This window comes from Ochotona princeps, chromosome 22 (assembly GCF_030435755.1).
Source record: "Ochotona princeps isolate mOchPri1 chromosome 22, mOchPri1.hap1, whole genome shotgun sequence".
NCBI lineage: Eukaryota > Metazoa > Chordata > Mammalia > Lagomorpha > Ochotonidae > Ochotona > Ochotona princeps.
This window is the reverse complement of record NC_080853.1, coordinates 18,389,115-18,528,323: the sequence shown is the minus strand read 5'-3', so window position 1 is coordinate 18,528,323 and position 139,209 is coordinate 18,389,115. Positions and strand designations below refer to the sequence as shown.

General features: G+C 46.2%; 1 protein-coding gene across 2 annotated transcripts; it reads left to right on the top strand.

Moving 5' to 3' along the window:
• The first annotated feature begins 30,173 nt into the window (after positions 1-30,173).
• Positions 30,174-133,143, top strand: CBFA2T2 (CBFA2/RUNX1 partner transcriptional co-repressor 2). Of its 2 annotated transcripts, none has more exons than XM_058679336.1 (11): positions 30,174-30,357; positions 103,679-103,822; positions 105,022-105,263; positions 114,495-114,584; positions 117,761-117,942; positions 120,310-120,563; positions 121,962-122,047; positions 122,687-122,879; positions 126,358-126,426; positions 128,525-128,712; positions 132,249-133,143. In XM_058679336.1, exons 1-11 carry the CDS (start codon positions 30,324-30,326, stop codon positions 132,546-132,548), a joined length of 1,782 nt encoding a protein of 593 aa, XP_058535319.1. In that variant the 5' UTR covers positions 30,174-30,323; the 3' UTR covers positions 132,549-133,143. The 2 variants fall into 2 exon arrangements, with proteins under 2 accessions (XP_058535319.1, XP_058535318.1); XM_058679335.1 differs by having other exon boundaries at positions 30,175-30,357; positions 128,522-128,712.
• The last annotated feature ends 6,066 nt before the right edge of the window (positions 133,144-139,209 follow it).

Below are 139,209 nucleotides of genomic sequence, written 5' to 3'. Positions count from 1 at the left end.
AATCCGAAATCACAAGGTGAGCAAGAAGGCTGCGGAGCCGCAGGGCTCAGCTCTGGAGTGTGAGTGTATGGAAGGTCCGTGGCCTCGTCCGGCTCAGACACTGTCTGTTAGCACCTCATGACCTTGATCGTGACACATGACTTTTCTAGATCTCCATTCACGCATCTGAGAAATGGGGTCATAATAAATGCCTACCTCAGGGCTTTTGTAAGGATTCAATCAACGTGAAACGCGTTGTAAGCTGTGAATTCCCGTGCCATTGATACAGTCACTTACGTGTATTGATACTTAGCCATTGGCCGAACTTAGCACTGGGTGCTTTCCATGTGTTACTGTATCTTGACAGTAACCTAGAGGAGTAGCTACTATTAAGAACACCCTCAGGGGCCTGGAGCGGCAGCCTAGTGGCTAAAGTCCTCCCCTTGCACCTGCCAGGATCCCATATGGGCGCTGGTTCTAATCCCAGCAGCCTGCTTCCCATCCAGCTCCCTGCTTGTGGCCTGGAAAAGCAGTCGAAGACAGCTCAGCGACTTGGGACCCTGCACCTGTGTGGGAGACCGTGAAGAAGCTCCTGGCTCCTGGCTTTGGATCAGCTCAGCTCTGGCCATTGGTGCTACTTGGGGAGTGAACCGGTGGATGGAGGATCTTTCTCTCTGTCTCCCCTCCTCTCTATATATTTGCCTTTCCAATAAAAATAAATCTTCTAATAAATATTTTTAAAAAGAAAAACAAGGATCACTTTAAAAAAAAAAGAAACCCTCGTGCCAACATTGTGGCATAGTAAGCTAAGCCTCCACCTGCAGCGCCAGCAAAAGCCCATTATTGGCAACAGTTTGAGTCCTGGCTGCTCCACTTCTGATCCATCTTCCTGATGATGCTCCTGGAAAAGCAGTGGAGGATGACCCATGTGCTTGGGCCCTAATACCATGTGGAAGACCTGAAAGAGGCTCCTGGCTTCAGATCAGCTCAGCTCCGGCCATTGCAGCCACTTGGGGAGTGAACCATCGGATGGAAGATCTTCCTCTCTGTCTCTCCTCCTCTCTGCATGTCTGCCTTTCCAATAAAAATTAATTCATCTTTTAAAAATGCGATAAATGAGAAGGTCCTCCTTGAGTTCTGGAAGCTTCACTCTCTGGCTGGAAAAGGAAAGGGAGGCATGGTCCCAAGAAGGCCAGAGAGCCAGCAGGAAGAAGGCTGCTGTCCCAGCATCAAAGCCCAGAAGTTGGTCCTTGAAATTCGCCCCACGTACTGCCCTGCTTTACCCGACTTAATGAGGCCCAAAGTTGAGGAGAGTCCTGAGAGAGTCCTGCCCCGGGGGGTGGTTCTCTGTGTGTCATGGGAGCTGGGAGGGAGAGGGAGAAGAGCAGAGGCTGAGAAAAAGCAGAGCCAGAAAACTTCCTAGTTCCCAACCTCCTGAAGGCACACCTGCCTAGTTGGGCTCAGTGACCTCCACCAAATCCCTGAGGCGTTTATCCCTGGTGCCCGCCTGCAGCTGCACCTGCCAACCGCTGACCTGGCAGCCCCCAGACCTCAAGGCTGTGAAGATGCCTCTTCCCTGTGTTCTTTCCTCTCTTCTCTCTCTCCTTGTGCTGTCTCTGCTCTTCTCTGTCTCTCTGTATTTGCTGTATTTCCCTGCTCTGCTCTCTCATTTTCTCCCCACCCTATGCTACATCCCTTGCTGAAATAAAGGCCTCTTGTGTGGCCCACTTGCTGCGTCCAGCGTCTTGGGTTTGTGGAAAAACAGTTAACATCAAGCTTGGCTACTCCACTTCAATCCAGCTCCCTGTTAATGACCTGGGAAAACAGCATAAAATGGTCCAAGTCCTTGGGCCTCTGCACCCACTTGGCAGAAATGGATGAAGCTCCTGGCTTCAGAGCAGCCCAGCGCCAGCCGCTGTGGCCATTTGGGGAGTGAACCAGGAAATGGAAGGTCTCCCATATGGAATCCTGGCACATGCAAAGCGAGGACTTAAGCCACTAGGTCATTGTACCGAGCCCGGAAGATCTCTCTTTATTTTTCCCTCTCTCTCTGTGTACTCTGCCTTTTCAATAAAAAAAAATAAATAAAAGAAATTACAAAGAAAGCAAACTGGCTTCCAAATCTGAAGTGTACTTTAGAAAGCATTAATGAGGAACAGCGGTGGAGAGCATAAGGGAACAGAACAGGAACAGAAGCCGGGGCTCTGAGGACAACGGACAGCCAGGACAGTGTTAGCTTGGCAGAGATGGATTCCAAGTCACGTTCTAGGAGATTTCAACTCTAGAATTTCACAAATGAGGAACCAAAGGCCCAAAAGAGAGAAACATGAGCCCTTTTTCGCCAGCTCTGTGTCGGTCACTTTGCAAAAGGTCCTGTGTGTCCACTGTGGCAGGAGACAGGCTAACGCTGGAGGCCGGGCAGAGACCACTTGTAGGTGCCATCTCCAGGAGTCGCCAGCAGGGGACAGCAGAGAGCCAGGATTGCAGGGCACCAGCAGGTGGGTCCAGCCTTGGGGGAACAGAGATGGAGCTCCTGGAAGTTGTCAGCTGTGAAGTGCTTTCCTCCCTTCTCTATGTGAAGATCACATATCCATTTCACAGATGGGGGTGATGATAATTTATTTTAATTTTCATTTTATTTAAGAGAGAGAGAGAGTTCACCAGAAACAAGGTGCCATCTGCCAGTGCGTTCCTGAAATGCCCACAAGAGCCAAAGCTGAGTCACTGCCCCTAACACCTGCCCCAACGGTTGTTATTATTATTCTTGTTAAATCTGCCACATCATTTTATCTCATTCCATCTCTACTGGGATGGTGGAAAGAGCCAGTTGGGAGATCAGGCTGACCCAGCCTTAAGCTCTGATGCATTTGGTGACCTCCCACAGGTCCTTGGCCCTGGGGATTTAGTTTTCTCATCTGTGAAATGAAGATATGGAAAACAAAAGACTTGAGAGATCTGGAAGGATGAAATTGGCCCCTTGTGAGTGCCAGGCCTGGGAGAGGCCTTTATAGATTTTCATTGATTCTCCTGGTTTCAGCAAGTTGTACTATTTAGACAAATTCTATTAATGTCATTTCACCTACATTCTCTATTGGCCTACTCTGTATCTAATGCTTTCTGAGGGGGTTGAGCACACAGAGTGGGCAGCACAGCTTCTCAGGAAACAGGAAAGTACCTTTGTGAAGGTCCCTGTCTATCTAGATTAAGAGTCAGGATTCCAGGGCTGGCACAGTGGCATTGCAAAATAATTCTCCGTCTGAGGTGCTGACACCCATATGGATACCAATTCTGCTCTTGGTTACTCCACTTCGGATTCAATTCCCTGGTTATGCCCTGGAAAAGCAGCAGAGGATGGCTCAAGTCCTTGTACTCCTGCACCCAGGTGGGAGAATTGGAAGAAAGAAGCTCCTGGCTCCTGGCTTTGGGTAAGCCCTGCTCCAGTCCATTTGGGGAGTGAGCCGGCAGATGGAAGTTCTCTCTGTGCTTGTCTCTCCTACTCTCGGTGTTGTAACTCTACCTTTCAAATAAAAATAAATCTTTTTTAAAATGCATCATCAGTAGTAACAGGACCTTAAAAACTAAAACAATACTTAAATATGGCAGTGAACCAGGAAATGATATTTTAAATATTTATTTTGATTAAAAAGTGAGATCGCCAGAGAGGAGAGACAGAAAGATCCTCCATCCACTGATGTACTCCCTAAGTGGCCACAACAGTTGGAATCGATCTGATCCGAAGCCAGGAGCTTCTTCCAGGTCTCCCACATGGGTGCCAGGACCCAAGGCAAGGACTTTAGCCACTAAACTACAGTGCCAGGCCCACTAGGAAATGTTTTACATTATTTCTGGCACATAGTAAATGCTCAGTGAAAGCAAAACAGGGCCCGATGTGATGGCTCAGTGGCTAAAGTCCTTACCTTGCAAGCATCAGGATCCCACATGGGCACTCGTTTGTGTCCCGGCTGCTCTGCTTACCTTCCAGCTCCCTGCTTGTGGCCTAGGAAAGCAGTCGAGGACAGCCCAGAGCGTTGGGATCCTGTACTCCTATTTGGGATACCCAGAAGATCCTGGCTCCTGGCTTTGGATCAGCTCAGCTCCTGCTGTTGCGGTCATTTGGGGAGTGAATCACTGGACGAAAGATCTTCCTCTTTGTCTCTCTTCCTCTCTCTATATATCTGACTTTGCAATAAAGAAATAAATAAATCTTTCTATTATATATTTTTCTATTTCTATTATATATTATATATATTCTATTATATATAATATATATAATTATATATACATATAATAGAAACTGTGGCTTGAAGGTACTCCCTGCCTGGGTAGGCCTTCCTACTTGCTTGGGTCATCAACCACCTTCTTGAGATGACCCAAGCAGCTCAGTCCAGGAAGGACGCAGAATCCCTCGCCCAAAGACTGAAGACACATCCACCTGCCAGCTTCCGCGCCTCCGTGCTGCAAGGTCTCAGGTGGAACTCTGGCCCAAGCCAGTATCTTCCTCTTGTGAGGCTCCCATGAGATAATGAGCAGACAGAGCCACAGGTCTTCTGTCACTGAAGGAGGCCAAGGGCCCCACAAGCCCGCACACACGTGCCGGAGGTCTCACCGCTGAGAGCTGATCAGAGCAGTTGTCATCATCTGCCACCCAGTCGCCCTCCAGCCACCAGCATCCACATCCCAGGCACAGTCCTGTCCGTCATTCCTGACAAGCTCTCCCCCTCCAACTTCTGAGTTTTCTTTGCCTTAAAGATTTGCTTGTTTGTTTGAAAAGCAGTAGTATATCAGAGAGGGAAGCCACAGAGACAAAAAGAGAGAGAGAGAGAGAGAGAGAGAGAGAGAGAGAGAGAGAGATAGAAATCATCCGTCTCCTGAAGCCAGGAGCGTGGTTGAAGGCAGGCTCCCAAGAGGGTGGTAGGAGCCCAGTCAGGTTGGGCAGGTCTTCTGCTCTTCCCAAGCATGCCAGCAGGGAGCTGGATGGGAAATGGATCTGCTGTCGCTCCACAGGGTGCGTTTGGATGCTGGCATCTCCCATCCCACCTGCAGGAGCCTGTGCCCCAGCATGATCATCAAGTTCTCAGGAGGTGGCTAAGCTGCTCTGGCAGTCACACCTGGAGCTCTTCCCAGCCTCTGTGACTAACGGGGTCCTTTCCTCCGACGCGTCTCAGGGCTGAGGTGACTGTGCGCCAGTGCCAGTCGGGCTGGTCTCTGAAACGGTTGGTCCTCCGGCCCTGGAATCTGTTGTTTTGCATCAGCCACACAGTTGGGGGGGTTTCTGGGCTACCCTCCCCTGGCACACTTGTGCTCCTCCCATCAGTCCTTTGCACATGCGCCTCCGAGGACCCCTTGCCTCACAGATGTTTTCCCTCACCCTCCTCTGCTCTGAAATTCCCTCAAAAGCATTCACTAGTAATTTTTCCAAATCACAGTAATTACCTCATTACTTTGATATTAATAGACTTCGCTTGGCTCCGAGGAGCCGGTTGACAGGCGCCTAGCTCTATGTGCAGGGAGGGATTCCTGAAGCAGCCCCACGTGAGAGCGGGTCAGGCACCACCCCTCCCCAGCCCACCATGGCTCCCAACTGCTCAGACCCTCCTCCTACCATCCAAATATCAGTAAAAGAAATGATGGCAGCTGTACCAGCTTGCTCTCCAAGAGTCTAGAGTTTCACAGAAAAATAGAGGAACTGGGACCAGCACAGTGACCTAATGGCTAAAGTCCTTGCATTGAACATGCTGAGATCCCATATGGGCACTGGTTCTAACCCCAGCAGCTCCACTTCCCATCCAGCTCCCTGCCTGTGCCTGGGAGGGCAGTAGAGGACGGCGCAAACACTTGGGACCCTCACCCGTGTTGGAGACCCGGAAAGAAGTTCCTGGCACCTGGTTTTGGATCGGCATAGCACCGGCTGTTGTGGTCACTTGGGGAGTGAATCATCGGACGGAAGATCTTCCTCTCTCCTCTCTCCTCTCTCTCTCTCTCTCTCTCTCTCTCTCTCTCTATATATATATATATATATATATATATCTGACTTTGCAATAAAAATAAATAAATCTTCAAAAAATACATATTTATTTAAAAAGCAGAGAGAAAGTGAGCAAACATCCATTTACCAGTTCATCCCCCAAATAGTAGAAACAACCAGGGCTTGGCCAGCCAGGAGCCAGGAGCCAGGACCTCCATCCAGGTCTCCCACACGGATGCAAGGGTCCAAGGACTTGGGCAGCCACAGGCTAGCTGCTTTCCCAGCTGCATTAGCAGGGAGCTGGTTTGGAAGTGGAGCAGCAGGGTCTTGAACTAGCACTCATATGGCAATGCAGGCACTGCAGATAGATGCTTGACTCACTCTGCCACAACGGCAGTGCTGAAGGTACCTTACTCAACGCCCAAGCATCCCTGACAGGTGGCTGCTATCCTTTGGCCCTCTTGGCCCTCTTGGCAGATATGGAGAAATGAACCACACAGAGCCCAGCTACTGAAGCCCTGACACTGTGCTCTCCCCACTTTCAGGCTTTCCTCTCTGTGTAAATCGACGGTGCTGAGGAGACTCAGACACTGAGTGCTTACTGTGTATTAGCAGCCTTCCTTATCTCCCACACGCTCAGGACTGACAAACATCACGAGCCCCATGTCAGATGGGGAAACTGAGGGCTTGGATGATACGCTCTCATGAGGCAGGCTTGGCTCCCAAGCCTGTTCTAAGTGCCCTCTCCAGGCCTCAAGTTCCCCAGCCAGGCACCAGAATGCTCCCATCCCTGTGGGGTCCATTGCATTTGAGTCTATAATGCATTGTAATCTGTGGCTTTTATGCCCTACGAGGCCACTCTGCCTTGGTCATACCTGCCTACCCACGTCCTCAGTTTGATGTTAAATGCATGTCCAAGTTCAAGGCTCTCCAGAAATACAAATGGGCTGGAAGAAGAAACAGTCTCAGCACAAAAGCTACCCAGGGCAGGCCAGACCAGACCAATCACCAGGGTGGTGATTGGGCAGCCACAGACTAGACTAGACTAGCCGAGCTGGTCAGGGACGCGGGGGGGGGGGGGAGATAGTATACAGGATCCTTTGTCAGGCCAGAAGCTGCAAGGCCGCCCCATCCCCACCATCTGGCTCCAGCTCCGGCCCAGTGATGCATAATGGAGAATATGGGGAGGGGGCTGCCCACCTGCTCTGCCTCCTGGGATAAGCCAACACGAGACCTCCCAGGCCCATCTGGCCAACACATCCCCAGGCCCTGACCACCCCTGGGATTCCTCTCGACAGGCTGAAATTGGCCGGGAGTGTGGCCAGCCTGTCAGGGTCACAGGTCACCGTTAATCTGCCAGAACGAGGGAGGGCAGGCGGGTGGGCAGGCAGCCGGTGTGGGCAAAGGCCTGGCAGTTTCTGCCGTCTGCTCTGGTGGCTACGGGGGGGGGGGGGGGGGCGGGGTGGGTGTGGTTTCCTTTCTGGGAGGCACGAGTGGGTTGGAGAGAATACAGCACTCTGGGAAAACTGCAGATACATCTCACCATCTGGCAATTCCCCTTCGAGAGAAGCATGCACACACTCAGGGCGCGTGGGAGAGTCAAACACAGGGGAAAATTGAAGTGCCAGCCACGGGGGCCTGGGAATCATCAGAACCAAGGCCACATTCCTCCCTGTCACTCAACACTGGGTTTGAGACCCGAACTCCCTTGTGGCAAGGTGGTTGGTGACGCTGCCCCACGGAATTTTTGCCTGGGAAGATCAAACTCAAAGCCCGTTAACGTTACTGTTTGCCACAGGAGATCCAGGCACAGCCACGGGTGTGGGTAAATGGTTCGCTCTCCTAGCAAATACTTTTCCCAGACAGCAGTTTGATGTGTGTTTCAAGGGCCTCTTCACAGATATCTACCAACCCTAAACTCTTCTAGCATACAGTGCCCAATCCCAGCTGGTTTCTGCCTTCCATAAGATTCATCTTGGAGCTGGCGTCATGGAATTACAAGTTAAGCCACTACCTTTAATGTCAATGCTGGCATCCCATATGAGTGCTGGTTCAAGTCCTGGCTGCGCCACTTCTGATCCAGCTCCCGGGTTTGGCACCTGGAGAAGCAATGGAAGATGACCCAAGTGCTTGGGCCCCTGTACTCAAGTGTGAAGCTCCTGGTTTATGGCTACAGCCTGACCCAGTCCTGGCCATTGTAGTCATTTGGGGAATGAATCAGTAGATGGAAGACATCTCTATGTCCTCCCTTGCCTCACCTCACCCCTGTAATAATTCTGTCTTTCAAATAAGTAAATTTTTTTTTGTAGAAAAGACTCGCCTGAAACATGATGGAACTGGAGGATATATATTAAATGAAATCAATCCAGTATAGAAAGACAAATATGCCATGTTTTCACTCATATGTGGAAGCTAACAAGTTGATCTTTGTGGCTGGCACTATAGCATAGTGGGTTAACCTGCGGTTTTGGTGCTGGAATCCCACATCAGAGCACCTGTTCAAGTCTCAGCTAGGCTGCTTCCCAGTCCAGCTCCCTGCCAAGAAGCCTGAGAAGACAGTGGAAGAGGGGCCGAGTGCTTGGGCCTCTGCCATGCTTGTGACGGACCTGGATGGAGTTTCTGACTCCTGGGTTTCGCCTGACCATTAGAGGCATTTGGCAAGTGAACCAGCAGATAGAAAATGTCTCTCACTCTCTCTGTGTTTCTTGCTCTCTCTTTGTAGCCTGCTTTTCAAATAAATACATCTTTTTGAAAATAAAAGCACATGTGAGAGAGACAGAAAGAGCAGGAAGTGAGAAGAGGAGGACACGGAGAGCCAGAGTGGAAGCTGTGATGTTTCCTTACTCATGTTAGAAAGGAAAGCCAAATAACCAGATTTATACGATCCTGGTTGATTACATGGGGAAATAGGTACATGTAGGATTTTTGAAAACCTTTTTTCTTTTTTTTTTTTTTAAGGATTTATTGATTTTTTATTTGGAAGACAAATTTCATAAAGGAGGAGATATTGGGCCCGGCACGATAACCTAGTAGTTAAATCCTCATCTTGCATGTGCCAGGATCCCATATGGGCACCGGTTCATGTTCCAGCTGTTCCAATTCCCATCCAACTCCCAGCTTGTGGCCTGGGAAAGCAGTGGAGAATGATGGTCTAAGACTTTGGGACCCTGCACCCATGTGGGAGACCCGGACTTGGACTGTCTTCTGCAGCTTTCCCAGGCCGTAAGCAAGGAGCCAATCAGTAGCAAAATAGCAGGGACTTGAATCAGCGCCCATATGAGATACAGGCACTACAGGCAGGGGCTTAGCCTATTATACCACAGCTCCAGTCCCAGAAGTGAATTTCTTTAAATGCCTGCCAGTACTCAGCAGCTATAGTCATATATATTTTCCTATATCAAAGGATGCCAAAGTTAAAGGAAGGAGATATGTCAGACCCATGTCTGTAGCCATTGGGTTCAACAAGTCATTTCAATTGCCTGAGTCCTAAGTTGACCACTTAGAAACTAGGTGGAATAGCAATCCAGAATGAAGGAGTAACAACCACCCCGATGTTTGTGGGTAGAAAGGAATTTGGGCAGAATGTTGGGAGGTTACAATTCGGGTGCAGGAATGCAGATCTATGGTCTCATAACACAGAGAGGAAGTAGAGTCCCCTGGGGCCCCCAAGAGTGACACACATGCAGACAGAGCAGCCGTGGGACTCTGGCCACCTGGATAGAACTCTTGCCCTACATACACTTCCTACAGTTGGCTCCTTCTGATGCCTTTTCAATAAAATAAATAAATAAATCTCAAAAAAAAAAAAAAAGGAAAGGAAAAGAAAGTGATGTGGTGGGAAGAAGCAGTGGAATTAAGCCCCTACAGTAAGAACTCTTCTTTAAAAAATATATATATTTATTTTATTTTTATTGGAAAGTCAGATATACAGAGAGGAGAGACAGAGAGGAAGATCTTCCATCCGATGATTCACTCCCCAAGTGACCGCAATGGCCGGTGCTGTGCTGATCTGAAGCCAGGATCCAGGAGCTTCTTCCTGGTCTCCCACGTGGGTGCAGAGTCCCAAGGCTTTGGGCTGTCCTCGACTGCCTTCCCAGGCCACAAGCAGGGAGCTGGATGGGAAGCGAGACTGCCGGGAGTAGAACCGGTGCCCATTTGGGATCCCAGTGCATCTAAGTTGAGGACTTTAGCCATTAGGCCATGGCGCCAGGCCCAAGAATTCCTCTTATCGCACCACACAGATGAAGATTCTGAGAGTTTAAGTCATTTGTCCAACGCCAGCCACTACAGGTAGTGGACACAGATGTAAATCCAGATCTGTCAAATTCCAAAGCTTTCATCCTGTGACCAGCAGAGTCAGCCAGCACCGACCCCATTCCTTGTACGCTCTCTGAAGTGACACTACCTGATGCAGTCACTGTTGGCCAGGCACAGTTGCTGATAAGAAAATAAAATGAGCCGTTTGGCTTCTCTGCTCAACAGTCACGCGCTCTTTGGACCATCCGTGCTGAGCAGGTGCAGACAGAAAACATTTCCATCATGTCTGTGTTGGTCCAGATGGTGGGAGTGCAGGTGTCCAAGGGCAGACATAGCAGGAGTGTGAGCACAGCACTGAGGAGTCAGGGAGGGAGACAGGCATTGTGAGGGACTGGACCCAGGTGCTGTATGAGTGGAGGCAGACAGGTGGACAGAGAGATGAAGCAGGGAGGGACTGTAAGAGCAGCCTCTGGCTTCTGAGGACCTGGCATCCTCTCCCTGCCCTAAGTGTGGCTTTGGCTGACGTGTGCAGGCAGCTTCCCTGAGCCTTGGTCTTTTCAGCTACAAAATGCAAATAAGCAGCAGGATGGGAGGCTGCTGCCCCCTCACTGAGTCCCAGCTCTGCTGGAGATCCCAGCTTCTCAGGCATGTGGTGAGAGGGGGCAGGGGTGGCGGAAGTTGCTGGGTCCCTGCATCCAAGTGAGAGGCTCTGATTGAGTTCCAGGTTCTGGCTTCAGCCTGGATGTTACCAGCATTTTTAGCTTCAAAGGTGAAATAATAGTAAGAAACTAATGTTAAGCATTTGAGAGTGAACCTGCAATTGAGAGATCTGTTTCTCTCCCTATCTCTCTCTCACCCCCTCTCTGTTCTGAAATTAAAAAATAATACTAAACAAATATAACTACAAATGAATAAACTCAGTGTGCTACCATTAAAAGAATAAAAAGTAACTGGGCCCAGCATGATAGCCTAGTGGCTAAATCCTCGCCTTAGGTCTGCCAGGATCCCATATGGGTGCTGGTTCATACCCCAGCTGTTCCATTTCCCATCCAACTCCCTGCTTGTGGCCTCAGAACGCAGCAGAGGACAGCCCAAGTCTTGGAACCCTGCACCCAGAAGAAGCTCCTGGGTTCTAGCTCCGAATCAGCTCGGCTCTGGCCATTGCGGCCCTTTGGGGAGAGAACCAGCAGATGGTAGATCTTTCTGTATCTTCTTCTCTCTATATCTGCCTTTCCAATAAAAAGAACTTTTTTTTTAAGTAAATAATCATATTAGTCACTCAGGAGATACACATGTCCCAAGAGAGCAGCTTCGTCCATTCACTACAACGCCTACCCAGGTACCCATTGAATGTGGCTGAGTGGGGTGACAGGTTCTAGCGCCCACCTTGGCACCCTCCTGCCACAGGGCTCTAGTGTCATTTTTCCTCCCCACCGGGCATCGCCTGGTGAGCTCCTGATAGATTCCTGAGATGCCAGCTCCCCAGCTGCCTGCTTTCTTAGGAAATTTCCTGATTGGTTAGAATTCCAAGCTTTCAGAGTACTGTTAGTTAGAATTTCATGACCACAGGTTTTTTTATTGATTAGAATGTTATGGCACCAGAGAAATATTGATCGGCATTCCACAGCCACAGAATTCTATTACTTAGAATTTCATGACTCCACAGACCTATTGATTGGAATTTCATGGCCTCTCGGTGCTCTGGCAGGGTAGGTTTCCCACAGGTCCCTAGACAGATCACTGGGCTTTCTACTCAGAAGAGCCGAGCCCACTTTCCTGGTCAGGTTTTCCCTGATCTCATGTTTACCTGCCTGTCTGCTGCCAGCTTTATTTTTCTCTGTTATGTTTATCGTCACTCAGCCGCAGCAACTACGGAACTTCTCATTTCCTGATCCTTGAGGGGACGCCTCTTCCAAGGCAGGAATTTTGATTTTTCAATTGTTTTTCTAAGATTTACTTTGTTTATTTTATCTATTTGAAATGTAACATGGGTCCAGCGCCATGGCCTAGCAGCTAAAGTCCTCGCCTTGAATGCACTGGGATCCTATATGGGCACCAGCTCTAATCCCGGCAGCTCCACTCCCCATCCAGCTCCCTGCTTGTGGCCTGGGAAAGCAGTCGAGGATGGTCCAAAGCCTTGGGACCCTCCACCCACGTGGGAGACCAGGAAGAGGCTCCTGGATCCTGGCTTCAGATCAGCACAGCACCGGCCATTGTGGTCACTTAGGGAGTGAATCAATGGACAGAAGGTCTTCCTCTCTGTTTCTCCATCTCTCTGTATATATCTGACTTTGCAATAAAAATAAATAAATAAATAAATTTTTTTTTAAAGAAAGTAAGGTAGAATGACAGAGAGAGAAAGAGAAACACACACCTTGAGAAACTTTTTTACCCACTGGTTCACTCCTCAAGGAGCCAGAACAGTGTGACTGGACCAAGCTCAAACCAGAGGTTGGAACTCTACTGGGGGTCTCCCATGTGGACAGCGAGGGGCCAAGTACTGGAGCTATCATTTACTCCTTTCCCAAGTGCTTTTACAAGCAGCTGGATTGGAAGCAGAGCGCCCAGGACTTGAATCAGCACTCCATGGAATGCTGGCATTGCAGGTTGGAGCTTAACTGGCTGCACCAACATGTTGGCTCCTGATTTTAAGTTTAATTTGTTGAATTTTTTTAAAATTGTATTTATTTCAAACGCAGAGAGACTGAGACAGAGAGAATTCTTTCATTTGCTGATTATCTTCCTATGTGCACACAAATACACACAGTGGCCAGAACTGGACTAGGCCAAAGCCTGGAGCCTTGGGTATTCCATGTGGGTGACAAGGACCATCACCTGCTGCTTTCCAGGGAGTGAATCAGCAGGAAGCTAAAATTTAAAAAGTCAAGTCGGGGCTGCATTTAACCAGCATCCATATGGGTACCAATTTGTGTCCCTATTGTTCCACTTTAAATCCAGTTCTCGGGCCTGGCGGCCTGGCCTAGTGGCTGAAGTCCTCACCTTCAACGCCCTGGGATCCCATATGGGCGCCGGTTCTAATCCTGGCAGCTCCACTTCCCATCCAGCTCCCTGCTTGTGGCCTGGGAAAGCAGTAAAGGACGGCCCAATGCATTGGGACACTGCACCCGCATGGGAGACCCGGAAGAGGCTCCTGGTTCCCAGCTTCGGATCGGCGCGCACCGGCCCGTTGTGGCTCACTTGGGGAGTGAATCATCGGATGGAAGATCTTCCTCTCTGTCTCTCCTCCTCTCTGTATATCCAGCTTTCCAATAATAATAAATCTAAAAAAAAAAAAAAGAAACAATCAAATCCAGTTCTCTGCTTGTGGCCTAGGAAAGAGGTTGGTCTGAGGCTTTGGGCCCCTCTATCCACATGGGAGACCCAGAAGAAGCTCCTGGCTCCTGGATTCAGATCAGCTCAGCTTTAGTGGCTGTGGTCATTTGGGGAATGAAGCAGTGCATGGTAGATCTTTCTCTCTCTCTTTTGTTCTGTGTAACTCTGTCTTCCAAATAAAAACAAAATAATTCTTTGTTGCTTTTAAAATATTTATTTTCTTTTTTTTATTGGAAAGACAGATATGGAGAGGAGGAGATACACAGAGGAAGATCTTCCACCTGCTGATTCACTCCCCAAGTGGCTGCAGCAGCCGGAGCTGAGCCAATCTGAAGCCAGGAGCCAGGAGCTTATTCCTGGTCTCCCAAGCGGATGCAGGGTCCCAAGGCTTTGGGCCGTCCTCGACTGCTTTTCCAGACCGCAAGCAGGGAGCTGGATGAGAAGTGGGGCTACCGGGACATGAACTGGTGCCATTATGGGATCCTGGTGCTTGCAAGGTGAGGTCTTTAGCCAGTAGGTTACCGCGAAAGGCCAAAATAATCCTTAAAAAGAAGTACCAGGTAATCCTTTTTAATACAGTGATTGTTATTTTATCCATCTGCCTTCTCCAGCATGCTTGCCCCCATTTGACACCTCAGTTTAGGGATGGAGAAGAAAACAGCTGTATTTCTTTCTCTAAAAAATAGTTATCCCCTGAGATGATATCTCAGCTTCTAGGAGAGGAAAAGGAGCCTCAAGGGAGAGGTCCTAGAACCAGAAACCTACTCATTTTTCAGATCTCAAATACTGTCATCACTTCCTCCAGGATGCTCTCCCTTTTGGACAGATTAACTCAGCTTCCCTGTCAAAAGTCTGTAAGCTTTGTTCACCGGACTGTATTACTTGTATTAAAAACATGCTGGATAACTCTGACGGCTGAAGACAAGGCCCACGTCCACTTGGTATCTGCGCCCCGTCTCTGCGCACACAGTCCGTGTTCCAGGAATCATGACACACTCAGGAAGGCAAGATGGAAAAAGACCTGCGGAGGACCAGGGGAAGCAGACAGAAAGGAAGGCTTGGGGAGGGAGGGCAGATCTGTAGGGGGACTGAGCTTTCAGGTTCTCAGTCTCCCTCCCACAGAGCCAGCTCCTGAGTAAGAGGCCAAGGACAGCAGGGGTGGGAAACTTTTGAACACACTGGGGCGGACTGAAATGCAGGCTGTGCCGACCATGTGGTCCCTCTGACTGCTGTCTTAGCAATCAGTAACGCACAACAGTGAGCCACAGGCAACGCATCGACCACTGTGGCTGAGTTTCAATCAAACTCGCCTGGTTACATCGAAGTTTTAAGTTTCACAAGAATTTCACAGTGTAGGGAGGAATCTCCCAGTTCTGGAAGCAAAACTTTTTGGTAGGGAAGCAGGGCTGCGGGAGCCTCAGATGGAGCAGGTACCTTTCGTCTTCACGCTGGGATGTCCCTTAACCGCTGGGCGCTGGAGGCTCCTCATTTGGCAAAGGCTATCATAAAAAGTCCTTGACTCCCAAGGCGATCATGAGAATTAACTGCACCAACTCCTCCAGCTCCAGCCTGGCGAGGCTCAGCATGAGCCATCCGCGCACTATTGTGGATCATAATTATTATTACTATTACCAAGGGGACTTTGGGAGGCCGAAGCGGAAGGACATATGCAAATCGTGCAGCGCCTTGTCTGGCACCAAGGAGACCTTCATCAAAAGCTTCCTCCTCCCTTCCCCCACCCCATAATTCATTCCAGACAGATTTTCCCAGGATCCTTCACCACCCTGCACAAGCCAGAGAAGGTGTCAGCGGCAGCTGGCCAGGGCGCGGGAGAGGGCTGGGTACAGAGAGGGGTTCTGACCAAGCCCCCGCCCATTGTGTCAGCAGGCCAGCCCGCCAGCCAGCTGATGTCTTGGGTCGCTGACACCAGCTGGCTGGCTCCACCCCCACCCCAGTAGCCCCTCCACCAGGTCCCTCGGTGTCACTCAGGCCTGGCTTCCCGCTCCACCTGCAGCCCTGAAAGACTCAGAGTACATTCAGAATCTGGGCTTTTGTCCTCCCCCCCAGATCAGAGACTGCTGGACATTCTTCAGCAGCTTGCACACCCCATCCGTTTGTAGAGGGACAGGTGGATGCAAAGTCACTGGCCTTATAGTTATTTACTTGAATGGGGGTTGAAATGTGATTTCAACACTTCCTTATTTAGGGATTTTGGCCATGTGACTTCCCCACTGTGACCCTCAGTCTTCTCATCTATAAAATGGAGATGGCACTTTTTCACTATAAGATAATTGCAAGGGACAAGTGAGATATGTGCAATGCATGCAGCACCAAGTATATGCTCAACAAATGATAAATATTATTACTCTGTAAAGAATTATTTATTTTTTAACATATTGGTTACTCATTACTATGTCAATTAATTGCATAATGATGTAAATTTTTGCTGATGGTATGTTGGAGCTTTCAATTGACTGGGATGATACTCTGCTGGCTCTGTCTTCAGACCAGAGAGGGTATACCTAAGAAGCCGTTGAACTTGACGGGACAATAAGATAATGGACTCTATGTTTGGTATACGCTTGCAATGGGGAAATCTCAACTGAACTTGAGCTGTGGTTATGCAACAAGGTGGCGGAATCCACCATGGTGGGAGGGTTTGGGGAGGGGTGGGGAGAACCCAAGTATCTATGTAACTGTGTCACATAATACAATGTAATTACTGAAGTTAAATAATAAATAATTAAAAAAAAAAAGAATTATTTATTTGGGCCTGGTGCAGTAGCCTAGCACCTAAAGTCCTCGCCTTGCATCCACCGGGATCCTATATGAACCTGGGGTTCTAATCCCGGCAGCCCTGCTTCCCATCCAGCTCCCTGCTTGTGGCCTGGGAAAGCAGTCGAGGATGGCCCAAAGCCTTGGGACCCTGCACCCGCTGGGAGACCAGGAAGAGGCTCCTGACTCCTGGCTTTGGATCGGCTCAGCTCCAGCCGTTGCAGTCACTTGGGGAGTGAATCATTGGATGGAAGATCTTCCTCTCTGTCTCTCCGCCTCTCTGTACATCTGACTTTCCAGTAAAAATAAATAATTTTTTATTTGAAAGACAGGCAGAGATCTTCTAAGTGCTGGTTCACTAACCCAAACACCTACCATGGCTGGTGCAGGACCAGGCTGAAGGCAGCAGCTTGGAATCTGTATTCCAGGACTTACTTCCATGTGGGTGGTAGGGACCCAGTGACTTAAGGAACTGCCTTCTACCTCTAGGTACACCTCAGCGAGAAGCTGGATTTGAAGCGAAGTGGGCGGCTGGAACCCAGGGACGCTGACCTGAGACTTGGCGCGGTTTATCACTTGAACATTTGATCATTATCCTGCGTCTTTCAGAACCAACTGTTACAAACATGTGCTGTCGAAAACAGCCGTCACTAAGCACATGTGGCCGTTAACATTTTAAATTTACCACGATGTTTTAAAGGCATTTAAACCACATTTTAAGTTTTCAAAAGCCACATGCCCTGGTGATTTACAGATGGGGCAGCACAGCCTTGGAACATTGCAGAAAATTCTAGTGGGCAGATTTATTCAGATCCTCTAATGCTCCTAAGTTTGACTTTCTTTCTGGAAAACAGTTCTCCCTCCCCCATAACAGCAGTGACCTTGGTGAGTGGGTACTCTTTTGTTCTCTTACGGCTGCACCTGGGAAGGGGGGTGGTGGAGAACAGGTGTGGAGCTGTGCCCTGGAGCAGTGAGGGAATAGGAACAATTGTCTCCAATTGTCCCTGTTGTAAGGCAAACAACTGCACCCAACTTTGTCCCAGGCACCAGCAGGAGCCTATGCTGGTGGCAGGTGAATGAGGGAGGGAAATCACCTGTCATTGTGGGCTCTGTCCCCACACTTGCCAGGGGCAGTTTAAGGACACACAACAAGTCTGGGCCAGGCAGGGGTGGTTTCCAGCCCAGCTGACACCTGGGAAAGGTACGCCAGATGGGAGGCCCAGAGGGAGGGGAGGAGAGGGAAGGGAAAGGAGATTTGGCAGCTTGTCAAAGGCCGAGGCTCAGCTGCACCAGAAGCTGTGGGCTGCCTGAGTGGGTCACATTCAGACTGTCTCAGATGTGTATCCAAAAACCGAGCCCCTGCACACTGCCTTTGGTACAGGTGCTCAATACTACTCGGTTCTGATCGCCAATGGTCTCCCAGCCTGCTCTCTTATTTTAAAGTTTCCTTTCCCTGCTTTTACTAAAAGTAACTCATTAAACCAAAGAAGCAGTGCAGCCAGCCCCATAGTGTCTTTGAGCGCAAGTCTTGAGGGGTTTATTTTCCAAGAACCCCAGAACCCAACAAGAAGTCACTACCACCTGATTGGCTGGAGCCCACTCTGCCTGCATCAAAATTCCCAAAACAGAATGCTATTGCCGACCAATCAAGGGAGGACCAACCAGAGACCAGGGCAAGAATGGAATGCATGCCTCTCAATTCCCACTTGGGTGTGCAAAGCCTTTATCCCCAACAAGGAGCCCGGGAGTGCACCCCAGGTGCTTTGCACCAAATGACAAACACCCACTCTATTCTGCCTCCCGGAGTCAGCGATTGCCTTGCAATGTGCAGGTGAGCCAACCCAGATTTGCGGGTTCTGTAGCAATTCCTCCAATCGGTTTTGGGGATGTACTGTAACATGCATCTACTGTAGTTCTAAATCAACAGGAGCTACATCTCCATGTAGTAGACGATTGATTTCTTCAAGTGAACCTCCCCCAAGCCTGAACTCTTGCTTTTGTCCCCAGGATGTATGTTTATTCTACAGCTGTACCCCTCCGTAAATGGCTGCTTCATCCTAATTGTCACTGACTTTTCTCCTTCTTGTATCCCAGAAAAAAGCCATTAGTAATCTCTATCAGATTCAGCTTCAAAATGGATGTGTAATCCAACCCATTGTCACCACCCTCAACAACGGCACCATGGTGTCCCTCTGGCTCATCCTAGCCGTAGCTTCTCACCTTTCCTTCTGCAGGCATTATTTTCACCCTGGGAGATAAAGATCATGTTACTCCTTTGTTCAAAACTATCTAGTGTGGGCCCACATTGTAGCACAGCAGGCTAAGCCTCTACCTGTGACTCTGGTTCGAGTCCCAGATGCTCTGCTTCCAATCCTGCTGCTTGTTAGTATACCTGGGAAAGCATGGACGATGACCCTAGTCCTAGAAGAAGCTCTGGGCTCCTAAATTTGGCCTGGTCTAACCCTGGCTCTTGTGACCATTCCGGATGTGAACCAACACATGTAAAATCTGTCTTTGTCTCCTTCTCTCTGTAATTCTGTCTTTCAACTAAATAAATAAATCTTTAAAAAGAGAAGATCTTCTTTGTCCCTTAGCCCTCTCCTGACTTATTTTTCCTCAGAAAACTCATCGGAGTATTTGCTTACCTACCACTGTCATCCTGAGCTAGCCAGAATGATGCAGTTGCCTTATTACTTGGTGACAATTTCAAGGCTTATTTTATTTATTTTCATCTACTTCAAAGGCAGGGTGCCAGACAAAAAGGGAGGGGGGCAGAGAGAGAAATCTCCCACCTGCTGGTTCACTCCCTAAATGTCCATAGCAACCAAGATAGGGCCAGGTTGAAGCCAGAAGCTCAGATCTCACTCTATCTCCCACAGGGGTGGCAGGGATCCAAGTACTTGAGCCACCACCTGAGACATCCCAGGCTATACAGGAGCAAAAGCTGAAATCAGATGTGGAGTCAGGCACTCTCCCCACCCTCCGTACGGTGGCTCAGTGGCTAAACCTTCACCTTGCATGTGACAGGATCTCATGTGGGTGCTGGTTTCTGGTCTGGCTGCTCCAGTTCCCATCCAGCTCCCTATTTGTGGCCTGGGAAAGCAGTGGAGGATGGCCCAAAGCCTTGGGACCCTGCACCCATGTGGGAGATCAGGATGAGGCTCTACGCTCCTGGCTTCAGTTCTGGCCGTTGCAACCCCTTGGAAGATCTTTCTCTCTGTCTCTCCTTCTCTCTGTAAATCTGTCTTTCCAATGAAAATAAATAAATAAGTCTTTCCAAAACAGGAAAACATGTGGAGTCAGACTTCAACCCGAGCACTGGCTTCCCAAATGGTCTCTTTACTGCCATCCACAGGCAACTGGAAATGATAGGGAGGGGAAGGAGCTCAAATGCCTAGCTGCTCTAGGGCCTGCAGCTGCATGGGAATAAGGTCTTGGAATCTTGTGCTCTCTCGGTGGGTAGCTCCAAAGAGGAAAGACGTTCACATAGTCTCTGAGAAAGCCCAAAGCTGTGGGTTTCTCTTTTAGCCTGTCTTAGGACTCTTTCTTTACTGGGGCAGGGGTGGGGGTGGAGAGGGATAGGGGGAGAGGAGTTGGGGAGGAGGGAGTAAATCAAGGGGTGGGCCTGGAAACCTTTCATATGCTTTCCTTGGCCCAGGGCTTCAAATTCTCTTTCCTGTCTACAACCCGCAGCCCTGCCCACCCTGCTTAATGCTTTGTCTTTCCTCAGAATTAGCTGGAGGACAAAAAAAAAAAAAAAAGGAAGTGAGAAGCTCTGTAGGTGGGGAAAGTCAAAAAGAGGTGGGAGGGCAGAGGGAAGTCTGCAGCTGGAAGTTGTCCCGGCGGCCACTTACCTCTCTTTTTTTTTTTAAGATTTTTTTTTTTTAATTGCAAAGTCAGATATACAGAGAGGAGGAGAGACAGGAGTTAAGATCTTCCATCTGATGATTCACTCCCCAAGTGACAACAGTGGCTGGAGCTGAGCTGATCCAAAGCCAGGAGCCTGGAATCTCTTCTGAGTCTCCTACAAGGGTGCAGGGTCCCAAGGCTTTGGGCTGTCCTCGACTGCCTTCCCAGGCCACAAGCAGGGAGCTGGATGGGAAGTGGAGCTGTCAGGATTAGAACCAGTGCCCATATGTGATCCTGGTGCATTCAAGGCAAGGACTTTAGACACTAGGCCACGCCGCCAGGCCCCACAAGGGAATTTCTATCATCTTGTACGACCAGGACACCCAGAGAATGGCTATGGAGGAAACTGTTAACAGTTTAACTAGCATTTTTGTTGTTGTTGTTGTTACATTTATTTTTTTGGAAGGCAAAGTTATAGACAGAGAGAGAGAAACACAGAAAGATCACTGGTTCACTCCATAAATGGCCACAACAGACAGGGTTGGACCAGGTCAAATGTAGAAGCCAAGAACTCTCATCCTTGTTTCTCAAGTGGGCAGCCAGGATCCAGGCACTTGGGACAGTATCTGCTGCTTTCCCAGGCACATTAGCAGGGAGCTGGATTAGAAATAGACCACAGTAGGCCCAGCGTGGTAGTCTAGCAGCCAAAGCCCTTACCTTGCACGTATCCTGGAGGCCCCACTTCCCATCCAGCTCCCTTCTTGTGGCCTGGAAAAGCAGTCAAGGATGGCCCAAAGCCTTGGGACCCTGCACCTGTGTGGGAGACCCAGAAGAAGCTCTGGGCTCCTGGCTTCGAATTACATCAGTTCCAGTCATTATGGCCACTTGGGGAGAGAATCCACAGACGGAAGATCTTTCTTTTTCTCCTCCTTTCTGTATATCTGACTTTCCAATAAAAAATAAATAGTACATATAACTGTTTATGAAGAACTATACTATAGTAATAATACAGGAACTCAGTGGGAAGAAGGTAAGGGAATTCCTGGGCCTATGGAACTGTATCATAAAATGATAATTTTTAAAAACAAACAAATAAAATTATTTTAAAAATCCATTGTGGTTAAAAAGAAGTGGAGTGTCGTGGACCTGGTGTTATACTCAGCGGTTAAATATTCACCCCTGCATACATTGGGATTCCAGATGAGTAACAGTCGTGTTCCGGCTGCTCCACTTCCCTTCCAGCTCCCTGCTTATGGTCTCTGAAAACAGCAGAGGATGGCCCAAAGCCTTGAGACCCTGCACCCACGCAGGAGACCTGGATAAGCTCTTGGCTCCTGGATTTAGATCGGCTCAGCCCTAGCATTGAGACTATTTTGGGCATTGTACCAGCATTTGGAAGATGTTTCTTTCTGTCTCTATAACTGCTTTCGCAATAAAAAAGAAATTTTATGTAAAATAAAAGAAAATAAACTTAAAACATTTTGCAGTCATAACAAATATTTCTCTTGCACACAGATAGGCCTTATAAAATGTCCTGGATTTGTATTTCAGGTTCTTATTTACCCAACAAGAACCATATACCTTTATGTTGCTTCCCCTCACTGACTGTCATCTGTCCTGACTTCCTGTTTATACTTCATTAGCAAAAGGGGCGTGGCCACAGCAGATGGCAGGCAGCAAGTCCTTCTCCCTGACACCCAGTTTTATCCTCCTCATCACTACTTAAAGGAAAAGCAGTCCTTTGGCTTGGAGAAGAAGCAGCCAAAGCTCCAAGCAATTTCCCTGGATCCTTCAGAAGTTATCATTCTAATAGAAGGTTGTGAAAGGAATCCCACAAGGAAATGTCCCTTGAGACTAAGCCTCAGACCCACACTCCGAGTCTCAGTTTCTTTACTGACAAGCTGAAGGCACGCAGCACCTGTCTATGACATTTTACGTTTTTAAAGAATTTGTTTATTTGAAAGTCAACAAGAAGCGAGAGGGGAAGTGAGTAGGAGGGAGAGAGAAAAGGGAGAGAGAGAGAGAGAATCTTTTGCCTGCTGGTTTATTCCTCAAATTACCACAACAGTTAGGGTTGGACCAGGCCACAAGCCAGGCACCAGCAGCTCCTCGTGTGTTTTCCTCATGGGTGGCAGGGGCCCAAACATCTGACCCAACTGCTGCCTCCTAAGACACACTACCAGCAAGCCGGATCCGACTCAGAACAGGCAGGATTTTCATACAAGATGCAGGCTTCCCAGTGGCAGCTTAACTCACAGTGCCCCCTTACCAGCTTCTATAACAGCTGTTTAACTTTACAGTCCAGTCTTGTACTCTAACATCTACAAACCATCTGGCTGGTTTTAGCATAAAATTCACATACTTTTCCTGCAGTATCAGTCTGTCTTCCTTCCTGGTCTCGTTCTACTGTTCCTCCTCTCATCCAGGCAGCTCTGGTCAACGAGGCTCCTTGGTCTTCAGGCACTTGGGGTCCATTTCCTCCTCAGGGTCTTTGCATCTGCGGTTTCTGCTGCCCAGAAAACAATTCTCAAGGTACCCCAAGGCCTGATTCTCAGCACCAAGATTCTTCTTTTCCCACTCATTGTAAAAAGACACGCCCTGGGATCCCATACGGGCGCCAGTTCTAATCCCAGCAGCTCCACTTTCCATCCAGCTCCCTGCCTGTGGCCTGGGAAAGCAGTTGAGGACGGCCCAAAGCATTGGGACCCTGCACCCGCGTGGGAGACCCGGAAGAGGCTCCTGGTTCCCAGCATCGGATTGGCGCGCACCGGCCCGTTGCGGCTCACTTGGGGAGTGAATCATCGGATGGAAGATCTTCCTCTCTGTCCCTCCTCTCTGTATATCCAGCTTTCCAATAATAATAAAATCTTTAAAAAAAAAAAAAAAAAAAGACAATCTCCATACCTTTTATACCACTTTGCTCTCACTCCTTTATTTTGTCTTTATTTTAAAGTACACCTTCTATAATTTTTTTGCCAATTTTCATAGACTAACTTGCATGGCAACATGACCACTGTATCCTACCTAGAACAGGAGGGGTACTTGACAAATACTTGCAAAATGAATAAATGAATGAATTTGCTCTTTTCCTGAAGATCTTTTTATGAATCCACACTGTATAGGATGGAGATTGATGAGGAGGGAGCAAGAAAGTTTCTCCTTTGTATTCCCATAGACTGGCGTCCACACTTTGACCTTAGTTTATAGACATTTATGGAGCGTTAACCCTAACTTAGGTGCTGGAGATACAGATGACGGTGAACAAACAAAACAAAGTATAAAAATCATAAAAGGTGTTTGTGGACAAAGGAGGAGGACAGACAATTGGAAGAAATTCAAGAATGGGGAAATAAATGCAAAATGACAACAGGGTTATGGGGCATGAAGAAGTTCATGGTTTCACACACTAATTTTTTTTTTTTAAGATTTATTTTTGTTGGGCCCAGCATGATAGTTCAATGGCTAAATCCTCACCTCATAAGTATCAGGATCCCATATGGGCACCAGTTTGTGTCTTGCCTGCTCCACTTCCCATCCAGGTCACTACTTATGGCCTGGGGAAGCAGTCGAGGATGGCCCAGGACCTTGGGACGCTGCACTCCTGTGGGAGACCCAGGGCAGGCTCCTGACTCCTGGCTTTGGATCGGTTCATCTCTGGTCTTTTTTTCTCCATTTGGGGAGTGAACCAAAGGATGGAAGATCTACTGTGTCTCTCCTCTTCTTAAATGTTATCTGCCTTGTCAATAAAAATAAATATATAATTTATTTCTATTTTATTTGTATTGGCAAGGCAGATATACATAGAGGAGGAGAGACAGAGAGGAAGGTCTTCCATCTGATGGTTCACTACCCAAGTGGCTGCAACAGCTGGAGCTGAGCCAATTTGAAGCCAGAAGCCAGGAGCATCTTCCAGTTCTCCCATATGGGTGCAGGGTCCCATGGCTTTGGGCCATCCTCGACTACTTTCCCAGGCCACAAGCAGGGAGATGGATGGGAAGTGAGGCTGCTGGGATTAGAACTGGCACCCATATGGCATCCCGGGCGTTCAAGGCGAGGACTTAAACCAGTACAATATCATGCTGGGCCCTAAAATACATTAATTTTTAAAAGAAAAAGATGTATTTTTACTGGCAAGGCAGATTTACAGAAGGAAGGAGAAACAGAATGAAACATCTTTCATCTGCTGCTTCACTCCCCAAATGGCCGCAACGGTTGGAGCTGAACTTGGGTTCAGGCTCCCAAGGCTTTGGACTGTCCTCTACTGCTTTCCCAGGTTACAAAGCAGGGAGCTGGCTGGGAAGTAGAACACCCAGGAGATGAACTGGTGCCCATATGGGATTCTGGCACTTGTGTGGGGAGGATCAGGCAACTGAGCATCATGCCAGGCCCTTATAGACTGATTATATAAATATCATTTCTCAGATTTCCTTTGGAGCCCGTCATTTCAGCTTACTGGTTCCTGTATTCACGAGTTGAATAAAATCTTTGACATGTGTTCATTCTACTTTGTACAAGAATCCTATTTTTAAAAATGTCTTGGAGATTATTATATCATTCAGCAGTAAAGAGATTTCCACAAAATAAGTGACATTTCAACTAAATCCTCCCCATCTGCATTTCTCTTAGGCTTTCAGACTTAGCTCAGAACCCTTTTCTGAGGTCCCTTAAGTTGGTAGGGTCCTCCTAAAATGCACCAAGAGAACTCACATCATTGCTCACGCTTTTGTTTGTTTTGTTTTTTAAGATAATTATTTATTTGATGATTTTTACATAGTTGATTAGGGTGCAAAGGGTCCAGGGCTACAGCAAGGTGGTGGAGACCACTATTTCACATTCTCTTTTTTTTTTCTTTCCCACATTGTTTATTTTAAATATATGCCCATGTGTTCTTATTTTTGTGTTCTACCTTCAAAACTTGCTTTTGGGTCTGATGCTGTGGCATAGTGGGGTAAGCCACAAACTGTGGCGCCGGTATCCCATATGGGGTGCTGTTTCCAAACCCAGTGGCAGTCCTGGCGCCATGGCCTAGTGGCTAAAGTCCTCGCCTTGAACACGCCGGGATCCCATATGGGCGTCAGTTCTAATCCCGGCAGCTCCACTCCCATCCAGCTCCCTGCTTGTGGCCTGGGAAAGCAGTCCAGGACAGCCCAAAGCTTTGGGACCCTGCACCCACGTGGAAGACCCGAGGGAGGCTCCTGGTTCCTGGCTTCGATCCGAAGATCTTCCTCTTTGTCGCTCCTCCTCTCTGTATATCTGACTTTGTAATAAAACATAAATAAATCTTGAAAAAAAAAAAAAAAAGAAAGAAACCCAGTGTCTCCACTTCCAATCCAGCTTCCTGTTAGTGTACCTGAGAAAGCAGGTGAGGATGATACACACACTTGGGCACCTGTACCTGTGCGGGAGTACTGGAAGAAGTTCTGGGCTCCTGGTTTCAACCTGAGCCAGCTGTAGTGGCTGTGGCCATTTGGGATGTGCAGTATTTTTACACATTAACTAGTATTTCCTCTGGATGAGTATTCACCAATGGGATTTCCAGCTTAATGCATGAAATATGATAGCTTATTTTAGCTTTTCTGATTATTAGAGAAGTGGAGGATTTTTTAGTGTTTATTAGGCAAAATGCTTTTCTGTGCATTGTTTTACCATCTTTGCTTATTTTTCTTTTTTAAAAAAAGATTTATTATTAATTTTTATTGCAAAATCAGATATACAGAGAGAAGGAGAGACAGAGAGGAAGATCTTCCATCCAATGATTCACTCTCCAAGCAGTTGCCTCGGCCGGAGCTAAGCCAATCTAAAGCCAGGCACCTGGAGCCTCTTCCAGGTCTCCCACACAGGTGCAGGGTCCCAAGGCTTTGGGCTGTCCTCAACTGCTTTCCCAGGCCACAAGCATGGAGCTGGATGGGAAGTGGGGCTGCCGGGATTAGAACTGGTGCCCATATGGGATCCTGGTAGATGCAAGGCGATGACCTTAGCTGCTGGGCTACCATGCCAGGCTCTGATTTTTTTTTTTATTAATTTCACTTTTCTTGCTGGTTTGTAGCTTTTTATTCTGAATATTGGGTCTTTGCTGAATATGTTGGAAAGATTTGGGTCTGGCATGATAGCCTAGTGGCTAAATACTCACTTTGCATGTTCTGGGATCCCATATGTGTGCCACTTTGTATCCCAGTTGTCTACTTTCCATCCAGCTCCCTGCTTGTAGCCTGGGAAAGCAATCGAGGATGGTCCAAAGCCTTGGGACCCTGCACCTGCATGGGAGACCCAGAAGAAGCTCCTGACTCCTGGTTTCAGATCAGTTCAGCTCCACCCATTGTGAATCAACTGATGAAAGATCTTTCTCTCTGTCTCCCCTCCTCTCTGTAAATCTGATTTTTCAAAAAAAAAATTAATTAATGAAAAAACAAAAACGCATTCTACATATTTAGTCTTTTGCTCGTAAAAGAGAAGCAAAGTGAACATAACCTTGTTAGGGGCCAATATTGTGGTGGTGAGGTAGGTAGCTAGTTCAGGATCATTAGCTTGGAAGTCACTCCGTCACCACCTAGGTGTTCCCTGCTGCCCACCTGCGACTCTCACCTACCACCTGAGAGGGGGCGTATTGTACTGTTGTTTAGCCACTCCCCTCACAAGCCCCTCTAAAGGCCCATGATAAGGAGGGGCTTGCTCTCCTGGTCAAGTGCTGCCATTGCTTGTTGCACTCTGACTTTGGCCTCCCCAGTGTCTGCTTGCTCTCTGGCTTCCTGCAGACAGAGACTGTATTCCTCACCCTCTGCTCACTGCTTGGGTGGGACAATGAAGACAGCAATGCTAAGATGCTTTGTATTTCTAATTTGTGTACTATCAGGAGTTCCAGGAGAGGCGAGGCCTAGCAGTAGTGGAATGTGGGCAGAGAAGCCGGGGAAAGGTGGATGTCTGCAGCTTTGTAAGTGTGTCCAGGTTATTTGTTGCGTGTCTCTTAGGATAACTTACATTGTTGGGGAAGCTGGGACATAGTGTATGGATTTGAGGGTAATGACCATTTGTTCCTCTTGGGGTTATGATTGACTGGATTGCCATATGGACTTGTGATTTGCTATTTCTACTCGGCGCTGTTATCACCAAGTTTGGTTAATAACGATTCCTTAATAAACTTTACACATGTCTGGCGTGATCTCGCTCACATCCAGCAGCAGTGTGACACACAGTGGGTTAAGCTGCACCCCTGCAATCCTGGCATTCCATCAGGAATCCATCCCGTAGGAGGTCTAGCTGCTCCAATTTTTTTTTTTTTTAAAGATTTATTCATTTTTATTACAGCCAGATATACACAGAGGAGGAGAGACAGAGAGGAAGATCTTCCATCCGATGTTTCACTCCCCAAGTGAGCCACAACGGGCCGGTGCGCGCCGATCCGAAGCCGGGAACCCGGAACCTCCTCCAGGTCTCCCACGTGGGTGCAGTGTCCCAATGCATTGGGTTGTCCTCGACTGCTTTCCCAGGCCACAAGCAGGGAGCTGGATGGGAAGTGGAGCTGCCGGGACTAGAACCGGCGCCCATATGGGATCCCGGGGCTTTCAAGGCGAGGACTTTAGCCGCTAGGCCGGGCCGCCGGGCCCTAGCTGCTCCACTTTTGATTCAGTTCCTGCTAATGTGCCTGGGAAAGCAGAAGAATGTGGAGATCCTTGACCCTTGTACCCATGAGGAAGAACCCAGTTCCTGGCTCTTGGCTTTGGCTTGGCTCAGGCCTGGCCCTGTGGTCACCTGGAAAATAACCTAGTGGACAGAAGATCCCTTTTTATCTCCTGTTCTCTTTCTCTTCCTTCAACTCTCTTCAACAGAGAGAAAGATCTTCCATCTCCTGACTTATTTCCCTAATTGGCAGCAACGGCCTGAGCTGAGCCAATCCGAAGCAGGAGCCAGGAGCCTCTTCTGGGTCTCCTACGCGGGTGCAGGGTCCCAAGGCTTTGGGCCATCCTCTACTGCTTTCCCAGGCCACAGGCAGGGAACTGGATACTAGGTTACTGTGTCAGGCCCTAAAATACATTTTTGCAAAACAAATAAAAGTTATTTCTAGTATCTTTGTGCTTCAAGGAGCTTGGACTTTTTAATCTTGTTTTCATTTAAAGCCTCATTTCTGTATCTTCTGGAGACAAAATAGTTTGCAATAGTTCTAAAATGCTGAGTCTGAGGTCAGGAGTGCTTTGGTTCTTAGTATGTCTGTCTGCTCTTTTTGATGACAGCAATGGGTGAGCAAATTAATTCCTGGAAGAGAAATTAATTCCTATCTTCCTCATTGTGAGGAATCACTGTGTAGAGTGAAAAGAGGCACATGAACATGGTAAAACACTCATAATAATGATAACTAATAATAATATGATGAAGTAGGGGGCTGGCATGATGGCGGATGGTGGTTGCCATAGTTACCAGAGGAGGGTGGAGCTTGTTTCAAGGCAGGTATGTCACTGTGACCTCAGGCTGTAACCCGGAAGGGCGGGCAGAATTCCAGCCAGTGCCTGAGGCAGCAGAACCCCTGCTGGACCAATGATGGACTCCAGCCAATATCCAATACCAAATAAGGACCTAAGTGACCCTGGCCTCAGCTTCAATGTCAAGAGGGGTCTCAAACTCCCCACACACCCCTTTCCTTGCCTCTTTTTCCGTTCCTTTGCAGCCCCCCTTCTCTACACCTTCCTGCTGCAAGGGGAAAAGGCTTGTGAACTAGGGTTTCTTTGAATAAAGGTCATCTATATTCTAACAGCTTAATCAGTTAAGTTGCTGCTTGGAATGCGGGCATTCCATGTCAGGTTGATTGGGTTTAAATCTCACCTCTGTTCTCTATGCAGCTTTCTGCTGAGGCAACCTGAAAGCAGGTCATGGCTCAACATCTTGGGTCCCTGCAACCCATGTAAGAGACTCTGGTGGAATTCCTGCCTCTTGGTTCCAATTGCTGCAACAACCTGAATTAGGAAGTGAATCAAGGGTTTCAAATTCTCTCTCTCTGGGGCCACCTTTTTTTTTTTTTTAATTAAAGATCATACAACTGCCTGTTTACTCCCCAAATAGCTGCAAGAGCTAGAGTTCTACCTATCTAAAGCCAGCAGTCAAGAACTTCTTCCTGGTCTCCATGTGGGTGCAAGGATCCCAAGGCTTTGGGTTGTCCTCTACTGCTCTCCCAGGCCACAAACAGGGGGCTGGATGATAAGTGAAGTGGCTGGGACACGAACTGGAGCCCATTTGCTTTGCTGACGCTTGCAGATGAAGGATTAGGTGACAGAACCACGGTGTGGCTGGGCCAGCTCTGTGGGTTAGGTCACCATCTGTGACATTTGCATCCCACACGGGTGCAGGTTTGAGTTCCGTTTGTTCCACTTGCAATCCAGCCTCTGTTGCTGCGCCAGGGAGAGCAGCGGAAGATGGCCCACGTGCTTGGGTACCTGCTACCTTCTTGGGAGATAAGAGTTCCAGACTCCTGCCTTCTGTCAGGGCCTTGTGGCCATTTGGGTAGTGATTTAGCATCTCTTTGACTCTCTAACCCTGACTTGCGCACTAAAATATATCTTCAACACAAAAAATAATAATCTGCAACATAAATAATCTGCAATATAAACTTCAAAAAAAGAGAAGTTACCTCTATAAGGAAATTGGACTTAAAAATCACTTGTGCATTTTAGTCATTTAGCATACTGTAGGACAAAAGGAGACGGAATTTGCCTAAGGACCCAGGGAGAAGTCCCTTACCTGGGGAACTCAGGTGAGGCCCCTTCGCCTCCCCCGAGGCTCCGCCCCCTAGAACTTGGGCCGCCCCCGCCACATCGGGGCACCAGGTAGGTCGCGCTCGTGACGGACGCGCGTGACGCACGCGGGGGGCGGGCCTGAGAAGCAAGGGGTGCGCTGGGATAGGGCGGTCGGTTCGCGCGGAAGGGGCGGGTCAGGTCAGGGGGCGGGGCCGAGAGAGGCAGAGCGAGGCAGTCTCGGGGCCGGGTTTCCGCGTGCGTTGGTCAGGCGGGCTAGAGCGTGCGGCGGGGGCGTGCCCGGCGGCGGGGGCGGAGCCAGCCGGGGCTGGGGGGGCGGTGCGGCGCGCGGCCTAACGGCGGCGGCGTTGGGAGCTCGGAGGCTGCAGGTCCCGCGGCGTCCCCGCCTGCGAAGACACCCGGGGCCGCTGGCCGGGCGTCGCTCGGCGATGGTGGGCGTTCCTGGAGCGGCCGCCTTTCAGCGTAAGCGGGGCGGGAAGGTTGAGGGGGGCGTGTGAGGGGCCTGCTGGCTCCACGGGCGCGAGGCTCCCGGGAGAGGTTCTCTCTCCACCCCACCCCCACCCCCCTCGCTCCGGTGTCTTCCCCAGGCGCGAGGCTGGGAAGGGGAAACTGAGCCCCGCAGCCAGGCGGTAGATCCAAGGTCACGGGGCGGGCCGGCCCGGGCCGGGCCTTGCCGGGCTCCTTCAGGCCACCCCGGCGCTTCCTGTGGTTCCGGAGGAGCTCGCGGGGCGCTCGGTGTGCGAGTGCCACGGTGGGCCCCGTGGCCTTGGAGCCCAGGCCGGCTCCGGCGTCCGTGGAGTTGCTGGCGGACAAGGGATTGTTTTGTTCTCCCGATGCTGAGGGGGTCACCTAAGCCCCCCGGTCCTCATCCCGGTATCATCGCACACGCCCGCTGTGCAGGAGCAGGCGGCGAGGGTGGCCCCTTGGGGAGGAGGAGGGAGGGCGTGTGGAAGGCAGCCTCGGGGGATCGGGACAGCGTGGACGCAGACCCTCCCCTGGGGGAGGAGAGCCGGTGACCTTGCCTCTCCCCGGACCTCAGTTCCCCCATCTGGAAAATGGAGATGTTAAGAGCATTCCCTCCCTTCCCTGCATGGTGCTCGGGGGCCACTGGAGGAGGCTTGGCACCGAGCCTGGCGCGCACACACACATACACAGAGGCGTGAAAATTGTTGTTATTGTCACCGCGGCTTACTCATCTCTCCCAATATGAACATCACTCGGAGAAGTCCGAAATCGGGCTGTTTTAGGATTTGTGTTTTGTCGCGGGTTAGTCCTGATGTCGGCTTCAATTGTTCTTACCTCCATTTCGCCATTCCAGTTTTTATCTCGTGTTTCTTCTAGGATTGAGATCCCTTCTGTGTATCGGGGGGAGTAGGGGTGGTATCTTATTAAGAACAATAACGTTTTTAATTGCTTCTCGTGAGAATAGCAGACCCGCCAACGTTTGTGGAGCATGTTGTAGTCTATTCATTTAATATTTATTAAATCATCTCTTAAGTTAAAAGGATCTTTCTCTGCCCTGGGAAAAGAGTGACAAACGAGAACCGCCCCCCTCCCCGGGGGCGGGCTTTTGAGTCTACCTGGGAGAGAGTGAATGCCATAAGGAACATGAAAGGGTAAAATGAAACCAAATCCATAAACTAACTGGACACCAAGTCTGGAGCTAGAGATAAAGCTCATGTAGGGGCCAGCAGACGCTGGGTCTCGGTAAGCCTGCTTTAGGGACACCCGGCAGTAGGTGCGATAACCTGAAAATGGACAGGAATTCTCTGGGCTCAAAGACTGGCCGCTCAGACTTGTCCGCGAGTGCAGTATTGCTGCCTTGGAGTCCAGCCCCGCGAGCTGAGCACCTGAGCCCGGCTCCTTGCCCCCAGCATTCTTGTAAGCACCTGGCAGCCGCCGGGTCCCCGCGGCTAAGCACTTTGCTGCTTTCTGATGTTCCCGATTGCTATTTGCTTTGGTTGCCCAATTGCTGTAGTTTTCGTTGTGTTATTGCATCTGATATTGTTACTGTATCTTACTTATCATACCTTCTGTAATTGTCTGGTTATACCTTAAGAGAGTTTTTATGCCTGTGCTGTGCAAGTAAGTAATTGTGAAAGACAATGGCTTTGTAAGAAAATATCAGAACTGCTCGTGGTAGACACCCAGGAAAAGGCATCAGAAATCTGTGTTGTATCTTTTTTGTTTAATGTTGGTGGTGACCTAAATAAGAGTGTGTTTGAATATGCCCATTTCACAGAGGGTGAGACTGAGAAAGGAAGGAATATTGTGCTCTAGTCTCCAAGGGACACATAAAAATTTCCACATAGTTCCCTCCACCCTTTGTTGGGCATCCATTCGAGAAACAAAAAGTAGTAGCTAATGACTGTTCTTGCTTAATCTGCTGTCGCTGCTCTTGATGGTTTGATCCATTTCTCCTGGTACAAATGAGAGGTGAACAGATAACTCCATAGTTCTGACAACGGGCACAGCATCAGTGTAGAGAAAGGACCTTTTATCTAGACTTCAATTTGTGTCTGATTCTTCGGTTTAAAATATGCCTCAAAGTACAACGTTTGGTTCTGTTACATAACTAAGACTTTTTAGGTTTTTTGTTTTTGTGTTTAGTTTTCCTAAGAGAATTCTCTGATACATTTTGAGGCAGTGTGCTGCTGCTTTTAGTCTGGAGCCAATAGTAAGTGGCAGTAAAATGGAGTGGTGTTGAGAGAATGTTTTGTGAAGTGAAACTCTCAGGCTGCGATGAGGTTCATGTATTGCTATACTCTGGGCCCTGTGCTGACCACTGGGCTTCAAAGAGCAGAGCCTTGTCTCCGCAGCTTACCTGGGGCCTATCTGATGGACGAGGGTGTTTAACTGATGTGCTTGGGAGAGAATGTAGAAAGGAATTTGGGCCTCAGTTCAGTGCTATAGGCCCTCCGTCAGGGCCCGCAGAAATAACTGCCACCTTGAATATTTTCAGTGTTCATTTCATCAGTAAATAAGTTTACATATGTGTACATAAAAAATTCGTTTCAAGTAGCAATTACAGTGTACCTAGACTCTATTAGGTTATGTCTTACGACATGTAAAATGGACATGTACCAAAAGGATGAGTGACAATTAGCCTGAGTAAAAGTTCCAGCGTTTTCTTCCCTCGCTGTGTGATTACCTCCTGGGGTATGCCCCCACCCCCACACACAGATGAGCCTGTTAGGTAGAATCAGAATGTAATGATTTAAGTTGAAATTCTAAACTTTTGAACTTCTTGAAGTTTAGCAGTTCTGGGGTCTGATAAACGCCTTAGCCATCCAGTGCACTTAATTTTCTTCGTCTGTAAATTGAGATTTTTCTACTTCATTTTCAGTTTTGTTTTGCTGATTAATGCATGTGTTTGTTAATAGGACATGTTTACCTGTAAGGAACTTGAACGGTGTTTGAAATACTCTTTTTGGGTGCTGTTTGTAGCTGAGTGTACACAAAAATGATTTAAGCTGTTATTTTGGTAGGGGGCCTTATCTGGTGCTTTTGGCAAGGCTTCTGGTAATGGAGAGGAGGTGCAACTGTTTTTTCTTTGAGGCTCCTGGTCAGGTCTAGGGAAGGAGGTGACATGACTTAGGCCTTGGTGAAGGAGAGGGGCTTTTTCTAGGAGGAGGGGCTGATCCTACAGAGGGTATATGCAAGCTTGGAGGCTGCTAAGGGCGTGGTGACAATTTTCCACAGATCTGGAGCTGCAGGAGGCCTGAGTGACGCTTGTATACCTTGTTCATAGAATAACAGTGAGTTCTGGCAGGAGTGGTGCCAGGCAGGGGCCAGATGGCAAGGAAGCCTGTTCCGAGCTTTTCACAGCACCCCCGCTCTGTGCTCTGCGGCACTTACCTCCTTCTGTCTACTTCATTATCGAAGAGTATAAGCTAGACTATAAACTCCTTGTGGGTTGTGATAAAAATCTGCATTTTTGTGATTTTGCCTAGCAAGGCAAGTGGGAGGTCCGTAAGTGCAAGAAGGAACATAAATCATTGGACCTTCAAGGAAGTCATAATAGGTGTGGAATGTTATGGTAACCGTATTCATTCATGAGAAACCTGGTTACAAATATTTTATGGTAGATGGATCCTGTGCATAAGGCGTGAGAATTAATTTATGTTGGGAACATTTTCTTATCTAGCATTTACCTCTGAGGTCACTGAAGATAGGCAAACATGTACCAGAAAGGCTTCTTGGGTACCTTTCATTGGCTCCTCCAGGTTCCCGGTGCATTGTTCCTTCCATCGTCTCTGCCCTGGTAGGTGTGCGTTCAATGTCCTGTATCCATACTTGTTTCCCCTCCTGGGTGGTTTTTACTTCCTTGCTCCCTTCCTATGGGTGTTGCCCCAGCCCACTCTGCCTCTTTTTTTCTTTTTTTTTTTTTAGTTGCAAAGTCAGATATAAAGAGAGAAGGATAGACAGAAAGATCTTCCGTCCAATGATTCACTCCCCAAGTGACCACAATGGTTGTTACTTCCCCGATCAGAGCCATAAGCCAGGAGCTCTTCTGGGTCTCCCACGTGGGTGCAGGGTCCCAAGGCTTTGGACCGTCCTCGACTGCTTTCCCAGGCCACAAGCAGGGAGCTGGATGGGAAGTGGAGCTGCCGGGATTAGAACCAGTGACCATATGGGATCCTGGCGCATGCAAGGCGAGGACTTTAGCCGTTAGGCCACACCGCCGGGCCCGCACTCTGCCTCTTGACTTCAGTCGCAGCTCTGTAGGACTGCCTGCCTTAAGGCTTGACAAGTGTTTTATTCCCAGCGCAGTGGCCTAGTGGCTAAAGTCCTCACCTTGAACGCTCCAGGATCCCATATGGGTGGTGGTTCTAATCCTGGCAGCTCCACTTCGCTTCCAGCTCCCTGCTTGTGGCCTGGGAAAGCAGTCAAGGACGGCCCAAAGCCTTTGGACCCTGCACCCTCTTGGGAGACCGGGAAGAGGCTCCTGGCTTCGGATTGGCGCAGCACTGGCTGTCGCGATCACTTGGGGAGTGAATCATCAGATGGAAGATCTTCTTCTCTGTCTCTCCTTCTCTCTGTATATCTGACTTTGCAGTAAAAATAATCTTTTAAAAAAAAGATTTAAAAAAATGTTTTATTCCTTGGCCCGAGAGGTGTTCTCATTAGCCGGACACGTTGGAGTATCTGTTATAAACCATGGCCGCAGCTTTGTTTATTGTTCCCCTGTTAAAACGTCCTGGACTGTCACTCCGAAGCTTCTGCCTACCTTGTTAACATGCTGACTCCTCCGGCTTTCAATCAGAGCTTACTCACATGATCGACTGAGTCTTTGCATAACCATTTTGAAAGCAGCAGAACAGAGAGAAGCCAGAGAGCCCCCTTGTCCCCACCCAGCTAAATAAGATAAACTGGCCATGAAAGGTAGGCCTCTTCTGCAGAGGTCCTACCTGCTGTGCCATGTGGTTGTATTTAGTCCGCCCCATCACTCCACCATCGAATAGGAACAAACAAATCTGAGAAGAAGTAAATGCAGCATAGTTACTTTTGAGGCAAATGACTTCATGTGCTTCCAGGCAGTGTTCTTACTGGTCATATAATCAGGGTAAGTTAAATTGGGGTTAATAGCCTGAATTCCTTTAAAAGCTGGAGAGATGTGTGTGAGGCAGCTTGTTTGGTGTGACAGAAAAAGCAGAACTTGAACTCTGAATTTGGGACTCATTTCTACTGGGAAGGTTTTTTTTTTTTTTTTTAATTGGAAAGGCGGATATATAGAGAGGAGGAGAGACAAGGGAAAATCTTCTGTTTGATGGTTCACTCCCATGTGGCCACAACAGCTGGAGCTGAACCAATTGATCTGAAGCCAGGAGCCCAGAGCTTCTTCTGGGTCTCCCATGCAGGTGCAGGGTCCCAAGGCTTTGGACCATCCTCAACTGCTTTCCCAGGCCACAAGCAGGGAGCTAGATGGGAAGTGGAGCTGCCGGAGTTAGAACTGGCGCCCATATGGGATCCTGGTGCTTTCAAGGTGAGGACTTCAGCTGCTAGGCCACTGCATCTTGCCCGAGAATTTTTTTTTAAAGCCAAAGAGTAATGTGTTTATTTCTTTTCTTATATTTTTAAAGATTTATTCATTTTATTACAGCCAGCTATACACAGAGGAGGAGAGACAGAGAGGAAGATCTTCCGTCCGATGATTCACTCCCCAAGTGAGCCGCAACGGGCCAGTACGTGCCGATCCGAAGCCAGGAACCTGGAACCTCTTCCAGGTCTCCCACGCGGGTGCAGTGTCCCAATGCATTGGGCCATCCTCGACTGCTTTCCCAGGCCACAAGCAGGGAGCTGGATGGGAAGTGGAGCTGCCGGGATTAGAACCAGCGCCCATATGGGATCCCGGGGCTTTCAAGGCGAGGACTTTAGCCGCTAGGCCACGCCGCCGGGCCCTGTTTATTTCTTTTAAAGGCTTTAAAACAAATAGGGTGATTTCTACTCTTGGTGATAGGGACACAGTGTCTGCAGTCACATGACGTTACTGCACTGCAGACTGTTCCATTTTTCTTTCTTTCGGGGGGCCACATTGTGTAAGGTTCTTAGCTTACCCACCACTACCCCCACCCCTGTATCAGTAACCCTTAGCAAAGTCAAAGGAAGTTAGCTGAAGGTTTTGAGAGTAATACTGCTGTAAAATCCATTACTTGATCAAGTGCCGTCTTCATGTTAATTTGGCATTTACATTTCCGTGAGTACCCATGTGTAGAACTGGGTACATTTTTTATTGTTTTTGAAAGATTTATGTATTTTTTTGGAGGAGTGACAAGAGAGTGGCTCAGGCAGATCCTCTGTCTTCTGGTTCACTCCAGATGACAGCCAGAGATGGGCCAGGTTGGAGCCAGGTCCGAAGTCAGGAATGCCATTCAGGTTTTCCGTGTGCTTAGCAGGAACTCAGATACCTAAGCCATCAGCTGCTGCTTCCCAGGTGTGTTAGCAGAGGGCTGATCTGCACGCGACATCCTGGATTTGAACTATTCCCATTTGATATGTAAGTGTCCCAAGTGGTTGTTCTCACCTGCATTGCCACAGCACCCTATCCTGTCTTCTGTACCTAGAAAGTTTACCGTGAACTTTCATTGTTTTAAGAGTTTGGATTTATTGTATCATGTCTTGGATACTTGAAATAGTATTTTCCTCATCTTTGACTTTTTTTGTATTTTTTAAAGTATTTTTTTTATTTGGAGGTCAGAGTTAGAGAGAGACAGATCTTATCTTTCATCCATTGGTTCACTCCCCAAGTAGCCAGGACAGCCAGGGTTGGGCCAGGTTGAAGCTGAGCCAATCTGAAGCCAGGAGCCAGCAGCGTCTTCTGGGTCTCCCACATTGGTGGCAGGGACCCAAGCACTTGGACCATTGTCTGCTGCCTTCCCAGGTCATCAGCAGCGATCTGAGTTGAAAGTGGAGCAGCTGAGACTAGAACTGGCACTCATATAGCATGTCAGTGTTACAGCTATTCAAGCTGCTATGCCACAATGCTAGCCCTATTTTTGACTTTTGAAATAAATTTAGGTTGACTTGGAACAAGCTGGATTTCTCATATTCAGGTAAATCTAAAAATAAGCAGGAGGAAAAAAAATAAAAAGCAGTAGCAGATATTTAGCCTAGTAGTTAAGATGCTTGTGTTGCGTGTTGGACTGCCTGGGTTCCATGCCTGACTCTGGTCCCTGTCTTCTGGTTTCTGCAGGGTAGATGACTCAAGTGAATGGGTTCCAGTCACCCTTGGGGGAGACCAGATTGAGTCTTGGCTCTTGCTTTAATCTGACTCTGCCGTGGCCATTTTGAGCTCTTACTCTTTCTTTCTTTCTCTCTCTCTCTCTCTCTTTCTTTCTTTCTTTCCTTCCTTCCTTCCTTTTTTTTTTTTAAAGATTTATTTATTTTATTACAAAGTCAGATGTACAGAGAGGAGGAGAGACAGAGAGGAAGATCCTCCATCCGATGTTTCACTCCCCAAGTGAGCCGCAACGGGCCGGTGCGCGCCGATCCGAAGCCGGGAACCAGGAGCCTCTTCCGGGTCTCCCACGCGGGTGCAGGGTCCCAATGCATTGGGCCGTCCTTTACTGCTTTCCCAGGCCACAAGCAGGGAGTTGGATGGGAAGTGGAGCTGCCGGGATTAGAACCGGCGCCCATATGGGATCCCGGGGCTTTCAAGGCGAGGACTTTAGCCGCTAGGCCACGCCGCCGGGCCCCAGATAGGCTTTTTTGATTGATTTATTTAAAAGGCAAAGTGACAGAGAATGAAAGAAAGAGAAATCACCCATCTTCATGTTTATGCGTCACATGTTCACAACAGGGCAGTAATTCTGGATCACCCATATGGTTGGCAGGGCACTAAGCAGCTGGGCCATCTATTGCTGCTTTCCCAGGCCCATTAGCAAGAAACTGGATGAAAAGCAGAGCAATCAGGACTTTAAACAAATACTCTTATAAGATAACTGTGTTAAAATGGCAGTCAACCCATTCTACTTTAGTGCTAGGTCATAGAGTATTATTTTGAACCTCATTATGGGAAATGATGACTGGGTTGCAAAATGGTAGAGTGCTTACAAATTTGAAAGATAATATGGATAATATGTATTTTCCACTAATTTTTTCAATTACCTCTTATTTAAAATCCTTGGAAGCTTGATGGCTAATGAGAAAGACTTCCCCCTTCCTATTTAATTACTGTTTTTTTTTTTTTTAGTCTTGATTTATTTATTTGAAAGGCACAGCAACAGAGAGAGAAGCCTGGAACTCCATCCAGATATCCCATGTAGATAGTATTTAGGCTACCTTCTGCTGCTTTCCCAGGTGAATGAGCAGGAAGTTGGATTGGTTACTTTTGTTTTTTATTTTTCATATTTATAATTGATAAGGGTTTATGCCCATGTGACCACTGATTAGTGTGGGGAGGGTTGAGGTATTGGGGAAGGTGGATGAGACAGTTGTTTCTAATTTTTTTCTTTGCTCCTGTACCTGGGTTAGTAGGGGAGAGGGCCACTCCCAGCAGCCAAATCACACAGGAAGTTAGATTGTAAGCAGAGCAACCAGGGCCTGAACTGGTATTCTATTTAATTACTGTTTAGTTACTAGGATAGGGATACAGCACACTGCCCACGCCTATTTTTTTCTTTTTTTTGATCAATAGAAACAGAGAAAGTTTCCATCTGCAGGTTCATTTCCCCAGTGCCCTTAATGGTCAGGGCTGGTCCTACTGCAGTTCCAGGAGTACAACCCAGGTCTCCTGTGTGGGTTTTCAGCCATCCATTGTTACTTCCTAGGCTTTGTTTTAGCAAGAAGCTGGATTCAAGAGCTTGAGTTGGGAATTGAACTCAGATATGAGTGCCTTAACTGCTAGGCGAAATGCTTGTTCCCATCTACCCCGGTTCTTATTCTCTGGTGAGATTATCAGGGAAGGGGCTTCAGCAGTGCTGTACTGTTAGTGCACATGTGCAGTATGCACTGGAGTATACACGTGTGACAGACCTTGTTTCTGGGTTTTATTATGGCTGGTTTACATTGCTTTTTGCTTCTGGTTTCTGTCTTTGGCCTCTTGAAGGCCTCGAGGCTATCTGAAATTACAGAGGCTGGGATACCGTAAGTTAAAACTTTCCAAATGAGTCCGTAGCAGATTTAGCAACCAAATATAACTATTGAGTCCAGTTGAAAAAAAATGTTTTTGAAGTCCGTTACATATTCTACCTGGTACTTTTAGCTTGTATCAGTCATTGCATGTAATTATTAGAACTGCCTTGGGAAGCAGTCAGGGTATTGTACTGAAGACATAAGGCTTAGAGAAGTTAGGTGAAATGCTGAATGTTGTAGAGTAAGTAGTAAGTTTATTCTTCAAACATAGTTTCATCTTGGTGTCAAGTTTGTTCCTTGTCCAACACCCATTCTTTCTTGCCATCGCGTAACTGCTTTTTACTAGAGTTTTTTTTTTTTTGGAAAGTCAGATATACAGAGAGGAGGAGAGAAGATCTGTCCGTTGATTTATTCTCCAAGTGACCACAACAGCCAGAGGTGAGCCTATCTGAAGCCAGGAATCTGAAGCCTCTTCAGGGTCTCCTGCATGGGTACAGGGACCCAAAGCATTGGGCCATCCTTGACTGTTTTCCCAGGGTACAAGCAGGGAGCTGGATGGGAAGCAGGGCCTGCTGGCATATGAACCAACCAACATCCGTATGGGATCTTGGCACGTACGAGGCAAGGACTTTAGCCACTAGGCTACCATGCCGGACCCTAGCCAGGCCCTAGACTAGAGGTTTTGTGGGAAACTCCTGGAGAGGAATCCTGAGCTCCCTGAGCATACTTGATTTCCCATAATTTTAACAACTTTTGCCCCTCAACAACTGCTAAAAGTGTTGTAGAAATTGGGATGATTTAAAGATGGCTGTATTGGATCTTGCTCAGGGATATCCTAAGTTGGCCCTAAGGATGAATTTTAAAAAGCAGGGGAAAAAAAAAGCAACAGAACCTCTCGACAGCCTTTACCAATTCATCCCATATGGTTTCTCATCTTAGCAGTGAAGCAGATGATGGCAGTGAACATCAAAGCCCAAGAAATGTCCGTGCTAATTTTGCTTTGCTCCATGAGGAGCTGTTGTGTATGGATCATCAGATGTTGTGTACAGCCCATGCGCTGAACCTTCACTTCGCTGTGTGGCTCTTTAAGATTCCTTCTGTCCCTCTGGTTTATATTGCTGTAATTAAATGCAGAAATCAAAGCAAAATTCAGAATAATCCAGAGGTAGGTGTCCTCCTAAATTTATGGCTTTGGGGTTTGCTAGACCTTTTAATTAAATTAGCTGATGGAGACAAATACGTAATCTGACCTCCTGGCAGCTCAAGTGAAATGTTAATACCAGTCATAGCACAGCTCCCTCGACAGGACACGTTAGTTTGACCTTTTCCTCTCTTACAAATGTTCCCCTTACTCCTTTGTTAACTCAGTCAGCCCTGCAGAAGTCCTGCCTGCGTTCAATTTTCCCAATGAGAATTGACGCACAGAGAACACTTTTACTCATTTTGGTTTTGTACCCCTAGAGTTTCAACCTAACCATTGGGTTTCTGCTAAAGTATTTATCGTTTTCAGCTAGCTTGCTGTCTATACTTACTGCCTGCTCTCCATGTATCCCCTCATCCCCAAGGGAGAGCTAACGTATCTGTGACATTTTTTCTCCCCAAAAGTGTGGCAGGTGTTTTTGTCCTTGATTTTGAGAAAGTGATCATGTCTTTGTTTTGCTTACCTGTAGAGAAGGGAGCCAGCCTTGGAGGGAGGAGACAGAAAGCAAGGCATCTTCATGACTGAGCTGAAAGGTGGAAGTGGCTGAGAGAGGGACACCCTGCACTGTGAGAAAAGGTAGGACGAGGTGGTAGTCCTAGCTCGGTAAGCCGTCCCATTTGCTTGGAGCGCACCCTGAATCTTCCCTTGGTTTGTTGGTCTGGCCAAGAACAGTAATATATTGCTATACAATGCTTTATGAGCCAATTCTGCAACGTGTAAACGTCATGAGTATACTTACACAGTCCTAGGTGGTACTGCCTGCTACACACCCGGCTGTATGTTTTTCTTCTTTCATTTACTTTTTTAAAGATTTATTTTATTTTTGCAAGCTGCCACAATGGCAGGAACGAAACCGATCTGAAGCCAGGAGCCTGGAGCCTCTTCCAGGTCTCCCATGCAGGTGCAGGGTCCCAAAGCTTTGGGCTGTCCTCTACTGCTTTCCCAGGCCACAAGCAGAGAGCTGGATAGTAAGTATAGCAACCAGGATTAGAACCAGTGTCCATATGGGATCCCGGCGCATTCAAGGCGAGGACGTTAACTGCTACACTATCACACTGGGCCCATAAAAATTATTTTATTTTTTATTGGAAAATCAAATATACAGAGAGAAGGAGATACAGAGAGAAAAATCTTCCATATGCTGGTTTGTTTCCCAAGTGGCCGTAACAGCTAGAGCTGAGCTGATATGAAGCCAGCAGCTTCTTCTAGGTCTCCTTTGCAGGTGCAGGGTCTCATGGCTTGGGCCATCCTCAAGTGCTTTCCCAGGCCACAAGCAGGGAGCTGGAGGGGAAGTGGAGCAACTGGGACATGAACTGCTGCCCATATAGGATCCCGGTAAATGCAAGGCAAGAACTTAGCCACTAGGCTATTGCACCTGGCACAAGATGCATAATTTTTTTTTTTTTTTAAAGATTTTATTATTATTGGAAAGCCGGATATACAGAGAGGAGGAGAGACAGAGAGGAAGATCTTCCATCCGATGTTTCACTCCCCAAGTGAGCCGCAATGGGCCGGTATGCGCCGATCCGAAGCCGGGAACCAGGAACCTCTTCCGGGTCTCCCATGCGGGTGCAGTGTCCCAATGCATTGGGCCGTCCTTCACTGCTTTCCCAGGCCACAAGCAGGGAGCTGGATGGGAAGTGGAGCTGCTGGGATTAGAACCGGCGCCCATATGGGATCCCGGGGCTTTCAAGGCGAGGACTTTAGCCGCTAGGCCACGCCGCTGGACCCAAGATGCGTAATTTTTATATTCTGATAAAGACAAAAAGCTAATTACACTAAAAACTGGAGTATAATGATTTTTTTTTTTTAAATTTATTGAGTTAGGACCTGGCGCCATGGCTCAGTGGCTAAATTCTCACCTTGCATGCAGCAAGATTGCATATTGGCCCGGGAAAGTAGTAGAGGATGACCCAAAACTTTGGGATCCTGCATCCATGTAGGAGACCTGGAAGAAGCTCCTGGCTCCTGGCATCCAGCCTCAGATCAGCTTAGCTCCGACCATTGCATTCACTTGGGGAGTGAAGCAGTGAATGGAATATCTTTCTTTTTCTCCTTTTTTCTGTAAATCTGGCTTTCTGATAATAATAATAATAATAATAAATTCATTGTTTTTTGAAAAAAATTTACTTGAGTTACATAGGTGGAAAAAGAGGAAGATCTTCCATGTGCTCGTTCATTCACAAATAACTGCAATGGCCAGGGATGGGCCAGGCTGTCAGGAGCCAGGAATTTCATCAACATCTCCCAAGTGAGTGGCAGGGTCTGTGTGCCTGTGTTCCACTCCTCTTCCAGGCCTTGAGCCGGAAGCCCGTACAAGTCCTGCAGAGCTGAGGCATGCGGCATGTTGGGGTAGTCTTTGATGTGGACTGGTAGGATGGGTTCTGCATCTATAGGAGTACAGGTTGGACCTGCCAGTTAGACCAACATATTCTGGTTGGATTCTATGTTTCATAGATGCTAGAAACCTGTCTTTTGTCTGCAGGAAGAGAGCAAGAGCCCCTCCCCATGGCTAGGCTTATATAGACCTGCAATAGGGAGTGGTTACCTGCCCCTAGGTCCCAGGTGAGAGGAAATGCATCCTGGAGAAATGACCATTTGATTGACAGGTAGGTGGAGGCCCAGTGCAATGACTCAATTGGCTAATTCTCCCTCTCTAAGCACTGAAGTCCCATATGGGCACGAGTTCGAGTCCCAGCTCTTCCACTTCCCCTCCAGCTCCCTGCTTGTGGTCTTTCAGGTAGGTAGAGAGGATTCCATGAAGTATGTGTGGTTTTCAACTCATGACCCTAAGCTATGTTGTGACCTTACTTATTTCATTCCCCCTCAACTATTTCTGACCCTTAATCATGTTTGGTTTTTTTAATATATGTTTATTTTTATTGGAAAAACAGATTTACAGAAAGAAAGAGAACCAGAGAAAAAGATCTTCCATCTGCTGGTTCACTCCCTAGAGGGCCACAATGGCCAAAGCTTAGCCAGTCTGAAGGTAGGAGCCAAGAGCTTCTTCCAGGTCTCCCAGGTGAGTGCCTGGTCCCAAGGCTTTGGGCCATTCTCTGCTGCTTTCTCAGGCTACAAGCAGAGAGCTGGAAAGGAAGTGAAGCAGCTGGGACACGATCCGTGCCAATGCCAATATGGGATTCTTTTTTTTTTTTTCTGTAAGATTTATTTATTTTTATTGAAAGGCGGATATACAGAGAGGAGGAGAGACAGAGGAGGAGAGACAGAGGGGAAGATCTGCGGTCTGATGGTTCACTCCCCAAGCGGCCGCAATGGCTGCAGGTGAGCCAATCCGAAGCCAGGAGCCAGGAGCTCTTCCGGGTCTTCCATGCGGGTGCAGGGTCCCAAGGCTTTGGGCCATCCTCAACTGCTTTCCCAGGCCACAAGCAGGGAGCTAGAACAGGAAGCAAAAATTCCGTATAGGATCTCAGCACGTGCAAGCTGAGGACTTCAGCCACTAGACTACCATGCCAGGCAAAAATTTTCCCTAGTTTTTTTTTTTTTAAGATTTATTTTATTTTTATTGCAAAGTCAGATATATACAGAGGAGGAGAGATAGAGAGGAAGATCTTCCGTCCCATGATTCACTCCCCAAGAGGCTGTAACGGCTGGGGCTGAGCCATTCTGAAGCCAGAAGCCAGGAGCCTCTTCTGGGTCTCCCAGTGCAGGCAGGGAGCTGGATGGGAAGCAGTGCTGCCGGGACTAGAACCAGAGCCTACATGGGATCCCAGCATGTTCAAGGCAAGAACTTTAGCCATTAGGCCACCGCACCTGGCCCAAATTTCCCTAGTTTTTTTTTTTTTTTTTTTTTTTAAAGATTTATTCATTTTATTACAGCCAGATATACAGAGAGGAGAGACAGAGAGGAAGATCTTCCATCCGATGATTCACTCCCCAAGTGAGCCGAAACGGGCCGGTGCGCGCCGATCCGAAGCCGGGAAGCTGGAACCTCTTCCAGGTCTCCCACGCAGGTGCAGTGTCCCAAGGCATTGGGCCGTCCTCGACTGCTTTCCCAGGCCACAAGCAGGGAGCTGGATAATTTCTCTAGTTTTTAAAAGCATATGTTGATTGTGGTAGTGAAAGTTGTAGGGTAATTAAAGCTTTTCAGGTTATAGCACATTTATATAAACGCAGGTTTAGAATTATAATAGGATTACTAGGAAGGTTGACAAGAATGTATTTAAACCTAAAGGGGTTTATTTAAACTTCAGCTATGAGAAGTTAAAAATGGGGGCCCGGCACGATAGCGTAGTGGGTAAAGTCCTCTCCTCAAACGCACCGGGATCCCATATGGGCATCGGTTTTTATCCCGGCAGCCCTGCTTCCCATCCAGCTCCTTGCTTGTGGCCTGTGAAAGCAGTGAAGGACAGCCCAATGCCATGGGACCCTACACCTGTATGGGAGACCTGGAAGAAGCTCCTGTCTCCTGGCTTCAAATTGGCTCAGCTCCAGCCGTTGCGGCCGCTTGGAGAGTAAACCATCAGATGGAAGATCTTCCTCTCTGTCTCGCCTCCTCTCTGTATATCTTTCTTTCCAATAAAAATAGATAAATAGATAAAAAGATAAATCTTTTAAATAAATAAATAAATTTAAATAAACAAACAAATAAATGGGACTGCTTTAGGTAAAGCTTCATTGGTTTGACTTCACCTTTTTGTTTAAATTTTTTTTATTGTTCCATTTAATTTGACGGGCAGAGAGTCCCTGAGACAGAGAGAGGGGTTTTCACCTGCTGATTTGCTCCTGCATCCCTGTTTTGGGAGCTGGGAATAGCAGGATGTTCTCTGCCTCAAGGCTGTGTGATGGCAGCCAGGTGGATCACAGGCAGGCGGGGCCTCCAGAAGAGATGCAGGTGAGTTTACCGGTGCCAGCATCTGCCTGGATTTGCAGCTTTTTATCTTGGAGGCTGCTGGAGAGTTCATCTGTTGTGTCAGTTTGGCTGTATATGGAGCACCAACTTGATTTGAGGAAAAGATCTCTTTCTGCATTTATTTAGTTGCCAAATTAATTTGTTTATATGAGAACCCTCCGAGGGAATGCAAACAGACAATCCATGCCAATTAAATATCAGAACATGGCAGACTGATTCAGATCCCACAAAAGAGAGCAGAAACAAGGTTTCAGAGTTCATTACATATGCCCTAAATAATGGAATTTTAATAAAGAAATCTTTGGGAAAGGTGTGTAAATAGTAGATATTTTCCCCCTTTTTTGGTCTCTTTTTTTTAAAAGATTATTTAATAATCTTACTTAGTTGATTAGGGTATATAGGGTCAAGGGCTACAGAAAAGTGGGTAATACCATTGTTTCCACACTAATATCATCATTTTTTCCCTGTATCTGGGGTCAGGGGAGAAGCAAAGGGAAAAGCACCACCCAGCCTTCCATCTATCGCAGAGATTTATTTATTTGAAGATCAGATACACAGGGCCCGGCGCCGAGGCCTAGCAGCCAAAGTCCTCGCCTTGAACACTCTGAGATCCCATATGGATGCTGGTTCTAATCCCGTCAGCTCCACTTCCCATCTAGCTTCCTGCTTGTGGCCTGGGAAAGCAGTCAAAGACGGCCCAATGCTTTTAGCTGTGCTGAACCGAAGCCAGGAGCCTGAAGCCTCTTTTGGGTCTGCCACGCGGGTGCAGGGTCCCAAGGCTTTGGGCCATCCTCAACTGCTTTCCCAGGCCACAAGCAGGGAGCAGGATGGGAAGCCGGCCCTTGGGATTAGAACCGGCACCCATTTAGGATCCCAGTGCATGCAAGGCATGTGAGTAACCCTAGGCTACCACGCCAGGCCCCCTCTTTTGTTTTTAAAGACTGATTTATTTTACTTGGAAGTCAGAGAGAGGGTGAGACAGAGATCTATCCACCTGTTCACTCTATAAATGGTCCCAGTGGCCAGAGCTGTGCTGGTCCAAAGCTGAGAGCCTGGAGTGTCTTCCGGGTCTCCCCATGAGGGTGCAAGAGCCCTAAACATGGAACTATCCCCTGCTGCCTTCCAAGGCCGCCGGCAGGGAGCTGTGTCAGAAGTGGAGCAACCTTCCCTGCCCTAATTGGAGACCCACATGGACATGCATGCCTCTTAACTATGTAATCAAGGTTAAAAATAACATTTTTTTACAAAGTTTATTTAAGTTAACAAAGCAAAAAAAGAAGTGGAGCAAACAGAGCCCAAACTGGCACACATCTGGGATGCTGGTGTGGAGATAGATGAAGGATTAGTATACCTGTGCCAGCTTCCTTTTTTATTGTTAAGATTTTCATTTATTTTAAAACTTAAAGTCAGAAAGAGAGACAAAGATCCCCCATCTGCGGATTCACTTTCCAATCTCCTGTGATAAACAGGAGTGGGCCAGCCTATGAGATGATCTGGTCAATCCAGGTCTCCCGTGCTGGTGCAGGAATCAGGTACCACTGGCTGCTGCCTTCCATGTGCACATGAGCAGGAAGTTAGAATTGAAAGAGGAACCTAGACGTGTATCCATGTATTTGAATTTCAGCATGGAGTGCACCATGTGGGAGACTCCGACAAAACGTCTGCCCTCCCCCTGCTTCTGTGACCCTTTGGGAAGTGGACCTGTAGACAGAGGTTCTTTCTCTGTTTCCCTCTTTTGTTCTCTCTGTAACTCTTTCAAATAATTAAAATCTTTTAAAAAAAATTAACAAATAGAGTGAAATGTAAAAATTGCCTTTTATCTCATCACTGGAAGTTTTATGTGTGTCTTTAGACTTTTGTAGGCCTTTATAAATCTATAACAAATGTATCGTGCATAAGTGAAATTGTACCTACTGTTTTGCAATCTTTCAAAATTCTTGTCAGATGGAAAGTACACAAAACCATTCTTGCAGCTCTTCGCTTTTGACAGTAACAAAGGCATCTATCTTTTCTGTTTTAAGTAGCTTGGAATGGGTTTTATCAAGGACAGCAACATTCAGTATTGATTTGCTCAGCGTTGATATGAGATGCCTTTAAAGTAATCACACCTTTCAGAGAACTTTCCAAATGCTCTGTAAAAAAGGCAGGTATGTGATTAACTGCTTCTTGGTGTTGCCAGACTTGGCTCAGACTCTTCCTCTCTGGGAAAGTGCAGAGTCGTCTGTTCTGGAGCCCTGGCTCTTGCAGATGGGCTAGTCACCGACAGGTGCAGTGCACGATGTTTCTCCATCTCACAGCAAAGAAAGAGAGCTTGGAAAGATCTGCAACTACACAGAGGTGTGCTGGAAATGAAAATAGGGCCCTTCTGCTTTTGATAACAGCTTGAAAAGAAAGCTTCATTTGGGCCAGTCGTCCCAGGCCCAGGTACATAGAAGCTGTGCCCCTCTTCAGCTCATCATTGCCATTAAAGCATTTGCTGATAATGTTTTTCTTACAAGGAAATAGCAGGTCCTGGTGCAGTAGCCTCATGGCTAAATCCTCGCCTTGAACGCGCCAGGATCCCATATAAGCACCTGTTCGTGTCCCAGCTGCCCCACTTCCCATCCAGCTCCCTGCTTGTGTCCTGGAAAAGCAGTCAGGGACAGCTCAGGGCCTTGGGACCTGCACTAACGTGGAAGAAGCTCTGACTACTGGCTTCAGGTCAGCTCAGCTCCAGCCATTGCGGCCGCTTGGGCAGTGGACCCAGTGGACGGAGGATTTTTTTTTTTTGAAGATATGTTGGGTTTTTTTTTTTTTTTTTTTTAAGGATTTTTATTTATTTGTATTGTAAAGTCAGATATACAGAGAGCAGGGAGGCAGAGAGGAAGATCTTCCATCTATTGATTCACTCCCCAAGCAGCCTCAGTGGCTGGAGCTGTGCCGATCTGAAGCCAGGAGCTTCTTGCAGGTCTCCGACGCAGGTGCAGGCCACAAGCAGGGAGCTGGATGGGAAGCGGGGCTGCCGGGATTTGAACTGGCACCCATATAGGATGCCGGTGAGTTCAAGGCGAGTACTTTAGCTGCTATGCTACCATGTTGTGCCCAGATGGAGGATTTTTGTCTGCTTCTCTCTGTAGATCTAACTTTCCAATAAAAATAAATCTAATAAATAATAGATATTATGACTTTCCAATAAAAGTAAAATCTTTAAAAAGAGAAAAAAGCAAAAAAAGCATTGTACTGCCCGTGTGGGAAAAGTTTAGCATACGCATGAAGCTTGCTCTGGGCCAGGCTCTTGGAGACATAGCCGACCAAACAGGAAATGAAGTTGTGTGTGTCTCAGAACGTGGGAGTAATGAAGGTGAGTTCAGCTGATAATTCATATTAGCAGAATCATTTGGGAATAGGAATAGCTGCATGCATCATACACTGTGGTGTGCACCCCGAGCCTGTAAGCAGCTTGTTAAATGCAGCATTTCGGAGTTACCCCTAACAAGCTTTAAGTCCTGGAGATCTGGTGCAGGGCCCAGGAATCCTCATTTAGAGCATGCTTCCTGAGTAGTTCTCTCATTGATTGTCCGGAGTACTCTGAGAAACACTGCCTCAGGAATAGCTAACCCGGACATAGTGCCTCCACGTCCAGGTGAATGAGGAGTTACCGTACGCGGAGAGACGACTGTTTGTGAGTGGAGATGTGTGAGAGAGTTTTCTGGAGAGGAATAAATTAATGCTGTTGGAGGGAGGACAGGGTGGTGAGGAGGCTGATGTCTGTCTCAGATCTTTCATTATATCGCCTCTTGTTTGATGTGTCTGATGGTGCTGTGTTGTGATTTGGTAGCCAAACTTGTATCTGCTTCCTATACTCTCAGGACATCCTTGATTTCTGGTTTCACACAATTTTCCCCAGATATCATTAAATTATTCCAAAAAGCTTAACTTTTCAGCATTTATAGTAATCGTTGAAAAATTTTCTTATTTCATTTTAATAATTTTTTAAAAGATTTATCTATTTATTTATTTATTTGTTGGAAAGTCAGATATACAGAGAGGAGCCAAGACAGAGGAAGATCTTCCATCCGTTGATTGACTCCCCAAACAGCTGCAATGGATGGAGCTGAGTCAATCCAAAGCCAGGAGCCGGAAACTTCTTCCATGTCTGCCACGCGGGTGCAGGTTCACCAAGGCTTTGGGCCATCCTCGACTGCTTTCCCAGGCCACAAGCAGGGAACTGGATGGGAAGCGGAGCTGCCGGGATTAGAACCGGAGCCCATCTGGAATCCTGGCGCATGCAAGGCGAGGACTTTAGCTGATAGGCTATCGTGTTGGGTCGTTAACAGTGATTTTAACAATAATGATAATTGTGGGTTAACAGAGAGACAATTGTTATGATTGTTTAAATAAAGGTTAAATTAAGACCTCCCTGGAGAGAATAAAAAAAAATTCTGTTGTAAAGTTTCGTAAGTTCAAATTATGAAGAAATTCTTATATGCTGCTTGTTATTATTCATTAATTCAGCATATCTACTGATACTGGCTTATTTCAACTGTCCTCTGCTACTTTTCCAGACACTTTAGCAAGGAGCTCAATCAGAAGTAACATTGCCAGAGGTCAGCACCATGGTGTAACCAGTATGACTGCTACCTGCAGTACTATCCCATATGGGTCCCAGCTGTTCCACTTCCAACCCAGCACCCTGCTGATGCGTCTGGGAGGGCAGTGGAGAATAGCTCAAGGTGTTGGGCACCTGTACCCATGTGGGAGACCTGAGGAAGTGCCTCCTAGCTCTTAGCTTCCACCTGGCTCAGCTCCAGCCATTGTGGTCATCTGGGGAATGAACCAACAGATGGAAGAAGAGCTTTCTAATTCTGTCTCTCAAATAAGAATAATTAGATAGATATGAATTTGCATACATATGTACATATATTTTTGATATAGAAGTATTTGAATTTTATATTTAAAGTAACTTTAATCTTGACTCACAAAACCTAATTTGATATATTTATCCCTGGCTAATTTGAGAATGTTAATATTATAAACCCCATTCATTTGTATATATATGTATTTATTTTTTTTTAAAAGATTTATTTTTATTACAAAGTCAGATATACAGAGAGGAGGAGAGACAGAGAGGAAGATCTTCCACCCAATGATTCACTCCCCAAGTGAGCCGCAATGGGCCAATGCGCGCCGATCTGATGCCGGGAACCAGGAACCTCTTCCAGGTCTCCCACGCGGGTGCAGGGTCCCAATGCATTGGGCCGTCCTTTACTGCTTTCCCAGGCCACAAGCAGGGAGCTGGATGGGAAGTGGAGCTGCCGGGATTAGAACCGGCGCCCATATGGGATCCCGGGGCGTTGAAGGTGAGGACTTCAGCCGCTAGGCCACGCCGCCGGGCCCCATTTGTATATTTTAAAGTGAAGAACCTGTGCTAAATGAAGTTTTTGTATTATCAGAAAACATTTCCCGTCTATATTTTTTGTTTAAAGATTTATTTATTTTTATTGGAAAGGTAGATATACATACAGAGAGGAGGAGAAACAGAAAGGAAGATCTTCTTTCTGGTGATTCACTCCCCAAGTGACTACAACAGCCAGTGCTGCACTGATCCGAAGCCAGGAGCCAGGAACTTCCTCCAGGTCTCCCACACAGGTGCAGGAACCCAAGGCTTTGGTCCATCCTGGGCTGCTTTCTCAGACCACAAGCAGGGAGCTGGATGGGAAGTGGAGTTGCCGGGATTAGAACTGGTGCCCATATGGGATCCCAATCCCAGAACATTCAAGGCGAGGACTAGCCACTAGGCCACGACGCCAGGTCCCCATTTCCCGTTTATCTTAAGAATGCTTCTTAAATGAAGGTACCACTGTATTTTCAGTGGTTTAGAAATTCTTATTCCTTGACTATTCTGTAGTTGCCCACTTCTTCTTCATTAGTTAACTGCAGCAGGATTCCGTCCATTGTACTCCCAGCACCACTGATGGAACGAGAAACTCCGTTAAGGATCGTTTGACTTGCTTCAGCTGTTCAGATGAGGCACTGTAGTCTTTGTGGCAGCAAAATATACTTGTCTTTTTTTTTCAAGTAGAGCAACCAGGACTCCACCTTGTGTCTTAGAGTGCTGGCACTGCATTCAGTGTCTTAACACACTGCTCCACCATGCTGGTTCCCCACTACTACTTTTTAAAAAATTTTTTAAGATTAATTTTATTTTTATTAGGCAAAATTAGAGAGAGAGGGAGAGAATAACTCATTCACTAGTTTGCTCTCTCCAGATGGCTGTAACTGCCAGAGCTGAGCAGATCTGAAGCTAGAAACCAGGAGCTTCTTCTGGATCTCCCACATGGGTGCAGAGTCCCAAGGCCTTAAACCATCCTCTGCTACTTTCCCAGAGCATAAGCAGGGAACTGGATTGGAAGCGGAGAGGCCAGGACTTGGGGTGCGTATGTGGAATGCTGGTGGCGCAGGTAGAAGCTTAGCCTAATGTACCACGACACCAACTTCTGTCCTCGTATCCACTCCACTTTGGATAAGAAGCCCTGAATACTGGGTAATGATGAGCTGGTATTATCTTCTATAAATGTTCTAAATTAAGTTTGGGAAGTGGAAAAGACAAGCAAACTTGTAATCTATTGTTACATTTTATTACGATTTTTGACATTATTATAACTTATCTGAAAATTGCTGTATTTTTGTCTCATGGATGAAAGGCATTATTTTAACATTCTCTTTAATAAAATAGTGTTGGGTTAATCTACGGAGTAAGATGAAAATGCTGACCTGGGCTCGCCCTCTCTGCAGTGAGTATTAGTCTAATAACACAGGATGGCTGTGTGGAGCCAGGTGTTTTACTTTAAGTGCAGCTGTACCATCTGTGGGAGCAGGTGGGCAGATTCTTTGTCATCAGGAAAACACAGCTGGTGAGATTTAGAAGAGTTAATTGATTGCTTTTCCAGCTCTCTCCAGTCTCATACACCTAAATACATCTTTCACCTTGGCACAGGTGTTGATTCTAGTTAGCACAGTAATGGTCAAAGTGAACAGGAAAGATGGGAATTGGGCTCTTTGTGGGTTTTGTCTTTGGACTGGCGCTGAGAACGATATTTTGAGGTTTTATTTATTTTTTTTTTTGTCACTTGAGTTTATTTGCTGTCCAGAAGTAAAGACAGTTGCCTGTAACAAATGTATGTGTAGTTTATAATAAACGTTCTGAAGAAATGGGAAATAAGTGTAAAGGCTCTTCAGTTTGGCAACAAAGAGTAAAACAAAGGTCATAGCTCACTGTATTAAGAAATACACAATGGAGGTCTGAACTACAGTCTCTACTTTTAATGTGAACAACAAGTTGTGAAAACAATCTTAACTCATTGGGTACTACAGACTGGAAATGAATCTGCTGTAGGATCCCTAATACATCTTCTGGCCTAACATGCAGAAAACCTGCCACTGACGCCAGGATGATGGCAAAAGGTGTTTATTTTACAAAGTTCAGAACAAGAAGTTGTGCCACTACTGCTCAGTTTCGGACTTCCTGATGGACTCAATGGTGAATTTTAGAGATTAAAGGTGGCGTGGAGCAGTGGGTCTCTGGGCTCCTGCTGCTCCTTGTGTCTGTCCTCAGCAGGAGTCTGTGGGTGTTCTGGGAATGAAGTGATGGTAAAGTGGGCTCTGATCCTTCCATAGCCTACAGTTAATTATTACTTTGATCAAAGCTTGAAGTTCCTGTCACATGTTTATTTCAAAACAGAGTCTAGTATTAGGTTGTTAACTTAGAAGTGATCACTGAAGTCTTAACCTTGTGACCTGGAGTCCTGCAGAGCTGCCCTGAGCTTCCTTATACTACCTCCTATTTAGTAACTTTTAATAGATATGAGTTGACTAGGGCCTGGCATGATAGTGTAGCGGCTAAAGTCCTCGCCTTGCACGTGCCAGGATCCCATATGGGTGCCGGTTCTAATCCCGGCAGCCCTGCTTTCCATCCAGTTCCCTGCTTGTGGCCTGGGAAAGCAGCCAAGGACGGCCCAAAGCCTTGGTGAACCTGCACCCGCGTGGCAGATACGGAAGAAGTTTCCAGCTCCTGGCTTTGGATTGACTCAGCTCCCTCCATTGCAGCTGTTTGGGGAGTGAATCAACAGATGGAAGATCTTCCTCTCTGTCTTTGCTCCTCTCTGTATATCTGACTTTCCAATAAAAATAAAGAAATCTTAAAAAAAAAAAGGAATATGGAAATGTTTTGACATTCTATTTGTAGCTTCTCCATTCTCCTTTCCTTAGAGAGGGTCTACGCTCCTCATGTCTGTCTCTAGAAATGTGAGCGGTGTGGCTTGTGTCCCCAAGTAACTAACAGGAGTGAAATAGAGAAAGTGATGTGAAAGATTGCATGTGGAAAAATGTCATCTCAGTCAGGCTTTGAAGGATATATGTGTATATAATATTTTGGCTAAGATTTATTTATTTATTTGAAATGAAGTGTTACAGAGAGGGAGAGAGATAAGTCTATCTTCCATCTGCTTGTTCGCTTCCCAGGTGGGACCGAGGCAGGCTAGAACTGCCACTCTGCCAGACACATCAGCCCTTAGCTGAATAGAAAGTGGAAGATGTGGGCATTTCAGATGGGAGCTTAACTGGCTTTGCCACAACTCTGGCTGAAGGAGGATTGCTTTCAGGGTCAGAAAACAAACTGTTTCCCACATAGGATCCCAGACATGCAAAGTGAGGACTTTAGCCACTAGGCTACTATGTCGGCAACCCCCCCTTTTTTTTCTTTTTCTTTTAAGGCATTTGTTTATGGTCCTGGCTCAATGGCTGAGTGGCTAAATCCTCACCTTGCAAACTCCGGGATCCCATGTGGGCACTGGTTTGTGTTCCAGTTAGCTCACTTTCCAGCCAGTTCCCTGCTTATGGTGTGGGAAAGCTTTGGAGGATGGCCCAGAGTCTTGGGACCCTGCACCCATGTGGGAGACTTGAAAGAGGCTCCTAGCTCCTGGCTCTGGATTGGCTCAGCTCCACCTGTTGTGGCCATCTGGGGAGTGAACCAACAGATGGAGGATCTTTCTCCTTGTAAATCTGCCTTTCCAATAAAAATAAATCTTAAACAAAACATTTCTTTGAAAGAGTTATAGAGAGAAGGATACATCTCTCATCTTCTGGTCATAATCGCCAGGGCTAGACCAGGCTAAACCCTGGAGCTTCATTGGATGTTAGTCATAGAGCCATCTTCCACTGCCTTCCCAGGTGCATTGGCAGGGAGCTGGGCTGGAAGTGGTACAGCTAGGACTTAGCTGGTGCAAGTATGGTATGGTATGTTTTTGTTGCATTTGGTGGCCAAGCTAGCTATCACAACACTGGCTCCTCAGTTACTCTGCTTCTGATCCAATTCCTTGCTAATGTATCTTGGAGGGCAGCAGATAATGGCCCAACTGCTTGGGCTCCTGTCAGCCAAGTGGGAGAGTCAGGAGGAATTCTAGGCTCCTGGTTTGGGCCTGGCTCAGCTCTGGCCATTTTGGCCATTTGCAGAGTGATCTAGTGATGAGATCTGTGTTTGCCTTTCCCTCTTTCTCTGCTAACTGCCTTCCAAATCAATCAGTCTAGTGAATCAATATTTAAAAAAAAAAGCCACTTGGGTTTATTGTAGGTTTGGAAAGCTACTTCCTTGGGTTCTATTAATAATATTTTTAGTGGGGATTGTTTTCCAAAATAAGCACCTGATATTAAGTGTGATTGTTTGAATGTAGATAGTTTGTTTTATAATTTGGGGCTTTCCTAAAATTCCAAACTCTGTGAGAAGGCAGGCAGCTTATACAGATGGACTTGAGTGTGCTGCTTGTGCTGTATTTTACCAAGCCAGAGGACTCATACGGCAAGAGCATGAAACCAGATTTCAGGCTTCAGTGTTTGGATCGTTTAACTGAAGCATAAAGATTAGGGTTTTTGGGGACTGGCATGTTGCATAATGGGTTAAGCCTCCACCTATAATGCCAGATGGATTCCTGGCCATCCCATGTCTGATGCAGCTGCCTCTGATGCACTTGAAAAAACAGCAGAAGATAGCCCAAGGACTTGAATCTCTGCACTCACATAGGGGACCCGGAAGAAACTCCTGGCTCCTGGTACAGCTCCAGAACTTGCAGGGCCATTTGGGGATTGAACCAGCAATAAAAGATCTTGGTGTGTGTGTCTCGCTGTCCCTCTGTAACTCTCTTTCAAATTAAAAAAAAAAAAAAAAAAAAAACTTTTCAAAAAGGATTAGTTTTGTTTTTGTTTTTCCCCACAGATTTCACTTTCTTAGATTTACTTAGAACGGAAGAGAGAGGGAGAGTTCCCATCTGCCTGTCCATTCTCCAGATGCCTGCAGTGTCCCTAGTGAAGCTGGGTGCCAGGAGTGTAGTGTGCCTCTCCCAGCTGCTTGTACCAGTGTTGCTGTGTGTCGCGCGGTCTGATTCACATTGATTGTTGCTTCATTGGTCACATCACAATATCTTGTTGCATGTGATACACGCTGTTTGAGGTTGACATAATATTACAATTTACAGGTACTGTTTTTCAGATCGACATCATTTCATCTTAAGGCAAACATGTGGTATCTAACCTTTTGGGATTGACTCATTTCCCTTAGCATAATGGTTTCCAGTTGGGCCCATCTGGCCACAAAGAACTGCATTTTGTTTTTTTAATAGCTGAATAGTATTCCATGGAGTAGATGAACCATAGCTTCTTATCCAGTCTTCCGTTGATGGGCATTTTGGTTGCTTCCAAGTTTTTGCAATTGTTGATTGTGTGGCTACGAACATAGGAGTGCATGTTGGTTTCTTTTTTTTTTTTTTGAGATTTATTAATTTTTATTACAAAGTCAGATATACAGAGAGGAGAGACAGAGAGGAAGATCTTCTGTCCGGTGATTCACTCCCCAAGTGAGCGCAATGGCCAGTGCTGCACTGATCCGGTGCTGCACTGATCCGCTGCACTGATTCGAAGCCGGGAACCTGGAACCTCTTCTGGGTCTCCCACACAGGTGCAGGGTCCCAAATCTTTGGGCCGTCCTGGACTGCTTTCCCAGGCCACAGAGAGGGAGCTGGATGGGGAGTGGAGCTGCTAGGATTAGAACTGGTGCCCATATGGGATCCTGGTGCATTCAAGGCGAGGACTTTAGCCGCTAGACCACTGTGCTGGGCCCCTGTTGGTTTCTTGTGTAGCAGGTGTTTTGAATATATTCTGACAGGCAGTATCTTGATGGGCCACAATGCCACCCTCAAAACAACTTAAAAAAAAAAAAATTGAGGGACTGACGCCATTCTGTCTCATCAAATCCTGGCCTTCCAATCCAGATCCCTGCTAATGGCCAGGGAGCTCAGTGGAAGATGGCCCAAGTCCTTGGGCCTTTGCACCCACGTGGGAGACATAAACAAGCCTCTGACTTATGATTCAGACAGATCCAGTTCCAGGCATTGCAGTCATTTCAGGAGTGGCTTGAATCTCTTTATCTTAGCTCTGCCTTTCAAATAAATATAAATAAGTCTTTAAAAATAATTGTAAGAATTTATTTGAAAGGCAGAGAGATGCATGCTGATTCACTCCCTAAGTGCCTTCAACAAGCTGAAGCCAGGAACTCTATCTGCTCTATCTGGGTCTTCCACATGCTGATAGGGCTGGAAGTACTGGAGCCTTTGCCTGCTGCTTCCTGGGGTACACATTTGAACTTAGGCATTTCCGTATGGAACCCAGACATATTAAACAGCCTTTTTCTTTTTGTTATTATTATTTTTATTATTACTATTATTTTAAGGTTTATTTTATTTTTATTGGAACAGATATACAGAGAGGAAGAGAGACAGAGGGAAGGATATTCTATCTGCTGGTTCACTCCACAAATGGCCACAATGGCCAGAGCTGAGCCGATCTGAAGCCAGGAGCCAGGAGCTTCCTCTGGGTCTCCTACTCGGATACAGGGTCTCAAGACTGGATGGGAAGTGGAACAAGTGGAACACAAAGCGGCACCCATATGGGATCCCAGTGCATGAAAGGTGAGGACTTTAGCCACTAGGCTACTGTGCTGCCCCCGCCCCTTTTTTTGAAAAGTAGTTACAAAGAGAGAGCGTGACTTTTTCCTATCCTCTTGTTCATTCCTCAAATGACTGCAATGGCCTGTGCTGGGTCAGGCCAAAGCTGGGAGCTTGAAACTACAGACAGGTCTCATGTTGGTAGGGGTCCAAGTGCTTGAGCCGTCTTCCTCTGCCTACCCAGGCTCAGTAGGAGGGAGTTAGAGTAGCTGGAGGTTTAAATGGCACTCCCAAGTGTGCCTGTTGCTTAACAGTGCTAACATGCTGCGCCACAGCACTATACATTTCCCCTCTGTCTCCAGTCTCTTAACCATTCCCCAAACCCTTGAGTATCTCCACTGCTAATGTCAAATACTTGTACAATGTTATACTGTAGCAAATAACATGCTTTCTGTATATGTAGGAGGAGGGAAAATAAGATGGAGAAAGCCAATTTATAAGACTACCAAAATAAATGAACATTTATAGTTCAGTATTAAAAAAAAGGCATCCTAAATCATTTGGAATGGTTTGGTATTGGATAACTGACAGCCCAAAATAGTGTAAATGACAAACATAAACTGGTTTGTAGACGGTGTGGAACGTAAGCTCCATTTTGAAATATAAAATAGAGTAGATCTGACAAGAGCAAGAACTTTGCCTCAGTGCACCAGGCCATCGCGACCGCCTGGATGCAGGTGCCCATCTTTGACAGCTGCCGCAAAGCACTGTTCACGTGATGCTGCAAGCAGGTTGGTCTGCAGGGACTGCAGCTGTGATGAACCGTCTTGACCTCCAGGGGCTTGGCCGAGTGTGCGCTTCTGTTCTTTCTGCTCTTCACTTAGGATTTGTGTTATCGACCAACCTTGTGTGCTTGACAAATAAATCTGGCATTGTAGAAAGACAAATGTGTCCTGTCCCTTTGTGAGAGAATATCAGGTTCACATACTTGCTCTGCAGAATTGTGTTAGCAAAGGCTTAAATGAAAAAGACCAAGAGTTGCTGTCAAAATGGTTAATACCCTCATTGAGGCCACAGTGAGTCTTGCATACTCTTTGTGTGTCCTCATCTTATGTTAGAGGATTTTGAGTTGTGTTTTATTAAATTTTTCTGCTAGAAAAGAATTCTGATCTTTCCCAGTTCCACATTTGAAACTGCTCTTTTCTTGCTTCTTCATCCTTGAACCTTCCTAATAACTTCTGTGGTCACAGTTGGCCTGATCTGTTTCTGTCCTAAATGAAAGCACACAAATCACAAAACTGTGTGGGCATAAATGAGAGGCATATGGGAGTGGTGTCAGAGAAACTCTGCGAGTCTTATATGCCTGGGTGGGCAGGCTAAACTAATAGCTCCCAGCAGTTCTTCTGAATCAGACATTGTGGAGCCAAGAGTCTAGCGTTTGGAATTCCACTGCCTGTGCAAAGGGTCTGTCTTTTATCTTCCAAACCACCATTTGTTAAATGGCTAATGACCCAGTGGACCTGTTGACAACAAAGCAGGGAGGCTGGCAAAGATCAAGTTAAAAGGAAAAAAAAAGTTCAAAGGTAGAAAAGTAAGAGCAAGAATGGTTTAATCATATCTTCACCTAACCCCATTCCGCTGAAAAAAAAAATTGTGGAGAATTTTGAATATACACAAGTAGACACAAAAATGTAGTGAACCCCTCTGAACTTCACGGTCCCAGAAAACTACAGTTATCAGACTTAATGCAAGCAAACCCAGGACTCTGGGGAGCCTTTGCTTTGGTCTCCAGGCCTCCCTAGATCTTGTCACCTTTAGCCTCAGGCCATTAAACACCTCTTTTTCCTGTTTTTAGCACCTAGGGTGTTCAGAATGTTTCCTTGAGGCCTTGGTGAGTAGGGCAGTACTTAACCTCCAGTAGCTGAAGGAAATAAGTGTTATTGTTCAAGTATAATTATGTAAGCAGAAGAATATAATTCTATCAAGAGAGAACAATGAAGTGGTGACTTAATAATTTATTGGGAAGATAGCATATGAATTAAAGCAGAAAGGGGTGGGGCAAGGGATCAGTGAATGAATCTCTGAGATAACAGAGAAGCAGGGTAGTTTAGGTGTGGTTTTCTTTAAGCAGCCTGGGAATATAGGACAGTTTCAGATACCTTCTGCTAAACTCTGTCTCCTTGAAGATTAAAATGAATTACACAAGGTGTGGTAAAGAATCTTGAAAAATCACTGTTTTAAAGTAAACTGAACCTGGTTTGATGGTCTGGACAGAGTCAGAGGGGATATGGGTTTTGCATCTTGTATTTGAGTTGTTTTTATCAGCAATAAGCCAAGAGAATAGTCTGATTATTGCATTTCAAAAAACGGGTAGACCTAGAGGAACTACGCCATAAACAGTATGTTACAGATGAATTAGGGACCTGACTCCATCTTCGGCCTTTGCTGCTTTTTGTTGTTTTTGTGGTTTCCCAGGGAGTGAGTTCTCTCTCTCTCTCTCTTTTTTTAAAGATTTTTAAAATTTTTATTGGAAAATCAGATTTACAGAGAGAAGGGGAGACAGAAAGGAAGATCTTTTGTCCGATGATTTACTCTCCAAGTGACCACAGTGACCAGAGCTGCGCCAATCCAAAGCCAGGGAACTGGAGCCTTTTCCGGTCTCCAACGTGGGTGCAGGGTCACCAAGGTTTGGGGCTGTCCTCAACTGTTTTCCTAGGCCACAAACAGGGAGCTGGATGGGAAGCAGGGCCGCTGGGATTACAACCAGTGACCATATGAGATCCTGGCACATACAAAGTGAGGACTTCAGCCATTTGGCTTCTGCACCGGGACCAGGAGTGAGTTCTCTTTGTATTTTATACTCTGGTTTTTCACAGCCAAGCTAAAGTGTACTTACTGCACTGTTATTTTCATACCTAGCTGCGTGGAATCCTCAGGGACTTGTCCCCCTAACTCGCAGCAAACAGTGCTTTTACCTGATGCTTTGTTCTTACACCTTTTATCACTTTGCTCCCTTATATATGCTTTGTTTTTAATTATGTGTTTATTACTCAAAATGCAGTTACAGAGGGAGAGAGAAAGATCTTTCACCTGCTGGTTTACTCCCCAAATAACTGCAGCGACCAGAGCTGGGTTAGTCTGAAGCCAGGAGCCAGGAGCTTCTTCTGCATCCCTGGCATGGGGGCAGGAGCCCAAGGACTTGAGCCATCTGCCAGTGCTTTCCCAGTGAATAAGCAGGAAGCTAGATTGGAAGTAGAACAGCCAGGACTCAAACCGGTGCCCGTATGGATGCTGACACTGCAGAAAGAGATTTAGTCTACATGCCGTGGCAACAGGACTCATTTTTTTTTTTAAAAGATCTATTATTATTTGAAAGACACAGTGACAGAGAAAGAGAAGGAACAGAAGGAGGGGAAGAGACTATTTCACTGTTCAAATGGACCAACGACTAGGGATGGGCCGGACCAAAGTCAGAAATTCTTTGCTGGTGTTTCACACAGGTGGCAGGGGCAGCAGTGCTGGAGACATGAACCACTGCCTTCCCAGGCACATTAGCAGGAGGCTGTGTTAGAAGCACATCAGCTGGACTTGAGCTGGTTCTCTGGTATGGGTTACCAGCATCAGTGCTGGCCGTTTAACCCACTATGTCACAATACATGTAGGCTTCTTCATTTTGTTTTGACTTTTTTCTAGATTTATTTATTTATTTAATTTGAAAAGCAATGATGGCTGATTTTGTATTGTAGTTTTTCATTTAAGGGGATGTATAGTAGCTGTGTAATGGAAATTTGTCATATCCAGATGTGAGGATACAATGCGGTATGCATCTACTTCCAGACCAAAAACGGACTCTCAGTGAAACTTGACAATAGGAAGCTGGACTCTGCCATTGTTCATGCCCTTAATGATGGACATATGAACTATAGTATAGTAATAATACAGGGGACCTTTGGTGGGGGAGGAAGCTGGAAGGGGTGTGGGAAATCCCAGAGCCTATGGAACTGTATCATGAAATGATAATAATAATAATAAAGAAGGCTATGAAATAAAAAAAAAGAAGAAAAGCAATGATGGGGTGGGGGAAAGATAGAGAGAGAGATCCAGTCACTGGCTCAGAGAGAGGGAGAGAAAGAGAGAGAGAGAGATTCCATCCACTGGCTCACCCTCCCAAATGGCCATAATGGCCGGGACAGGGCTGGGCTGGGCTGAGCTGGGCTGAGCTGGGCCATTCCGATGGCATGAGCCTGGAACTCATTCCAGGTCTCCCACGTAGGTAGCCTATGCCGTAGTACTTGAGCCATCTCCCACAGCCTAACCCCATGACCCTGGCCCCTAATCTGCCATGCTTTGGCTCCAGCCCCGATGTCTATAAATACTATACTGTTTTGGATTACTATAACTTGAACTCTTTTTTTTTCCTTAAGATTTATTTATTTTTATTTGAAAGGCAGAATTAGAAGGAGAAAAGCGGAGATAGAGTCTTCCGTCTGCTGTGTTACTCACTAAATGTCCACGAAGACGGATAGGATAGACTGATCCAGTTTGAAGCCAGGAGTCTGGAGCATCTTTCCGGTCTCCCACCTCGGTATAGGTGTGCAAGCACATGACCAGCAGCACGAAGCTGGATCTGAAGTGGAACAGCCTGGACATAGCTCGCTACTCCACAGCTCTCTCCCCTGGTAGTGTTGCTGCTTCTTCTTCCTCTTTTTTTTAAGTAATAGATTTTTATTTTTTATAATGTTTACATAATTGAGAAGGATGCACACCCGTGTGGACCAGCGATTAGAGTAGGGGGGGAAAGTAGATGAGTCAACTGCTTCCAGTCTCCTTTTTTCTTCCTGTATGTGGGGAGAGGAGAGGGCCGCTCCCAGCTGCCCAACCACATCGGTACCAGTGTCATTCCAGGGTTCCCGATGTGGAGCATATTTTGATGGTACTACTTAAATGGTTTTGATATTTCTGAGATGCTGTTGATTTTGTTGCTCCAAGGTTGAGGAATCCTTCCAAGGTCCATTTACTGACCTTGGAAGTCTCCATTTGCCCAGAGACTTGCTGTCAGCGCTCAGGAATCCATCTGTTATTCAGAAGTAGAGATGCTTACTGCAATGTATCTTCACTTCATGGTATACTTGCCTCCATTATGCAGTTTCTCTACTGCATTCTGTTTCATAGTTGTTGTGGATAGTTTAGATTCTTTGCCCTTCCAGGTAAGTTTTTTGATCAGATTGCTATTACCTACAAAAATAAAAGCATGTGTAGACTTGATTTTGTGAGAAGAACTGACAAAAATTAATCTTTATTAATCTTTTGATTGGAAGATAATGTATCTTTCCATGTATTTTTAAAGATTTATTTTTATTTGAAAGGCAAATTTACAGAGAGGCAAGACAGAGTGATAGATCTTCCATCCGCTGGCTCATTCCTCCAAAGGGACACACAGGCTAGAGCTAAGCTGATTCAAAGCTAGGAACCTGGAGCTTCTTCTGGGTCTCCCATGTGGGTGCAGGGTCCCAAGGCTTTGGGCCGTCCTCGACTGCTTTCCCAGGCCACAAGCAGGGAACTGGATGGGAAGTGGGGCTGCTGGGATTAGAACTGGATGGGAAGTGGGGCTGCTGGGATCCTGACATGTTCAAGGCAAGGACTTTAGCTGCTAGGCCACCGCGCTGGGCCCAGAGATGGCCATTTTCCTTATTGCTTTTTTCTTTGTTTCAGCCATTATCATATCCTGGTTTCTTAATTTACTGTTTTTTAAATTATATAAAAGTATCTTTCTAGTTATGGCTCTGTAATACCAGCCATTCTTTCCCTGATCTGTCTTAGCTAGGGTTGTGAAAATTTGTCTTTGCGAAACAATCAGTTTCATTCTGTTCCTGGCCCTGTCATGGCTCCCCAGTGCCAGTTACGTGAAGTTCTGCCTTATACCTGCATTCAGGATCTACTTCCTACTGCAAGTTGAATCCCTTTTGATCAGTTTCATTTAATTCCAGCACAGTTCTCATTTAAGATAATGGGTGGGGAGTTAGGGTTAGAAAATGTGGCCCAAATTCTTATTTTGGCTGCTAGTATCTCTGCAGTGTTGGCCAGATTGTTTTAATTTTTTTTTGGAACTGTTTGCTCTTCTATAGAAAGATCTTTACACTATGTTTGAAAGGTTGAAAGAGAGAACTAATTCTAGCTGGGTGCCTACAACACGGTGCAGGTAGGTAGTAAATATTTAGCCTGGCACTGAGTGAACATTGAATGAGTGAATGAATGATTGAGTGCTTGCTTACATATTTTGGTTCTATGTTGTATATTGCTGTTCCCTGTCAAAATATTCTCTTTTCAGTCCCTCTGAATTTTCCTCTTATTTCAAGGACAGTATCAATTCTGTATAAACATTTTTTAAAAATCACATTGTTTGGCTGCTGTTGTGGCATAGCATGTAAAAGTGTTGCCTTTGACTCAAGAATGGATTGACAGTTTCTTGGCTGCTCTACTGTCCAGTTTCTTGTTTATCTATATTTGAAGATTTAGTTATGTGAAAGGTAGAATTGAGAAGGAAAGACACAGAGAGATAGAGAAAGATCTTCCATCTGCTGGATCACTCCCCAGATGGCTACAATGGTCAGAGCTGGATGAGTGGGAAGCCAGGAGCTTCGTCTGGGTTGCTCACATGGGTACGGGACCTCAACATTGGGGCCATTTACTGCTGTTCTACCAGACACATTGCAAGGAGCTTGGTAAAAAATGAAAGCAGCTGGGTTGGGCCTGGCACAGTGGTCTAGTGGCTAAAGTCCTTGCCTTGCACGCGCCGGGATCCCATATGGGCTCCGGTTCTAATTCCAGCAGCTCTGCTTCCCATCCAGCTCCCTGCTTGTGGCCTGGGAAAGTAGCCGAGGACGGCCCAAAGTCTTGGGACCCTGCACCTGTGTGGGACACCTGGGAGAGGTTCCTGGTTCCCGGCTTCAGATTGGCACAGCACCAGCTGTTGCGCTCACTTGGGGAGTTAATCCTTGGCTGGAAGATCTTTCTCTCTGTCTCTCCTCCTCTCTGTATATTTGACCTTGTAATGAAAATAAATAAATCTTAAAAAAAAAAAAAAAGCAGCTGGGTCTCCAGTCGATGCCCGTATGGTTTCTGCACCGTTGGCTTTACATGCTGCTATAGCAAGCGCCAGGCCCCTGTGTTTCCCTTCCTGTTGCTTTCCTGGTGAACTCTGAGCTCAACCTATTACTTTTCTAGCTCCAGAGACTGCACTGTTCTCATAGTTGTGTGAATCCTGCAGCCCTGCTCTTACCTCAGGACTTTTGCCCAAGGCTGTTTCTTCTCCTGTCCTCTGTTCATTTCTTCACATCCTAGTGAAGTCCACTACCCTGAGGGCCTGGCACGGTAGCCTAGTGGCTAAAGTCCTCACCTTGAACTCACCGGGATCCCATATGGACACTGGTTCTAATCCTGGCAGCCTTGCTTCCCATCCAGCTCCCTGCTTGTGGCCTGGGAAAGCAGTTGAGGACTGCCCAAGGCCTTGGAACCCTGAACCTGCATGGGAGACCTGGAGGAAGTTCCTGGCTCCTGGCTTTGGATCAGCTCAGTTCCGGCCATTGTGGCTGATTGGGAGGTGAATCAACGGATGAAAGATCTTCTCTGTCTCTCCTCCTCTGTGTATCTGACTTTCCAATCAAAATAAATTAATTTTAAAAAAGGAAGCTTTCTCTTTTCCTATAAGATTTAGTGAGTTTATAATAAGAAAAATATAAGGTTTTATTTTTATTTTATTTGAAGTGTACAGAAATAGAGACTGATGTAAACACAGGGAGATTGCCATTCACTGACTTACTTCCCAAAGAAAATCCGTAATAAATAGGATTGAACTAAGTCGGAATTCATTTCAGGTCTCCCATGTATGTGGCAGGCACGGAAATGCTTGAGCTTCACCTGCTGCCTGCAGCGTGTGCATTAGCAGGATGCTAGATGACAAGCTAAGGAGCTGGGCTTGATCCAGGCGCTCCCATATGGGGTGTCTTAGTCCCTGTGCCAAGTGCTATTCTCTGTGATTTTTTGTTGTTGTTCTTTAACAATTTTTAAAAGGAGTGAGTGATGAGGGCTGTAAAACCAGTGCATTGCAGCCATTTTTCTCTTCTCTCCTACTCTTCTCTTTTCCCCTCCTCTCTTCTCCCCTCCTCTCCTCACCCCTCCTCTCCCCTCCTCTCCTCTCCTCTTCAAGATCTAGTTTATTTATTTGAAAGCCGAAATTACAGAGAGATCTTCCATCTGCTGATTTATTCCTCGAATGGCTGCAGCAAGCGCAGCTGGGCCAAGCCAAAGTGAGGAGCTGCTTCTTCGTCTCCCATATAAGAGCAGCAGCTCAAGGACTTCGTGCATCTTTGCTGCTTTTCCAGGCGTTTTGACAGTGACTGGAGCCAGTGCCTATATATGCGATAGCAGTGCTGTAGGCAGCAACTTAATGTGCCACAGCACTGGCCCTGGCCATTCTTCAAAAACTAAATGAAATTTCCAGTTGGTGTGAACTTTGCGTATACATGTTTCACCCGTAAAGCTAATTTAGCTCATGATTACCTTTTTTAAGGTGCCATAGTGGGTAAAGCTACTGCTGGTGATGGTGCTATCTTCTGTTGGCACCTATTTGAGTTCCTTCTGCTCCAATTTTGATCCAGCTCTGTGCTGAGAAATGCTCGAGAAAGCAGTGGAAGATGACCAAAGTGCTTGGGCCCTATCATCCATGTGGGAGACCGAAGCTCTTAACTTTGGACAACCCTGCTGCAACCATTTAGAGAGTGAACCAAATGGAAGGTATTTCTCTCTGTACCTTTGAAATAAATGAATGGTTTTTTAAAATATATTTATTTTTATTGGAAAGGCGGTTTTAGAGTGAAGGAGACTCGAGAGATCCTCCATCTGCTGGTTCATTCTCCAAATGGTTGGAACAGCTGGAACTGCGCTGATCTGAAGCCAGGAGCGAGGAATCTGTTCCAGGTCTCCCACACAAATGCAGTCTCCAGTCTTTGGGCCACCCTCTGCTGCTTTACAGGTCATAAGAAGGGAGCTGGAGGGAAAGTGGAGCATCTGGAACACGAACTGACACCCATATGGAATCCTGGCACTGCAAGGGGAGGGTTAGCTCTTTGAGCCATCACACTGGCCCTGAATAATAATAATAATAATAATAATTATTATTATTATTTAGGACTTACTTATTTTTATTGGAAGGGTAGATATACACAAAGAAGGAGATAACAGAGAGAAAGATCTTCATCCGTTGATTCACTCCCCAAGTGGTTGCAACCACTGGAGCTAAGCTGATCCAAAGCCAGGAGCCAGGAACCTCGTCTGGGTCTCCTATATGGGTGCAGGGTCCCAAGGCTTTGGACCAATTCTCAACTGCTTTCTCAGGCCATAAGCAGGGAGCTGGATGGGAAGTAGAATGGCCAGGATATGAACCAGTGCCTGTGTGGGATGTTAGCACATGCAAGGTGAGGACTTTAGCCACTAGGCTATCTCATCAGGACCCCTGCATGCCTGAATGAATTGTTTAAGGTTTTTCCTTTCTTCTTCTTCTTCTTCTTCTTCTTCTTCTTCTTCTTCTTCTTCTTCTTCTTCCTCTTCCTCTTCCTCTTCCTCTTCCTCTTCCTCTTCTTCCTCTTCTTCCTCTTCTTCCTCTTCTTCCTCTTCTTCCTCTTCTTCCTCTTCTTCCTCCTCTTCTTCTTCTTTTTTTTTTTTTCCCTAAAGACAGAGTCAGAGATGTTACATCAGCTTATTTACTCTCCAAATGGCCCCAGTGGCTAGGGTTGGTCCAAGTTCAGGCCACAGCTGGGAGCCAGGAGGTTCTATTCTGATCTTCTCTGTGGGTAGCGGCTTCACCTCACACACTTCAGCATCCTCTGTTGCTTTGCTAGACATGTTAGCAGTGAGCTGGATCACAAATGGAGTAATCCTGGGATTCTAGCATCATAGGCAGCAGCTTAACTCTCTATGCCACAATGCTTGCTCCTGCAATTAAAACTATCAATTGTGGAGCAGTTGTTTAGCCTGGCAGTTAAGGTTAGGATGCATCTACTTGGAATTCCATTTGTTTGCTTAGGAACACCCTTGGAGGCTGCGTGTCCAGGCTGTGTCCATGTCTAGTCCCTGGCACCTGTGTGGGAGATTCTGATTGGGTCGTGGCTCTCAGCTTTGGCCTGGCCCAGCCCAGGCTGTTGTGGGTCTTTGGAGAATGATCCACATTCTCCAATATGTATCTTTCTTCATTTTCTCTCTGCCTTCCAAAAATGAGAAAAAGAAAAAGCAAAAACCAAAAGAACACAACAGATAGGAGAAACACCTGCCTCTCCAAGGTGTGAAAGGTTAGTTATAGTTGTAAATGGTTGATGTGCTGGAACAGTCCAGATGAAGCACACATTGCATTTGTGTCCTTTTTTTCCCTCCTTTAATGTTTAGGTTCTCATCTGATCTTCCCCTTTCTTTTTTTGGAAAGTCCAAAAGAAACAGAAACTGAATGCCATCCACTGGTTCACTCCCCAGATGTAACAGACAGACCTGGCTCAGACTGAAGCCAGGAGCCCAGAACTCAATCCTAGGTTTCCAAGTGGCTTGTGTCTGCTGTCTGATGACTGACCGATATTAAAATTTTGGTAGATAGCTTCCTGCAGAGTGATTGACCCCGGGCAACTGGCAGTAGTATCCGTTTTCCTACATGAATATACAATATAATGCTCTTGTTGTGGTTCCAAGTGCTGCCACTTCACTTTGTGCCTTTCTTTCCAAAGTTGTAGCATTGAGTTGATAACACCTACCTTATAAACCCTGTAATATATGATCTTTGTCATAATTCCAGGAAATCAGCACAGTTTTGATGGTTGGTGTATTATGTTGTTCTTAATCAGTTGTTCTTATTACTACCACTGCTACTGAGGTGAGCTAAAAATGTGAAACAGATTCTAGTTACCCTAGACAGAAATAATTTTCCTTTCTGTATCCTGTGTATATTAGAAAACTATATGAACTAGTGCTCAGTAACTTGCTTGATTTGTATACATTGGAAATTTTTCATAGATCCTAAAATAAAATGTATTCACTTAAAGTGACATATTTTAAAAAATGGGTATGTCCCAAACAGTATCTTCACTGTTGCATCAAATGCCCCCGCCTCCCCTAACTGGTGTTTTAAATGTGCCTTCACAGGAAGTTGGCAAAAGTCCAGAGAAACATCTTATGGCTTCTTCAACCAGTTTACCCCAAGGGTAACTGTATTTAGTATCTCTTTTCATTATTCGGGTTTTTTCTTAAATTTACTTATTTTTTGGATGAAAGGCAGGTTTACAGAGAGACAGATCCTTCGTCTACTGGTTCACACACAATAGCAGGAGCTGAGCCCATGTGAAGTCTGGAGCCTAAAGCTTCCTGCAGGACTCCTGTGTGGGTGCAGAGGCCCAGCAGGGAGCTGGATTGGAAGTGAAACAGCTCAGACTCAAATCAGCACCCCATATGGGATGCTGACACTGCAGCCCGAAGCTTAACTTAGTATGCCACAGCACCAATGTCTTAATATTCATTTTATGCCTCAGAAATTGATTCAGGGTATTATATGCCAGTTCTGGGGGTTATAAAGAATTTAACTTGCACACTTCTGACCTCCCTGGGTTCTCTCAATAATTATCTCCAAAACGTGATTTTTATTTTTGTTGTTCTTTGTTGAAACTTACTCTTTAATTGTTAAACATTATTTCTCATTTGTATGTTTATTTTAAGGCATGTTTTGCACTGTAGCATCATCTTTCATTTATAATCCTTACAGCACCAAGCCATATTGCCTGCATTGTGGTATTTTAGTCATGTGCCAGTTTAGCGGTGTTACAAGGTTTGGATCTGAAAGGCTCTGTGTGTGTGTGTGTGTGTTTTAGATACATTTCTGTTTATACTTCTCCAAATGAATTTGTCTAATTATGTGTTCAGACCAGAGTTTTAATAATATAGTTTAAGAAGGAATTTGCCATGCGAGATTTAAAATTGGGTCAAAGAGCAAAAGCTGTTGAACGATAGCAAAAAAGCAGATAATATGTAGGGTTCTAAATGGTAATTGATGAACATTTGAATGTTCCCAAAATGGGAGTCTCTGTTGTCTTTGCATGTTACTCCACTAGGGACTTACACAGATAGGTTTTGCACAATATCCTTGCTGTTTATTGTCAGCCATAAACAAATTACACATATTTAACAAGTTAATGTCAGATTGGCCAGGAGCCACTGGGAGGTGTGTACTTAGTGACATCAGCTGGCAAAGCGCCCTCGTAACAGGGAGGGTTAGAGGGTAGTAGAAAGAGAGGAAGCAGCAGGAAGAGCGCGCAAGAGACACGGGAGAGACTGACTGTGTCTGGGGATTCTGGCAAGGTGAAGAGCTGGTCTGTTTGGCAGGACCTTCCCATCTGGGATCCATCTGTGTTTCCCTGGAATGGGAGAGGCAGCTCAAGTCAGTGAGAAATCGCAGATGTGAGAGAGCTGACACATGTCCAGCTCATGAAAGCAGGAGGAAGGCTGGTCTTGGATTGGGCTTTGAAGATCAGGAGGAGAGAAAGAAGAGGTTTTTAACGTTCATTTTAAATAAATTTGGTGTAATAAGAATCTGGATTGTTATAATCTGGGCATACTGGGTAAGTACATCTAATTTAGTTTTGGAAGATAAACTGCACAATCTTTTTGGTTTTGTTTATGTCCAAGTATTATGATGTGAATGTTTCTTCATTTTTTAAAAAATATTTAATGTTTAGCCTTTATCTTATTGCTTCATTTTGTTCTTGTTTATATCTCGTTTTTCAGTTGCCACCTTTCTGTTTGTGAATGCTAAGCTTTTTGAAATGAAAACTTTAGTAGTTAATATTTAGAATATGGATTCTGTAAGTAGGAAATAAGTCTTGCAGCTATTTCTGTAAGGCACTTCACTTTGTATCCTTCTGTGATGTTTTGAGGGAATCCTTGTCTTCAGTATGCATAATAGAAAAAGGCAGTATTGAGGAGATGCTTCAGAGAACACTCCCTTCAGTTGTCAAGCTTTATTTCAGTGCAATCAAATTACAGCCAAAGAGATTACAGTAAAACTAATAGCATCTCTTTATTTTAGATATATGTAGCCCTTTTTCTTATCATTGCATTTTATTCCTGTGCTGTTTTATGTCTTCTTCCTACTTACAAATAAATAACATTGATAATTTTGATTTTAATTCTGAGTTTGGAGTAGTTTTGAGAAGCAGTAAATTTACATGTGTAGCTGCTGTGTTCTATATTTTTAATTTGTGATACAAGTTTTAGCTGTTTTCTGTATGTTGTATTCATATTTTTGAATTCCACCCCCCCAAGTCCAGATACATCTGGGAAGAAAATGAGTTAGGAGTTCTACTTACTGTATAGCCTTTTTTCTTTTTTTTAAGCAGTTCTTTGGCCTCAAGCAAACTACTGTTCTATTTGAGTCTCTGTTTTGTGTAATTCCTGAGCCATGTTGTTATTGGGGAAATTTGTCTGTTACACAGAAGGCCTATAGCTTAATTTCAAAAATTCCTAGATGTACGTTTTTCTGATACAGCAAGTTCCTATACTTTGTATATTGGAGGTCAGCTCTAAGCTCATAATGGGTGTTGTCTGTATCACTGGTTTTCAGGGTGTAGTTCTTACTGTATCTACCTTTCTAATCTGTTTCAAATGTTATGCACTATCTTTTTCAAGGCCTACTACAGATTATAGTTTTAAAGGATTGTAAGTATTGTAATGCAAATAAGCACATACATACCGGAGCAGAAAAACTTTTAAAAAGCAGAGAGTCAGGAGTGAGGTCCTAGTGTGTGGCTTTGTGACAGCACTGTTTACATCATCCTTCACCATGAAAATTCCATGTGCAAATAGCAACTTAAAAAGCCTCTGTTCTTTATTTTTTAAGTTTGCCTCTATTTAAATTTTAGTTATTTTTGGTAGTTTCAGATTGCTTCTATTTTTTAGAGTTCTTAACCTTTATGTGTCTGCCAGATGATTATTTTAAGGGTACAATCAGTACTTTCAGTTTCTTTAATTTTATTATCTATATTTGTTGAGATGTAGGGCACTTTTCAAATTTACCTAATAAAGATTAGTAAAAAAATTTGGGTGCTCCTGTTGTGACAGGTGCATTGGTTAGCATCTTTCTGGATTGTCAGAGAGGACATAGTGTTTGTATTGAAATTACGTGGTTCTCTTTGAGTGCGCCGATACTTTTCATTGCACCGGAGGCAACTTGAACCCGATACTTTTCATTGCACCGGAGGCAACTTGAACCCGGGTCTCGGTGGCAGAGAAAGACTTTGTGCTGAAGTGTAGTGTGTGCTGAGGTCTGCTGTGGAAGGCCTAGAGAGGGAATTTCATACCACCAGTAGACTGTTGATTGCCAGAGTGACAGAAAACACAAGAAAGATTTCTATGTATTTTATGTGAAGATGCACCAACTGTGCTTTAAAGTGGTTGATTAAAATTCCTAACAATGTCAAACAGCTCTGGGCAGTAATTGCTTATACTGAAGTACTAACCAAGGTATCTTTGAGCTGAATGCTGCTGGAGACCACAAAAGCATCCTGAAAAATAAGAATGTCGTGAAAGGAGAAAACTTAGATTGGCTTCTAAAAGTGACGCAAGAACTTTTTCATGTTGTATGGATGTTGGATGGATATTATGCAGTAATGTAATAAAGTGGAGAGGAGGCTAAAGATATTTAAATGGAGTCTTTGAAATAAAGTACTTTGGGGTTTTAAATTAATTAATTTTACCCTAGTGGAGTTGGAGGATTGAGCCAGTAGTTAATTGATGGTTATTTTAAGGCTGCTCAGTGCTGGAGGTGCTAGAGGTATTCAGTGGTCTCCGGTGATGACCTAGGGGCAATGTTAGGATACAACAGGATCTTTTTTCCCCAACAATTATTTTACTTGGAAAGTCAGAATTATACACAGAGAGAAACAGAGATCGGGTTCACTCGCCAATGGCCAGAGCTGGGCCAGCTTGAAGCTGGGAGTCAGATGCTTCTTCCAGGTTTTGCACGTGGGTGCAGGGCCCATAGGACTTAGGCCATCCCCTGCTAATTTACCAGCCCGTAAGCAGTTAGCTGGATTGGGAGTAGAGCAACCAGGACCCGAACCAGGTCCATGTGGGATTCTGGTGCTGGGAGATGGAGGATTAGCTTGTTATGCTACCATGCTTGCCCCACAGTACAATCTTAAAGATGATTTATTTAATCATTTATTGTTTTGTAGAAGGAGGGATAATAGAGTGGTGAACAGTCTGCTTGACTTAGTTTAATGCCCTAGTTGATGGCTAAACTTGAATTAGAATTGTGTGGAGTTCCCATGACATTGATTTTACAAACCTACCTATATTTCTTTCTTTTTTTTTTTTTAAATGATTTTTTTGAAAGAGTTATGGAGAGAGGGAAAGAGACCTTCCATGTGCTGGTTCATTCCCAAATGGCTGGGTCTCCCTTGTGTTTAGCAGAGATGCAGACACTTGGGGCATCTGCTGCTGCAGAGAGCCAGCTGTATAAAAAAGTGGAGTAGCCAGTATATCAGCATACCCAAATGGTACACGGATACTGCATACGGCATCACAGGCGGGGGCTTGACTTGTTTGCCCTGATGCTTTCTCCATACTCTTTGATTACCTGTTTAATATGATAATATGACAAGGGATAAAGAAGGTACACACTCAGAGGAGAGAAAAACGCAAGTATATGTGAATATATACAAATGATTAAGTCCTGGAAACTAGTACCAGTTAACTTGAGAGAAATAGAAATCTTCATGGAGGTGGTTAATATTTGATCCAAGGATGTGTGGTAGTCTGGCAGCTAAAGTCCTCACCTTGTATGCTCCAGGATCGCATATGGGCACCAGTTCGTATCCTGGCAGCCCTGCTTCCCTTCCCATCCAGCTCCCTGCCTGTGGCCTGGGAAGGCAGTCGAGGACTGGAAGAAGCTCCTGGCTCCTGGCTCCGGCTTGGCTGAGCTCCGGCTGTCGAGGCTGCTTGGGGAGTGAATCAGCAGTCAAGGATCTTCCTCTCTGTCTTTCCTCCTCTCTGAATATCTGGCTTTCCAATAAAAAATAACTAAATATTAAAAAAAAAAAACTTTTTTTGATCCAAATATAGGTGGCAGAGAGAGTTTGGACTCATAGTGTTTGGAAGGAGCATTGTGAATGGATAGAAAGGTTCACTTTGTTGACCTCAATGCCTTGTGGTCAATACAGTTACCCAGTATTCATATCTGCTGTGTTTTTGAGGTATGCCTAATTGCTGCTAGAGCAGTGATTTGCTTCAGAGATACTAAACTGTACACTTTAAATATCCCCCCTCCCTTTTAAGTTTTGATTTACATACCAGGAAGCTCTAATTTATAATACTTCTGCTATGATGGAGTGTGTATGGATTGTTTAATTTTCTAGGTTAAAGTCAGTAAATGAAGGAATTAGTAACCTTTTGTAACTGGCTGTTGTATTCTCATCCACTGATGGACTTTCCAAACAGTATTTAACTTTTAAGCACTAGGTAGTGACACAGATTTATGTTGGAGAATTTAAAATACATATGGATTTACTTTCCTAAAGCCTACCAAAACCAGCAAAGCAACTCTTGTGCTTTATTTAAAGAAATAGCTAGTGAAAATCCTGTTACTCTTCAGTCCTTAGCAGCGAGTCGGAAATCTCTGGCAAGGTGGAGTAGTGTAATCTTGTACAGAATGTTTGTTTATATGAGGACGATCTACACTTGCCTGTCATAGAGCTCTGCAGAAAATAATTTTGTTCTGGAGTTAGGATAGGTAGCAGAAGAACAGAAATTGTTGTATGTGGGCTTTAGCATTAGGTTATATAGTCAAGAGCTAATTTGTTTATTTGCTTATTTATTTGTTAGAAAGATTTAGAGAGAAGGAGAGATAAAGAGGAAGATTTCCATCCGCTGGTTCACTCCCCAAATGGCTGCAGCTACCGGAGCTGAGCTGATCCGAAGCCAGGAGCCTCTTCTAGGTCTCCCACACTAGTGTAGGGTCCCAAGACCTTGGGCCGCCCTTTACTGCTTTCCCAGGTCACAAGCAGGGAGCTGGAAGGGAAGTGGAGTAGCCGGGACATGAATATGGGATCCTGGTGGCTGCAAGGCAAGGATTTTAGCCACTGGGTTACCACGCTGATTCCAGTCAAGAGCTAATTTAACTTTGACCTGTAATCCTCAGTTTTCTCAGCTACCAAATGGGAGTAAAGATGGGCTGTTTGGATTTAATTAGGAAACAACAGGAATCATACTTACCTCAGTAAGATTTCTCTGTCCATGCATTTTTTTTTTTTAGTTCCTCCAAAACAACGAAGTCACATTACAATGCGTTTACTGCATATTTTTGACATGTCTTGCATCTGAGTGATACAAAACCAATTGTGCTTCCTTAACTAATTCTTAGTCATGGGAGAATGGTGCGTGTAGAGAATTCAGGAGCCTTTAAAAACTCAAACCTGTTGCTGTGTGGCAAGCTGTTAATGTTTAGGGACCTTGCATTGCTCACCCTGCTGGAAGAGCTGGGGGCTGGGCCTCTCTGAGGGTGACAGATGTGCCCTCTGCTGCCGGCGGGCGCGTGCCGGCTCAGTCCCTCTGCACCCAGCACCAGGTGCAGCCATTGTTCTGGCTGGTCTCTCTTCATCCGGCCTCGTCTGTTACTCTGCTGCTTCTAGCTCATTGTTTCTGTAGGAAATTAGCATTAAAAACCCATCTGAAACCCCCATGTCCCTCAACTGCAGGTGACTGTTATTGGCCCCAGCTGCCACCCTTGCGCTTGATTACTTCCATATGGGTCTGTGCAAAGAAGTAGTAGCCATTTATTGATTTCCACCACAACCCCCACCTCTATTACTCAAACTATAATACCCTGAAATCTATTAGACCCCCAATAGGCTGAATAGCTCAGTTGGCATTACAACTGTGATGAACGTTTTACAAGCAAAACTAATTACACCCTGTCTCTCCCCCCTCACCACCTTCCACCTAAATATTAAATGTAGAAAACCAGAGTGTCATAAGTAGAATAGTAAATCTCGTGAATGTCTGAACATGGATCTTTTTCTTAGAGTAAAGCTTTTAGACTTTGGATGGGCTTTGATGGAAAATTCTAGTCATTGTTTTAAATATTTCATACCATACCCATAATATCTCAGCAAACCATGCCCAGGAGGTCCTTTGGGTGGGAGTGGGAGGAACAGAAGTGTTTTATCCCTTGCCTTTTTGGTTTACTGAATTTAATCTGAAAGAGCAATATGTTGGGAAAGGGGCCTAGTTTACAGTTGTAATACGTTTTGTGGGAAAAGCTTAATTCTACCAACATTAATTAAACTCTAGTTTTTTATTCTGCACAAATACTGCTACTTTTTAGAATAAGTATCACAATAGGATAGTCACTATCTTACGCTTACGTTCTTTATTGATGAACAAAAGTTGAATGTTCCATTTTGATTACTGTTTTAAATCAAGATTATAAACAGGCAATTTTAGTACTCAGCCTAAAACCCTAAATAATTGTAATAGACCTTAGTTGTTATTAACTCCTGATGAATTGTATTGTGACCTTGAAGAGTATCTGGCAGGTGGCCTTTGCCGGTGAAAGCCTAGAAAATCAAGAGGGGAGGTAGCTGACTGGGATACCAAGCTTTTAGTGGATCAACACAATTTTAAGGTAAACAATTTTCAGTTATTTAGCAATTGTAACATTAAAGATAACAATTCCAATTTTTAAGGTTGTCTTAGTGCTTATATCATAAGTAACTCTGGAACATTAGGCTATTTCTGTTGAAGAGATGTCTTTTTCTTCTCCTTTCTGTTCTGCTCTTTCTCTCTTTTAGAGGAATAGGCACAGACAGAGAAATCTTCCATTCACTGGTTCAATCTCCAGATGGGTATAATGGCGTAGATGGCCAAAACTAAGAGCTTCATCCAGGTTTCTCACAAGGATGACAGGGTCCTAAATACTTGGGCCATTTTCTGTTTCCCAGGCCATTAACAGGGAGCAGCTAAGACTTGAACTGTTGTTCATATGGGATACCAGTGTCTCAGGCAGAGGCTTAACACACTGTGCCCCCAACGCTGGCCCCTGTTCTGTTCCTTTTGGAGGTTCTAGAACTTGGAAAACCTCCACCAACCAACATTTTCTGTGACAGTTCCTCTTAAAGGCAAACCTCCAGGTAAACCAATGAGTTTGCGCTTAGAGATAGATTAGGTTTTGAAATATTTGAAAAGATTTTTTTTTTTTAAGTTCTGTTCAGTTCTCTTTTTTATTTTTTTTCTTAAGGGGAAAAGCAAAGTTACAGAGAGGAGAGACAGAAAGATCTTCCATCCACTAGTTCACTCTCCAAATGGCTGCAGCAGACAGAGCTAAGCCAATCCAAAGCCAGGAGCCAGGAGCTTCCTCCAGGTCTCCTATGTGGGTGCAGGGTCTTAAGGTTTTGGGTCATCCTGCTTTGCTCTCCCAGGCCACAGGCAGCGAGCTGGATGGGAAGTGGAACATCCAGGACACGAACCAGCACCTGTATGGGATGTCTGCACTTGTAAGCTGAGGCCTAGTCCATTGAGCCACTACAGTCTAGCATGAAACTAGTTTTTTGTTGATCACTTCTTTTTTTTTTAATATTTGTTTATTTTTATTGCAAAGTCAGATATACAGAGAGGAGAGACAGAGAGGAAGATCTCTGTCTGATGATTCACTCCCTAAGTGACCGCTACAGCTGGTGCTGCGCCGATCCGAAGCCGGGAACCAGAGCTTCTTCTGGGTCTCCCACGTGGGTGCAGGGTCCCAATGCTTTGGGCCATCCTTGACTGCTTTCCCAGGCCACAAGCAGGGAGCTGGATGGGAAGTGGAGCTGCTGGGATTAGAACCAGTGCCCATGTGGAATCCTGGAGCATTCAGGGCGAGGACTTTAGCCACTAGGCCACGCCGCCGGTCCCATGTTGATCACTTATGATGATAAAACAAGTTCTCCTGTGCTATTCTTGGGGGCTAATGCCGTGATGCAAGTGACAATGGTTTTTCTCCCTGCCTTTCTTGAATAAGAAGTATGTTTTCACAAGTAAAATATTCTTCTCTTCCCCAAATAGACTGTGGTAAACAGCCATGTGTGTTTTGGTTCTCCAAATAGCGTTTGTGGTGGAGACTCTTGAACAGGGCTGGACTGCAGGCGCAGGAGCAAGTGAGGGAGCTAGCGGCAATTTGGGGGGCACTGGCTCTGCAAGTTAGTCTTGCACTTACACTGGGGTCCCTGGGAGCCCTCCCTTCCCCAGCTCACTCACATGTTTTCCAGTATGTCTGGCTTTGGATTGGCCCAATTCCCACCTTTGTGACCATTTGGGAAGTAATTAGTGGATGAAAGACCTCTGTCTCATGTTCTCTCTGTTAATCTGCATTTAAAAATATATAATTTTTTTTTAATTAGGCAGATTTTACAGAGAGCAGGAGAGAGACAGATCTTCCATGTGCTGGTTATTCCCCAAATGGTCACAGCAGCCAGAGCTGTAAGGTGATGATTTTGAGAATGCAAGGAGATGATGGATGTTAAGTTCTCAGCTCCCTGGATAGCCTGCATTTCTCTCACCTTCTGGGTAAATATTATGATAAAGGTGGAGGATGATAGCCCTTGTGGGGCATCAGCCTGACTATACAGTGCATTTTTATCTTTTTGGACACAGGCACAAATGTCACCAAATGATTGGCCAAAGAATTTTGGAGTAAGGTTTAAGTAAATACAGTTCCTTTACCATTTAATATCATCAGTACTTCTTTTGAGATGCATACAGTAAAATAAATTTAGAAGAACCCTTAAACACAGAGAGGATCATGCTGATCCTCAGTATTGCATTAACCTAAGTTCACTTTATCTGAAACAAAGTAGTTACTTCTGTTGCCATCATGGGGTTAGAAAACAAATACCCAAGGAAGAAAAGGCTTTTCAGGTTGATACAATAAATCAAGGAAAATTGTCCTTTGGAGAAATGTTAGTCAGTGCAGTTCTTTGTATCTGAATGAGAGCCTGGAGAGAGTAGAGAGCAAAGTCCTCACCGTGTGGGTTGGACAGGCATTGTTTTCATGCAGGTTGAGCTAGCTGGGGCTGCTTACATACATCCCACCGTGCAATGCCTGGGTGAGATCCCAGTGCTCCGCTCTTCCAGGCTGGCTTCTTGCTAATGCTCCTGGAAAACAGTGATGATGGCTTGAGTATTTGAATCCCTGCTATCAGTGTGGTGGTCCTTGTAGAGTTCTTGACTTTTTTTTAGCTTGTCCTGGCCCTAGCTTATTATGAGCATTTGACGAGTAACCTAACAGATGGAAGATCGGTGTGTATTTCCATGTGTGTCACTGTCACTCTGCCTTACAAATAGATAAATATATAAATTAAGAATAGACTTCGTCCTGTAGGTAATAGAATTTTTTTTTTTTTTTTTTTGCTTTCTAGGGTGAAGTATACCTTTCCATTTATTTTTTTTAAAGATGTATTCATTTTATTACAGTCAGATATACACAGAGGAGGAGAGACAGAGAGGAAGATCTTCCATCCGATGATTCACTCCCCAAGTGAGCCGCAACGGGCCGGTGCGCGCCGATCCAAAACCGGGAACCTGGAACCTCTTCCGGGTCTCCCACACGGGTGCAGGGTCCCAAAGCTTTGGGCCGTCCTCAACTGCTTTCCCAGGCCACAGGCAGGGAGCTGGATGGGAAGTGGAGCTGCCAGGATTAGAACTGGCGCCCATATGGGATCCCGGGGCGTTGAAGGCGAGGACTTAAGCCGCTAGGCCAGGCCGCTGGGCCCTTTCCATTTATTTTAATATAGTTTTTTGTTGTTGTCGTTTTCCTTGTCACATACTTTGATTTATTAATTACATTGTATTATGTGACACAGTTTCATAGGCTCTGGGATTTCCCCCAACCCCTCCCAATACCTCCCCCCATGGTGGATTCCTCCACCTTGTTGCAGTATTACAGATCAAATTCAGTTGAGATTCTTTAATTGCAAGCATATACCAAGCAGAGTCCAGCATCTAATTGTCCAGATACATTCAACAGTTTCTTGGGGGGATCATCTCTGGTCTGAAGGTAGAGCTGGCAGAATATCATCCTGATCAATTAAAAGCCCCAGCATAACATCAACGACAATTTACAACATTATGGAATTAATCGTCATGGTATTGAGTAACCAGTATATTATAAGATGCAAGTTCTTAATCATATCCTGTGACTACTTCATTGACATTTTGATTTTAGTTTATATACAACTAGCTTCTATACACCTTGAAATGGCTATAGGGTACTATTCATCTGTCTCATGTCTATCTTCATGTTAGTATTTAGCAGTCTATAGCGTTGAAGCATAATTCTATTGAACTTGGCAGATTTTAGGATAGTCTAAACTGGCTTATAACTCGAGCAAGGCATATGTCAACAGTTGAGGTGTAGAACTGTTTTAGGAGGGGTGTGCAGAGAAATCTTCCATTCCCCAGTGAGGAGTATCTAATCTTTGTGTCCTACCTCGTAAGGTATACATATGAACCCACACTGACCGTTTCCTGTCTGGTTCTAAGCTTTCCTTGTTCTCTGTCTATTCTAGTTTCATTTGTTTGTTTGTTTGTTTTGGGGGGCCTCTGGAGCAACCCTGATGGTCATTGCCAGAGAGGATGGGGATCCAAAGTTGGAACTAAGTAAGGACCAGAGAAAGCTCTTCTCCCTAGTCCCGAAGGAAGTTTGCTGTTCTTCTGTGTCTACGGACCGCTCAGGGCTCCTAGCTGTTGTTCAGATGACCTTGGATCCTGTGAGGCAGGATTTGGGCTTCTTCCATCCCATGTGGGAGATCCAGATGGGGGTGGGTGATCCCAGAGTTCTCGGCCTCTGAAGGCACTCTACTCTCCCATGGTCTCCTTGGCAGTTGGGATGTAGTCCTTGGTGCCCGTACTGATAGTCCGTGTAGATCCAGGGGTCTCCAGGGTTGGGATACAAGCCTCCTCCTGTCCACCTACTCCTCTCTGGGGTCCCCTCCTGCTCTGTGCATATGACCTCCTGTTAAGAGGTTGTCAGGATCGCTCTTGATTTCCCCCATATATCTTTGTAGTTTTACTATTGTCTAATGCTGATTCATAGGTAATAGAATTAAACATGCTGCAGATAATTGTGTTTTTAAGCAGTGAAGTAGTGTGACTTTATTTTGCCAAGAAACTTTTGTTTTAAATATTCTTATATTTTAATTTTTATCTTTCTATTCATATATTATCATTTTCAAAGTACTTATTTATTTTTATTTGAAAGGCAGTTAGAGAGAGCTCAGCTGTTCCATCTGCTGATTCACTGCTTAGATGGCTAGAATGGCCGGAGCTGAACCAATGCAAAGCCTCTTCCATATCTCCAATCTGGATGTAGGGGCTCAAGGTATTTGGGCCAAGGAAATGGACTATCCAGGATACAAACTGGCACCCATATGGGATGCCACAACCTGAAGGTGAAGGATTGGCCTGTTGATCCATGGCGCTGGCTGCCTGTCTGTTCCTTTTAAATAATGTGACCAATAGAATACTTTCACAGAAAGATGGGGGTGGGCATGTGACACAGCAAATTAAGACTCTGCTTGAGATGCCCACAACCCAGGGTGGCAGTCTGGATTCAGGTATGAGTTCCTGACTCCAGCTTTCTGCTCATGTGGACCCCAGGAGGTATTTGAACATTTGAGTCCCTTCCCTTGTCTAGGAGACTCAGTGAAAGATATCCCGTCTCTCTGTATCTCAAAGTGAAAATAAAATATAATAAAAATTATACTACAAAGGAGATCATAAGGTATTCTGTATTATGAGACATTTGGAAGTAGCAAAATAATTTCTAAAACATTTCTTATAACTTCATTTTCATTTTCTATCTAGAATGAGAAAGGAAATTCTGGGCTTCTGATTAAATTAACAGGCCATATGGCGTTTGCATTGGGAGATGCCTGTGCGAGGTAGCTATGTTATTTTCTCTTTCAGGATATGATATTTTGCCTGATGATAGTGTTCTGAAGTTTTCATTTTCAGTCAACAGTGTGTGAAGCAATCATTCTAGTCTGTTCTTTAAAAATAGATATCTGATTACTTCTATATATTTGATGTGTAATTTCTCCTTTTTTTTTTTTTTGAAGATTTATTTTATTTTTATTAGAAAGGCAGATTTTACAGAGGGAAGAAGAGAAAGAAAGATCTTCAGTCCACTGGTTCAGTCCTTAAATGATTGCAGTGGCCGGAGCTGAACCAATCTGAAGCCAGGAACCAGGAGCTTCTTCCAGGTCTCCCATATGAGTGCAGGGTCCCAAGGCTCTTGGCCATCTTCTATGACTTTCCCAGGTCACAGGCAGGGAGCTGGATGAGAAGTAGAGCAACCGGGAAATGAACCAGTATCCACATGGGATCCTTGCACATGCAAGGCGAGGATTTAGCCGCTGATTTAGTCTGTGTTATTTGTTTCTTGAAAAAATAATTCATTCATTTATTTGAAAGACAGAGAGCTCTCATCTGGTCATTCCCTCCTCTAGTGCCTCCAACAGCCAGGGCCAGAGTAGGAGTTCAAATGCAATCTAGTTTTGCCGTTTGGTGACCAATTTATTGAACCCAATTTATTATTATTTTTACATATTTATTATTATTTTTATTGGAAAGCCAGATATACAGAGAGAAGGAGATACAGAAAGAAAGATAGATCTGTCTGCTGATTCACTCCCCAAGCAGACGCAATGGCTGTAGCTGAGCCAATCCAAAGCCAGGAGCCAGGAACCTCTTCCGGGTCTCCCACATGGGTGCAGGGTCCCAAGGCTTTAGGCTGTTTTCTACCACGTTCCCAGGCCACAAGCAGGGAGCTGGATGGGAAGTGGGGCTGCCTGGATTAGAACCAGCACCCATATGGGATCCTGGCATGTTTAAGGCTAAGACTTCAGCCACTAGGCTATCACACCGGGCCAAAATCCAATTTCTTGAGCCATTTCTGACACTTCCCATATCCGCATTAGCAGGAGACTGGAATCAGGTTCCATAGCTTGGCATCAAACTTGGACACACTGACACAGGACGTAGGTGCAACTACAAGGTTATTATTTTTCAGTGCTTCAGTTGATGGCACCTTTTGCGTGGTGCTTAACCCTATCATTATGATGTTTTCACGTCATTGCACACATAGTAAGTTTTTTTTTTTAATTTTTATTTATTTGAAATGAAAAGAGAGAATGCTTTCACTGTAAAATGCCTACATCAACCAGGCCTGGGGCAGGCCAAAGTCAGGAACCCTGAGCTCTATCCAGATGTCACATGCTTGGGTGGCACAGACTTTTAAGTACTTGAGCCTTACTTGCTGCCCTGCAAGGTGTACATTAACAGGAAGCTGGATTGAAAGTGGAGCTAAGTGTTGAACTCAGGCTCTGCGTGGGAGATCCAGGTATCTTATGCAGCATCTTAGTTACTGTGCCATAATGTCTGCCCTAGAAAATAGATTTTGATCAGCTGTCGCAGATTGAAGAAATTATGTCTCAGTAATTTGATAATAGTTCATACATCTGCAGGATTCCTTGGCAGCTTGTGAAGTTTTTGCCTTAATAGAAAAGGTGTGGGGCCAGTGTTGTGAAATAGAGGATAAAGCTACTGCCAGTGATGTCAGCATCCCACATGAGTGCTGGTTGATGTTCCCTTTGCTCTACTTCTGATCCAAATCCCTGATGATGTACCTGGGAAAGCAGCAGAGGATGGCCCATCGTTTTGGCCACTGTACCAGCGTTAGACCCAGATGAAGCTCATGGCTTAGGTTTGATGCAGCCTGTGCTGTTTCAGCATTTGAGGAGTTAACTGGTGATGAAATCTCTGAAGATCTCCATTACTCTGATTTTCAAATAAATGAAATCTTAAAAAAAAAAAAAAAAAAAAAAAAGCAGAGGAGATATAAAAGCCCTCCCTTGCTGTGTTACAGTTAGCTGCCTGGAAGGAGAGCTTATGCCATGCACTAGGTGTACTGGGAGCTGGGGCCGTACGGAAGCAAAAATCTCAGGGAGCTCATCCAGAAGCCTACACTTAAACAAACCCCCTGTGGCACAGTGTCTCAGATGACACCATCAACACAGCTCTTAGCAACTGTGAGGGTGCCCTAGAACTGAGGCAGACATTACAAGGGAGGATTAATGAAGAGATGTTGGAGTTGAATCTAAATTAGAGGTTCCGAAAGTGCCCATTTTATTGGTATTCTGACTGTTTAGTGTCTTTGGATGGTCCCCTCTTAATGTCACCATAGATGTTAGAGCTTGTGTTGATGGCAGCCATGCTGCCAGAGTGCCCGTCTAGCTTCCACTTAGGTTGTTTGGATTCAGTCCCCACTGTACTATAGCCTTATATTTGCATTGTGCTTTTAATTTCCAAAGCCTTTTAGTCTTATAACAGCCTCCTGGGGATAGGAAATAAAAGCCAGGTGGTAGGGTTTTTGTTTTTGGTTTTGGTTTTTTTCCCCCTCTATTTTAATAGAGATAAAAATTTAGCTATCAACATCCTGTGGGCATTTTAGTTTCCAGATAAGAAAGTCTTTTTCTATTGCTTGACTCGAGAAAGTGCTATCTAACAGGAAGACCTTTTCTTGATTCACTGAATACATCCCTGAAAGCTGATTGAGGCAGCCATGGGGAGGACACTGACAAGACAGCCGGCTACATCCCTGACCCAGTCATAGTGCCAATAGCTCGGCGTCTCCAGGCTGCAGCTGCAGCTTTTTGCTACAACATATCCATTTTTTTTTCTTCTCACATTTGTGAAGAATCACAGAATTCAAGAACAGTACAAGTCAAACCACTTAGCATATCAATGTGCTTTATTGCTGGGATAGTGTAAGTTGTCCACAGTTGATCCTTTTCTCAATTTGTTTATTGCCGTATGTAGTCCATCTTCCTTATACCAATTTTAGTTTGATACCACAATAAGATTAAACTATGATAATAGATGAATTGAGTGGGTGCTTATTGTGTCACTGAAATGTTTGCCAAAGACTTTTTTCTAGCTGATTTTATCTCAGCATTAGGTCTTTTTCGGAAAATGAAATACAATATCTGATTATATGTCAGGGTGTCCTTGTTAAAGTAATTTTCTGTGATCAGTGATGGATTCTTCCTTATGTCTATACTTGCTAGTAGTTGTCTTTTTTTAAAGTATTTGGGATTTTGGAAATAGTGTTGGAGTGATATTTCTGGGTCATTGCTTTTGAAGAACTGCACTGGCAGTGGAAGAGTGGTCTTGGTTTGGAGCCACAAGCTTTGAAATGATGATTTATCCTTATTCATCACAAGAGTTCATGGCCACTCCTGGAGTTTATTGGTCTAAGAGAGCTACACGTAGTTGACCTGCTTTTCTTTAGAACTTTTCTGGTTTATGCTGAGGTCGTAAGTGGGTTCCTCCATAACGGCTTCTACTTTGCAGTCTTCTAACAACTGAGAACTCTACATTAAAGATTTATTTTATTTTTTGAAAAATCAGATATATAGAAAGGAGAAGAGACAGAGAGTTGATTCCATCCGTTGACTCACTCCCCAAGTGGCTGCAATGGTTGGAGCTGAGCCAATCTGAAGCTAGGAGCCAGGAGTCTCTTCCAGGTCTCCCATGCAGATTCAGGGTCACAAGGCTTGAGCTAACCTCGACTGCTTTCCCAGGCCACAGGCAGGGAGCTGGATGAGAAGCAGGGCCTCAAATATGAATCAGCATCCATATGTGATCCTGGTGCATGCAAGGCAAAGACTTTAACCACTAGGCTAGCACACTGGGCCCTACTGTATGTTCTACATTTACCTTCACATATTTGCAAAGACAAACAGGACCTATGAAAGAATGTAAAGAGACTGAGTTAGAACTAGTGATAACGTATAAACTTCATTGAATCATGTAATCTGATGTTTCAGCCTCATTCAATTTAGGTTTCTTTTGCTGAAGTTGGGGCTCTCTAGTAAAGCTGTTGCCTCCCTTAGCTGATGTCACTGAGCGTGATTGATTTCCGGTTGAATCAAGTGATAAAGAAGCATGTTCTCTCATTTTCTCCCCCTTCATGGTTAACTACTTTAGTATTTGCATCTAGTTAAAATTTTTCCACATTCATGAGATTTTGAGGTTTTCTAGGATAATCTGGATATGATTGAGCTAATCTTCGTTGAGTTTGGTTTCCTTGGGGGGTTGTTATTTTAAAAACGTTCCCTGCCTTCACATGTTAACGCATTGAGATGTCAGTCTCAACAAATAGAGAATTTGAATGTAAAATTTAAAAATGGAAACAAGGCTTTTTAAAATTTGTTTTTGAAAAACTGTAATCAAGCTAATGTTAATTTAAATTTTTAAAAAAGATTTTAAAATTTTTATTGGAAAATCAGATTTACAGAGTGAAGGAGAGGCAGAGAGGAAGATCTTCCATCCATTGATTCACTCCTCAAGTAGCCACAGTGACCGGAGCTGAGCCAATCTGAAGCCAGGAGCCAGGGGCTGCCTCCAGGTCTTCCACGTGGGTGCAGGGCCCCAAGGCTTTGATCCATCCTCTGCTGCTTTCCTAGGCCACATGCAGGGAGCTGGAAGGGAAGTGGAGCATCCAGGATACAAACCCACTCCTATATGGGATCCTGACACATGCAAAGTGAGAAATTTAGCCACTAGGCTATTATGCCAAGCCCTAATTTAATTTTTTTTTAAATTGTTTGAGAGGTAAATTGAGAGAGAGAGAGAGAGCACTCCCAGTGGCCAGGGCCTAGGCCACGCAGAAGACAGTGCCTGGAGATGCACTCCACAGCTCACATGTGGGTGGTAGGAGCTGCTGTCTCCCAGGGTCTGCATTAGCACCAAGTGGGACTTAGATATTCTAATGTGGGATGTGATCATTTTAAATGTTAACCTAAATGTCTGCCCTAAAATAATGAACTTGTGCTTGTACCCATTGGTTGCTGCTTTTCTGTTAGAGTTTTAGTATTTTGTCCATATTGCAAGGATGTTGAATTGATATATTCTGTTATGTCCTGACGCTGACACAACCTTCTCCTTGCAGTGATTACAGCTGTCATCCACAAGGGCCAAACACATGGCATTAGAGTGTATTTCCAGATGTCATTCTCTCTGTTTGGATGATGTAGGGCTTAAGAAGGGCATTTGCTCTTGAATAGGAGAAAAAAAATGTTACTTTGGCATTAGACCAACCTGGCACCATTCCCACATCTGCTATTGATTAGAAGTGAATGCGGGTCAGTCAGGATGCAGGACTGCCAGCCTGATTACCAAGCTCAGCCTTCAGGGTGAAGCACTACAGGAAATCTGGAAGATGGCATAAACTGCCGTACAGAATGTCTCAAAAGGTCCTTTCAAGACTGTCGTGCAGAAGCTCATGTACACAGCCCGAGTGCTTCCCACGAGCTGGGAAGGTGTCGTCACATCTACCTGAGAAAATGATTGTAAAGCAGAGCAGTGGAGTGAGTGATGGGATCCTTTTACAATACTTTTAAGCATGTATAAGGAGAATAAGATGCACAGCTGTGTGTTCAATTCCATTTAAAAAATAATTATCTACATGTTTCACCCATCCTCTAATAGTACATTTGAAACAGTTATATTTACCAAAGTTCCTGCTCATCTCGTACAAGCATTATCTCATTTCTCTGCTATGTTTGCATTTCATGTAAGTGGCATCATTCATGTAAGTGGCAGACATTTTGGTTTATACCTGTAATGGTATACCTGTGATTCAGACTCAGTTTTCTCCTGCTTTTTGTTTTGCTTTGTTTTAATCTCAGAGAACCAGAGGTGTTAGTGTATATTTTAAAACTCACATTTGGTAGTGGTACAAACAGCTGTCACACTGAATAATTGTCACAGCGTCATAAGGATTTCTGTTGCTCACTAATCTGTAGCTACAAATCTGGGTTTTAACTACATGTGATTGGTAAAAATTAGTCCTGGCAAGAGTTTATGCTCTATAGACCATCTGTTCCCTGTTTTCAAACCCAGAATAAAAAGTTAGCCTTAACGTTTGCAAGCCAGTGAGCTAAGAGGTATGCTTGGAAGGTGAGCTGGGTGAAGCCTTAAAAGGTAACTTGGGATTTTACATGTGAGCACTCCTGGATTTGGTTGCAAAAGCCCGATCGTATGTGGAATCACTGTTCATGTAAGAGAAAGGAATCTTTTCAACTAGTTTTCGTTGTCAGCCGTGATCCAGAAGAGGCCTGAAATGATATAATGGCTACCTGTGCTTTGTTTTTCCTTAATGCTGCTAAATATGGCCTGTTTGGTGTGTTTCCTTTCCCACAGGGTTGCAATTGCAGCTTCATTTGTGTGTATGAAGGCCGGGTAAACCTTTGAATGAGGTTTCACAAAATGAAGCATCATGGTTACTTCTTGAATTAGAAATGACAGTATGTGTTACTTTTTGTTAAAACCATCTTTTTTCATCATATTCTTTTCTAGGTTTTATTAATACATGTACATACTTTTCCCAAGAATATACTTTATTCATTATATCAAGACCTATTCTCTGTGTGTGTGTGTGTGTATGTTTGTACACATGTTACTTCAATGGAAAAGTGACCCAGAATGTCTTATTTTCATCATTATTGATACTATTATTTTTATTAAAATGTGTTCTCAGCCAGCTGTAATAATTTGGGAAGTCAGTTGTTTGGTGATTACAATTTTTCTAGCCACATTAAATGACCTTTTTGAAAAAGTAGCTTGACTTTTTTAAGATTCATTTTATTTTTATTGGAAAGTCAGATATACGGAGAGGAAGAAAGACCAGGAGGAAGATCTTCCGTCTGTTGCTTCAGTCCCTAAGCGGCTGCAACAGTGGGAGCTGAGCCAATCCAAAGCCAGGAGCCTGGAGCCTCTTGCGGGTCCCCCACGCAGGTACAGGGTCCCAAGGGTTTGGGCCGTGCTTGACTGCCTTTGCAGGCCAGAGCAGGGAGCTGGATGGGAAGCGGGGGCCACCAGGATTAGGACCGGCACTCATATGGGATCCCAGTGCATGCATGGCAAGGACCTTAGCCACTAGGCTACCATGCCGGGCCCCCACAATGTGATTTTGACAGGTTAACTGAGATGCCTGTGGCCAGTCAACTGGGTTACGGAGACAGTAACCTGGAACAGTTGGTTTGATGTGAGGTCATGGTTTTTATCCATCTGTGCTGCTCAGGTGGAGGCCAGAGCCTCAGGCCTAGACCTCATGCCTTGGTTTTTCTATCGTAACTTGTTGTTTCTCAAATACACTGTCTCATTGCTCTCTCTGCACTGACTATGTGTCAAAATTCTGGTTTTCACAAGGAGATCAGTGTAATTCCTTCCTGCTGTCTATGTATGAGACAAGACTATCATGTTAGTACTGCTTGGCTGTGCAGTTAGAATCTAACGATGCCATCAAAAAGCAGACTTAGTGAAAAATCAGGCAAAAAATATTTTATAAGCCATGTTGCAAAAGAATCCCATAAAATTGGTATTTACCAGTGATCCCTACCATAGCATCAGTTCCATTTTTGTTCCTTTTCATACTGTGACTGTATATGTCAATTTTTAATAAATAATTGCAATCATACCACATATGCAGCTTTTGTAGGCAGCTTCTCCATCACCTGCGTTTATGTTGCACACATTGCCCCGAGTGTTACGTGACCTTCATGATTATAATTTTTAATGCCTTCACAGTTCTCACTGACATGCTGTTTTACCATTTAATTAACCATTCCTTTATGGAATAAATTGCTTATTGCTTTGAGTTGTTTTCTTAGATAACAATCAAGCAGTATGTTTTACTTTTTAAGAATTTTTTTTTTACCTCCACTAATTGAATGTAGGCATTTCAAAGTACAATTATTTTTGAGCATTTTTTTCCCTCAAGTATTGATTAGTAATCAAATACTGGAATTAATGGAAGTGAATATAGCATTTGACTGTCCTGAAAGCCTTATGATTTGCACTAGAAATGCATTACTGTTTTCTGCCAGAATCCTATTTTATGACGCTTTGGCACTCCTTAGTTCCCTGCCACCCATGTAGGAGACGCAGATGTAGTTTCAGGATACTGATTTTGTTTTTTTTTGTGTTTTTTTTTTAAAGATTTATTTATTGTATTACAAAGTCAGATATACACAGAGGAGGAGAGACAGAGAGGAAGATCTTCCGTCCGATGATTCACTCCCCAAGTGAGCCACAACGGGCTGATGTGCGCCGATCCGAAGCTAGGAACCTGGAACCTCTTCCAGGTCTCCCACACGGGTGCAGGATCCCAAAGCTTTGGGCCGTCCTCGACTGCTTTCCCAGGCCACAAGCAGGGAGCTGGATGGGAAGTGGAGCTGCCGGGATTAGAACCGGTGCCCATATGGGATCCCAGGGCATTCAAGGCAAGGACTTAAGCCGCTAGGCCACGCCGCTGGGCCCCAGGATACTGATTTTGGCTTGGCCCTACCTTCTCTCTTCTTGTTCTGCCTTGAAAGGCAGAGTTAGAGAAGGAGAGACATCTGCTGATTTGCTTCTCAGATGGCTGCAGCAACTGGGATGAGCCAGGCTGAAGGTAAGAGCCAGAAGCATCATCTGGGTCTTTCCGTGTGGGTGACAGGGACCCAAGCCCTTGAGCCATCAGTCACTGCTTTCCCAGGTGCATTATTAGGGAGCTCCGTCAGAAGTAGAACAGTCGAAACTTGAGCCAGCACACATGGACTGCTGGCTTTACCAGCTGTGGTTTCACTCACTTGTACCACAACACCAGCCCATCTAGCTGTCAGTATATGTGCCTTGTCTTTATGGTGAGGGCAAATTCAGGATGCCACGTGTTACCTGACAGAAGCTGAGTGTCAGCCAGTTGCAGGTGTTGTCCAAGGACGTCTCACCATCGATGAGAGCCTGGATATCTGTCTGCTGTTTGGGGCTTCTGAACAACCTTCCTTCCTTCTTTCTTACTCCCACCATGTGTGCCCCAGTACCCCTGCTTTTCTGCGCTTCCTACTCAGAATAGAGGCTGAATAACTGATGGCCATTTTTCAGATAGTGGGGGGACATAGAAACTCAACCTGTCAAATATTAAGGAACATGAAGCCCTAATACTGGTAAGCTGATTCACTGAATTATATTTTAAGCCTTATGATTTGCACTAGAAATGCATTACTGTTTTCTGCCAGAATCCTATTTTATGACGCTTTGGCACTCCTTAGTTCCCTGCCACCCATGTAGGAGACGCAGATGTAGTTTCAGGATACTGATTTTGTTTTTTTTTGTGTTTTTTTTTTAAAGATTTATTTATTGTATTACAAAGTCAGATATACACAGAGGAGGAGAGACAGAGAGGAAGATCTTCCGTCCGATGATTCACTCCCCAAGTGAGCCACAACGGGCTGATGTGCGCCGATCCGAAGCTAGGAACCTGGAACCTCTTCCAGGTCTCCCACACGGGTGCAGGATCCCAAAGCTTTGGGCCGTCCTCGACTGCTTTCCCAGGCCACAAGCAGGGAGCTGGATGGGAAGTGGAGCTGCCGGGATTAGAACCGGTGCCCATATGGGATCCCAGGGCATTCAAGGCAAGGACTTAAGCCGCTAGGCCACGCCGCTGGGCCCCAGGATACTGATTTTGGCTTGGCCCTACCTTCTCTCTTCTTGTTCTGCCTTGAAAGGCAGAGTTAGAGAAGGAGAGACATCTGCTGATTTGCTTCTCAGATGGCTGCAGCAACTGGGATGAGCCAGGCTGAAGGTAAGAGCCAGAAGCATCATCTGGGTCTTTCCGTGTGGGTGACAGGGACCCAAGCCCTTGAGCCATCAGTCACTGCTTTCCCAGGTGCATTATTAGGGAGCTCCGTCAGAAGTAGAACAGTCGAAACTTGAGCCAGCACACATGGACTGCTGGCTTTACCAGCTGTGGTTTCACTCACTTGTACCACAACACCAGCCCATCTAGCTGTCAGTATATGTGCCTTGTCTTTATGGTGAGGGCAAATTCAGGATGCCACGTGTTACCTGACAGAAGCTGAGTGTCAGCCAGTTGCAGGTGTTGTCCAAGGACGTCTCACCATCGATGAGAGCCTGGATATCTGTCTGCTGTTTGGGGCTTCTGAACAACCTTCCTTCCTTCTTTCTTACTCCCACCATGTGTGCCCCAGTACCCCTGCTTTTCTGCGCTTCCTACTCAGAATAGAGGCTGAATAACTGATGGCCATTTTTCAGATAGTGGGGGGACATAGAAACTCAACCTGTCAAATATTAAGGAACATGAAGCCCTAATACTGGTAAGCTGATTCACTGAATTATATTTTAAAATGGACCACTTAACGTGATGGTTCATTCCCCCAAATGGCCTCAACAATCAGGGCTGTTCCAGTCCATAGCTGGGAGTTTCTTCTTGCATGCTTGAGCCATTGGCAGGGAGCCAGTTTGGAAGTGGAGTGACCGGGACAGGAACTGGTGCCCACATGGGAGGTGTTGGTGTCAGTCGGTAGTGATCTTACTGTCTGAGCCACAGCACAGGCTCTAGGACTAATTGTTATCCTTACACTCTTTCAAATATGAACTTTGTTTTTAGTTGAGAAATGACTTAACTATAAATTGGGAAAAGCTGGTAGCATTCAAAATAACTTAGTGTAAATCACAGTTAACTTGTGAGCTACCTTAATAATTGAAAGATGTGACTGGGTGCATATGTATTTGCATTAGATAAGTTTATTTTTACTTAATGAAATATAATTAAAATAGCAAAAGTTAACAGTTTTGAAATTTAATATTTTTCTGTCTGAAAGCATCACAGATGTGTGTGTGTGTGTATGAGGAGGATAGAGCTGAATAAATATAGCATCTCTAAGATGGAGAACTTTGTGGAGAAATTGTGAACAAAAGAAAAGTTGTTTGCATTAGTCTGTAATATTCCCCAGCAGCTTAAAAGCATAAACATTTGGCTTCTTTATGTTAACATCATTAATGGAGTCATATATAGCATTGTACTGTCTTTGTTGTATGCATGATGATACATTAATAGCATATATGTTTATACATTTATGAAGTGTTTTTTTTCTGAAAGTTGTCTGAGATTTATAAAGCTATTTATTTTGCCTCCCTTATGTCACAAAGTATATAATAGTCTGTGATCTAAAATTAGAGTTACTGTAACCTGATTGTACCTGTTGTTGCAACATCCTGCCTTTTAAAAAAAATTGATTTGCTTAGATTTATTTGTTTTTTTTTTTTTTTTTTTTATTGGAAAGTCAGATCTACAGAGAGAAGGAGAGACAGAGAGGAAGATCTTCCATGGTTGCATTACTCCCCAAGTGGCCACAACGGCCAGCTGGAACTGAGCTAATCCAAAGCTGGGAACCAGGGTCTTCTTCCATGTCTCCCATGCGGGTGCAAGATCTCAAGGCTTTGAGCCATCTGCAGCTTTCCCAGGCCACAAGCAGGGGACTGGATGAGAAGTGGAGTAGCCAGGATATGAACTGGCGCCTATCATACAGGATCCGAGAAGATGCAAGGCGAGGACTTTAGCCATTAGGCTATTGTGCTGGGTCCAATATTTATTTATTTTTATTAGATTTACAGAGAGAAGGAGAGACAGTGAGAAATATTTTCCATTCAACGGTTTATTCCCCAAATGGTTGCAACAGCCAGAGCTGATCCAATCTGATGCCAGTTTCCCGCATGGGTACAAGATCCCAGGACTTTGGGCTATCCTCTGCAGCTTTCCCAAGTTAGAGGCTAGGGGCTGGATAGGAAGTGGAATAGCTGGGATGTGAACCAGCATTCATATGAGATACTGGTGCTTGAAGGTGGGGGATCAGCCTGTTGAGCCATGTGCCAGCATACTTTTTAAAATGTCCATTTATGGGGCTGGTGTTGTGGCATAGCATAGAAAACTGCCTCTTGTGATAAGGGAATCCCATATGGGCAGCTGGCAAGGGTCCTGGCTGCTCTGTTTCCAAGCTAGCTCCCTAGCTCAGTGGCTGAAACAAAGAGACTTGGCTTTGAATCTCAGGAAAGCCAGTAGCTGGCTGTAAGAGACGTAAAATGAGAGGAGGATTGTATTTGACCAAGAAAGTGAGAGTTAGCTTGTGTCTTTACAGTTTTACATTTTCTGGGGTCTTGACTTTGGGTTGGTTGCATTTCTTTAAGCCAGGACAGTGATGTTGGACAGTGTTTCAAGGGTGAGGTTGAGATTGTGGTAGTTGTACAGTGGTATCCATGAGAAGGTGAGATACTGTTCAAATATAATTTAAGTCATTTCTGCTCATGTGAGAAATATTAACTTGGTGGAGACTTGAAACAGATGGTGTGCAGTTGGAAGAGAGCTGTATTATTCCAAATAAACATTTGCTAGGGCTGGGAAGCAATAATCCACCTTACACTTTTCCCTGTTTACATGATCAGGCCACCTGCATAATTGTTGCATGTAACTTATATTCAGGTTATCAAAGGATTTTGATGTTGGCAGGCAATTACAGCACACTTTTTTCCCATTTATTTATTTATTTTATTTGAAGGAGAAAGTGACAGGGGAAGAGACAGAGATTGTCCACCCACTGTTTTACTTCTCAGAGGCCTGCAGTAGTCCAAGGCCAGTAGCCAGCAACCATCTTGGTCTCCATGTGGGTGGCCGATTTCCAAACCCTGGAGCTGAATCAGAAGCAGAGTAACTTGGACTCAAGTGGACAGTCTGATGCAGCATACGGTCATACCAAGTACCATTTAATCTATGGGGTAAAACCAACAGATGGAAAATTCCCCATCTCTTCCTTTTCCTTTTTAAATAAAAATGAAATCAATAAAGAAATAATAAGGACTGGTGTTATAGTTAAGATGCCTCTTTAAGATGCGAGCATCCTATATCAGTGTGCCAGTTCATGTCTCAGCTGCTTTGCCTGTGATCCAGCTGCCTGCTAATGCATTTGGAAGGCAACAGGCAATGATGACCCAGAAACCAAAGTCCCTGCTACCCACATGGTAGACTTCACTCAAGTTCCAGGGTCATTGCTTCAGATTGGTTCAGCCCAAGCTTTGTGAGCCTTAGAAAAGTGAACCTGCAGATGAAGAATCACTCCCCCTCTGCCCTCCTCCCCTTGCGCCCCCATCCCCATCTCTGTGTCACTCAGCTTTTCAAATAAATAAATGAGATAGGACCAGCTGTGGTGTATCATATTAAGCCTTGCCTGCAGTACCAGCAGGTCCCACTTATGATCCCTCTCCCTGCTAATGGCATGGGAGTGCAGTGGAGGATGACCCAAGCACTTGGGCTCCTGCGACTACATGGGAGACCCGTTAGAAGTTCCTGGTTTCAGGCTCTTGAATGCAAACTAGCCCAGCTCTGGCCATCGCAGTCATTTGGGGAATCAGTCAGCAGATGAAAGTTTCACTCTCTGTCTCCCCTTCTCTCCTTTTATCTCTGTAAATCTGCCTTTTAAATTAAAATGAATGAATCTTTAAAATTAATAAAATAATCTCAAAAGGAACTAATAAAAATATAATTAACAAAGCTAAGAAAAGAAAGTGCTTTCTTCAGACATGTTTGTTTTCTGCTTCGTTTTTGTAAAGATGGACTTAGACTGTTCTCTTGTTCCTTTCACTGTGATTGTTTTGTTGTAGTTACTATAATCACTGTCACTGTAAGTTGGTTAATCTTCCCACCTTTCACAATTGTTGTAGACTTTGTTCCCTCCAAAAATCAAGACACCTTTATTTTTATAAAAGAAAAATGCACTTGATCAATAAGTAAGTATTATTAAAAACTTGGGTGGCCAATGTTGTGGAATAAGTGGGTTAAGCTGCTGTCTGCAGCACTGGCATCCCAGTTCAAGTCCCAGCCGCTCCACTTTTGATCCAGCTCCGTGCTAAAATGCATTAGGAGATGACCCAAGTCCCCGGGCCCCAACAGAAACATAGGAGACTCAGATGAAGCTGCTGGCTCCGGTATGGACCAGTACTGGCCATGCGGCCATCTAGAATTGACCCCAGTGAGTAAGGACCGATATCTGTCTGTCTTTCACCCATTGCCTCTGTAACTCTGACTTTCTAAATAGTAAGTAGATAATTAATAATTTTTTCAGATTTATATGTTTTTATAGGAAAGATAGATTTACAGAGAAAAGGAGAGACAGAAAGATCTGTGTGCTGGCTCATTCCCCAAATGGCCACAATGGCCAGAGCTGAGCTGATTCTTGGCCAGGAACCAGGAGCTTCTTCCCATGTGGGTTCAGGGTCCCCAGGCTTTGAGCCATCCTTTGCTGCTTTCCCAGGCCACAAGCAGGGAGCTGGATGGGAAGTGGAGCTGCCGGGATTAGAACCTGCACCCATATGGGATCCCAGCGCATTCAAGGCGAGGACTTTAGCCGCTAGGCCACGCCGCCAGGCCCACTTCCTCTATTTCTTTCTTTCTTTTTTTTTTTTAAGATTTTTTTTTTTATTACAAAGTCAGATATACAGAGAGGAGGAGAGAGAGAGACAGAGCAGATCTTCCATCCAATGAGTCACTCCCCAAGTGAGCCGCAACGGCTGGTGCTGTACTGATTCGAAGCCAGGAGCCAGGAACTTCCTCCAGGTCTCCTACACACGGGTGCAGGGTCCCAAGGCTTTGGGCTGTTCTCAACTGCTTTCCCAGGCCACAAGCAGGGAGCTGGATGTGAAGAGGAGCTGCTGGGATTAGAACCGGCGTTTATATGGGATCCCAGTGGTTCAAGGCAAAGACTTTAGCCGCTAGACCACAGCACCGGGCCCAGGTCTTCTTTTTCTTTGAAGAGTTATTTATTTGTTTTAAGGCAGAGTTAGGGACCTGGCACGGTGGCCTAGTGGCTTAAGTCCTCACCTTGAATGAGCTGGAATACTATATGGGCACTGGTTCTATTCCCGGCAGCTCCACTTCCCATCCAGCTCTCTGCTTGTGGCCTGGAAAGGCAGTTGAGGACAGCCCAAAGCCTTGGGGTCTTGCACCCTTGTGGGAGACCTGGAGGAGATTCCTGGCTCCTGGCTTCGGATTGGCGCAGCACCAGCCGTTGCGCTCACTTGGGGAGTGAATCATCAGACAGAAGATCTTCCTCTCTGTCTCTCCTTTGTATATCTGACTTTGCAATAAAAATAAATAAATCTTAAAAAAAGGGTGGAGTTAGAGAGAGAAAAAAAAAAGAAAGTGAAGGAATCATCCATCTGCTGGTTTACTCTCCAAATGGCTGCAGTGGCTGGAACCACGCGTGCTGTTCTGAAGCCAAGAGTCAGGAGCTTTCGGGCCCCAATTGCAGGGCTCAAGCATTAGGTTCCCACTGCTTTTCCAGGCACATTGGCAAGGAGCTGGACTCAGAAGTGGAGCAACCGAGACTCAACCTAGTACCCATATGGGATACCTGAACCACAGGCTGCTGCTTTACCTACTGTGCCACACAGAAGGAGGCCTTTTATCTTGTCTCCTTCTGTGAGGCTGTTTGAGTCAGCTGAGTTCCTATTCATTCATCAAAACCTCAAGCTGGAATGCCCAGATAAAATAGTTCACTGGAAATGCTCAGTGTTATTGGGTCCTTGCTGGGCGTCAGGTGAACCAAAGGTTTTTGGTCTAGGGCTTTTAATCACTGATAAGCTTCTGTAATACACTGTCTTCAAATAATTCTTTTTGCATTTTATTTTTCTTAGATGTCAATAAGCAAAAAATCTATATTTCTAGTATTTAGAAAGCAAATGCTGTACATTTGCCACCTAAGTGTGTGCTATAAAACAAATAAAACTTTACAGGCGTAAACTATGAATTAAACATTTGAATTCTTTGAAGTCTTAAATCTGCCAGACATGGATTAGTAAACTGTAGTCCACTTTCTGTTTTTGTAAATAAAGTTTTATTGGGACATAGCCAAGCCCATTAGTTTGCGCATTGTCTGCAGTGCGCTTCAACAGCAGAGTTCAGTAATTGTGACAGAAACCATATGGCGTGCACTACCAGAGACATTTTACTATTTTGTCCTTTGCAGTAAAAGTTTGCTGATTCTTGGGTTCTAGGAATATATTAAGTAAATTAATTTTCCATCTGGGCTGACACAATGGCTCAACTGGCAAATCTTCCACTCTGAGAGTCGGCACCCCACTTGAATGCTGGTTTGTGTCCCAGCTGCTGCAGTTCCTATCCAGCTCTCTGCTTGTGGCCTGGGAAAGCAGTAGAGGATGGCCCAAGTTGTTGGAGCCCTGCACCCTCATGGGAGACCCGGAGAAAGCTTTGGATCGACTCAATTTTGGCCGTTGAGGCCATTTGAGGAGTGAAGCAGAAGATGGAAGATCTTTCTCTCAGTTTCTCCTTCTCTCTGTAACTCATGCCTTTCAAATAAAATTAAATGCTCAATATTCCTTTCTCTGGACCACTGCTCAGATAGTCGCAATGGCCAGTGCCAGGAACTCTGTCCAGGTCTCCCGTGCTGATAGAGGCCCAACTACCTGGGCCACTTTTGCTGTGTTTGTCAGGCCATTAACAGGGAGTTGGTTTGAATGTGGAGTAACAGAAACAGAAGCCAACACCCATATGGGTGCAAGCACCAGAAGGGGGCGGGTCTTCCACTGTACGCAGCCCAGCAATTCCTTAGTTCTCTCAGTGATGATAAGCGGAAGCACTTGGCCATGTCTCTCTCTACTCAAAGGAACATTGCATTTCTAATTCCAAATGAAATGTTTGCTGCAGATTTATAATCTAATTTAAATAAAATCAGTGTGCATTACTCTGTCCATCTTGACCCCATGCAATAACCCTATTATTATTACCAGTGAAACATAAGCAAATCCAGTCACACAGCCTGAAAGCGATAGAGCAACCCTCACATCCATTTTACATGCTGTCTCCTCCTGCATTTGCGATTAACACTTTTTCCCACTTGGGATTGCCTTTCCCCATCATAATTTACTCCTTCTGCACCCTGCTTTTTCTGTGCCAGCTCCAAAGCAGTTTTTGTTTTGTTTTTTGTTTGTTTGTTTTAATATGAAGAAAACCGAACTTAGAATGACTTGCAGAGGCCTTGGTTAGGAGTAGTTCATCATAGAGGTGTCTTCTCTAGTAACACTTATTGAGGATGTTTACCTGTGTTATGTTCAGTATTCTGTTGCAGCTACAGAATGGGTCGGTATTTTTCATGTTTGATGATTGAAATTCCTATATGGGAAAATATATCACAGAAACTCTTTAGTTCATTGTCTCTTTCATCTGTTTCCTGCTTTCATGACATTAGTTATCAGTGAAGCAGTACTCCTGGTGCTTGAAGGGGGAGGAGTAGCTAATTGAGCCCTTGCATCACCCTTCGGGTGTTTTTTATGTGTGGCCAAGTGACATCTAAGGAAATGGAATTTCTTGCTTTTGATCTTTTTTTATACCCTTTTTCTTTATTTTTCACAATCTTTACATAGTTAATTAGGGTAAAAAGGTTCAAGGACTACAGGAAAGTGGCTAAGACTATTATTTCCACATTTGTTTTTTCATGTATCTGGGGTAAAGGGGGAGATAAAGGGAGAAGCCCCACCCAGTCTCCCACCCATTCCAGGTCCCTGATGTGGGACATGCTCCGAGGGTCTTGCTCAAGTGGTTTTGATAGTTCACCAGTTATGAATCACTGCCAGTCTCGCCATTCCAAGCACGATGAGGTTGCTGAAGAATCCACTGATTGACATTGTCCATCTTAGAGTCTCCATTTGCCCAGTTTTCCACTGCCAACATATGGCTGAGGTAGTTGACTGACTTGTTCTGTCCTGTCTTTTCATGGTTAGGGTTCCGAGTCCGGCAGTTCGATTCGGGAGATCCCCAAAGAAACTTTGTCTGAGGTGTTCCCAGACCAGATTCTTGTGTGTACTTGCAAGTACAGGGCCCGGCACAGTCCATCGCCCCGATCAGCTGGTGGTTGCAATTACTGGGTCGGTTCTGTTTCCAGCCCTGTCTTCAACGCGAACCAATGGGTGTTGCAGTCCAACCTGATTCTGCCCAGCACACACTCGGCCCTCACATAAACCAGTGGGAGCTGCAGCCTAGTCAGAGCGACTCACAATAACCCCCACCAGGCCCGCCCCCGACCCTGGTTCCCGTGCTTGCCAGTATGTGCAGCAGACTAGTCCAGTCTGTCCCACATCCCATTCAGCTCTCATACATCTTCCTTTTGATAGCACCTAAGGTTCTCTGGAGTTAGAAGAGCTCAAGGTGTGATGGTGTCTTTTAGAGGGCACAGTGTATAACATTTAATTCCATAGAAATTCAGAAGGAAAATGACTGTAATAAACAATTTTTATCAGCCTTATAAAAGCATGACACAACTACCTCCTCAAAGGGATTTACTCCACTCTTACTCTGACCCCCAAGGAGTGGGTTAAAATGCCTACTTCAGGGGTGAGCATTTGGCTTTGTGTATAAAATTCAGGTTAGGAGACTCAGCATGATGACTTGCTGGCTGGATTCTCACCTTGCAAGTGCCAGGATCTTATATGGATACCAGTTCATGTCCCATATGCTCTACTTCCCATCCAGCTCCCTGCTTGTGGCCTGGGAAAGCAGTTGAGGATCGCCCAAAGCCTTGGAACTCTGCACCCACGTGGGAGACCTAGAGGAGGCTCCTGACTCCTGGCTTCAGATTGGCTCAGCTCCAGCTGTTGCAGCCATCTGGAGAGTGAACCAGCTGACAGAAGATCTTTCTCTCAATCTCTCTCCATGAATCTGATCTAGCTTTCCAATGAAAGTGGACATATCTTTCCTTTCTCTCTCCCTTTCTCTCTCTCTCTCTCAGATTCAGGTTAGGACACTGGGTTCAATTCTGGGCTCTGTCTCCTGACTCAAGCTTACTGCCATTTGGCACCCTGGGTTGTGCTGGGTTCCTGTTGCCCATGTGGGAGATTGAGTTTCCAGCTGCTGACTTTAACCCAGGCCCAGCCATGGCCATTGTTGCCATTTAGGGATTAGACCAGTGAATGAAAGTTCTCTGCCTTTCAAATAAATTAATTAGGAGAAAATCTTCTAAATTCTTGTTTTGAAATGTGCTCCATACCTGTCAACCAAGAAACTTCTCATTTTCTTGTATTGTAAACCACTGAGGATAGATCTCCGTCACCGTGGATGACAGAAGGAAAGGGTGTGTTCATCCAACAGAACTGGGATGGTCCCTTAGACTGGGTCATCACACTCAGTGTCTCCAAGATTAGATGGATAATACACTTATTTTCACAGGAAGTGATTTTTTTTAAAGATTTATTTATTTTTATTACAAAGTCAGATATACAGAGAGGAGGAGAGAGAGGAAGATCTTCCGTCTGATGATTCTCTCCCCAAGTGAGTGCAACAGCCGTTACTGTGCCAATTCGAAGCCGGGAACCTGGAACCTCTTCCGGGTCTCCCACGCGGGTGCACAGTCCCAAAGCTTTGGTCCGTCCTCTCCTGCTTTCCCAGGCCACAATCAGGGAGCTGGATGGGAAGTGGAGCTGCCAGGATTAGAACCAGCACCCATATGGGATCCCGGCATGTTCAAGGCGAGGATTTTAGTCGCTAGGCCACGCCACTGGGCCCAGGAAGTGATGTTAACGTTAGCTTGGACATGCTCATGTTTCTAGTTGAGTTAGAAACCCAGATCGTGACTGGATTCTAAGCATTGTTACTGTATTAAACACCTTCTTTATGTGCAGCGGTAGGTGTAGTTTAGATATTATCTCAAATCTTAACTACTTTTCTTGCAATGATAGTCTTTTTATCACTCCTTTTATATACGTTGAAAATGAACTCCAGAGACATGATTGCTAACATTTGTGTCGGTTGTGAATAATCAAATGAGAATTCATACCAGATCACTCCATCTGCATACCTTTAGTTTTTTTTCTTCCTTCCTTCCTTCCTTCCTTCCTTCCTTCCTTCCTTCCTTCCTTCCTTCCTTCCTTTCTTCCTTTCTCTCTCTCTCTCTCTCTCTCTCTCTGTTTCCTTTTCTTTCATTCATTCATTCATTATTGAAATACGAGGTTTGATGCTAGTTTTTGGGTGGTAAACCAGAGATAGTTAGTGTCACTCTCTACACAATGCTTGTAACTAGGTTTTGCTCACTACCTAAGACCATACAGTTAATAGTTTGTATTTTGGCTCATGGAACTTTTTGATTCTGCCAAGTGCTGAATGTTAAAAGCACATTTCACTCCTAAGCCCTCCCCAGGCCTTTGGCGCTCTTGCTGTTAAGGCAGGTGGTCTGAAGAAAGGCTCCCTCTTGGTTGTGGCACACTGCACACAACAGACAGCAGTGCGAGACAGCTGTCAGTTCCTTCCTTCCCTTCTCTGCCACCCCCTCCAGAAAGCTGGGCCCCAGATGGAAGAGCTGGAAGCATGTCAACTGTTCCTGACGGGCACTGAAAGAATACTGCCAGGGAGGAAAAGGCAAGCGCAACAGCTTATTAGGCAGCACAGCCATCATCTTCACAAAGGCAGCGTCCTGAACAGAGAAATGAGAAGGCATGGCACTGTTGCCCACGTGGTGTTCAGAGAACTGTATGTTTTTCTTTGGGGATTTGTAACTTGTGAATGTTGCTTCACTGATTGACTTTCTTTATTCATCATGTCCTTTTCTAAAATGTGATTGCTACAAGCTGAAGCATAGAATATAACATTTGAGGATTTTTTTTCTCATTAGCCTTGTATATAGGCAGAAATGATGCTTTACTGCCAGTATTTTGAATAGTTTAATGAGCATTTTCTTGATAGCTGTGGCTTCAGGGAAAGAAAATTGGCCTTGTTACCCATTTCTGATACATTAAATTGATTTCTGTAGTTATTGGAGAATTAAAGTATACTATATAAATAGAAAGCTTTGTGTTGCTGAAAGGAATTCAGAATATCACTTCTCACATGGTTGGCACTGTGGCTGCTGCTGTTGTGGCAAAACAGATTAGGCTACCACCTTTATGGACCAGCCTAGGCCTAGCTGCTCCATTTCTGAGTGTAGGTCCTTGCCACCCAGATGGGGGACGCAGATGAAGCTCCTGGCTCTGGTGTGGTCCAGCACTGTCCATTGGGGCTGTCTGGGTGTGAACCAGTTGCTTAGCAAAGAAAGTCTCCCTCTTTTCTTCCTCCTCCCTTTTTATCTCTTGTCCCTCCCTCCCTCTCTCTCTGACTTTAAAATAACTAAATAAGTCTTTTAAAAATGAAGAGAGGGCCTGGCGCGATAAAGTAGTGGTTAAAGTCCTCGCCTTGCACATCCGGGATCCCATATGGTCGCCGGTTCTAATCCTGGCAGCCCCACTTCCCATCTAGCTCCCTGCCTGAGGCCTGGGAATGCAGTCAAATCCTTGGGACCCTGCACCGGCATAGGAGACCTGGAGGAGGTTCCTGACTCCTGGCTTTGGATTAGCTCAGCCCCAGCCGTTGCGACCGCTTTGTGAGTGAATCAGCGGATGGAAGAAGTAATAACAACATGCCACACAGTGGAGGCTCCTGGTTCTGCAGTTTGAATTCCCACCCCCCACCTCTTGCTTATTTGCTTCATTAATAAGGAAATGTTGAGAAAGAATGTGTTTGAAATGTGTAGCCTTTCTCAGCCACTGTCCAAACTGTTAACTTTCAGTTTTATACCCCTGAACTTGATCCTTTGTCTTAATGTCTGGATTAACAAGACAAGAGTACCACCACCTGGATGGTTGAAGACAAGAGAAGTTTATTTTCTCATAGTTTAGTTGGCTGAAAGATGTCCAAAATCAAGGTCCCAGTAGGACTGAGTCTTTCTGGGGACCTCACAGTGAGGAGCTGCCCTGTGCTCTCCTAGCATTTGGTGATGCTGTCAGTGGTACTCCTCGTCCTGCCGTGTCTGCCTCTCATCAGGTGGCAGGCTCAGTCCATGGTGGTCTGCATGTTGGCTTTCCTTTGTGTGGCTCTCCATTAAGGGCTGACATTCACATTGTAATTAAAGGCCACACAGATAATCCAGGAGGCTCTCTCATCAAGAACCTCACCTAGTGGAGTCTTCAAAGACCCTTTTCCCGGATAAGCTAACAGACACAGTTTGAGAAGTTGGCATGTGGACATACCTTTCTCTGAGGGGTAGGGAGTGGTTATCACTATTCAGCCCAGTTAAACTACCCATGTTCTTAACTTCTAGGACAGTATTTTAGTATTTCTTTTATCACTATTTTTATGATCTTGCAGAAAAGGATGATCTCCACTTCTTTTATTCTCTGTAGTTGGTCCTGAGAAGAGGGTGCCAGCAATGCCCGGATCGCCTGTAGAAGTGAAGATACAATCAAGATCCTCACCTCCCATCATGCCACCCCTCCCACCGGTAAATCCTGGAGGACCGCGACCAATGTCCTTTACTCCTACAGCATGTGAGAGTTCTTAATTACTTGGGTTTGTGGTTCAAATTGTTATTTGAATTTAAGTGACTGAGTTCAATGAAATCTTCAAAATATACTATTTAACATTTTTGAAGCACTAATAAAATGCATGACTAGATGAATATACATTTTATTGTTTCTTACTTTTACAGATGGCTTGGATAGGTGTTAGGTAGAGTGATTAAGGCATCATTTATTGGGACTGATGCAATGGTTCAACTGGTTAATCCTCTATCTGTAACTGCCAGCATCCCACATTGGCACCAGTTCGTATCCCGGGTGCTCCACTTCCTATCCAGCCCCCTGCTTGTGGCCTAGGAAAGCAGTAGATGATGGCCCAAGACCTTGGGACCCTGTAACTGCTTGGGCTCCTGCCTCCTGACTTTGGATCAGCTCAGCTCTGGCCATTGTGGCCATTTGGGGAGTAAACCAGCTGATGGAAGAGAATTCTCTCAGTATCTCCTTCTCTCTATAAATCTGCCTTTCCAATAAATATAAATAAGTCTTTAAAAGAGAAACAGACCACTTATTTAGGACACCCTCGTTCCATATCAGAGGGTCTGAGTTTGAATCCCAACTCCACTCTAAATGACAACGTTCTCTTGAAGAGCGCCTGGGAGCCTGCAGCTGCTGGTGCGGCTGGTGGAGCTCTGTTAGCCTTGTGGCGGCCTGACTTCAGCTCTCTGACTGCTGTGGGCTTTTAGGAGTGAATTGGCAGATAGGAACTCAGTTTTTTGTTTTGTTTTAGCCTCTGCTTCTCAAAATAAATATGAAGGAATTGTTTTTTCCCTCTGAGAATAGTACTTAGGTATTTGAAAAATAAATGCCAAAATACTTTGTTTTCATGTTCTTTAGTATTTTCTTTCTTTGACTCTAGCAATGTGACTTAAAATTTCTCTGTTGATCTGTAAGATTCAATGTTTCATGGAGGCTGGTGTTATGTACCCACACCATCCACGTTTCCTTCTCTATGCTCCTGTAGCACTCTACACTTGTGTTTTTCATGTGGCTGTGTTACTTTATTACCTTCTCTTTCTTGACAGTTTGTCTCTTAGTAATCTTTTTTTTTTAACACAGAAATGGAGTCTTTGTTACTCTTTGAACTTGGGGTTTACAGAATCCAAAGGAATAGGCTGACAGCAAGGGCCTTGGTGTATTGTATTTAAGCTGGGTCTCTGACTTTCTTTCAGTAAGCAATGGAATCAACCATTCTCCTCCTACCCTGAATGGGGCCCCGTCACCACCACAGCGATACAGCAATGGTCCTGCCTCTTCCACCTCATCTGCACTAACTAATCAGCAGTTACCAGCCACTTGTGGTGCTCGGCAGCTCAGCAAGCTCAAACGATTTCTTACAACTCTGCAACAGTTTGGCAATGACATCTCACCTGAGATTGGGGAGAAGGTGCGAACGCTTGTTCTGGCACTCGTGGTAAGTACAGCATCTCTTTTGTTGATAGCCTGAGTAGGTGAAACCTGAATCTGAATTCCGTAGAACTAGATTAATTTTGATATAAATTTTATGTAACCGTTGAATTGCAGATTTCATGGTAATATTTTCAAGAAACAAAATCCATTCTCACCTCATTGGTTAAGATGATTCAATTCCAATAAGCAGCTTTAGGATTTTTTTTTAATATTTATTTTTTATTGGAAAGGCAGATTTACAAAGAGAAGGAGATACAAAGCTCTTCCGCCTACTGGTTCACTTCCCAAGGGGCTGCAACAGCTAAGCTCAGCTAATTCAAAGCCAGGAGCCAGGAGATTCTTCCAGAACTGCCATGAGAGTGCAGGGTCTAAAGGTTTTGGGCCATCCTCTGCTGTTTTTCCAGGCACAAGTAGGGAACTGGAAGGGAAGTGGAGCATCTGGGACACAAACCAGTTCCCGAATGATATCTGGTGGTTGCAGGGCAAGGAGTTAGCCATAGGCCAGGCCCAGCTTTAGCTTTTTTTTTTTTTAATTTGAAAGAGTAAGGAGGAGGGGTATGGGGGAATTGTTAAGAGAGAGATCTTCCATCTACTGGAATGACCACAATAACCAGGGTTGGGCCAGGCTGAAACCAGGAGCCCAGAACCTCTTATTGGTGGTCTCCCATGTCGTTTCAGGGGCACTTGGATCATCTTATGCTGCTTTCCTAGGCTCTTTAATGGGGAGCTGGGTTGTAAACAGAACAGCTGGGACTCACATGAGCACTCCAGCATGGGGGACTGGCATTGCAGGTTATGGCTTAACTCGTCATGCCACAATATTGGCCCTTGGATCTCACTTAAACAATTTCAACAAGCCTGCTGGGGTCCAGCCAAGTTAATTCTAGGCTTTGTAACCTACTGTATTCAGCACTAGGTGTATTATTTCCAAATCAACCAGATTAGAGTATCAACCTGCTTAACAGTGAAAATAATAATTTATGAAAGTACAAGTTTCATGGTTTAAGTAAATACCAGCAAAAACATCTCATTATTCCATTCCTGTGTCTAGCTTCTGTAGAATTTTCAAAATATATGTTTTTTTCGTACACCAAGCATGGTAAGCCTGTGATACAAAGCAGTGATTTTCTGATATTAACAGCTGAGTAGGATATGACTCTCAGTGTTTCCCTTATAAAGCATTGCCAATTCGCAGTGTGTATAAATTAGATGTTTTCAAGATGTACCTCGAGTAACAGCATCCTGTTTGCCTTCCTGCGTGTTTTCCTCTGTATGTGTTAAAAAGAGGTTAATCACAGTACCAGCTCTTAATGTTGGAGTTCTCAGTGTGTGATCAAGAACCCCTCAGGATTCCCCCAATATCCTTTCCTAGGAGTCTAGACTGTCCCAACCATTTTCATAGAAATACCATGATATTACTTGCTGTTAATTTCCTCTTATTCTTTAATGTGTATACAATGTAACATTGTATGAGCTACATGCCGTGGCATATTGTGACAAGTTAAATGCATAAGCAAATGACAAATTCTAGCTGTTCTTTAATTTACTAGCCATTATATCTTTGCAACACTTATGTAAAACAGTGTTCCTCTTCTTACTTTATTTCTTACAGGAAATAATTTTTTTTTTTTTTTTTTTTTTTTTTTTTAAAGATTTATTCATTTTATTACAGCCAGATATACACAGAGGAGGAGAGACAGAGAGGAAGATCTTCCATCCGATGATTCACTCCCCAAGTGAGCCGCAACGGGCCGATGCGCGCCGATCCGATGCCGGGAACCTGGAACCTCTTCCGGGTCTCCCACGCGGGTGCAGTGTCCCAAAGCATTGGGCCGTCCTCAACTGCTTTCCCAGGCCACAAGCAGGGAGCTGGATGGGAAGTGGAGCTGCCGGGATTAGAACCGGCGCCCATATGGGATCCCGGGGCTTTCAAGGCGAGGACTTTAGCCGCTAGACCACGCCGCCGGGCCCAGGAAATAATTTTTTAAAATTGTATTTTATTTTTGGTGCTATTTACAGTCAGCAAGAATGCTAGCCCATAATAAGATGGGGAGGGTCAAGATACGGGGGAAGGTGGGTGGGACAAATGCTTTGAATTTTCCTTGTCTTCTCTTTTCTCCTGTATGAGAGAGGAGGAGGGGACTGCTCCCAACTGCCAAACTGCATCAGTACCCAGAGATGGAGATGTCCACTGGATGTCATCTTAGAAACCCTGATGTGAAGAGTGTTCCAATGGTATTGCTTGAGTGGTTTTGATAGTTCAAGGATGCCATGGTTTTGCTGCTTGAAAGTTAAGAAAATCCTTCCACCACTGGCTGACAAAGTCCAGCCTAGTGCTTCTGCTCACCCAGTCATTGTGCTGCCAAAGCTTGTTCAAGAGAGTTTTCCAACCTGTTCTGTTTTCCATCTTACATGGTACTCAGCGTCCTCTGCAGGCCCAAATGAGCTGGCCATCCTGTCCCCCGTATGTACCTGGCATGCTGTCCACTGCATAGGCATCAACAATTTAGGATGCCCAGTCCTGATGCATGCATTCCGAGGTCAGACCGCAAATCCTGGAGTTTTGAATCAGTGGTCCAGTTAGGGAATCCCCCATGAAACCTCACCTGGGGTGACCCTAGACCTGACTCTTACGTGTGCTAGCCATTACAAGGTCCAGTTCAATTCATTATTCATATCAGCCTACACACTTGGTAATTGTAGTTGCCTGGTTAGTTGTGTCCCCAGTCCCACATCCTGTGCAAACCTATGGGCGCTGTTTTCTAGCCCAACCAATGGTGCCACAGATCTGTCCCTTGCTCACACCAGCAGAAACTGAACAGTAGTTGGGGGTGACCCCAGTAAAGCCTCAGTGTGCCCACCCCCCAGCCCTGGTTCCTACGCATGCCAATATGCACAGCAGACTAGTCCAGTCCATGCCACATCCTAAACAGGCTTTTGCATACACTTGTATGTATTGCAGCTTAGCTCGGCCCATTCCACCGCACCCCATGATCCAGTCCACATATATGCTGATGGGTGCTGCCACCTTGTCCAGCCTTGTCCTTGCCCCACCCTAGCTCTCGTAAACTCCAGCAAGAACCACAGCCCAGGGTTGGGGCTAAAGCAGCTCCCTGCAGTATGGCAGCTGTAGGGGGTGCCCCAGCCAAGCCAGACCCAATGCTGGGGTCTCAGGTTTTCTCCAGGCCCGAGAGATCTCTTCTCTCAGGGTAAGTACACCATGAGGGAAACTTGGGAACTAGATTAAGGCCCTGGCTCCACCCTGCTGCTAACAGGGTGTGGGCGGGGTTCAGGGTGAGCCATTCCAGATGTGGCTGCAGTGCCCAGACAGCACACGTGAAAACCAGGGAGGGAGAGGGCAAAGCCGGCAGGGGGAATGCGGGCTCTCCTGCTGGAATACCGCTCCCACTGGAGAGCAGGAGTTGGGATGGGGACAGACCAGACCTGGCAGGGCTACAACCCCTGGGCCTCATGGGAGCCAGATCAGGGAAGAGCCAGGCTTGGTTGACTGTCCCTACTGGTGCAAACATAAAGCAGAATGGGTGAGGGTTGGTTGGGCTGCGCTGCAGCATCAGATTGCAGATGCTAGCACCGGTGGCTTATCTGTCAAGTTAAACTACAGAACCATCTGGAAAGTACATGATCTAGGAGTGGGAGTGGCCTAGGAAGGAAATAGTGGGCACCTCCCTCTTGGGTTACCACTCCCACTAGAGAGCATGAAAACCAGGACTGGGGCAGGGGTAGCTGGACAGAATGGTACCCGCCAGCATGTGTGTGGGCTGGATAGTGGAGCTGGTTGGGTTGAACTAGGCTCCAGTGCCCATTGACATGTATGAGAGCTGAATGGGATGTGGGACAGACTGGACTAGTCTTCTGTACATACTGGCAAGCATAGGAACCAGGATTGGGGGCAGGCCTGGTGGGGGATTATGGGGAGTTGCCCCAACTAGGCTGCAGTTCCCACTGGTTTGCATGAGGGGCAAGTATGAAGTGGGCAGGACAGGGCAGGAAACAGAACTGACCCAGCAGTTGCAACGACCAGCATGTGCATAAGCTGATTGGGGTGATGGACGGTGCCAGACCCTGTACTGGCAAGCATACACAAGAATTAGGTATGGGATCACCTCAGACGAAGTTTCTTTGGAGATAACTCCAACTGAACTGCTGATCGCAGAACCCCAACCATGAAGAGACTGTCAGCAAGTAGATTCTAAATGGATTTCATCATGGCTGGAGTGGTGAGATTGGCAGCAATTCAGAACTGTTGAACAATCAAAACTGCTTGAGGAACCCAGCACGGTGGCCTAATAGCTAAAGTCCTTGCATTGAACGCGCCGGGATTCCATATGGGCGCTGGTTCTAATCCCGGCAGCTCCACTCCCCATCCAGCTCCCTGCCTGTGGCCTGGGAAAGCAGTCAAGGCTGGCCCAAAGCCTTGGCACCCTGCACCCACATGGGAGACCTGGAGGAAGTTCCTGGCTCCTGGTTTCGGATCAATGCAGCACCAGCCGTTGCGTTCACTTAGGGAGTGAATCATTGGACAGAAGGTCTTCCTCTCTGTCTCTGCTCCTCTCTGTATATCTAACTTTGCAATAAATAATAAATAAATCTTTATTAAAAAATGCTTGAGCAGAACCCTTGGAGCATGCCCCACATCGGGAACCTGGGATGGGTGGGAGGCTGAGTGGGGCTTCTCCCTTTGTTTCTCCCCTGACCCCAGATACAGGGGAAAAAATGATGATATTAGTGTGGAAACAATGGTCTTACCCATTTTCCTGTAGCCTTTGACCCTTTGTACCCTAATCAACTATGTAAGATTATTTAAAAAAAAAAAGAACCACACCCCAGCTTAGAAGTGCCCACAGTTTCCCTGCTAAACCCAGTCCCCTTCCTGAATTTTGCACTTTCACAGAGTACAGTAGTCCAATCCAGACATGACATGTACCTTGTCCCAGTACTTGCCAGCAGTTGATGCCACAAACCCTTGCCAGTTGGTACTTACCCTGACCCTTGCATGCACTAACAGATGCGGTGACCTGGCCTGTCCTGGCCCTCCCCAATACCCAACTCACATGCAGACTAACAGTTGTTGAAGCCCTGCCCAGCCCACTCTGCTCCCAGTCCAGCTCTCACGCTCACCAGTGGGAGCAGTGGTCCAGCAGGAGAACCTACACAGCCCCCACCTGGGTCTTGCATGTGCCGGTGAGTGCTCTGGCCTAGTCTAGTTGGCCTGTCTTGCCTTGACGGCATTTGTTGGTAGGTGTTGCAGCCTAGCACAGTCCAGCCCAGCCAGCCCCCAGTCCCAGCCCTAATGGGAACTGGAGGATATTGTATCTAAGCCTAGCCTAACTTGTACCCCATCCCTGACTCTTGCACCTGCCAGCAGGTATTGCAGCCCAGCCCAACCCATTCACAGAGCTGACTCAACTTTATGCTGACAGGTAGTTACTGTAACCTGGCCTGGGCTGGATTGCCCCCATCCTGGGTTCTCATGCTCATCAACTGGGACTGCTGTCTTAAAAGAGATTTTGCCCAAGCTGCCTTGTCACACCAGCTGCTGGTTGCAAATCTCACACCACTGGGTGTTTGGCTCAGCCTGGCTTGGACAATCTATGGTCTTAAAATTCACTTGTGGTACTGCAGGCTTGCCAGATCAGCCTACACCCATTCTCATTCTTACCAGTGGGTGCTGCAACCCAGCTCTACCTGACCTTCCCCCACCACTGACCCCAGTCTCTAGTGGATTGGTGGGTGCTACTATCTAGCTCAGCCTGTCCCACATCCACTCTGGCTCTTTCTGACGCCTAGCCAGGTCTGACACAGCCCCCACACAAGGAGGGATGTTGTAGCCATGTTCAGCCTGATCCACTCTCATTCCGGGTTCTTGCCCTCGCCAGTGGAAGCCACAGCCCAGCAGGTGGATCCTCTTAGCCTCCCTACCATGCCCACTGGGAAATAAGTTTTTTTCTTTAACATGGTTTAACATGTAATCAGTTATTTTAAAATGGATTAATAATTTTTTAATTCTCAATTTTTATTACTAGTATAGTGAGTATAGAGTGATATACTATGTATGATTTAGATGGACACTGGGAACACAAAAATTTTCTTTAGTTTTATTTTTGATGTTGTTTACATAGTTGAGAAGGATGCATGTGTATATGGGCCACTGATTAGGGTGGGAATAGGGAAAAGTGGATGAGACAATTGTTTTCCATTTTCTTTTTCTTCTTCCTGTACCTGGGGAAAGCAGAGAGGGCTGCACCCAGGATCCTAACCGCATCAGGACCTAGGGATGTGGGGTGGCCACTGGATGTCATCACAGGGTCCTCAGTGAGGAGCACGCTCCGAGGTTACTGCTCAAGTGGTTTTGATAGTTCTGAAATGCCGGTGATTTTGTTGCTCCAAGGTTGAGGATATCCTTCCTAGGTCAATTGGCTGACATAGTCTACCTTAGAGTCTCCACACACTCAGATACTCACTGTCAACACTTGTCTGGGAGAGCTATCCAATTTGTTCTGTCCTCTGTGGTACTAAACATCCTCTGCAGGCCTCAATGAATGGTTGTCATGTTCCCCATGTGCATCTGGCATGCTGTTCACTGCACTGGCTTCAGCAAACTAGGAGTCCCAGTTCTGACACATGTACTCCGTGGTTGGAACACAGATCCTGTGATTTTTCCCCGTGGTTGAAGTTTTGAATCCAGTGAAGGTAACTGAAATGTTTTCAAATAACCTAAGTTTTAAAAAAAATTTTTTTTTTAAGATTTTTTTTTTTATTGCAAAGTCAGATATACAGAGAAGAGGAGAGACAGAGAGGAAGATCTTCTGTCCATTGATTCACTCCCCAAGTGACCACAATGGCCAGAGCTGATCCGATCCGAAGCCAGGGGCCTAGAGCCTCTTCTGGGTCTTCCACAAGGTACAGGGTCCCAAGGCTTTGGGCCGTCTTTGACTGCTTTCCCAGACCACAAGCAGAGAGCTGGATGGGAAGTGGGGCCACTGGGATTGGAACTGGCGCCCATATGGGATCCCGGTGCGTTCAAGGTGAGGACCTTAGCCGCTAGGCCACCATGCCGGGCCCACTAAAAAAAAATTCTTAAACCTAGTCTAAGCAAATGGCTACTGGAAATTAGTAGAACAAAGCAAATTTTATGAGGAGGAGCCTTGCAGTACCAGGATAGATGGAAGAAAAATGGCAAGAGTAAAAATATTAATAAACACAATAGACTCTCCTTTAACCATCGTTTGATGGTTGAAGCAAAATTTGCATCATTGCGGTGCTGGTGATGTGACACAGTGAGCTAAGCCACCACCTGCAACACTGGCATCCCATATGGTGCTGGTTTTAAGTCCCATTTGTTCTACTTGCCTCCCAGCTCCCCACTCATTCACCTGAGAAAAGCAGCAGATGATTGCCCACGTGCTTGGGCCCCTGCTGTCCAATGGGAGGCCAGCATCTCCTCCTGGTTCAGGTTGGCCCTGCTCTGGCTCCTCCTTGGCCTTTACAATCACATGAGAGAGTGAACCAGCGGATGGTGTTCCTTTCTCTTTCCCTCTCACTCTATTACTCTATATTTCAATTAAATAAATTTTTTGAAGACTTATTTATTTTTATTGGAAAGTCAGATTTATGGAGAAAAGGAGAAATAGGGAGAAAGATCTTCCATTTTTCCTCTGACTCACTCCTAAGTAGTCACTACGGCCAGAGCTGAGCTGATCCAAACCCAGGACCCAGGAGCTTGTTCCAGGTGTCCCGAGAGGGTGCAGGGTCCCAAGGCTTTGGGCCATCCTCGACTGCTTTCCCAAGCCACAAGCAGGGAGCTGGATGGGAAGTGGAGCTGCCGGGATTAGAACCGGCGCCCATATGGAATGCTGGAGCATTCAAGGCGAGGATCTTAACCATTACACTATCGCACTGGGCCCCTATATTAGCTTTTAATACAATTTTTCCATTGGTGGATATGTGTAAAAATCTACACATGTGGTTTGATTAATAGTTTATTTGTTACAGCTTTAAATGCATGGTGATCTGATTATTCTTTTATTCTTTTCTTTATTTTAAAAGCAGAATTAGAGGATGAGAGGGAGTGGATACACAGAGACGGAGAGGGCTCTTCGGTTACTGATTGTCTCTCCAAGTGATTGCTGTGACCAGGAGTGGGCCAGGCTGAAGCCTGGAGCCAGAGCCTCCCTTAGCCACCCTGAGCAGGGGCCCAGGCACTTGGTTCATCTTCTGCTGTTGTCTTAGGCACTTTAATAGGGAGCTGGATCCAAAGTGGAGCAATGCAAGCTTGAGCCAACACTCATTCATGATGTAGTTATCATAGGAGGCAGCTTAGCATGCTGTGCCACAGCACCAGCCCATTGGGAATACTCCTGTTTTGGTTTCTGTTTATTTCAGTTTGTTACTATGCTGTGTTTTATTTTACTTTATTTGTTTATTTTTTTAGATTTATTTTATTTTTATTGGAAAGTCAGATATACAAAGAGGAGGAGAGACAGAGAGGAAGATCTTCCGTCCCATGATTCACTCCTCAAGCAGGTTAGCTGGAGCTGAGCCAATTCAAAGCCAGGAACCAGGAATCTCCTCCAGGTCTCCCACGTGGGTGCAGGGCTCCAAGGGTTTGGGCCGTCCTGGACTGCTTTCCCAGGCCACAAGCAGGGAGCTGGATGGGAAGCGGGGCTGCCAGGATTAGATCCGGCGCCCATATGGGATCCCGGCGTGTGCAAGGTGAGGACTTTAGCCACTAGGTCACTACGCCGGACCCTATAGGATTAGACTCTTAAGACAATGTGGAGTAAATACTCTTACACTTCCAATTAGGAAATATAGAAAAGATAGCATGAGATGGACAGAAGCGGGTTAAGTCAGGAAATGTCCTTAAGTTGGCACATTAGGGCGAGTTAGGACCTTTTCAGCAGGAAATGGTTTTGCTTGATTCCTCCTTGGTGACAGGCTTTTGGATGAACCCTGCAGGAGCAGGTGGACCTCAGTGTCTGCAAGAGTGGTGAGGGAGGCGGTGCCGTGTTCCCTGACCCAGGGCACCCAGCAGAGGGGAGAATTTACGCTCAAGTAGGACCAAATACCTTTAATAAAGGAAATAATTTCATTAACCTTTAAGGATTGAGTTCCTAACATTGCTCTGGGGTTTTGTCCTTTGTCATTTGAAAGGATTCAGCACTGTAAGATAGTGTCCAGCTTTGGAAGCAAACAATGTTATTTATCTTTTCAGAACTCAACAGTGACAATTGAAGAATTCCATTGTAAACTCCAAGAGGCCACAAACTTCCCTCTTCGTCCTTTTGTGATTCCGTTTCTGAAGGTAATTCTAGATTACTGCTGATTATAGCTTGTCTGCAGCATTTCCTCCGGATCTACTGATACCCATTCTAGGGTTGAAATCAAGATCAACTGGCCATACTTTCCTGATTATGATTTTTTGGGGGTTGCCAATGATGTGTGAGTGAATTTGCAGATGAGCTTCATGCTTAACTGAGACATGCAGGAGCCTTTTAAGTTGGGTGTAGGCAGAAATGCAGGAAATACAAGTAAAGGAAGGAGTTGGAGGTGTTGAGATGGGTGGCTGGGGCAACAAGGGCTCCCAGCAGAGGGAATAACTGTCTGCTTAGTCTTCTGGGAGGAGGCTGGCATCTGAGAGAAGCTTCTGCAGTTTGCGCCTCCCCATGGCAAAGGTGCGGAACGTTATTGCTGCCAAGGGTCATTGGGTATTTATAACGTCATTCATGGCCATTCAAAATTATCAGCTTAAAAATTAGTCTGCTCTAGATTCATTGATTCTGGATTCGTTCATTCTAGGTTCATCTGCCATCTGCAGATGCCCTGGTAGGGCCACAGCAAATGATCTCTTCCAGGTGTCCCATGTGGGTACAGAGTCCCTTTGGGCAGCTCTCAAGCTGGGCTCCCTCACCCCTGAGCAGGAGAGATTGGGGAGGGCAGATTTAATTCTCCCTAAGCCCCAGTTGGTCTAGTTTCTAACTCTGTCCCCTAGAATTAATGTTGTCTGGGACGTAACTTTTGGGACCATATTGTAAATTGTGCTTAACCTGACAAATAAGGAAGTGTTTTATCTATAGAATATTTCCCTTTTAAAAAACTTTATCTTAGCCCTTTCTGTTTCATCATGTTTGTATTATTCTCTTAATTTAGTTTTTTTCCCAGAAAATTTGCAAATAAGCTGCAGACCTGATATATCTAAATCATTTACTACACTTATCAGGAAATCAATCTTCACAGAATATCATTATTTAGGAACCTTATTCATATTTCACCAAGGTTCCCATTTGTTTCCTTACTACAAAAGAAACACTTTTTTTTCTTTTTCTCTTTTGGGGTCCAGTAAGAGGATCATGGTCTTGGATGTAATTCGAGATCATCTGTTGCATTTAATCTTCGAGTCTGTTTCTCTTTAGCCTGCTTTAATCTGGAAGTTTCTCAGCTTCTCATGATCTTGACACTTTTGAAGAGTACACAAGATTGATTTTATAGAAGGTCTATCCATTTTTCCTGATGCTACTTCATGGTGAGAGCCAGGTGGTACATTTTGGGCCAGTATCTCTGCAGCTCTGGGGACATAGCTTGGGGGCTGTTGACTTTGATCAGTAACTGCCATTCATTCTACCATTAAATTGCTGTTTTTCCTTTAAATGATAAATTTCAAACCAGGTAACATTAAGACTGCAACAGATAAAAGAACATGTTTCAGAAATTTTTATTTAACCCCAAACTATTGAGAGAATTAAAAGTCACGAGCAGGTTAAACATGAATCTAAATGAGAGACACATTTATAGGTCAGATTGATGCTATGGCTGTATGAACAGAAAAAGCTACGCTGCTCAGTTCAACCTCTAATGGACATAATTTGTGTGTCCATAGATAGCAGTTATTTTACATTGCTGTCAGTTAACTGTAAGTTACATGGTTGGAACGTGATTCAAAGGCAGTGAAAAACTAGAAGCAGACACTGGTTTGTGGGAGACCCGATCAGACAAGCAGTCTCACATTCGCACGTGGCTTTGCACAGATGAATGTGTGCAGTCAGGCTAGGGAGAAGGAAGGTCAGCTTGGGCCCCAGCTAAGCTAAATATTATCATTACTGCTCTACTCCCCCATAAAAGAATTTTGTTTGCTCTAGTAGACTGATTTTATAGAGACTAGATTGAATTGTGTTTTGAATTTTGTTGATGCAATATTAGTGAACATTAGCTTAGCAGACCTAGAGCAGAATGCAGAGGCCTGAGTTGCACAGGCCGTGCTGTGGCTCCATTGTAAGCAAACGGAAGCAGCCGGAGCCCACTGTGCGCCTTTTTCCAGCCTGGCACAGCTCTGCATATTCTGTGGGGTCTCCTGTATGTCGGAGTTGGTAGACAGGTAGTTTCACCAGGCCTGTAAAATCAAGACAGATCTTGACGTTTGGGTTAGTGAGAAACAATTACATTTATTTGTTTATGTATGTATGTATGTATGTATGTATGTATGTATTTATTGTGATAGAACACCTGTCATAAATAGAAAGCTCTGACATGACTTTTTTTACTTAAATTTTTGCGGTTACAGAAGGATTAAGTTTATAGAACACACTTATAAAGTGTTTTATATTGTCACATTTCCTATTTTTGACTGTTATTCTGGGAAACAGGATGAAGTAGGTTGTTATGACTGCTTTTTGGCTAGAATTTAAAGAAGTCTATCCTTTTGGATAAAAGCTTTTATTATGGGCTCAGCCTGAAGAATTTAGAATTCTGAAGTTTAAAGGATACACAGGGGGTTTCACAAGATGGTCCCCATTGAAAGTTCAAAAAAAGGTAAAATAGGGCCCGGCGGCGTGGCCTAGCAGCTAAAGTCCTCGCCTTCAGTCCCCCGGGATCCCATATGGGCGCCGGTTCTAATCCTGGCAGCTCCACTTCCCATCCAGCTCCCTGCTTGTGGCCTGGGAAAGCAGTTGAGGATGGTACAAGGCTTTGGGACACTGCACCCGTGTGGGAGACCCAGAAGAGGTTCCTGGTTCCCAGCTTCGGATCGGCGCACACCGGCCCGTTGCGGCTCACTTGGAGAGTGAAACATCGGATGGAAGATCTTCCTCTCTGTCTCTCCTCCTCTCTGTATATCTGACTGTAATAAAATAAATCAATCTTAAAAAAAAAAAAGGTAAAATATTACTCCATAATTAGTTATCGTTTTTCTGAGGCAGTCTGTGTTCCAGAATAATCTATTTCCGCTATAGAAAACAGGAAGGGAAGTGGTGCTGTCAGAGCATTGGGATCCACAAAGTCCACAAGGTGTATTTCCTACTTTGAGGGGTTTACATTATCTTGTTAGAGAAGAGAGTGGTCCACCAGTGAATTCAGTTCAGTATCATGGGGGACGCTTTACTTAGAAAAGAGCTTTCAAAAATCAGACTGCCAGGCCTTGTTCTTGTGTCACTTGCTCTGCCACAGCCCTGTGAGGTGCTGATCCTAGGAAAACTCCTTCTTTTCAAGGCCAACCTACCCCTGCTGCAGCGGGAACTGCTACACTGCGCTCGGGCCGCCAAGCAGACCCCATCCCAGTACCTGGCTCAGCACGAGCACCTGCTGCTCAGCACCAGCATCGCGTCCCCAGCCGACTCCACTGAGCTGCTCATGGAAGTGCATGGGAACGGGAAGAGGCCCAGTCCAGAGAGGTGAGCGGGAAGGACTTCGTTCTTGCTTTTCTGAAACCAACATGACCTTCCTGTTTGCATGTGAAAGAGAATCTGAGTGCTGTGCTTGTTCCAGGATTTCTAAGATGTGTTTGCTTGGTCCCAGTGTTAAGTAGTAGAGTGAGTTATAAGAATAGCTCCCAGAACCATTCTGGTAGCATAGCAAGTTATTCCTCTGCCTGCAAGCTTAAGCACCTCATATGGCACTGATTCATGTTGTGGCTGTTGCACTTTCAATCTTGCCCTCTGCTTATGGCCTGGGAAGGCAGTGAGGGATAGCTCAAGTCCTTGGGCCCAGGGAGGACCTGGAGGAAGCTCCTGGCTCTCAGCTTCATGTGCATTTGAGAAGTGATCCAGCAGATAAAAGGTCCCTTTTGGTGTCTCTGTAAGATTTTTTTTAAAGATTTATTTATTTTTATTGGAAAGTCAGATAAATAGAGAAAAGGAGAGACAGATCTTTCATCTACTGGTTCACTCTCCAAGTGGCAATGACTGGAGCTGATCTGAAGTCAGAAGCTTCTTCCGGTTCTCCCATGCAGTTGCAGAGTCCCCAGGCTTTGGGCTGTCCTCTATCTACTGCTTTCCCAGATGCAAAGTAGAGATCTGGGCCCAGCGCAGTGGCCTAGCGGCTACAGTCCTTACCTTCAATGCTCCAGGATCCCATATGGTTGCCAGTTCTAATCCCGGCAGTTCCACTCCCTATCCAGCTCCCTGCTTGTGGCCTGGGAAAGCAGTCAAGGATGGCCAAAAGCCTTGGGACCCTGCACCCTCATGGGAGACCTGGAAGAGGTTCCTGACTCCTGGCTTCAGATCGGCACAGCACTGGCCACTGTGGTCACGTGGGGAGTGAATCATGGGACGGAAGATCTTCCTCTCTGTCTCTCCTCCTCTCTGTACATCTGATTTTGCAATAAAAATAAATAAATCTCAAACAAACAAACAAAAGTGAAGAGGGCTGGAAGGGAAGTGAAGCAGCCAGGATACCAGCCAGTGCATGCAAGGCGAAGAGTTTAGCTACTAGACTATTGCATCAGGCTCCTAAAAAATCTTTCTTTCAAATAATAATAATAAAGAATAGCTCTTAGACATACATATTTTCAAAAACTTGTCAGATGGCCGTGCATACTTATGGTTAAGAATTCTGAAAAGCATCATATGGACCCCATGCTTTTGTTAATATAAGAAAATTCATTTAACAGTCAACACAGAAGATTGGTGTGACCAAATGACGGTAGATTTTTTTTTTCCTCACACATAAAGCAAGCAAGCAGGCAGTTCTGCAGCACATCCCAACTGCAGCTCCTGCATTTCATTTTCACTCTGATGCTGCCTGCCTGGATCAAGACCTCAGTTCCCGAGGCCTGGCCCTTCCACCTCCCTTCCTCTACCAGTCACCAGCCCTGCACTTCTGACCAGCTGGCTGTCAATTAGGAATCCTGCAACACCCTATTCGGATTCCATTAGTTGACAGGTGGCTTACTGTGCTGAGAGAAGCACTTTTGTTTACTAGTTTATCCCAAAGGATGTCACAGTGGTTACCAGTGTAAGCCAGATGCCGAATACAGCAGAGCAAGGTATAGAAGAAGGACTGCGTGGATCCCATAACCTTCTGTGCAGGTTTACCAGCTGCCAAAAATGCCTCTGTTCTTGGCTACTAAAAGCCTCAAGATCCTGTCTTCTCGGGCTTCTATGGAGGCCTCATTGCATTGATGCGATCGTATAAATCATATATTAGTCACTGATGATGGCTTTAACCTCCAGCCCCTTTTCTGTCCTCAAGGTTAGAAGCTGGGTCTACAAGTCCCAGTGTGGAGTATCGCCTCGGTCCTTGCATTTGCGCCCATCCAAAACTGCCAGCCATCAGTTAGCTCATTAGCATGCAAAAATAAGTTGACTACCTTGACGATCCAAAGATGCCAGGATTTGTGCCAAGAAATGTGAGGAAGAGGAAATAGGGATTTCACACATGGCTACCACTGTATTCTATGAGTTATCAAGGCAGGGTTATTTTCACAACAGCGGGAAACTTGTTACAGTTGATGTGGAATGACTGTGATCCTGTGATGCACAGTAAAAGATTTGGCCTTAAAATTTTTCTGGTGTACGAATCACCCTCCATGTGCCTCTTTTATTGAAAAATATAGTCATGTCCTTATTCTTTCCTTGGCTCAGCCACTACATGATGTGCCTGTGCCTGAAGACAATTCTGGTCATACCTCCTCTAAGTGTTTTCTTCCATTCTTGTATGGGTGAAGACGTGTAGCACACTGTGGAATATGCAGTGGTGCATAGGGAGTTCTGGTCTGAATACCTGTGGTCAGGCTCAGACATGCACTTCTGCTCCCACAGGAGGGAAGAGAACAGCTTCGACAGAGATCCCGTCGCTCCAGAACCTCCTGCCAAGAGAGTGTGCACCATCAGCCCGGCCCCCCGGCACAGCCCCGCCCTCACTGTGCCCCTCATGAACCCGGGGGGCCAGTTCCATCCGACGCCTCCACCTCTGCAGCACTACACCTTAGAGGATATTGCAACTTCACACCTGTACCGGGAACCCAACAAGATGCTAGAGCATCGAGAAGTTCGTGAACGGCACCACAGTCTTAGTAAGTGATGTCAGCAGTGTGCTGGCACTTTAAACTCAGGCTGAATGCTTGGATTTCCTTCTTATTTCATGATAAAATTAAATAATAGCACTTTTGCTTTTTTTTCTCCATTGTGTTATGACTACACTAAGGAATATAATGAAAGAAGCAAATTGTTGCACTGATACAGAATCCCTGTGAATAAAGATATCATACATTCAGATACATACAGAGGCATGTTGTGTTAACATGGCATTGTTACCATATGTGATAGAATTTTTCAGAACAGTGGTAAACTTTTGACTCAATAGTTTCTTCAATCATATAGTCACATTCATGGAAATTCTGACATGAGGTTCTTCCAGGTCTATCGTTTGGGAAGCAAGGACCCAAACAGGGCGCAAGCACTTGGGCCATCTGTTGCTTTACATAGGCCATTAGCATAGAGCTGAAACAGAAATTGAGTAGCCAGGACACAAACTGGTACCCATGTGGGATGTCAGCACCGTATGTGGTAGCTTTACGTACTGTGTCGTGATGCCACCTTTTAAAAATGGATCCGACAGTCAGTGAATAGTGGTGGGGGGGCGGTCAACGGAAGAAGAGAATTCTGACATATAAGAACTCAGGGGTGTGTGTGTGTGTGTGTGTGTGTGTGTGTGTGTATGCCAGCATTGAAGTACAATGGATTAAACTACCACCTGTATTGCTTGTATCCCGTGTTGAACCCTAGCTGCTCTGTTTGCAATCCAGCTCCATGCTAATTCACCTGGGGAAGCAGCAGATGGGCCCAGGTACTTGGGCCCCTGCCAACCGTGGGCACATGGATGGAGTGTCTGTCCCCTGGCTTCAGCCTGGCTCAGTCTTGGCTTTTGCAGCAATTTGGGGAGTGAACCAGAGGATAGGAAATCAGTCTTTTGCGCTCACTTATTCTGCCTTCCAAATAAATAAATCATTTAAAACAAAGCCTCTAAATCTTGTAATATCCAGATGTGCAAGTAGTTGTACCAGCACACACCCATCCTCCGATTTGGATTGTTAAGCACTTACTTTGCACTGTATCCTGATTGACACAGAACTTACTCTCTGATGTTTTCATTTTTTCTTGTGTGTTAGACATGAAAAGCTATGTCAGTGAAGTTTTTGGTTTGCATTGTCTGTCTTTTCCTCTGCCTGTGGACTCTATGTTTTCTTGCCTGAAATGTTTCTTTCGGGCTGTGTGTCATTCACAGTTAATCTGCTGGAATTCAGTACAGACTCTAACTCATGATCCTTTTTGCTTATTTGTCATTTTGTGGTTGCCAGACACCATTGTAAATTTTTTCCTGGGTAGGGCCCTCCATGTTGTCATACATATTGTAGAATTAAGTCCATTTTTCTTCTTCCTGCCGTGTTTAAAGTCAATCTCAATTCTAACAGGTCTAAACGGAGGCTACCAAGATGAGTTGGTCGATCACCGCCTGACCGAAAGGGAGTGGGCCGATGAATGGAAACACCTTGACCATGTAAGAATCTCACAGATTGTTTTTTCTCTTTATTACTTCCAGAACTTACTGGAGCATGGATGTATTGGAAATTAATATAACCAGAGCTACAGCATCCTTTGCTTATAATAAAAACTGATTTCTCCGCTACTTCCTCAGCTAGGGCCAGAGGCACTGCCAGGGCGCCTCGGTTGTGTGATCACTTCGTGTCATGAACCAAGGAAAGTCCTGCGGTGTGATGGTTAGAAACACAGGTGTGTGAGCTTAGGTGTGAACTTTGCTACTTCTGTCAACATAGCACCCCTTCCCTCTTGAGTGGTAATTGTTTCTAGTCTGTGTTTCTCTGTATTCTTGGCAAAACTGCAGTTTTGTTGGATGATGTAGGATAATCAGATTTACTGCGAGTTTAAAATATTGTGTTCTGAAGAGATTATATTGATACTGCAAGTTTGAATATAGAAAGCATTATCATGAAATTTTAAGAATGAGTAATTTAATAAATTATATGTGTGATTAAGTATATAAATTTTAAACAAACGCTAAGCACTAAATTTTTATTGTAAATTTGCCATTCCTGGCTCTGTGCTTCCCCGTCCTTGGTGCTCAGTGGCCACTGTTTGAACTTGTCTGCCTGCTCTCTCCCTCCTTCCCTCTGCACAGGCGCTCAACTGCATCATGGAGATGGTAGAGAAAACCAGGCGCTCCATGGCAGTCCTGAGGCGCTGCCAGGAATCCGACCGCGAAGAGCTCAACTACTGGAAAAGACGCTACAACGAGAACACGGAGCTGAGGAAAACGGGGGCTGAGTTGGTCTCCAGGCAGCACAGCCCTGGGAGCACCGACTCCCTCAACGGTAAGAGGCACAGCGCACGTGAGTCTCTGGCTTCCTCCTGATAACACAAGGAAAAGTTCTTCTGTTTTACTTATAAGGAAGACAGTGCTAGACCGTGGAGCTTGGGAGGCCCAGGTGATGAGGAAGAGTAAATGAGAGAATAAATGAAGCCCTCAGTACCACGCACGTGCAGCCCGAGTTCACGCAGTAGAGAATGAGAGTGTGTGATTTTGCTTTGTTTCATACACTATCCATCTGTTCCTCAGTTTATCCAGTCTATCCAATCTTCTTATTTTATTGTTTATTTATTTATTTTAAAACTAGCTCTTTTTTAATTGTTATTATTTACTTTTATTGGAAAGACAGATTTATAGAGAAGATAGAGGCAGAGAGAAAGATCTTCCATCAGCTGGTTTATTCCCTACACGCCCGTAACAGCCACAACTGAGCCATGCTGAAACTAAGAGCCAGGAGTTGGCTCTGGGTCTTCCACATCAGTGCAGGGATGCAAGGACTTGACCATTTTCTACTGTTTTCCCACGTGCTGGTTCAGAATTGGAGCAGATGGCACTCAAACCAGTGCCCATATGGGATGCCAGCGGCATTGGGGAGGCTTTAGCCACTATGCCACAGTGCCAACTACCCAATCTTATCTGTCTGCAATCTATCCTACCTATATTTCTGCCCATCCTCCTTCATGTGCCAAGTGTTAGGTTGTTCAAATTGAGCCTGTCGTCACTCTTATCCTTCACGTTTTGTTGAAAATCGTCACCTTTTTTTCCCCACTTTACCATCCAGGAAAATACCACATTTCAACCAGCAACTAGTGACCTGTTTTGCAGGTTTTGCTTTATCAGGCTGGTCATCGCAGCCTGAATTAGCAGAAACATGAGCAGCTCCTCTCTCGATCCAGGCTACTTCAAGGAAGCCACAGTTAGGCTCACAGAAATGGCTCACATTCAGTCAGCAGCTGAGTGGGGGCCCTAGCCACAGGCGCAGCTGAGTGGGGGCCCTAGCCACAGGCGCAGCTGAGTGGGGGCCCTAGCCACAGGCGCAGCTGAGTGGGGGCCCTAGCCACAGGCGCAGCTGAGTGGGGGCCCTACCCACAGGCACAGCTGAGTGACAAGCCATCTGTGATCAGACTCTTCTCCATCCATCCCTTGAAGTTCCCAAATGTTCACTGGAGGAATGAATCTCTTAGGGCCGACTTAGCACATTGGGAAGGTTATTGGAAAGGCTGCAAGAAAAAAGCCAGAGTTCATGTAGTGTGTTTGGGCACCTGCAGTTAAATGGATGCACCATATCCACTCACAGAGTTAAACCCCTAAGCCCCACATGCCCACACAGTGGAGCTCTTTGAGCCAGTTGCAGTTCATAAACACATTCTAAGCAGACAGTTAATCTTCCAGAAGGCTCAACATTCTTGCTGAGGGTCCGTGTGTCGGGTGTGTGGGAGAGGCCCTTGTGCGGGCGAGGGCCTGTGTGTGGGCGAGGGGCCAGAGGGGCTGCAGGCACGAGCCTGTCTTTTCCAGCCTGCATCACAGACTGCTGGTGTCTAATTTGAGCCTTCCTGTGTGTGCCCACGCGCCGTCTTTCTCATCCTCTGCTGGAGGCTTTAGGTTCTGTGACAGTGTGTTCAGATTCTCCTGGATGGTACTAGGGCCTGGGCCTGTCACAAGTATTGTTAGTTCCTCCTTCGCTCTCAAAAACTAGGGCAACATGGATGGTAAATTACGTTGTCCTTCCTAGTTTAGTTTTTTGAGTTTTTCCTCTGTGGGTACTGATTAAAACATGATTTGTTGATTTTTTTAAGTGTATATTATGAATGTAATACATACACAGATTTTTCTTATGTTCATTGCTCTTATGGTACATATTCATTCTAGGTTAGTGAATAGCATAATTTGTGTCAAAAATAGACATGCTATTCAGAATGTGGGCTAGATAAAAGGAACTGCTACAAAGATGTGCTTAATATGCATGGATTTCAGATTCCTTGCATTAAAATAAATTTACTGTTTCATTCCATTTTTCACAGACTGCAGTGTCCAAGTGAGTGTGTTTTGATATTGAAGGGTGTAAGCAGCAGGGAGAACTCTAGGTGTTTATCATAGACCAGGAGAATGGTTTCCTCTGCGGTGGTCCACAGGCCGGGGTTGCCCAGTCTGGATAAGATCATTTATTTCCTCTTCATTTTCATGTATTAAAAGGCAGGAACAGAGAACTCCCATTCACTGATTCTGTTCGCAAATGCCTGCAATGGCCAGAGCTCAGTCAGGCCAAAGCCAGAAGCTTGCCAGGGGCACACCAGGCCCTCTGCTGTGCACTGTGCGCTTCCCAAGGTGGGTCCTCCTCAGGACTTGGTGCTCAGCCCAGCCAGCGTGTTCAGGTGTGCTGTGACCCTGCCACACTCACCGTCTGCGGATCTGGAGTCACCGTCAGTGAGCTCATTACTAAAGCAGGGTTTGTATTTATGTTATGAGTTTTATTAAATTGTACATTAATATTTTAATGAACTTTTAAAATATTCGAAAAAAGAAAAGAAATTGATTCCACTATTAGTTTTGCTTATTTAAGATTTATTTTATTTTCCTTGGAAAGGCAGATATACAGAGAGGAGGAAAGACAGAAAGGTCTTCCGTCCATTGATTCATTGCCCTAGTGGCCTCAATGGCCACAACTGAGCCAATCCAAAGCCAGGAGCCTGGAGCCTTTTCTGGGTCTCCCCCCACACAGGGCTTTGGGCCGTCCTCAACTGCTTTCCCAGGCCACAAGCAGGGAACTGGATGGGAGGTGGGGCTGCCAAGATTAGAACTTGCACCCATATGGGATCCCGGCACATGTGAGGCCTTTAGCCACTACATTACCGCACTGGGCCTGGTTTTGCTTTTTTTTTTTTTTAAGATTAATTTATTTTGGGGACTGGCATGGTGGCCTAGTAGCTAAGCCTCCACCTGTGGCACTGGTGGCTCATAGAGTCGTGGGGTTATGTCCCAGCTGCTCCACTTCCCATCCAGTTACCTGGTTATGTCCTGTGATACCAGGACATGGGCCCCTGCACCCATGTAGTAGACCTGGAAGAGGCACCTGCTCTTGGCTTTCAGTCAACTTAGTTCCAACCCTTGGAACCATTTGAGGAAGAACCAATGGATGGATGATCTCTCTCTTTCCAAATCTGTGGCTCTCTTCCTTTGAAATAAAAACAAAACATGTTCAATTGCTGTGTAAATTTTAAATGAAGTTTTGTTTTTTTTTAATGTCGCCCGGAAGGCGCAGCACAGTAGCCTAGCGGCTAAAGGCCTCACTCGCATAGGAGATCCGGAAGAGCTCCTGGCTTCTGGCTTCAGATAGGCTCAGCTCTGACCACTTAGGCCACTTGGGGAGTGAATCAGCGGACTGAAGAGCTTCCTCTGTTTCTCTCTTCCTCTCTGTATATCTGGCTTTCAATTAAAAAAAAAAAGAAGTCTGCCATTGCTCTCCTTTCGCCTTGGTTCTGCAGATTCTCAGCGGGAGTTCAGCAGCAGGCCAGGTGCAGGGTATGTGCCCGTGGAGTTTTGGAAAAAAACAGGTACGTGTCTGCTGTGGACGGTAGGTACTCCCTCACCTGAGCCTGTGAGATCAGTCGGGGCGGGAGCAGGTTGGTCACCACGTGTTTGCTTACCTCCTAACAGAGCTCCCCGCTCCTGAGTCTCCCCCTCTGGCTTGTCCCACACACCTCCGAGCCACCTGTCCTGTTGCAGGACAGGCCATGAGCTCGCAGTGCCTCCCCAGCGCGGCGGGCAGCAGGCAGCTCCCCCTTGCCTGTTTAATCAGCATTGTTTCGGCCCCTAACTCAGTCGCCTCTCCCGCTGTGGCTGCTGTGCGCCCACTCCCTCCGCACTGCTCAGGCTGGCTCCTCGTATAGCTCCTGCTCCCGGCCCCTGCCTTAGGTGAGGCTGTTCTGGCAGTGAAGGAAGCCGCCTTCACATCACTCTTACCCTCTCGAAACACTGGCTTACTCTCCTTTTCACCTCTTTTGCTAGGTACTTCATTTTTTTTTTAAGTCCAATGCAATTTCTTATTTTTCCTGAGCTCACATTCGGATAGCTGTGAGTTTAGTATACTATGAGAAATACAAATAAACATATTACAGACTGTTTTTCTTCACCACAAGTATTAGCACTTACACCACACGTACATGGAGATTCTTGCAGCTGTTCCTATTCAACTGTGTTCAGACACCTTCCTGTCGGAAGTAGCTCCACGCATAACGCAGCAGTGTGTGCAAGTTGGTGTTTGTATTTCAAGGGCAGAGGCAAGGCAGCCTGGAAAAAACTGCAGTGTGTGTGTGAGGGGTCAGGTATTTAACAGCATTGTGCTATAATAAAATTTGATTTTACCATTTAAAACAGTTTAGGAAACATGCACTTTAGAATAATAATTGCAATTAGAAATGGGAAATATATACAAGAAATGGAATAGGATTATATGAAATGAGATTTAATTACAAGGTAGAAAGAAAGATCACTGTCTCCTGTGTAAAAGGTCAATGTAAGACTGTGGCTTTGGTTTCTTGGAAGGACTTTTGGTTTCCTACGGGGAAGAGCCCAGCTTTGGTGTTGGAACAGCTAGATTTGATTTTTTTGCTGCAGTGCCACCCGTGACCTTAGGTGATGCCCAGTAAGACAGTATGATGAGTTGATTCTTACTACTCTATGTGTAAGCTGCGAGGATAGAAATTACCTGACAGTGTGGTTATTGCCTCAGTATCAGGCAGTTTAGACCTTCCAGCAGCAGCTCAGCCGGGGCCCATGGAAGGTAGAGGGCTGCATGGGACCTAGGCACTGTGTAAGGAAGCCTGGTGTCCTTGGCCTCTGGGTTGAAGACTTGCTTTTCTTAGGGTGGAAGTGGTAAGGTGGAAAGTGAGGTTCTAGGAGCTGGCTGAGGCCTCCTTTGAGCTGAGTGGTTGGGGCACTGACTCAGCTCCTCAGCTGAGCAGCCCCGCGGTTCACATGAGAAGCCGCTCAGAGTCTTGTGGGTGGAGGCTCTCAGCGGAACAGGACATGCTGTGTGCAGTTGCACCAAGCCAGGAGGTGATGGGAAGGCATGGTCAGGAGCTTGCTCGAGTGCCCATCAGGGCAGGGACGAGGAGGCTGGCATGCTGCCCACGTCATGTCTTCACTGCCTTAGGTATCTTCCCGCCCTGGAAGGTCTGCAAGCCCCCTGCCTTCTCGCTTGCCCCCCTCCCCCTTCCATCCCTCTGCGTGTTCGTGTTGCCTGTTTCCTTGGCCAGTGGAGCCATTCTGCAGCACCTCCACCTCCTGGCCATAGCCCTGTGCAGACTCTCGCACACTGTCGCTATAGCACATTCGTCTCATTCTCTCTTGCCCCCCTAGAGGGGCCACTTGGATCCTTGGCGCACCGTCTGATCCAGGAGCATCTGCTGGCACTGAAGCACTGTTAGGCTTGCCAGTCGCGCTAGTTCAGGTGACATCCAGACATCCACATATCTGCGGCATAGCACAGTGTCCGCTGTGTTGCGTCCTGCTTCACACAGTTGAATGAACGGACAGGCATTCCTTTGTGTTTTTAGAAAACAGTTACCTTTTTTCAGCTCTAGAAATTGTGTGGGGTGGGAGGGAAAGGATTCTCGGCCAGTTGATTTTACTGTCACTTTCTTCTAGAAGAAGCTGTGAATAAGGTGAAGATCCAGGCCATGTCAGAAGTACAAAAGGCTGTCGCTGAGGCAGAGCAAAAAGCCTTTGAAGTGATTGCCACAGAGAGAGCACGAATGGAGCAAACTATCGCTGACGTCAAGCGGCAGGCTGCAGAGGATGCCTTCCTGGTCATCAACGAGCAGGAGGAGTCCACAGAGGTCAGAGCTTGGGGCTGGGGCGGGGCTGGGCCTGCAGCTCACACACCAGACAGTGAGACTCCAATCGTGCTCCTGAACCCGAGTTCTACCTCTCACTCTGGGACTCTTCACCCAGTAACACCATAAAAAGTCCCTTATTGTATTGTACTGTGTTCACGTGTGTATGTATATATAGGTTCATTACTGCGGCTAGTTTTATAAACTCACCCTGGAGACTGTGTGATTGCAAGCAAATGCTGATCAGCCTTGAGTAGCTTTCCCTTGCAGGCAGCCAGCTTAGTGTGTGTTTTGATTGATCGCTGTCCTGTTGGGTGAGTAGCATACTGCTGGGCTGCTTGACAGACAAGGGGTCGCTGTGGCTAAGGACTGTACCTGAAAGAAACCTGTCTTTCTGCTCCCAGGAGCGTGCTGGGGCCTGGGGCCCTTGGGCCTCTAATGCGCAGGACACCCTGTACATAGGCTAAGCGACAGCTTGCATGGACCTGGCCAGGCGGGGCTCAGGGACCACATGGAGCACAGGAATGAGGAAGCCAGAAAAAAAAGTGAACACAAAGCACTTAACAGTCATAAAATTTAGGGACATTTTCCTGTAATTTTTTTTTTGTTTGTTTTTAAAGATTTGTTTTCTTTTTATTTGAAAAACAAAGTTACAAAGAGAAGGAGAAACAGGGAGAGAATCTTTAAATGTCCAAGGACCTGTATTTTATTTTACCTTATTTTTTAAAGAGTTATTTTTATTGGAAAGGCAGTTAGAGAGAGAGAGAGAAATCTTCCATGCGTTGGTTCAGTCCCCAGATTGTAACAGTGGCTGGAGCTGAGTGGATCTGAAGCCAGGAGCGCTTTCTGGGTCTCCCGCATAGGTGCCTGCATGAGTCTGAGCACTCAAGCCTTCCTGCCTGCCCTGCCAGGCCAGTGCTGGGAGCTGGATGGGAAGTGGAACAGCCAGGACTCTAACCAGTGCCATACACGAAGTCGGTGCCAGAAGTGTGAGATTAAGCTACTGTACCATAGGCTGACCTGTAACTTTCATTTTAGTTATTTCTCAGTGTTATAAACAAGAACTAAGCCACTTTCTGTAAATGGATACACTCCAGCCACTGTTGGGGAACATAGCTCTCTCGAACATTTCTCTTAAAAACTGTCTTGTGGGGTTTTTGTTTTGTGGTTAAAAAAAAAAAATCACAACTTTTGTCTCATTACATTCGAATGGTCCATTTTGGAATAGCAGTTCCAAGCACGGCAGTGTCAGGGTGCCAGTGCCTGAGTGTCACGTGGCCATCACAGAGGTGGCCCAGCCAGCGGGCACTCTGAGAACACATCCTGCTACCCACTTCCTCCTCCCAGCCTGTGCTTCCTCTAATGTTTTTGAACAGTGATGTCAGCTTGGGTCTGGTGAGCGGTTCTGTAGCAGCCTCTGCCTTGTCCCTGTTTGTCCCTTTTACTTCTCTGTTTTCATGCTACTCTGCAAAGAAGGAGTCTTGAGTTCTGGACGTGGGCTGCATAGGATGAAGTCCCAGCCCTCCATGTATAGGACCGTGCTCTAGAGAACTGTTAGGTTGTACACAGGTAGCCTGAAGTGAGGCCCACTCCTGCCGCGGCCACACTGTTCTTGCCTTTCTGTCAACAAAGTGGGAAGTAAGCTCCTGCTCAGGGTTTAGTGCTCAGAGCCATTTCTGAGCTGACACGCAGGTTGACCTGAGAGGACTGGGCTCTGTGGCGCTGTTGGTAGCCCTGGGCAGGCAGTGGCCGAGTCCTTCCCCCTGGGGCCTCAGCACATTTCGCACAGCAACCTTTTTGGTCTCTTGAGCATGGTGTGGCTCTGTTAGCATAACCTACAAGTTACTTCCGGTGTTGGTGCCAGGCCCCGCCCAAGGCTTTTGCCCTTGGGGAGCCCGTATGGGTAGAGCAGGGGCAGCGGCTGCCAGGTGCTCATTGCTGTTTGACCACTTGACATGGCCGGTGCTACAGGCGTTCCTCAACCCAGTGATTTGTGGAAAAACGTGGGTGCAAAAACTCCTCCCTTGTATACCCATGGATACTTCAGAGAGCTTTCACAAGGATGGGCACCAGGATGGGCACAGGGCTGTGCACATGAACATGTGTCCTGTGTGCCACTCACCCTGCCTGCCTGCCTAGAGCAGGCGTGGTTGTCTGAGGGCAGGGATGCGGGACTTCTGTCCACTCCTGCCCTCACGGCTGCTCCTTGCAGCTCACGCCAAACTTCTGTGGGCTCGCGTATTCCAGAATAAAATTAATTCATGCGTCCTCCATGGACACACTCCTTCCTTTGGTGGTTTTGACCAAACTCCAGCACCTGTTCCCCTGTAGGAAAGCACAAGGATTAGTACAAAAACAAACAAAATTTCTGGACCCAACAGCTTTCGGGGGCCTGAGTTCTGAGTGAACCTGCAAGTAGGCCACACCTTCCTGAGCTGCCTGTGCATCTGTAATGCCACACCAGCAGAGCGCGCACAGGAGGAGCTGCTGCATGCACTCTTAACACACCACTAAAAGTTTAGAATTGTTAGTAAAGAAAAAACACGCAAACAGGGCCTGGCACGATGGTTCAGTGACTAAATACTCACCTCCCATATGGGCATTGCTTCGTGTCCCAGCTATTCCAGTTCCCATCCAGCTTCCTGCTGTGGCCTGGGAAAATAGCAGAAAATGGCCATAAGCCTTGGGGACCATGTGGGAAATCCAGAAGAAGCTCCTGCCTCCTGGCTTAGGATCAGCTCAGCTCAGCCATTGTGACCACTTGGTGGAGTGAACCAGTGGACAAAACAACTTTCTCTGTCTCTCCTTCTCTCTGCGAATCTGCCTTTCCAATAAAAATAAATAAATCATTTTTTTAAGATTTATTTATTTGATTACAAAGTCAGATATACAGAGAGGAGAGACAGAGAGGAAGATCTTCCGTCCGATGATTCACTCCCCAAGTGAGCCGCAACGGGCCAATGCGCGCTGATCCGAAGCTGGGAACCTGGAACCTCTTCCGGGTCTCCCACGCGGGTGCAGGGTCCCAATGCATTGGGCCATCCTTGACTGCTTTCCCAGGCCACAAGCAGGGAGCTGGATGGGAAGTGGAGCTGCCGGGATTAGAATCGGCGCCCATATGGGATCCCAGGGCATTCAAGGCGAGGACTTTAGCCACTAGGCCACGCCGCCGGGCCCAAAATAAATAAATCTTAAAAAAAAAACAAAGGAGCCCTCTTCCTCTGGGAATGGCATGAGTACCACGGGCAGCACCCCATGGGTAATGTCGCGTCCACTGCAGGAGACCCTCCAGTGCAAAAGTGTAGTCTGCATGTGCCCGGTCGGGGTGACCTAGCTGGTTTCACTACACCCCTTGACTCTATCCACCACACCCCCTGAACAGGTGTTTTCCTGTTTTACAGCTGAAAGGATCTCAGGCTGGGGGTGCTATGTGTCCCTCGGTTCAACAGATGGCAGTAGAGGCAGGACCAGCAGGCAGCGAGTGGCAACTGGCAGTCCTGCCCCTCGATCCCATCACTAACCCATGCTGTGTCTTGCAGAACTGCTGGAACTGCGGCCGCAAAGCCAGCGAGACATGCAGTGGCTGCAACATCGCACGGTACTGCGGCTCTTTCTGCCAGCACAAGGACTGGGAGCGGCACCACCGCCTCTGTGGGCAGAGCCTGCACAGCCAGAGTCCCCACAGCCAGAGCCGGCCACTGCTGCCGGGGGCCAGGGGCGCCTCGGCCAGGCCTGCTGACTGCAGCGTGCCCAGCCCAGCCCTGGACAAGACCTCGGCAACCACCTCGCGCTCCTCTACACCTGCCTCCGTCACGGCCATTGATAGCAATGGGCTCTGAACCCCAGAGCCTGCTTACCCAATGGCCCCCGTGCCCCCTGCCCCCCAGGACACCGGGACCTGGCTGTGGGAGCCATGCATGCAGCTGCAGGGTCATCAACGGGAAAGACATGGGAACTGGAACAGACCGAGCCTGGGGCGTGCACCCCCCCATTGTGTCTGGAACCTGCAGGAACACACGTGTGTCTGCGCATAGGCGCCCGCCGGGACCCCACCACCGTGGATTTCCTCACGTCCCCCCTCCCAGACGAAGCTGGCCAGGCCAGAGCACCGTGTGGCACACTAGCTCTCCGCTCCCGAGCCAGCAGACTGCCAGACGTGCAGGTGACCGGTCAGCCTCCTGGTCCCTGGGTAGGCAAAGCATGGCCTTGGGACGCCCTCCTCAGCCCTGCTGGGCAGACTCGATGGGAAGTTCAGAGATGACAGGAAAGCAGTCACTGTTTCAATGAAAACACCAGAATAATGAGTAAATAAATCTCCCCAAGCTTCACGGATAATTCTGTACAAGACTTTGTCCGCCCACCTGGCCAGTTGTCCTTGGAAACCATTTTCCTTTCTTGCTTTTGTTTATGCCAAGTGTCACTTCCAACGCGTGGACTGGGAAGCCTCGCCACGGAAGCAAGTCCTCCACGCGTGTTGGCCAGACCAGCCACACCAGGTGACCAAGCCTTTCACGTCAGGGAAGTGCAGTGTCCCAGCCCCTCTGGCAGCTGCCACCGTCACCTCACAGCTCCCACACATCCTGGCCCCACAGTTCCCTTCTGCCCTGCGACCCCTCTGGCTCCTGCCAGCCATGCCTGGTCTCATCTGCACTGCCTCCTGCCCCTGAGATGTGTTTAGCCCCCCAGCTTCATGTCACTGCCTCTGGCATTGGGCACACAAGCTCAGCTGTCTTCTACCATGTTGCCTGTTTGCTTCCCCGAGTCTTTGAACTCAGAAAGGTTTTGTGAAATATGAGAGCCATTTCGGGAAAACCTCATCAACTTGTCTTCCCTTTTTCAAGGAGTTTCCTGCTGCTTACCTGGCTGTCCAAACAGCACGTCACCTGATTGTACCCCCTTCAGAATGTTAGGTCTGCAGCCCAAGGACCGTCCCCTCCCCTCTCCCCACTGCTCCGGGTGACTGCAACAAGGATTTTCAGTCTTAGAAGAAACTTGATATGAGGCACTTTTAAAATTCCTGGATTTACTGATTGCATTGCATATGAAGTCGGCTGTCCCCAGAGAGGACAGCAGAGGGACACGTGGCATCACTGGGTGAAATCCAGCAGGGCACTAGTCGGTACCGCAGATAGGACCCGCCCACGTTTCACAGAAGCGGGGTGTCTGTGCCGTTTGGTGGAGCCCTGCATTGGTTATGGCAAGAGTGGCTTGCAAGGTACCTGGACTGACCTCACTAACTTGCAAGAACCTCTGAGTAGATATCCGAGATCTTGGGGGAGCTGGAGGTCACCCAGTAGTCCTTGTTGAGGTGTGGTGGGCAGGGCCAGCCTGGTCAGCCCTCCTGGGCAGTCACTCCAGTGTCAACTTCCTGTTTGGTCTTCATAGTGTCATTCTAGCTGCTGTACTCCTGGGCACTGCCAACATAGACCTTGCCAGGGCATCTGTCCAGCTTTGAAGGACCCTTTTCCCTGGGGTGGGCAGTCCACTAGAAGGGAAAGGCAAGCGCTGTGCTGCTGCCTCTATACACCTACCCCGCCCCTGCTCCCCGGCTTTCAGGATGGGAATGGACATTTTGACTCCCCACTGGAATCCCCAGCAAGGTTTTAAAAAAGCCTCTTCTGACTGCTATGTGTGAGGCCCAGCATCTCCAGTTTGTATTTCGGGCGGCAGTGAAGGCCAAGGCCGGGCATGATCCACACTGTCTCAGGACAGTCACAGGATCTTCGACATTAGCCTAGAAACCAAGGGAGCGCAGTCTGCACCCTGCTGGAGGTACCAGGGCCTGCCTGCCTGCCGAGGGCCCTTGGGCTGCCAAGGAAAGAAACCATGGTGGCCACCCAGGCCTGAGGAAGACTTGGAAGCGCTGGAGCACACCTGTTCAGGAAGAGCAGCTGCAGCTCTCGGCTGACGCCCTCGCAGGTGTCAGGGGATGCGCAGGTTTGCCGAGTTGTCGTTCAGAGATGGGACCCAGCACAGGCCATGGCCAGCCTCAGCCACCACCTCTGCAGATGGACTTGTTTGCCCATTTGGGCCACCTGGTTCACCAGAAGCTCCTCACTTCAGCTTCCATTCCCAGTCAGTGCGTGTGCCGCATCCAGCCCTGTGTCCGCATTGGAGGGGTCCCCAGGATGTCCAAGCTGGCAAGAGCAGACGTGGCTCTCAGTGGTTGTGTAAGGCATCTCACAGTAGCCTCACTGGCATGACATGGTATGGCACATGCTTCAGACTGGAAGCCAGAAGAACGGCCAGTTGGCTGCTTGTCCTGGAGTCAGTGGAAGGGATTATGGGATGGAAAAATCATTGGAACTAGGACGCATCTTGGGAGGCTTCCTTCAGAACTGGCCTAGAACCAAGGTTCCCAGCTGGGCTCCTGGGTCAGGAACCAGCGCCAGTTTTCTTTGATGGCTTTTAGCTATTTGCAGAGAACCAGGTGGTGGCATGTGTGAACCAAATGCAAGAGAGGCCAGAGGACGCAGACTGTTGCGACATGGGCCAGATGGCATCTATCAGGAAGTTGTACCACCCTGCCTGGCAAGGGTCTGGCCAAGCTGGCCAGGAGGGTCAGCTGTTCTTGAGAAACCAAAACGTTGCCTCCTGGACCTGCCCCCATGCACAGACATGCTCTTTTCCAAAGATGGTGGTGCAGGGACCTTCCCATCCCAGCCCCGGAGAGCCTGGAGGCCTGAGGGTGGGCCTCGAATGCCCCTGCACACCCTGACTGGTCAGGCCCCCAGCTGCACAGTGGATACTTGCTGATGCTTATACCAAATAGGGCATGCATGGCTGGTGTCTGCTAGGGACAACCCTGGCCTTGGAGGAGAAGCAGCTGACAGAGCTGCTGGGCTAGGGGTCCCTGTGCACTGGAGAAGGCAGCCATGTAAGTGAAGAGTGCGCACGCGCGCGAGCAATGCCTTCACACAGTGCGTAAGGCACTGGTGAGCGTGCAGCCCCACGGATGTGTCCAGTCTGGGTTTTCTGTGCTTTGTCATTTTACTGATAGGAACTTTGTTACTCAGCTCTGTGCATAACTTATTTAATGTACTGTATAAACAAACCAAAACTGGTAAATATGTATTTAGTTTGTTCTACTTAAAGTAGTCAATAAAAGGCTATATTCCTTTTCTGCCTCGGCTGGGTGGGAGTGCACACACCACACCCTCCTTCCAGCCACCCACGTCCCTACCTTGTGCCTGGAGAGCACATGGTGGTATGGGAGGAGGAGCTGCTGTGGATGGGCTGGTTCCAGGCAGGGTCCAGGCCCACTGCTCCTGCCCCACCAACAAGGCCCATGGTCAAGTGCCAGCCACAGCTTTGACTGTTTCAATTTTACCCTAATGTGAAGTCCTAACTTCCTGCCTTGTTTGCTCAATGGTTAGGTCATGTGAGACCCTAATTGCCTTATCTCCGCCTCCTGTGTGCACTAGTACTTACTGAAGTCGCCATCTGCTGTCCACTTCCTTCCTTCAAAGTGAGATCTCTAGCACCGTTGTGTGTTCATGTCGCTTTCCCCAAAGCCCTGAGATTGGTGCAGACACGGGCATCCACACCTGTGTGTGGAGTCACAGGTCAGCTGGATCTGAGGCCCCACTCATGTCTCAGGTTCTCCAACCCTGTCTCAAGACGAGAGCCCTGGAGTAGGAAGAAAGGCTAACCTGTGCTGTGGGATGCAAGATAAACTCTTGGCTATCAGCCTTTCTCAGTCATGCTGCAGTCTGCCACACCGAGCCAGCAACACAGCCCTGTGTCAACGTAAAGGGACACTGCCTTCAAAAATGGCAAACTGGAGGTTGTTCAATACCACAAAGCACTCAAGCCAGCTAAATTATAATGAATGTTCTTTGAACCAGCATTGCTGAGGTCACAGATGAGAAAATGCAGGAACTCACTGAAGGCCGGTGGGGGGGCGGGGGAAACCTTCCAGGAGGAATTTCAGGAACTAAGTGCTGGAGTAAGTTACACCTGTGGGGGATGTGGGAGACCCCCACCCCATAGGGCCCCTTGCCATGCAGGAGAGCCCACCTGTCCGCAGGAAAGCTGAGCTGGGACCCATTCTGAAGCTGCTCTTGGATTCAAATGAAGCCCAAGAATCTCAATTGCATGTGGCATTTCCTTGAGGACCTGCTGCTCTGTGCTCACCCATCAGCCCCAGGATGAGCCCCCAGAGCAGCGGCACCATGAGCACCACCAGCAGGAACAACTCGGCGAATGTTGGCTCTGGGGCCCACAGGCATGGAAGCGTTCAGATGTGAAGTCTTGGTAATCACAGCATGTGCAGTCTCTCGGGGAGCCTTAAGGCGCCATCACCCACCTAAAGGCAATCAATTCATGCCTTGGTGCAGGGAACCCCAATCTGCAGATACGAAAGTTGGCAGGGCAAGTGGATGGAGTCTGAAGCCACTGACCGGCATCCCAGAAGGAACTATCAGCACCTCAGGATGAGCAGACATTGGGTCTACACGTGTCCTTCGCACCCAAGCATGTTTCTTTTCTGATCTTACTATCCCTCAGCCTTCATCACACAGAAGAGCTTGGGGAACCCCAAGCCCACCACACCTGAATGGGTCTCACTGGTGCAGCGCGCCCTCTTGTGGACGAAGCTGGACTTGCGTCCTCCAGCCAGGTCCCCGCTTAATCCAAAACTGGCCTGTGTGTGGCCCATGAGTTCAGCGAGATTCCCGGGGTGCCTCCTTAAGGAGCTTCTCAGACCAGGATCCAACACAACCCTCCCCTCCCCGAGGCAGCCCACTGCTCCACATGTCGACTTCTCTTCCTGCCCAAACTGTGATCCTGGCATCGCCCCTTTTGTTAGCACTGCCACTGTGATCCGCCTGGTGCTGATCCTACCAGAAGCAGCACACACACTTCTCCACACTCAGAGAATAGATCCTGCCTGCTGGGTGGCCTGCAGCAAGATGCTGTCCTCTGGGCTTGTTTCTTCTAGTGTGAGTTGGGGGTGCTAATGACCTGTCGGAGGGTGTTGATGAGATCACCTGGTGTCATTCCCTGTACAGGACTCAGCCCTCAGGCTTGGCCTCAGTCTGCTGCCCTCCCTGTCCATCTGGGAGTCACTGAGGATTCACTGTTGGTGGACCTGGGGTCTTGCTCAAGTGGTCTCAACTTCCAGAAGATACAATCAGTTTCGTCCTATGGTTTCACCTCCCCAAGGGCTGGGTCAGGGCACCTAGTGTGCACACCTGAGTGCTGTGGGGCAGTGGCACTCTCCAGCACCTGCCTGGCACTGAGCCACTCCCTGGGGCAGGTGCTGGGAGTGTGAAAGCGCATGCGTGGCAGCTGGCCAAGGAGCCTGCAGCTCCCTCTCCTGGCTTCAAAATTCATCCTTAGCACCTGCCACCTGGCGCTTAGCAACAGGAGCTGGAAAACTAGCCAGTGCAATTCACAGAGAGCAAGGATTGGGAAGGCTGCCAGACCACATGCCTTGGGCCTACTGCTGAGAGCCTGAGTGGTGCCCGACAGTGCCAGGGCTGTCACCAGTGACCCAAGGCAGCTGGGGCCAGCAGCTGCATAGTGGCCATGGCCGCTCACAGGTTATGCCAGGACGACTTGGTACTGAAGAAAACAACTGTCATAGGTAGGTCTAGGTCAGTGGTCACCGTGACAGCATTTTTACAATGAGTGTTAACTGGGGGGTTAGAGTGCAGGTAGGGTGCCTGGAGAAGCTGCTGCTGTTGGTCCAGGCGGGTTTGTGGCCATAATCTGGGGACTAGGAGTTGGCCTGGGGGGGGGGGTGACAAGATGAAGCTGAAGTGGGCTCGAGAGTAGATGGACATGCTGCACAGGTTTGGGGTGTCCCTACCAGCCCTACCTCTGCCCCCGGCATGCCTCGCACCTGCAAGGAAAGCCCTGCCCCAGAGGCGCGGCCCACACCCAACAGGAAGCTGTCGGTCCTAAACAACTGTTCCCCCACCTACAGGATCTTGCCCAGCAGCCCCAAGCCCCGCTGAGGAATGGAGAAAGAGGTGTTAATAAGCAGGAACAGGTGAGCCTGCCAGGTTCCTGGCACCACATAATGGAGGAGCCCCCTGAAGAGGTGGCTGCTGGAGTGTCAGAATCTCTTTAAAAAGGGAAAATTGTGGGGAATATTGTAAGTGAAGCCACTGCCTGCATCACTGGCCAACTCCCATCAGGGTGCAGGTTTGCGTCCCAGCTGTTCCATTCCCATCCAGCTTCCTGGTAGCGTATCCTGGGAGGCAGTAGCTGATGACTCCCACAGTGCAGACCCAGATGGGGTTCCTGGCTCCTGCCCCAGATGTTGCAGGCATTTGAGGAATAAAGCAGTGAATGAGGGATTTCTCTCTTCCTCCTTTAGCCTTTCAAATGAAAGGAGTGGAGTACAGACATTGCTTGTGATGCCACATCCTACAGATTCTGCTAACAGGCAGCACGGGAAGCAACACGTAATAGCCCTACCACCCACGTGAGACCTGGATGGAATGCCCAGATCCTGGCCCAGCCCCATTGTGACGAAGTGTCAGCCAGCCT

Excerpts from the sequence above, each read along its gene's own strand:
- CBFA2T2 (XM_058679335.1), top strand. The coding sequence starts at position 30,324 with ATGGTGGGCGTTCCTGGAGCGGCCGCCTTTCAGC. Across the intron at positions 122,880-126,357 it reads GAGCACCGACTCCCTCAACG|ATTCTCAGCGGGAGTTCAGC; the intron begins GTAAGAGGCACA and ends TTGGTTCTGCAG. Across the intron at positions 126,427-128,521 it reads GGAGTTTTGGAAAAAAACAG|AAGAAGCTGTGAATAAGGTG; the intron begins GTACGTGTCTGC and ends ACTTTCTTCTAG.